The sequence below is a fragment of the Centropristis striata genome, chromosome 4 (genome assembly GCF_030273125.1).
Source record: "Centropristis striata isolate RG_2023a ecotype Rhode Island chromosome 4, C.striata_1.0, whole genome shotgun sequence".
In the NCBI taxonomy this organism is placed as follows: domain Eukaryota; kingdom Metazoa; phylum Chordata; class Actinopteri; order Perciformes; family Serranidae; genus Centropristis; species Centropristis striata.
The window spans coordinates 5,638,996-5,763,236 of NC_081520.1; the positions used below are offsets into that span (position 1 = coordinate 5,638,996).

Below are 124,241 nucleotides of genomic sequence, written 5' to 3' on the forward strand. Positions count from 1 at the left end.
AGTTATTGGTTGTCATAGTTTTAAACTGGCCCAGAGTTATAATTGTTGAGTTTGAGTGAATGTTGTAAGATGTTCCAGGTATTTGCAGCAGAAAAACTGAAAGCAGGCTCCAGCTCTCGTGCAGATAATGACAGAGACTCCTGCATTGGCATATGGTTGTCATCGTAACAGGTCTATAGGGGACAGGTCTTTGAGTGAGTAATTAAGCAGTGCAGCTCAATGTGCCATTCTTCACACAGGTGTGATTAGCCAGTAGAAAGCCAAAGCCATTCGCTTTGTCTGCCCTTAAAGAGAAGGATTCTATAGCGTGCTTTGGTCCAATGAGAAATTAATGGACATTTTGCTTTTCTTCACGTCGACAGTGAACTATGACTGTGCTCATTAGTAGTGATCCAGAAAAAAAAACGTCAGGAAGGAACAACACCTCCCACTGATTAAGTCAGCTTCACACACAGCACTAACAAAGCCATGACCGAGTATTTTCAGTCTTGATATTCCTGGATTAATGACACACGTGTGGTCACGTCCACGCACACTCCAGCGTTTCAAATGAGTCTCAGTAAAGGACAGCTTGTGCAGTGGAGACATCACATATCTCTGGTGCTCTCAGAAGAGTTTGTTAAAAGTTAGAACATTCCAGAAAGTATGTTGTTTTATAGAAAAAAAATGGATTAAAGAAACAAATTATAACGTGTAGTGGATTTCACAGGTAGATAGATAGATAGATAGATAGATAGATAGATAGATAGATAGATAGATAGATAGATAGATAGATAGATAGATAGATAGATAGATAGATAGATAGATACCTACCTTGATAACAGTTAAATGATGCTTACTAAAATTCATCTGCACTTAAGAACAATTTTAAGGTACTTGTACTTTACTCGAGTATTTCCATTTGGTGTAACTTTTTACTTCTACTTTACAAATATTGTACTTTTTACTTCACTACATTGTAGTTCGAGATTTAACATAAAAAACATGATTAATTTAAAGTGATTAATTAAACCTCATAACAGTATATCAAGTGGTTAGAATGAGCCCTATCTTTACAAAATTAAAATGCTGCTTACATAAATGCATCAATACAAATAATGTAATAGTATATTTAGGATATATAAAACACTCTGAGTGGGTCCATTCTGCATAATTGTTGCTTTTGATACTTTAAGTATATTTTGATGCTGATACTTTTGTACTTTTACTGAAGTAAGTTTTGAATGCAGGACAATCTCTTGTAGTGTAATTTCACAGTGTGGTATTAGTACTTTTACCGAAGTAAAGGATCTGAATTCTTCTTCCATTACTGCTGAACTGGATCCTGTGCCTGATGTGGTGTCTGAGTCACATATCTGAGTACTTTATCCTGCCACAGATTGTCACATAGTGTGCTGATAGCTGATACATGAGGGAAATGTTTCCCCTGTGGAGGGATTAAGTGCCTGCAATACCTCTGCAATGTTGCAACAGCTGTGTCAATCACTTCCTAGATCACACCTTGAGACTGCGGCACATACAACAATGCAAAGTGTAAACCTTCAAGTGAGAAAGTAATACATTATAAATGTGTATGTGATGCGGTGTCATCTTGTCCAATCCAATGGGAGGAATTAAAGGTACAGTAACCTGTTACAAACAATACCAAAAAACATTCTTTTAATTGTTCTGCCATTAGACAACTGCAGAACAAGCAGTAAAAGTCTATAAGGTATAATATTATGTTAGCAAACAGTTGCTAATTGACACAACCAGTAGCCATGGAGCAAAAAAAATGAAACATGTGAAAAGCGCCAGAAAGCAGCAGTTCTTCCAGTGACTACAAAACTAAGATGCCTGTGTTAATATGTCCAAATTTACAGCAGAATTACCCATATTTAAAATCACAAAACACACTTGTGCTGTTTATGAGAGCTCACTGAAAACAACTGCCTGCTGCTGCTGGGAACAAGGTTGATAAGAGTGGTGTGACTCAACCAAAAAAGTTGTAGGCTGTAAAAACAAAACAATCAGCTGAAAGAGACTAAAATCCTCTGTCGAGCAGAGGGGAAATCACAACAAACGACACCATTCGATCAGTTGTCATATAGGAAAATGTTCATTTCAGCAGCTTTAAGAATGAAACACCGACACCAACCAACATAACACGTATTAGGTAAAAGGTTGACTATACCTGAAGGCAAGGCTATCTACACTCTAAAATAAGCACAGTTCATTTATAGACAAGCAAGCATTTGAGCCAGTTTGCGTTCTCTTTTGTTCGTGTTGACAGTGTGTGGTAGTGTATTTTTGGATAAGGGTCTGTTGACGAAAAGCAGGAAGGACAGTTTGGCCAAAGAGGAGGATTTCAGCACACAAACCTACAATAATAGCACTACATGCTCTAAAGGAACAGACGAACACCTCCCGTTTTTAGCCAAAATCTCATTAACTCAAAGTTAAGTGTCTCATAGACAGTGACTGCTGCAGATGCCTGCGATTGTGTGAGATAATCATTATGATGTGCTTGGGAGAATGGTGCATTAAACAAACACTATATAATGAGAAGCTTTCTAAGGTTAGATTCTAATAGTCTCTGAGATAAAGATCAAAAGGTCAGAGTTGAAATGAAAACTCCAGAGAAAGAATTGGTTCTTGTAATAAGCTCATCAGTGGTGCCTCACGTCTCTGAGTGCACTGCGGCACAGAGGCTGTGAGCCACAGCACAGTACAATAAATAGGATTAACATGGCATAGTGTAATGTCAGCTGATAAGGTTGTTATCACACTATTGAATGGCCGTTTGTCAGCGGTTATCATCCCAGAAGTATTGGAGAGTAGGTTTATTATGAACAAAGTGACATTACAGAGTCTGAAAGTAAAGGGAGAAATATAGCGGCTGATAACAACCTACTGGACCTACTAGAAGGGGATGCAGACCATTAAATGGCTTTATAACAACCTACTGGAACTACTAAAAGGTAGAGTGGGCCATTGCATGGGCTGATAACAACCTACAGGAACTACTAGAAGGTAGAGTGGATCATTGAATGGGCTTATAACAACCTACTGGAGAGGGCCTCCCTCTGGTCGGTCGGAGCGCCTGATGGGGGGGAGAGGAACCTGTGGGAATAAGGTGATCCTCCCATGTGCTACGTCCCACCGGGGAATCTCCCCCTGTCAGGTGTCAAGCTCTCCCCAGACCGACAGGGACGAGGTAGTGCCCAGGTTCATGAAATAGGACAAACAAAGTAGGTTATAACAACCTACTGAAACTACTAGAAGGTAGAGTGGGCCATTGAATGGGTTTACAACAACCTACTGGAACTACGAGAAGGTAGAGTGGGCCATTGAATGAGGTTATAACAACCTACTGGATCTACTAGATGGTGGAGTGGGCCATTGAATGGGGTTATAACAACCTACTGGAACTACTAGAAGGTAGAGTGGGCCATTGAATGGGCTTATAACAACCTACTGGAACTACTAGAAGGTAGAGTGGGCCATTGAATGGGTTTATAACAACCTACTGGAACTACTAGAAGGTAGAGTGGGCCATTGAATGGGTCTATAACAACCTACTGGAACTACGAGAAGGTAGAGTGGGCCATTGAATGGGGTTATAACAACCTACTGGAACTACTAGAAGGTAGAGTGGGCCATTGGATGGGGTTATAACAACCAACTGGAACTACTAGAAGGTGGAGCAGGTCTCTTATTGCCCATACTTATGGGATGATAAGCCTGTGATAATGTCCAGATTGGATGGTAATGTCAAAAAGCAGGAAGTGGAAACTTATCTTCTCAGTCAGTAATAAAGGGAGGTGAGTCAAAAATAAACCCATCTTTGAATGTTCCCCGGACTAATACTGAATTTGGAAAAACTGCTTTCAGTTTTTCTGATGCATCTACCTGGAACATCTTACAACATTCACTCAAACTCAACACAATTACAACTATGGGCCAGTTTAAATCTATGATAACCAATAACTCTGCCTTTCACTATAACTGTTTTTAATATTTTTTGCTTGTGTTTTGTCTGTGCTGTTTTGTGTTTTCTCTGTACTCTCGACATCATTGCAAATGAGGGGTTGCCCTCAATGATTCCTCGAGAAAATAAATAAAGGATAAATGAATGTGTAGCGCAGTTGTAGTTTTGATTTAAAACATAGGTCACCGAGAGCTAATATGAAATTAGGGCACATTATCCTCATGTAATTGTAATCAGACTAGTTAACAGAAAACAGACAGTTAGTGCGTCAGTGCTGACTTTGTGTGCCCATGTGACCTTTTACATGGATTTTCAGACTGTTCATAATAAAACAGCCAGCTCTGGTTGTGTGAGCCTGAGCCTGAGATACTTTGATGTCATATTATAATTTGCTCAATTTCCATGACCCAGAAAAGGTCTTCTAATTTATCAAAGCCAATGCAGGCTGTCATGTCAGCTGGAAACTGATTGGCTTTTATCGGATGGACTGATTCAAAGGACCAGCTTCATGTGGGTTCAAGGTTGATGTCACAGTTATGATATTGACACCAACTGTTTTGTAGAGCTGAGGGGTAATGTACAGTGAGTTTATCCTGTAAGTGATTTGTTGACTGTTGATTTCTTTCACTTGTGACTATCAAATTATTTAATACAACTACCACACTCCTGAAGCCATATCGTTTAGAGAACATTATAAATCTAAGACAAAACTCACAGAAGAGTGGAACCTGGAGAAAAAAGTGCATCTATGTGCTACTTCAGCACCAAGGACAGCGTCATGGATTATTTTAGGTTACTGATACTTCAGAGCCATGGTCGGGGCCGTAGATTCTAACAAATTTGATTATGACATTCCAGCATTTAATCAGTTAATATATGAATAATATATGAATAAGTGCAGATTTAAAGTTGCATTATTTCCTTTTTTTGGCCACATAGGGGCAGAGCTCTTCAGCAAGGTGAAAGTCACATACATTTGACTTATTATGGCCACAAATAGAAATATCGGTGTTTAGTTTGAGTCCTGTTTCTTGGGATTTGATTTGTATACTTTCACTATTAAGTGAAAGTACTTAAGACAGTATCAAGATTGAAAGCTTTAATTGACTTGCTGAATCTGGAGACACGCCATCTTTCCTTATATACAGTCTCTTTTCAATTTACATAACAACATGTCGCCTGTTGTTTAGGTTTACATACTGATTAGTGCAGTTTTTAAATTTGATTAATGTTATGCCAGCACATAAAATAGACATTCAGTATCTGCCGAAAATATTTAAGCAAATCCAATGTAAATACTACTAATGCTAATACTAATTATCCTACACTCAGCCACTTTTTTAGCTCACAAGGTGTACCTAATGTGGTCGTGTAGTCTTCGAGGTTGGAAATGTTGTGCGCAGGCGGCAACCTCCTGGTCTGATCAGGGAGGCAAACCAGGAAGTGCCTTAAGCTGCATTCTACTGAAAATTCCAGCAGGAATCGCTTGCAAAATTCTCACTTGATTTACCTCAGATTTTTTCAGGACAACATTATGGTCTCAATCGCTAGTAAAAAAAATATTTTCAAGACAATTTGATGTTAATAGTTCAAATAAGGGCCTCATTTAGAAGAAAATAGAAGATAAAGAATAATACGATTTGGGGCCTGACTACCTTTGATTGACAGGTCAGTAACAAGGCGAGCTGTCATCAGGAGAGAAGCAGAACAATGCATATCCATGGCAACATATATATATATATATTATTTTCACTTAATGGTTGGACTAACAGACACTCCAAGGAGTCGCTGTTCATTTTTCTTAGGTAAGTCACATACATTTTGTTTTTGTTTTTGCTAGCTAAAATGCACATCCCAGTTAATGCTCCAGTTAATGCTAACATGAATAAGCAGCAGCTTCTCTCAGTCAGGTTGAGGTGTAGAGAGGCTGTAGTCAGTGATCAGATCCCTCTCCTCCTCCACAGTCCAGATATGGTCTGCTCCCCGTATCAGAAACAAGATGGTGACGCAAGATTGCGACGAGTGTAACGCTGAACTCGATGCTTCCAACGGGTGACAAACCAATGGGTGACGTCACGGTGACTACGTCCATTATTTATATACAGTCTATGGTTGTGGTTCAGAGATGGTCTTGTGCAGACCTTGGTTGTAACCAGTGGTTATTAGAGTTCCTGTTGAACCAGTCTCCATTCTCCTCTGACCTCTGGCATCAACAAGCATCAAGGCTCTCTGGAGGTTTTCTCTTTTTGGGACCATTCTCTGTAAACCCTAGAGATGGTTGGTAGATCAGCAGTTTGTGAAATCCTCACACCAACAACCATGCCACGTTCAAAGTCACTTAAATCACCTTTCTTCCTCATTCTGATGCTGCTTTGAACTTCAGCAGCTCGTCTTCTTCATGTCTACATGACTAAATGCATTGAGTTGCTGCCATGTGATTGGCTCATTAGATAATTGCATTGACAAGCAGTTGAATGGATGTACCTAATAAAGTGGTTGGTGAGTGTATATGAAATGTGTTAAAAAAAAAACCCAATTCCTGCAAGAAACCAGTGCACTCATATACTGTAGCTCAATTATATATACTCACATTTACAAACCACCATTTCTTCTAAAATCTCAACTCAATGAAAAGAAGTTAAATGAGGAGACAGAAGGGAGGAATTAAGGGGGTAAAAATGGAAAAAGGAAGAGAGATGGTGGGTTCGAATGACTCATCTCCACACTCATTAATGTCTTGTATGTGTGGGGCCTGAGGCAGGACACAGGCCCCACCACCGACTCCCACATGGGGACACTAATGACAAACATCCTGCTTCACAATGCAGGAGACACTCCATGCATCACATCTGCTTCTTATTGTCACCCTGCTTACTCTTACTCAGTCTTTCTCCTGAGAAATACTCCCTCGCTTTGTATCCCACTATCTCTCTCTCACACACACGCACACAGCTGTTGTTGCAACATAAAAGAGGACAAGGCAGCTTGCACTTTGTTTTCCTCGCAGGAGGTGCAGCAGTGCGCCCCCCACGTCTTCCTTGTTGTTGTGTGGTTGTGTGTGTTTGCTGTGCATGAATTATACAGTGGGGTGTTTATGTTGTGAAGGAATTATGATTTCAAATGCTTCAAAAAGTCTGTATGTGTCAAGGAGGAAAGGGAAAGAGAGACACAGAAATGATTGATGCTTATGATTAAAAGTAGGTGGGCCATTGAATGGGCTTATAACAACCAACTGGGACTACTAGAAGGTAGAGTGGGCCATTGAATGGGTTTATAACAACCTACTGGGACTACTAGAAGGTAGAGTGGGCCATTGAATGGGCTTATAACAACCTACTGGAACTACCAGAAGGTAGAGTGGGCCATTGAATGGGTTTATAACAACCTACTGGGACTACTAGAAGGTAGAGTGGGCCATTGAATGGGCTTATAACAACCTACTGGGACTACTAGAAGGTAGAGTGGGCCATTGAATGGGTTTATAACAACCTACTGGGACTACTAGAAGGTAGAGTGGGCCATTGAATGGGCTTATAACAACCTACTGGAACTACTAGAAGGTAGAGTGGGCCATTGAATGGGCTTATAACAACCTACTGGAACTACTAGAAGGTAGAGTGGGCCAATGAATGGAGTTATAGCAACCTACTGGAACTACTAGAAGGTAGAGTGGGCCATTGAATGGGCTTATAACAACCTACTGGAACTACTAGAAGGTAGAGTGGGCCATTGAATGGAGTTATAACAACCTACTGGAACTACTAGAAGGTAGAGTGGGCCAATGAATGGAGTTATAACAACCTACTGGAACTACTAGAAGGTAGAGTGGGCCAATGAATGGAGTTATAGCAACCTACTGGAACTACTAGAAGGTAGAGTGGGCCATTGGATGGGGTTATAACAACCAACTGGAACTACTAGAAGGTAGAGTGGGCCATTGGATGGGGTTATTACAACCAACTGGAACTACTAGAAGATGGAGCAGGTCCCTTATTGACCATACTTATGGGATGATAAGCCTGTGATAATGTCCAGATTGGGTGGTAATGTCAAAAAGCAGGAAGTGGAAACGTATCTTCTCAGTCAGTAATAAAGGGAGGTGAGTCAAAAATAAACCCATCTTTGAATGTTCCCCGGACTAATACTGAATTTGGAAAAACCGCTTTCAGTTTTTCTGCTGCATCTACCTGAAACATCTTACAACATTCACTCAAACTCAACACAATTATAACTATGGGCCAGTTTAAATCTATGATAACCAATAACTCTGCCTTTCACTGTAACTGTTTTTAATGTTTTTGCATGTGTTTTGTCTGTGCTGTTTCCTGTTTTCTCTGTACTGTGTTTTTAATGTGTTAAAATGTCTTATAATTTCAAAGTGAAAACATCTATCAGTTATTTACAAATTATACAATACAAAATATATTTCACCTGTTTTAGGACACACATAAATCACCACAGGCGCAGCCAACCAGTTTAGCAGGCACATAATTACCTAGATGGAGATGAACTTTCAGTTAATTACAGTATAATGGCACTTGTATCTGGACAGTCTGACCTTTGATGAGTCGGTATTGAGGCAAAACCTCCAGCATACGGATAAAGGAACACTCCTATCAACTCTGCAATTGAAAAGCACAAGTCAGTGGATGAGGACAAAAACCTTTCCAAGTCACTGAACAGCCCTTGGAGTATAATGAAATGAAAAGAGTGTGGCATGGCTATAAATCTGCCTAAAGCATGCTGTCCTTAACAATTAACTTTTGCTCATTATAGGACGTAAAATCTGGACAAAAACGTCTAAAAGATTGTATTCAGTCTCTTAATTAGTCACAAGCAACCTGTTCTCACTCCCAACTCATCAGATATTGCAGCCCCAAAGCAAGTGTATGTATAAGACATACAGGCTTTCCATTCATTCTAATATTAACCCTCTGGAGTCCATCTATTTATTGAAAATACACATGTTTTAATTACAGTAATAACTTTATTTCTATATGATATGTAAACAAGCTGAGAAAGCCAGTTGAAAGTGCATCATAGGAGCTTTCAGTGTGCCATTTATGTTTCTAGAACATTTTCACAATGTGAATTTTCTTTCTACAATGAAAGCTATTACTATTTTTATTTTTTATTTTTTATGTTGTGTATTAGAAGGTGTTTATATGTTGTGCATCAAAGGGTTAAGTCAAGTACTCAAGTTGTACACCTTCTAGCAGAAGTGATGTAGGTGATAATGAAATCTTAACACAAGTGGTCAGCTGGAGACCCTTAGAAACACATGATACACACAGGTGTAAACGACAATGTGTCTCATCTGTCCACTTGTAATCCACATTTTAAAATCCAGTCTAAACAGGGCCTTAGAGCACATGTGGTATAAAGAGTGCATAATTCCAGGTAGGGCCGGTGAATGTGTCAAACAAACACCAAAGTTTGACCCAGAAGCCATGTGTTTGTGTGAAACCAAAAGTCTGTGTTCAGTGTGAGATATCTCATTAGTTATTATTAAAAAGAGTTGTATTCTATCAGATGCAAAAAAAAAGCACGATATCTGCTTTATATATAGTCCACTCTGTTCAAAAACCCATATTGGTTGACCACTACACAGTAAGTCCTAAGAGAGGCTGAGAGGCTAATTGCTCTCAAAAACTCATCTTTAAAAATGTGAAGTGTGGTTCCCACTGAGGTAAGTTAAATAACAAGAATGATTTTTGAAGTGAAAACCCATAAACAAAGTCCTTTGGGCCTATTACACAGTCAATACATGTACGTCATCACATATTCCCTGCGGCCATAATTGTTGCTGGTGTGGTGAGCTGTCATTGCAGTGAGTTGTGGGACTGAGAGCCTGCAGTGCTGCTGATAGCCTGTGTTTGTGCGTGGATGTGTGTGTGTGTGTGTGTGTGTGTGTGTGTGTGAGAGAGAGAGAGGGGCAGGGCTCAGTGACGCAGCAGAGGGAACACACAAAAGAGCGACGGCTTAGAGGAGCGGAAAACCTGAAGCTGAATCCTGGCATCGTTCCCTGTGTTTTTATCTTCTAGGCAAGGAAAGTGTTCATTATAAGAGGAGAGAAAAGCCCCAGTGAAAGTCTACTATAGCATTCAATGTGTACTAATACAGTCTGATGGGGTTTTAAATGGACTCCATGATGTCTTCGGGGGCCTTTTGCATGACCATAAACCTCCACACCTACAAAATAATTCGATATCTTTTGGTTTCAAGCTTCCTGAGTTGTTGCATTGTCTGTTTTAAGCATAGAAACACAATTGGGACACAGTCTGTGGTGTCTCCGTGTCAGAAATAGAAGGTAAGGGACATGTTAAAGTGAAGCTCTAGGGAAAGTTCAGTCTCTAAGATTGGACGTCAGGCAGATACCACTCACTTACAAATCTCCCTGTAGAGTCTGAGCACCAAAGACTTTCTATTAAGTGCAAAATATCTCATGTTGTCTGATATAAATGATCACATATCACGTTTTACAGTCATTGCATATTGTCTGTTATAATGATCCAGTATTCTCCTATGAGAATATCATGTTATCTGATATAATAAACTCTCTCCTGATTGAAATGAGGGTTTGAGATAAAAAGACGGTGCTTTGATGATACTGACTCAGTTATTATCTGCATTATTGTAATGATCTAATGTAGGCAATCTCTAAAAATAACGTGATAATAATAGAGTTACTTTTCCCCCTGCTTCATCCCTCTTTCATCTGTGAAAACAGAAAGCTCTAAGAGTGCCCTCCACTGGTGAAACATCAGAGTACAAAAAGAAAGAAGAAGAAGGCCCATATTAATTCATAAACATTTATTTTTTTCTGAAACACAACAGAGACTCTGAAATGAAGCCTCACAAAGTGAAAAATACAAACAGTATGTTACAGTGCATCGCTTGCATCAAGTAAACTACATTGCTGACTGTGTATGAACAGTGTCGATCATGAAGCTACAACAGACACATTTTAGTTTCAACAATCTTTCAAGTGGGTTCCAGGTACGTTTCAATACTCAAGACCATGATGGCGAGAGCGAGTCAAGTTCAGTCAAAACAGCCAGAAAAACAGCCAGTCGCTCTCTCAGTCCGCTGCAGGGTGAGTCATCAGCTGGAGGGAGGGGTCGCCACCACATGAGCCAAAGTCAAATTATACAATGAAACAATAGTATAATAGCAAAAAGTGTTGTCTTTCATATCTATATATATATATATATACCTTGTTCTTTTGTACAGCTCTGTTTCTTGTGTGCATTTTCTCAAATACATATGGGGAAATATTTATCTATTAATGTATTCATTAGTGATTCCAGCTTTAAGCTATTGAAGTGTGCTGACCTGGGTGTTGAGCTGATGATCAACTGCCCGTACAGGTGTAAATATAGCATTGAACTGAATGTTTACTTCACTCTCTATAAGTTGGGCCAACATATAACATAAAAATGTCCATTATCATCATATGTTCACTTTCACCATGACTATCTTGTCATTTAAAATGATAACTTAATTAAGTAAAGTTTTGTGGTGTGTGTGTGTGTGTGTGTGTGGTTTCCTGTTACTACTGAGTGTGTGTGAAATGTGTAAGTGTGAATTTGTGTCTCAGAAATGTGTGTCAGTTCAAAACTATCAAATAAAACAGTATTCTGGCTCAATAAGGTTTAATAATATTGGCCACACAGTCTTGTTTGACTCCAGCCCTTATATGGATATCATATCATGGGTGATGTTGCTTTGGGGAGTTTTTATGGCTGCTGGCTGAACTGTTTGGGCCTCTGAGAAACTCCTGCTTTTCTCTCCAGGTGATGTTTCTCCTCTTCTCGGCTGTGACAGGTACACAAAGTTTTTTTTCCCCCTGGGTGGAGTTCAGCCTAAATCATCTCCGCTGTTCGCCCCCTTCACGTTCTCCTGTGATCCCTCCGCCGTGCCGCTGTCCGACTCCTCCTCTATGGCGAAGCGCGTGTCCGCGGAGGAGCACAGGGAACTGATGCTACTCTGCTCCGTGCACAGCGCGCACGCCAGCGGGGATGGCAGCACGCCGTCGTAGTGGAGGGGTCCGAAGTGGTTGCCGTGGTTGCCGCAGAAAGGCAGAGACACCTGCACCGAGCGCAGCTCCGACACAGCTGAGGGGAAGGTGAGGCTGTGTTTCTTGGGCAGCGCGCCCCACTCCCGCTGCTCCTCCTCGTGCACGAGGCGCGTGAAGACGTTGATCCTCCTTTTCTCCCGCCTCTTGGAGCGGAAGTATCCCAGCATTATACCAGAGAGGAAGATTGCGTAGAAACACATGATTATTAATATGTAAGGGAACGCGTTTCCATCGCTTTTTTCCGCATGGGAGTGCGCGGTGCTCTGTGTGTGCAGGAAGAGGCGTTTGGGAGGTGCTGTGGAGTTTTCCAGGTGCTCCATTTCTTCAGTGCGGCTGACGCTGATGACCAAGAATATGTGCTGAAAAAGATACAGAAGTACACCCATAAATACGCTGTTTTTTTCCACCTTTACGCACGCTTTACGCACGCTTTACGCACAAGGATAGGTTTCCAATGAGAGAGATTTTGCTGTGCAAGTAATTGCAAAGTGATTAAAAACTATAGATAAACATTTGAAGAACTAAAAACTAGGACGATATGGATAAAACCTCTTCATTTGTAACTAATGATGACATTTGATCACAGGTTTGGGTAGAGCAAAAAAGTTAACTTACTATTCCTTAACCCTAATGGATAGCACATATAATGCACAAATAAAAGGAGTAATCAATATTTCACTTTCCAAGGAAATTTTGAATTGTTACATTCTGTGCATACAGGTTTTTTTTTTAAATGCAACTACTTTGGATACTTAAATAACCTCTCATTCACTCAAAAAACATTGTTGAAAAATCTTTTCATTTGGCATTTCTCTACATTTTGTGTAAAAGTAAACACTTTCCAGTTGTTTAAAAAAAAAAAAAAAGGTACCAAAAGTCAGCAGATAATTGGGTTTATATAAAAATAAACAAACAATATATAAACAATAACAAAATCCCAAACTGTTTACTTACCAAACCGAAGAGCTGAGTCTCATGTGAACCTCTTGTATCTTCTTGCAGCTCTTTGGAAGTTTGGCAGAACTTCTAACTGGATGAAGATATTTATACAGAGACCCTGGAGTGTCATGAGTCACGTGGCTGGGACTGACTGTAAGATGAGTCCTGTGGCTATGGAAGCCCTGAAGGGACCCCACGTTAAAAAAAAAAGAAGAAGAAAAAACTGTGTATCTTTTTTACTCATGCCTTTGGGAATTCTAATGAAATCATCGAATGCCCATGAGTATATTAGACGTCCAAGGTACTGAGAGTCCAACAGAAAGGGACCCAGGGGGATGTGATGGAAAAAAACATTGAAGGAGTAATGTTTTGAAATAATCCTAGAGTCACACACTCACACTAGAGTATAAAAGGATGCATGGTCACATCCACAAATGCCACATTGGACCGCTCTCCTTATTTTCCATCAAGCTGCTGCACAAAAAAAATCTGACTCTCCTCATCTCATCACACAGCAATCTTCAGTATCCTATCCTGAACCCAAAGCCTATGAATAAAATCATACAACACATTCAAGAACAACATGGAGGAAACGACAGACTGACAACAATCAGAAACAATTATTTAACTCAGACAGAGACACACCACACAGCAAAATATGTAGTGTTGTTTTTTCAGTGTTAATAATTTTGAGTTGGTGAGTGTCTATTTTGGAGTTGTTTTAACACTTGTAGTGATCAAAAAGCTCTGCCAGTGTTGTCAATCAAGCGAGTTATATGTTAACACCTGACACCTGAGTTAGATTCACTTCCTTTGGAGTTTTTTTTGTCAGATTTTGTGACTTGTATGTTCGGTTAAAGACAGAATGCACTTTTAATGTATCGTAAAACAAAACAATGAATGTTAATTATCACATTAGTGAAAGGAAATAACATGATTTTAGGGTTAAAAAAAACTTTGTGTGTCAAAGTCACACAATGTATTGTAAAAATGAACACTCACAGTGAAAGGGAATAACACGATTTTAGTGTTGAAATTACACTCTGTCAAAATAACAAGATGTATGATAAAAATTAACACTCAAAGTGAAAAGGAATAACACAATTTGGAGTTAAAAGTGCACTTATGTGGTGTCATAAAACAACACCAAGGGTGTCAAATATTTATATTTAACACTATTAAAGAGTTAAAATATTAACACTTTTCAAAGTGTAATTTTAACTCAGGATCCATGAGAACTATATAAACTCAGAAAAAGTGTTAAATTTAACACTCTGTGAGTTGAATTAACACTCCCAATTTTGCTGTGCATGAATCCATGAGAACATTCATACTGACAGATTACTGATTTACAATAAGTCTGAAGGGACCTTTATCATACTTAATTGAAACTATCAATTCAACAATACTGCATTCACTGAAAAAAAGCATTGAGCTTACCAAATATTTTCTTCTTATATCTAGCAAAAGTATCTTAATTACCTTGTTTTGAGTATAATTTACCTACTGACCATAGCTTAATGTGCTTATTTTAAGAATATGTGTCATTTTGTAACAAAAATGAGTGAATAACCCTCTTCACAGGGATTTCAGTCTTGTGTAAATATTTTTTTTTGGATTGACATTGTGAGCCTTTTCATGCTTTTCAATCTATTCAACTGTTGAATATGGTGAGTTTTTTTTAACCTAAAATATTGGTTCCAATTGAGAGTTTTAGTTGCATGTAGTTTAAATGCTATTTCAAAAGCATTTTGTGCCACCAGTATCTACCCACAGATACTGAAATGAGAAAAAAATGTGCTCGTTTCAAGTATTGCGGGCTTATTTTAATGTTACTACAGTTGGGCTTTTCAAGCCACAATTGCTCAAAATAAGTATTTTTGGATTTATTTTAAGACATCATTGGTTTTTCCAGTGTTGAGATATTTTTACTTACTTAAAGAATTCTTACAAAGAAACATTTACTTACTGCACTGGCAGATAATTTGCTAAATTCTAGTTATTTATTTCTCATTTTTTGTCAGTTGGTTTTTGCAGTGTTGTAAGTAAAGTCTGCATTCAAAATCCTTCTCATGTGAATGTACAGAAGTCTTATTAACAGGATGTACTTTAAAGTATTAAAAGTGTCCATTCCCTATAAACTGATATACACGGTTGCCCATAAAGTTGGCATGAAATGTTTTTTTTTATCTCTTCCTATGAAATGATTGTGACAATGTGATTTAATCTTGATAGATAAAGTGTAAATCTTTTTAAAACGTTATTAATCAATTTCTTCCAAACATATCACAATGGAAATGAAACCACAATTAACTGAGAATTGTGTCTGAAAAAATTGTTATTATTCCAACTTCAACGGCGACGGTGTATATTATATTATTGCATTATAAATATTGACACATCAACGTAGGGCTGAACTTCACTGAGCAGCTACAACAAACCCCCAAAATCAGGGAGAAATTTAATTAATGGGGTAGGAAAAGGCATAAAAACACAGTTCTGCTGCGTAAAATTGTAATGTTTTCATTGAAGGTGGCGTATATGACATTCAAAGCATTAATATAGAAGTAAAACAATATTTGCAATGTAAAGTATTGAATATAGTGTTGCAATCCAAGCTTCTCTGTTTGTTTTGGTATGTGGACTGGCCTTACATGCATTTGAGTGCCAAGGTTATAATAGTTTTGGATTTTTTATTAGTTTTAGTTTTAATTTCGTTGTGAATTTTTGTTTTCAAATTCAGTTAGTTTTAAGAGAGAGTTTGCTAGTTTTTATCTGTTTTCATTTTTTTGGAGAATGCTTAGTTTTAGTTTAGTTTTTATTAGTTTTTTTGTAAAAGGGTATTTGTTGGGTGCGAGAATCAAAAAGGTAAAAAAAGATGTCTTTATTTTCCTTACCTTATCCATCTTAGCCCCAATAAGGTGATTAACTCTTGCAGCTCCGGGTGAAGTGCTGAACTTTCTGAAGGCGATCGACTCACATAGTCGTGTAACATAATAATAAACAATAAACATATTCACCAATGCGTCCTGTATGAAAAAAGTTGACAAGGCGAAAACGAAGGACATTTTAATTTCAATTTTAGTTTGTTTTAGTTTTTAACCAAACAATATAGTTTCAGTTAGTTATGGTTTTTTAAAAACGTTTTTTATTTCAGTTAACGAAAATGTTTTTTCAATTCTAGCTTTTGTTATTTTGTTCGTTTTCGTTAACTATAATAACCTTGGTGAGTGCATGTTAGTGCCTTTTAGTGCACGTGAATCACTTCCTTTGAGACAATCCTGGCCCACAGTTGCTTACAGCACCTTTATGTTTGCTTTTTGTTGTTAAATACTGGATAGGGTTAACCCTTTGATGCACAACATATAAACACCTTCTAATACACAACATGGGTCAAAAATTACGCACATTCATTTCCCATGTTATTTCATGCTGGCTGTGTGTTTGAATATCTTTTTTTTATTAAAACAAATCTTTATATCCATTTTTCCTTTCATATTTTATGAAGAAAAATATTTTCTGTATTATTACATCAAGTTTACACACATGGGTTAAAAGTGACCTTGTGCATTAGAAGCATAGTGATACAAAAAGTGATACACTAAATTATCAATTTGAGTATATTTGTAACTATGTTTGTCTTATTTTTAAGGTTTAACTTTAAAAGAGTTGTTAGAACCACCAGATTACATTGGAAAATCACATATTTTAACATTTGAGAGTTATTAGAGCCACCAAAGAATGATTTCCACTGGAAAAAACAATTTAACAAAATAGGATAGTTACTATTTGTGTCTTCTTTGTCAGGTTTTGAATTGGTAACTTGTAAACACCTTCTAATGCACAACATGGGTCAAAAATTACCTTGTGCATTAGAAGCGTAGGGTTAAAAAACGGGGTTTTATTCAAAAAGTAAGACATGAAAACTAAAAATTAGAATGTATGATGATCAAAAACAAGTTATTTGAGGAAAACCTGCAATACTGAATGATGAAATTAATTTTTTGCAAAGATATAGAATATGAAAACTTAGTCGGGTCACTTTAGACCCATGTTGTGCTTCAAAGGGTTAAAGAAATGTCTTTATCTTCTTGACACAGGCACTCAGAGTGACCTCTGCCCTATTTGGACACTGACTTGATGTTACGTGCTCCCCCCCTCGCTCTTGTTGTCTAGCTGTCATTCATGTGGTGTTCTGTGCTTTTCCCTCAGGTGTTATCAGTGAGGATGATTGCAGGGAGGTTATAAAGAGGGGGCTGTGACCTCTCCTTACTCTCTCACTTCCAGCTGCAGCAGCAGCAGCATCATGTAGTAGGTGCTCAGGCCTTTTGTTTGGTTTTGGCTTTTCATTTGTTTTCTGGTGGTTCAGTTGTTTTTTTTTTGGCATTTTATTTCTATTTCTTGTTTTACACTGTAAAAAATGTCTGTAGATTTTACGGTGGAAAGCTGCTAAACCATGACAGTAAAAGACCGTAAAACGATAAATGGGTAAATTCAGTTTCAGAAGCAATGAAACACTGTTAATGTATATATCAGCCAAAACCGTGTTTTTTTTAAAACATTTTTTAAAATACATTACTCCACTGTAAAATACACTGGCACTGTGTTTGTAGCAAAAATATACTGTAATATATATACAAGCCATCATTCTTGCATTTATTTTTTGTAAAAATACCATTTCTCACTGTTAAATGTACTAAACACCATATCTCTAACACAAATATACTGTAATATTTAATGGTAAAATCTTAATTCATGCAGCATTTATGAAGTATTTTCTTGTCAATTATATGGCAGAACAGAGTTTCTTTTGCTGGAAAAAAGACAGTAAAATATGGAATAAAATGGCAATCTTAAAAGGGAAATCAACAGTGCTAGTTTAATTTTAACGTAATATTAGAAAAAGTTGCACTGTAGAGACCTTAGACCTCTTTTATGGGGACCTTCCCTCCAATTTATGTGTTATTGTCTAATAAGGCAGTTAGCCTCAAAGGTCAATCTGTCTCTTTTTTGCTCTGCACAGACAGAAAGGCGCTTCTTTCATATTTAGTTACTAATCCAAAGTGCACATAGGCTTAGGAGCCATATTTTGTAATATTATGATGAACCTGACCTCTAACATTAGCAAAATGTTAATACATATATACCATAACTGAGTGAAGGTCTGGCAGAACTTGCTTTGGCACTGTAATGTACAAAGCTGATTGTAAATGTCTCTTCTCCTCTCAAGTCATTTTATAAAAGCAACCTCCAACCTAAAACATCTGGCAACCTGGTCTCACAGGAATCCGTGAAATAGCCACAGATTCGCTTAACTCAAAATCCGTGGAATAGCCACGGAATCACTCAAATTTCCGTGAAATTGACACAGATTTTGCTACAATGCAAGTTAATGACAGTCATATCCCGTGGCTATTCCAACATACAAAGTGATTATGTACATTTACTGAGTGAATATTTTTAGTAAATAAAACATATATTTCTCGCTAGAAATGTGATCAAAATCCATTTTTATGCAGAAACTAAGTCAAAATATTGATTTTTTTCACTAAAAATGAGAGAACCGTCCGCCATGTTTTTTGTTCTGACCGCCGGGACCTTAAAAGTCACGTGACTTGGAACAAACCAATAGGAAAAAATATTAATTTGCATTGTAGCGAAATCCGTGTCAGTTTCACGGAAGTTTGAGTGAGTTAAGCGAATCCTTGGCTATTTCACGGATTCCTGTGAGACCAGGTTCCATCTGGAGTCTCCTTTTTCATTTGTCTGTGAAGTCCAGCATCAGCAATTTCCAAAACAGTTTAATTTTGACACAATCTGATTAGTGTAGAGGGAAAATCCTGAGTATAACTGCTAATGAGTTCCAGGGATCTGAAACAGGAAAAAACGTGATCTCCACATGACTGATTTGATCTGAGTGAACTCCTCCCTTTTCATCAGACAGCTCAGAAACAGTCTGGGAATGTAAGTCTCCATATCATAATACATACTGAGCATTAATGGTTGAATTGGATTAGGCTCCGATCACTCATTACTGTTATTGAATCAGTGAAGGCTGAGTTCACTCAGTTCCTTTGTTTCAGCTGTACAGACATAAATAAATGTCATCATGTCTGTCCTTTAGTCACACAGGCATCAATTTCACACCAAATGAGGCTGAAATACTGAATACAAAAGAAAAACCATGTCTATTGCTTTCAATTTTACGAACTAGTCTTTAAATATATTTCTCTAAATCAGTAAAAAACACTCCTGCATGTAGACCAAACACAATCTTTATTTACTTCATTTGGGTATTTTTCGAAAGGCAAATTACAAATAAATAGTTGGATGCACTTATGTTACAAGGCAGACTCTGGATACAGAGAGAGTGGAGCTCCAAAACAGGTAAAATATAGCTTAAGTTAAAAATCAAGGTGCTTCATCTGCTGATCACAGCTCCACGTTTTACACATTTACACTTCAAGAGAAACATGAAATGGAAAATCATTTAGGAATCAGAAAGCCTTGACTCAGAATAACAAGCGAATGCAACAGGTGTCACATTGTGAGGGATGCTGGGAGCATGTTTGTGCCGTGTACAGACTCGATGAGTCACACACTTAGTCATACTCGTGCAGACGACAGAAATATGCAACTTTTAGCTGGTGATGACGGTCCAGCAGAATAAATGTCGGACACATACACAAAAGTCGCACTTGTCAAAATGTGCACATTTTTCAACCCACCCATGCACTATGAGAAAAGTTTATTTTAGAACCTATCTGTAATCATCTGCTGTATTTGGACAGAAATGATATATTTTCACATTGCACTGTGATCTATCAAAAGTGACACTGATTACACATTCCATCCGTAATACAAGAAAGTAAATGTGCATTTTTGAGCACACTGTGGTCTGTAAAGCACATAAAAAAGTATACTCTGTAACTGTAGGAAAATACATTAGACTAAACAACAGTGAATCTTTGTTTCTTTTCTTTTTAAATAAAACTATTAGGTGCAATTTTTGTCATTTTCCTAAAAAAGGGCAATGGCGTTTATACGGAAGCCCAGAGAGGCCAGAGAGGAAAAAAAACTCTGGTGATCTTTTTTTTTTAGAAAGTCTTTTTGTCTCTCCTTAAAACAGGTGAAAAAAAAAGTTGTGCCAGCATAATCCTTTTAGTTCCTTCAATTTTTTCTATCTTTGTGAAACAGGAAGGGTAAGAAAAAAGTTAAGGCTAAAAACTTTTTTTTTATTCTTTTGCATTATTTTTCTAAGTAACCTTTTTTAATCTGCGCGGTTAAAAAAAAAGTAATGGGAGGTAACGCTTCTGTAAAAAGTAGGGCCGGGACTTCAACGCGTTAATTAAGATTAATTAATTACACAAAAATAAACGCATTAAAAAAATTGACGCATTTTAATCGCACTTATTTTTGCACCGCGGAACGTTTCTCACTGGATGAGTTTCAGGCAGACCGATTATACTGGAGCACCAACTAGCGTTGATGAGTTCAGACAACAACAAACCACAGTGAACATGAAGGAAGAAGCTGATGAGACCTTTGGTTGGCCCCGTGGATGATGGGACATTTAGTTACTAAAAACCAACGGATGGAAGCGTCGATAAGAGCATGGTTGTGTTGCTATGCAACAAGGAATTCACATATCACCACAGCACATCCAGCCTCAAGTATCACCTCAATGCTAAACATATAGCAGCTAGCGGCTAGTGTGGTAGCTAGCGTGGATTGTGTTTTACTTAAAAAACCAAAGTATTATAGTTTACAGAAGGTCTACCTACCTATAGGCTACCTGAACTTCTGAAATGTACTATATTTCTAAATATGCTATTGCTGCACTTAATGGCAAAAATAGCACTGGTCTGTTGGACTTGAACAAAAATAATCAATATTTTTGTTGCTTAAGCTTATGTATTCAGTCGTTATTCAATGGTATACTAAAAATCCATGTGAAAAAAATGACTTCTCACTGTTCTCAGGTCAAATATTTATATGCGATTAATTCCGATTAATTAATTACAAAGCCTCTAATTAATTAGATACATTTTTTTAATCGAGTCCCGGCCCTAGTAAAAAGTAATGTTGGCTATACAGTCCACAACCAAAGATGTGCGGGGACCATTAACTTATTTCAAACTGGTGAAAAAGGCAAGTACCCCTATACAGCAGTCACATAGAAGCTGTTATCGGCTTCATTTATCAGTCTGTGAACATGCCGTAATGTTCATGGCAGTAAGTGAGCATTTAATGGCTACGCAATTAGAACCAACACTACCCTGTCAAAATGTGTGCACCACATTGGAAATATCTGAATTGAGTCGCTGCAAACATGTTTTTCATTTTCAAGCTAGCGGGCTAATGTCTAATGTCAGTTAAGTTAACGCTAACAGCAGATTTGCAGATTAAAATACATTTCTAGGCCAAAAGAAAGACATGACAGTAATGTTACAGAACTTGCCAACACACAATTTAACTTGCGTATAGAGCGCACAGAGATATTAAAAGCCCTCGAAGAAAACATAAATGCTTTGAGTCCTATTTAGATCATGAGGTAGTGGTGCACTTCAGCATCTTGTGGCTGAAATGAGTATTACAATAACAAACAGATAGCAAATTGATCCTGACAAAACAAACGCAAACAAAGAAACAAAAGAAAAACTGACAAAACCTTTTTTCCACCTGTCTTTCTACAGTTTTTTTTTTTTTTTAGAAATTGTTGTGAAGAAACTTTTTTTTCCCCACTTTTAATTTTTTCCCCTCACTTGCATTCCAGTGATCCATATTGTAATATTAAGGATAAAAAACGTTAAAACTCTTAGACCGGATACGACCACAAGATTTGTATCAACCTGTTGCCTCATTTGCCCTCAGATAACTTTGTGCTTTTGGTATCAAAATGTGCTGATGGGAGAGACGTCCCACGGCCGTGGGAGTCAAAGCCCGACTGTGGGTGGGAGACAAAATAAACTATTGACAGAACTGAAAACATGTGAAGAAACAAAAGACTTAACCGTCTCCTGACCTGCAGGAAGACGGAATGTGAAACTTTTAAGTTAAAAGGAAGATCGAAAATGAACTCAAGGAAAGATTCAGACATCATATGTAACCAATCTGGCGTCTCATGGGTGAGCACAAAGCAACGAGGCAACAAACCTGTTCGCCTTACCGGAGCTTCTGCTGTGGCACTCAGAGAGTTCAACAGACAACATCAGCGAACGCACCATCTGTTTCATAACTCACATCTGGAACAATAAAGATCCCCACAAAGAGGTCATACACCTGGGCAGGGAAAGGGAAAAGGCAGCAGTGGACAGGGATCTTTTGTGTTTTCTTTTTTAGTTACAAATTCAAGTAAAAGTTGCGTCCATGAGGGAACTGGTACCACCCTATCCTGTTAAGATTTACCACAGATTCACATGGTTGGCTCTTATTTTGAAGGGGAAAGATATAAAGAAGTGAGAGGGGAGTGAGAGTGTTCAGTGTTGGTCTGTGGTTTGAGAAAGAACAATGCTGTGCTGCTCCTTGTCCTTATTTCCCGCCATACATTCTCTCTATGTCGTCCTGGTAACGTGTTTTCAGCTCCTTGCGCTTGAGCTTGAACGCGTCAGTCACTAATCCGGTCTCAGGAGTCCACGGGTCCGGGCTCAGACAGATCTTGCGAGGAATCTCAAAGCGCTCTAGGTGGTCTAAAACAAAGGAAGAGGAATTATTAACCCTAAACAATAACCCTAACATGTTCAACCTGGTCTCACAGAAATCCGTGAAATAGCCACGGATTTCGCTTAACTCAAAATCCGTGGAATAGCCACGGAATCGCTCAAATTTCCATGAAACTGACACGGATTTTGCTACAATGCAAGTTAAAGGCAGTCATATCCCGTGGCTATTGGTTTGTTCCAAGTCAGGTGACTTTCAAGGTTCCGGCGGTCAGAACAAAAAACATGGCGGACAGTTCTCTCATTTTTAGTGAAAAAATTAATATTTTGACTTTGTTTCTGCATAAAAATGGATTTTGATCACATTTCTAGCGAGAAATATATGTTTTATTTCCTAAATATTCACTCAGTGAATGTACATAATCACTTTGTGGTGAAGATCTCGCCAGAAAAATATGACTGTCATTAACTTGCATTGTAGCGAAATCCGTGTCAGTTTCACGGAAATTTGAGCGATTCCGTGGCTATTCCACGGATTTTGTGTTAAGCGAAATCCGTGGCTATTTCACGGATTTCTGTGAGACCATGTTGACATGTTCCAACATGTTCTTCTTTGACCCTCTTCTCACCTGGTAGAGCAGCCTCAGTGATGACTTTAAGGACCAGCTCCTCCATGACCTTACTGTTGCACAGCTCCTCGTATGGGCCGCGGATACCGTACTGGTCGGCCAGAGCCAGAAAATGCTTCTGATTGGGCACCACGAAGCCAATCACGTACGTCTCATCGCTGCAGAGCGGGAGGAGAGGAGCCGACAAGAGGGATGTCAGAGTGAAAGAAAAACAGAGCAGTTATTAAGTGACACTGCTCTTTGTGTGTGAATGTTAGACAGAATGAGGTGATGGAGCACAAACGTGCACGCAAACCAGAAATTCTTCACAAGTGAGATATTTACCCCTAAAAGGAAATGGAAACAATGCATGCCTGAGCTGAGCGTGAACAGATTACAGCCTCGAAATATCTTTAAAACATGATCTGTTCTCCTGTGACACACAACTGAATTCAGGCTGCAGGAATTTATTCAGATTCTATGGTATCAAATGGAGCATACATCTTCAAAATGAAGGCACAACTATGTGTAATGGAAGGTGTAATCTCCCATCCACAAGACATGGAGGAATAACCTTCATGCTTTGTCCCAATATGGTTACAATTTAGATTTGTAAGATAACAAATGGTAAGAAGCATTCATTTTTGGTCATTAGTTGGCAGAAGAACAACACAATGTAAGAGTTTGTATGCCGAACATGTTTACATGAACCTGGTCTCACAGGAATCCGTGAAATAGCCACGGATTCGCTCAACTCAAAATCCGTGGAATAGCCACGGAATCACTCAAATTTCCGTGAGACTGACACGGATTTCGCTACAATGCAAGTTAATTACAGTCATATCCCTGGCTATATGGCTATTCCATGGATATTTTTTCCTATTGGTTTGTTCCAAGTCACGTGACTTTCAAGGTTCCAGCGGTCAGAAAAAAAAACATGGCGGACAGTTCTCTCATTTTTAGTGAAAAAATCAATATTTCGACTTAGTTTCTGCATAAAAATGGATTTTGATCACATTTCTAGCGAGAAATATCTGTTTTATTTTCTAAATATTCACTCAGTGAATGTACATAATCACTTTGTATGTTGGAATAGCCACAGGATATGACTGTCACTCACTTGCATTGTAGCGAAATCCGTGTCAGTTTCACGGAAATTTGAGTGATTCCGTGGCTATTCCACGGATTTTGAGTTAAGGAAATCCGTGGCTATTTCACGGATTCCTGTGAGACCAGGTTGGTTTACATCCAGTTGTCTACACATCCATCAGACAGGGAACAACACATGCATTGATCCTGAGGGTATTTTCTTGCCGCCTGAATAATACACTGCAAAAAAGGGGTGTCTAAAAACAAGATAAAAACACTAAATCAGAGGGATTTCTTAAATTAGTTTATTAAATAAAGAAATAAGCATGTTGTACGCTTAAAATAAGAAATTCATTTTTAAAATAAGTAAATAAATAATAAATTAAAGCTGCAAGCAGAGATGAACTGGCCCGAGCAGAGTGCACTGACAATTATTTGTTTCTTACCAAGGTAAAAATAAAAACTTTACTTTTTAGATTTAGAAGTGTAAGATAATTTATCTTGTTTTAAGAGTTAATTTCTTATTTTAAGTGTTCAACATGCTTATTTCTAGATTTAACAATCTTAATTTAATAAATCTTGTCAAGTGAAATTATCTGTCCATGCAGTAAGATCATTTCCCTCAGATTTAGTGTGTTTATCTTGTTTTTAGACACACCTTTTTTGCAGTGTACAAGTGCGAAATTTACTTTACTTTCCCGCCAAAATTATAAAGATTAGTACAATTATCCAAACTAAAAGTTGATGGAAATAAAACTGAAACAATGAGCTGAAAAATGCTATAAAGCTCCATTGTTACAATGTTGTATGTTGTAGGTAAAACCTGAGAAGACCTGCAAACCTAGAAAAAAATATTTGTCTGTCACAACTAGTGACTTCTTTCACATTTTACATCATCATTTGATCCATTGTCAGTGTAAAAATATTAATAAAAGGTAGCTTTAACAAGCATGATGCAAAAATAATAGAGGGAATAATCAGTCAGGGTGAAGTGGCCAAAGCTGTAGCCAGAAAAAAATGACTATGACATGCTGCATTAAGTCTCACACCCATGTTCAAACATGGAAACATGTTCAAAGCTTTCTTAAAGCTTCAATATTTCCTTGGGAAACCATTGTCAGTAATTTGTATCTCATCACTCACGTGCTAGTGCTCGTGTGTCCTCGTGCATGTGCATGGGAATAAACAAAACTGGGACATGCTCGTAAAACAGGACACAGTGATTAAAAACCCCAAAGGCACACTTTAATGATTTAACAATCTGACATTTACTGTTACACTGTGTCCGTGGAGTCGCTGTTACTCTTTAGATGTCAGATGTAATAATAATAATAATAATAATAATAATAATAATACCTTTATTTATATAGCACCTTTAAAAACAGTGTCCACAAAGTGCTTTGACAGAACAAGCATGGATAAAACTCCTGCAAAAATAAGAAACCAATAATGAAGAAGAAATAAAAAAATAAATACATATATATATATATATATATATATATATATATATATATATATATATGTATATACGTACATACATACATATATATACACATATATAAATACATATATATACATATATATATACACACATATATATATACATATATATATATACATATATATACACACACACATATATATATACATAAATATATACATACATACATACATACATACATATATATATACATATATATATATATATACATATATATATACATATATATATACATATATATGTATATACATATATATGTATATACATATATATATATACATATACATATATATATATATATATATGTATATACATATATATATATATATATATATATATATGTCGGGCCGGCTCATAAGGTGTTAATATCTCTGAAATGTAACTTGGAGCCAGCCCCTGACGTGCTTTAAAAGTGATCAGAAAAACCTTAAAATCAATTCTAAAACGAACAGGGAGCCAATGAAGAGAAGCTAAAATCTGCTTTATATCCTATTATGTCCATTCTTCACCAAAAACCTCCAAAACCCCACAGGGCTCAGGCTCTAGCACCAACACACAAACACACACCTGTTGGCGTAGGCACAGATGTTGTCGACCAGCGGGCAGTTCTTCAACATGGCCTCCACCTTTCCCAGGGACACGTACTCCCCCGCCTGCAGCTTCACCAAGTCTTTCTTACGATCTGCAGACACAGACGGAGACAGCTGGCTGTGAGAACATGCCGGTCCACGTGCTCATGTTCTTAAACAGAAGGGAAGAAGCTGGGGGAAGAACCCATTTTCCACTGTGTGTATCTGACTCGTGTCATCTAGATAACAGAGAGATTTTGGGGGTACTGGCTGAGTAAAGTAAACAGAAGTGTGGAGTAATTCTGGGAATGGAGGAACTATCTGATTTGTTAAAAGGCTTCCTGTCAGACTGATGGATAGAAGTGGAGGGAGAGAATGTCTTGAAGGAATCCAGGAATCTGGGGCACAATGCAGATAAAGGAGTGACCAAACCAGGCCAGATAACCCCAGAAACCCACCTGCTGTACACTTTCACCCACTTCTCCATTTAAAGGGATAGTTTGGATGTTTTAAGTGAGGTTGTATGAGGTACTTAGCCACAGTCGATGTGGAGAACCAGACGCTCCAGGCAGGAGACAGACTGCAGACGAAGCCTGTCACAAAATGTATTTTAACCACCTAAACAAAGGCTAACTCTACTTATGTTATACCTGCTTAGCTGTACGCCATATTAACGACATGTCCACAGACTTTTGTTGCTATCCACAGCTATTGGCACTACTTTTTCTCAACCGTAGAACTTCCATGTTCCTACACATTAGAGCACAAATATGCTTTGTGCCCTGCCGCAGATCAGCTGTTTTGGTCCAAATCCAGTCACCAGTTTATGTAAGAGACACAAACAAAAATAAAAATGAGAGATTATGACAGCGAAAATAAAATGCAGCTCAATATGGAGACTGAGGCTACATTTACATGATGACGGTCTGAACAGAAGACGCAAAAGTGGCGTCACGTCTTCACTTTTTATTCCTCGTTTAGACGAGCGTTTTCAGGAGGAAATCTGCTGCATACGGTGACGCTAAAGTGTGTGAATTGGATTGGGTATGCATGCCAGGCGGCATCACTTAAAGCGATAAGAGCATCTTTGGGCATGTGGAAGTTTTCATGCCACGCATTTTCATCAGCTACTCCTTCCACAAAGTTCTCCACCATCCACTAGATCTCCCAGGTCTCGTTCACAGCCATCTGGCTCGCCTCCGACCAATTGCTGCATCCAAAATGTGATAGAGGTAATTCCAGATCCTTCTCTGTTCACTAATACTATCTGTACATATCCTGTACATTTGGTGGAAAGACTCCTGTAAGTTTATTAGCGCTGCCAGAGCAGCTTGAAGGTCCGACGCATGGAAATAATCCACATGTTTGTTTATTTCCCTGTACTGGAGCATGTATGTGACGTAAACGCGTATGTGACGTGAGCAGATCTGAGCAGAGTTTTGTGTCTTGGCAGTGTAGACGGACACGCTACGGTGGAGCGGATTACAGTTTTACACTCTGGGGGGTGGTTTCAGATTTTTTTTTTTTTTAAAGACTTTTTTTTTTGGCATTTTTACTGCTTTATTTGATAGAGACAGACATGCAGCAAAGGGACCTCAGGCCGGATTCGAACCCGGGTCCGCTGCAGCAAGCACATGGCCATGTGGTAAGCGCTCTACCAGTGTGAGCCACCGGGACGCCCCGATTTTTGCCTTTATAAGCCCCAAAAATGCTGTCACCATCTAAACGAAAGGCACTTCAGATAAAATATTTTGTCGTTTTTACCCGCAAGCATCCTTGTGTAAACGGAATCTAAAGGAAATCTTTATGAACTGGAATATACAGAAGAAGAACTTTTGCAGATGGAGACTGAACAGGCTGGAAGAGCGAGAGAGGGGAAACTTGTGTGGAAACTAGACCCCAAGATGAAGCCCAAGAAAGATCCCGAGCTACCTGGTGGTGCTGCTGTGTAAACTGTAAACTGCCTACAGACCCAGGGAGCTTGGTTGGTTCTGCTTGATGTTCTGGAACATGGAAGTTCTACAGTTGAGGAAAAGTAGTGCCAAATGAAACGGCAACAAGAATCGATGGACTTATAGTTAATACATCGTACACATAAACGGGTATAACATTTATACAGTGGGCCTTTGTTGAGGTGGTTTTGTGACAGTCCCCGTCTGCAGTCTGTTTTCTGCCTGGATCGTCTGGTTCTCCAGGCTGGGAACATGCAGAACATCAACTGCATGGAAAACATTGAGTGTGGCCTGACTCCAGCTCTCCTCACCAATTATCCTGAGACAGCCGTCTTCGTGGAACTCTCCGATGTCTCCTGTACAGAACCACCGCTGCCCGTTCTCGTCAACAAAGAAATCTTCTTGGAGTTTCGGCTCGTTCTTGTAGTACCCCATGGTCACGTTGGGTCCTCCAATCAGAATCTCTCCTCTTGGATGCGGCTTGTCGGTGCTACGGTAGCCACCTGAAAGCACAGGTTCAAACTCAGTGGTTTGCAAAAGAAAAAGCAACAAAATAAACCTTCAGTTCTCTTGATCATAATTTTAGCAAAGATAAAAACCTGACAGCATGTTTACTTTAAATTCTATTTCTGCTTTCACCGCCAAGCAGGCAATAAACTCAACTTGATAAGTATCAAGATTTAACTGAGTGTAATAAAAATGAGTAATGATGGCTTACGTAAAAAGATGGAAGTTGTAAAGGAGTGGAAGAAAAAGAAAAGCATGTTTCCTTAAAAGGTTATGGAGCGGCTACAGTGATCACTCCTGCAATGTTTCACTGTGGAGTGATTCATGGTGGATGGATTGATAAAGTATTCATGTAAATAATGATGATGATAATAATAATAATAATAATAATAATAATAATAATAATAATAATAATAATAATAATAATAATAATAATAATAAGAAGAAGAAGAAGAAGAAGAAGAAGAAGAAGATGGATAAAAAATAAAACAAATAATAATAATAATTTAAAAAAAATAATAATAACAACTTGAATTTATATAGCGCCTTTCAAGAAACCCAAGGACGTTTTACATGAGACAAGGGATAAAAGAAAGAAAGAAAAAAAAAGAAAAAGCAAAAGGAAGAAAAAGAAAAAAATATATAAAAAGAAAGAAAAAGAAAAGGAAAGAAAAAAATAAGAAAAATATAGAAAAGAAATATAAAAAGAAAGAATTAAAATAACAAAAAGGAAGAAAAAAAGTAATATAAAGAAAGAAAAAGTGTGTGTGTGTGTGTGTGTGTGTGTGTGTGTGGCTCACCCTCTGCCCAGTCTTTCAGCTTGATCTCACAGCAAACCAGAGGTCCTCCCACTCTCCCAGTGCTGTAATCCCATACTAAAACAGACACACAAACACACAACACACACACACGTGATCAGGAAGCGCTACAAGCATCGCACAGGCATGACATTTATTACCATAGCAACACGACCTCACTTATTCCCTCGCCATGGAAACCTCATCCCAAAGGAATGTCCACCAAACTGTGTTTTCCTGACCACAGTGTAGTGACTGTTCAGTCTGCCTGGGAAAAGGCTCGGAGCATTTATATTATTTGACCAATGTGATGAAAGTTGACGGATAAGCTGCAAAGTTCAGAACAGATCGTTGGGACAGCCCTCACCGCCACAGATATGAGTGGTGTTCTTTTAATCACATCATTATGAGAAACACAAAAAGATTTACGAGAAGCTGTAAGGCAGGGGTGGCCAACCCGTGGCTCCAGAGCCTCATGTGGCTCTTTAGGCCGCCTGCAGGGGCTCCCCGTGGCTGAGACATAAAAAATTATATACATATTTTTACATCAAAATGTTCATTTATCAATGGTGTAGACCAAAAGCTATTTGTATTCCTCAATTGTAAAATTGTATAGCCTTTTTACAGTATATTAAACAAAGTTTTGACATATAAGTCAACTAAAATGTGCTTCATAGCTTACGAAAGTCTCCGGCCCGGCACCTTAACCTTTAAGTTTTGAGTTCCCTGAGATAGGCTAGTTTTCAAAATCATATTAATAAATGTTCAATATGACTATTCATAATGTTGGTTGGCTAATTTAGACTTATTAGGCTGTTTAATTTTCATTTCAATATAAGGTTTGCGGCTCCATTCCGCGATTTTCTCTTTTTTTTTTGGCCAACAGTGGCTCTTTATTTAGTATAGGTTGCCCACTCCTGCTGTAAGGAATTGGTTGTATTTTACAATTCACATCCCTCCCAGGACCTGATGTGGTCCTCCCACATAGACGCTGTCCGGAAAAAGGCCCACAGTCCATCAATGTCTGGTTTGGATCTGCAACCAAACAGGACAGGGAAGAGACTGCAGTACGATGAGGGCTGCAGAAAAACTAATCAGTGCCACCCTGCCCTCCAGCCCAGATTTGGCCCAGTCCAGGGTGAGGAAACGGGCATAAACTGTTGAGGCTCCTCCCCTCTGGTAGGCATTTCAGAGCACTGTCCGCCAAAACGAGCAGACACAGAGACAGTTTCTGTCCCCAGGCTGTCACTCTGCATTGCAAAAAAAAACAACTTGTATTTTTTGGCCTAAAACAGTGATTTAAGTTGGTAAAACTTGGAAATATAAATTATTGACATTTAGGGCAATAATGTAAGTTAGCACAACAAAGGAAGCCAGTTGTCTGCTCAAAACAAGTTTGTGAGTTGTTGTTACTTATATCTTTAAGTTGGGGTTCACAACAAGGGACAATAGTTCTGCTAACTCTTATTTCTTTGTTGTGAAATGCTGGAAAGCGGTGAAATTCGGTCATTAGCGAAAGCTAGCGGCTAACTGACGCTAGCGGCACTGCTTATTACAGCTACAAGAGTAGCCATTAGCGTATCAATGCTAACTCAAAATTGTGGTCGCAACATTAGCTGACATTTCATAGCGGCGAGTTGAGTTGACAAAAATCTGAATTCAGAGTTGAGCAAACTCAAAAACAAAACTTAAAATATTTAGTTTAATTGTCCAACTTGAAATTTTATCGAAGTTTGTTGCCTTGAAATTTTGAGTTCACCCAACTTTTCTTTTTTTGCAGTGTGATGAACACTTTACAGTCAACAGAGTGTCAGAAAACCTCTGTACAATAAGCCCTAACCTCCATGCATCTATGCACTTTGTTTTATGCATACTTTATATGTAAATACTACTTAAGAAAACACAATTTGCACTATTTCACACCACTGTACATTGAGAGCATGTTAATCAAAGCCAATTTCCATGTTTTTGTATGTATACTTGGCCAATAAATCTGATTCTTAATTTAACAGTTTCACAACAAGCTGAAACATTTTGCCAACTGGGATCTCAGTGTACGATGATTTGCTGCTAATGTTGATTTTTCCACACCGCCATCTGTTCACTACAACCCATTCACAACAAATCTACCCTTCATTTTCCTCTCGTTCATCATTTCTGTCCATCTTCATGCCCTCCCACCACTTTTTATCTCTGCTCGGAAGTTGTCTTTTTCCAAGTGGATTCCCACAATGGCTCAATAATGTGCAGCTGTTTCCAGTTAATGAATCTTTTTTAAGGAACAAATATGAAAATTACCACTTTAGTTTAATTTGTTTCTGTTGATGTACAGCTGTCCTGTCGGATTGAGTGATTGTAGTTAAACAAGAATCAAGCTGTAAATCATTCACGACTCTCCACCAAGGTTATAATAGTTTTGAATTTTTTATCAGTTTAAGTTTTAATTTCGTTGTCAATTTTTGTTTTCAAATTCAGTTAGTTTTAATGAGTTTTAGAGTGTGTTTGCTTGTTTTAATTAGTTTTTATTTTTGGAAAATGCTTAGTTTTAGTTTAGTTTTTTATTGGTTTTAGTGTTAGTTTTAGTTTATTTTTGTAATGGGCTATTTGTTGGGTGCGAGATTCAATAAGGTCACAATAAATGTTGTCTTTATTTATTTTGTCTTATCCATCTCAGCCATAATAAGTTTATTAAATCAAATTGATGAAATAGGTTTCATATCAACCAAAAAGGTTTACGTATGAAAAAAGTTGACAAAGACGAAAACGAAGGACATTTTCACTATAATTTTAGTTAGTTTTAGTTAGTTTTGTAACCACACAATACAGTTTTAGTTAGTTATCCTTTTTTTAAAAAAACCTCTTGTTTTTATTTTTATTTCACATTTTTCTCTATCATATAACTTTGGTTACACAATTAAAACATGTTTGTATTACTTAAAGGAGAAGGTCAAAATTAATTGATATTTTGTTACTTACAAATTTAAAAAGTAGCACATCTAGTTTAAACTTTGTAGAGCTGCAAATAGCCAACACTGTACAGTGTTTTGACATGTTTTGTGCTGGAATGCACAATGCATGCACAATAAATTCAGAATTTATGACATGGCTGAAAAAAATAGGCAATAGGCTTTTTTTTCTGTATAACATGTGCAATAAGCTTTCTTTTTCTTTGTGACATGTGCAATAGGCTTTTCCTTTCCTCTTTTTTCCTGAACAGAAGTGCAATGTTTTGTGCGCAATGCATGTGTGCAAGTGTTCACAATCAGTTTGCAGTCTGCAATCTAAATTTGTACGCCAGTTTCCAATCCTCTTGCTCTTTCTCCTCTCGTCTGTCTGCCATTTTTCCATTTTTCATTTTTTACGTGACTTAGTCCCTAGTCGGTTTATTATATAGAAGTTTGTACACAAGAAAGGCTGCAACTCTGACCATCCCGCAGTGTTAATTTTAATGAGAATGTCTCTTCGATTCTTATTCTGTTTCTGTTAACCGTTATAAATTATTGTGATTACTTTGTAATACTCATGACTGCTTACGCTCGCAAATGGTTCCAGCTCCACAGGTCTCCGTCAGGCCATATCCCTGACCCACCGGGCAGCAGAAACACACGTTCATGAAGCGCTGTGTGGCGGCAGAGAGTGGTGCTCCCCCTGATAACAACACTCGAATCTGACCTCCCAGCAAAGAGCGGATTTTCTTGAACACCAGCCTGGATGAATAAACAGAAGTCAGGTCAGATTAGATTAGATTAGATTAGATTTTTATTTGTCATTGCACAGAAAAACTCATTGTGTAACTCATAATGCAAGTTAATGACAGTCATATCCCGTGGCTATTGGTTTGTTCCAAGTCACGTGACTTTCAAGGTCCAAGCGGTCAGAACAAAAAACATGGCGGACAGACTCTCATTTTTAGTGAAAAATCAATATTTTGACTTAGTTTCTGCATAAAAATGGATTTTGATCACATTTCTAGCGAGAAATACATGTTTTATTTTCTAAATCTTCACTCAGTGAATGCACATAATCACTTTGTATGTTGGAATAGCAACGGGATATGACTGTCATTAACTTGCATTGTAGCGAAATCCGTGTCAGTTTCACGGAAATTTGAGCGATTCCGTGGCTATTCCACGGATTTTGAGTTAAGCGAAATCCGTGGCTATTTCACGGATTTCTGTGAGACCATGTTGTCCATTAACAAGGGAGTGGTGGGCATAAAGGTGTGTGAACCTGAAAATACCATGAAAAAGACTGTAGGAAGAACTCTACATACTTGTCACACAAAGGCGTGCTGTATCCTTTAGCAAGCTGCTCCAGTTTGTAGTTGTATGCCAGAATGAAGAGTGTTCGCTGCACGCAGCTCATCTCCTCCACCTTGGCCATCACGTTTTTATAGATACGATCCATGATCTCCTGGAACCAGGATGAGATATAGGATGAGACTAAATGCATTAATGAGAGAAGAAGCAGCCCAAAAAGTAGGAGGCACGATGGGAGGACAAGATAAGTGTTGGTCAGTATGTTTCTGTTCTTGTGTGCCTGGTGAAAAGTACAAGTTTAACCCATAAGAACCTAGACCCAGTAATCCTTAATGCAGGGGTCTCAAACTTAAATTACCTTGGGGCCGCTGGAGGCAGTATCAAAATGACCAAAAAAAGACACAAAATTACTTAAAAAAAGATCCAAAATGACAGAAAAAAAACTAAATAACTTAAAAAAGACACAAAATGACAAAGAAGACACAAAATTACTAAAAAGAAGACACAAAATTACAAAAAAAGACACAAAATGACCAAAAAAGACACAAAATTACTAAAAGAAAAAGACACAAAATGACCAAAAAAAAGACAGAATTACCAAAAAAGACACAAAATGACAAAAAGACATAAAATTAGAATAAATAAATCAATAATAAATAAAAACATATAACCATTTGCCTTTTTGTTTGCATCTCCATAACATATATAAAAATTGTGACTTTAATTTCCTATTAACGGATTAGAATTGTTAAATGGGTTTAAACTTAGCCTCGTAACAAAAAATAAGCTTTTTAAAATTAGCTACTTTTTCACATTTCTGTTTCCAGTCACAGTCACATTTTGGAGGAGTCACTTCCTGTCACAGTCACATGACCACCACGCCAGGGTGGTTGTATACGTCGCTTAGGGACTTAATGAGTTAATGTGAAGCATAAAGCTGAATATGGGAGATTATAGAAGATTTAAAGAGTTTGTTACACCGTGTTACGGTGGGTTCTTATGGGTTAAAGAGATATGAGGTGCAGTATAGTTGCATTGCAGTCACAGCTCCAAATATGGGTCCCAACCAGAGCTCTGACACCTTAAAAGGACAGTTCACATCTGCCTTCTCTTGAATGGATCTGGAAGGTGGTTATCAGGGTTTGATAGTTTGGTCATGTCTGTTTATTAAGTTTTATGTTTCCTGTTTTATGTTGAAAGGTCCTCTGTGTCACTCCCCATGTCCTGTCAAATTTCCCGCCTGTGTGATTATTGTCTCTGTCCTAATGTGTTTCACCTGTGTCTCATTGTTTCTCTCTCTTCTGTGTATTTAAGCCATGTGCTCCCTTCTTTCTGTGCCAGTTTGTCTTGTGGCAGTGGTCCAGCATTTGTTCCTTGTGAGTTTATACTTATTATACTTTAGATTATCTGTATCTGTGTTAGATTATCTGCCTGTTAACTGACCCTTAAATTAAGTACACTTGACGAGGTCAAAACCAAAAGACATTTGGGATATCGTTTATATTTATGCCTTGTTGTTTTTGGGTGGTTAAAAAAGCTTCTGGAAGATGCAGTTATGTTTGTAGTCCCAGCTCTGACTTCATCATTCAGTATTGGTGCACAAGATGTTTGTTATTTGTCACTAAATCTGCTTATGGTCAAAATGACAAAAGATTGAATTTAAGAGGAAAACAGAACTCGTAGAGAACAGAACAACTTCCTTTAAATACAACAAGCCCAGAGGAACAAATTGGTACAATGTGGAACACACATGCTCTTAAATTTAGTTGCATAACAACAAGTGTCCCAAATGGACACCAGTGACCTACAAAACAAGAGAGAAACCAAGAGAATGGAGTAAATCTCTTGGGATAGGATCAATGAAGGACAGAAGAAAACTACAGGAAACGACAAGTAGTCATTCCTCAGTTGACAGACACTGGTTTGGGGGATAGCTGTTTGATGCAGTAGTCAAGAAGTGTCTTAAATGTAAGCTGCTGAAAGGAAAAGTATAAAATGGACTAAGGTAAAGATATGTTGTGTATATATATATATATACTACCGGTCAAAAGTTTTAGAACAGCCCAATTTTTCCAGTTTTTTTTAATTCAAGCAGTTCAAGTCAAATGAACAGCTTGAAAGGGTACAAAGGTAAGTGGTGAACTGCCAGAGGTAAATAAAAAAAGGTAAGCTTAACCAAAACTGAAAGATAATGTACATTTCAGAATTATGCAAGTAGGCCTTTTTTCAGGGAACAAGAAATGGGTTAACAACTTAACTCTATGGAGTCTTGGGCTATTTTGTCCATTCATGAATTCTTTTCATGTCTTTGTAAGTCATTTTGTGTCTTTTTAGTCATTTTGTGTCTTTTTTTAGTCCTTAAGTCCAACATAAAATGTGATTTTGAATCTTTTTTTTTACTTTCAAAACACTATCATGCTCAATAATGAATTTTAAATGTTGCAAATGTGCATTAATTCCAGAGTACACTGAGACATTAAACTGCATCATTTTCAATTAAATTCTGGAAAAGTTGGTGTGTTCTAAAACTTTTGACCAGTAGTGTATATTATGCTTTGAATAATGTTTGGGGAAAAGTACAACATGCAGGACACGGCATATCCTGCAATGCACAAACACACATGCACACACTGCAATGTTGATGCTGAAACGATATATTGTGCAGGACACAAAATGACAAATTCCATACAGCTGCATTAATTCACTTTTAGCCACTAGGTGTCAGTAAAAACGTTACCAGCACAGCCATCACATGATCACCAGCTTATGGCTTAAACATTAGCAAAATATTGCCGAATTTAATATCAAGCAGACACAGAACAATATTAGCATTTATTCTATTCACTATAAACAGATATTTGCACATGAATTCACAATCTGAAGGCAACCGGACAAGATTTTGGTATCAGAAGTATTCAGGTTTCTATTTTACTCTGAATAGTTTTGTGTGGGCTTTGGTTTAATGCAGGTAAACAGTCCATGTGAAGCACAAAAGAGGTAAAAGTCACAAGCAGAACTGCAATTTCAGAACCCATCCATATTTACCTGCATTCATATTTAGATAACTGCTCATACAGATTAGCCTTAATGTTGCTTGGACCTAACCTAAACAAGCCAATCCAACTCAAACCAATGACTGATGCACAGAAGAGGAGGTCTTGGCTCAGATATACATTATGCGTTATCTGGATGTTTGCTGGCTGCACCAGAAATCCCCAAAATATTGGCCCTTGCTCATCGATTCAGACCGATAATATTAGAATTATCTGTTATTTTGTCTCTTATTCTGTCTCTGTTGTCTGTCTCTATGAATGGGAGTCACTATCTGATTGACGTAGGTCACTATCTATGCGTGCATAATTCACTAACTGTGTATGTAACCTCTCTCTGGGCATTTATAGATTAATCATGTAAGATGCTATGCTACAATGATCATGTGCTAATATTGTTTTTAAACTATGATTAAACTAAATACATTTACTCCATCTGCTTAAACTTTCTCTGCCCTACTTAGAGTAAGATTCTATCATCACAAAAAGATATATTTTATGTTTTATGTTTAATGTTTGTTGCAAAATCTGTGTCTCCAGTAATATCTCTGCAGGTCAGATCAAGGCAGGAGTTTGTGCTTTGAAAGTTTTGTTAACAGGTCAGGTCACAGACATGATGTGCTGAGCAGACAGATAACTGTCTTCTCTGCTTGGTGACATAACGTGTCCACATATTGAATAAACTGACAAATCAGCGGATCGAGAGGAGGCGACTTCTGGAAGAGATCTACCTATATGTTTTTTTTTACAGCTCTGTTAGGATATAAAAAGGGTTCAAGGTAAAGTAGACTGTACCAGCCTTCATGATCTGACCAGCCTAATGAGATGTCAGGGGCGTGTAGATTGAAGCCAGATAACTTCAACTGCACACTGTAACTGCACATTTCTTGACGTATTGTAATAAAATGAAGTTAAACTGAGAACTGGGACGTCTCCTTCTCATCATTCTCCATCAAACGATCGGCGCAGAGAAATAGGTGAGGATTTTGTGTTGGAGTCAGATAATTTAATTTTAAAGGTTTCCTCAATGTATTTCTCCACAATAGCTTATGAGTTTTTAGATTTTTGTTCATTCGTGACCAACATTTACCCTTTTTTCACCAGCCCCTAAGTAACATATTCACTCTGTTTGGCGCTGGGCACGTAGAATAACAGTGGGTTTATAAGAGTGAATTATGGGAATTTGTTTATTTGGCTTAGATTTCTTAGTCTGGGATAAACTGGATAAATGGGGTGTACTGGTGAGAGGAACAGGACTGTGCTGGGAACAGGAACATAAAAGTTTTGTTTCTTGGCTTAGACTCTGCTGCATGCCGAGCTTGGGTTAGTTTTTCAGTTTCATTCTGTGACCACAGTGGATAAAACTGAAACCGACAGATCAGGAACACTTCATCATCATCATCACAACATCATCCATATCAGGGTCTTCAAAAGCTGGACTCCTAATTAAATGGGGGAAAGGGCACAAACTAAAAAACAATAAAAAAGCCAGCTGGTCTGTGTGTGTGTGTGTGTGTGTGTGTGTGTGTGCATGCGTGTGTATGTTCGTGTATGAAGCTGAGACAGTGAGAGAGGAAGTGGACGCAGGATTCATGCAGCAGCTCGCTGTCATATCACAGCAAACAATTTGTATGTGTGTGTGAGTACGTGTGTTAGTGTGTATGAGTGTGTGTGTCGTGGGGATAACCACATGGGGCTTTCTCACGTTCTGTTTACAGCTGTGAATGGTTCCAGACACCGGGGCCCTCTGGCCTTTACACTACGACCACTGGGAGATGGGGGGGTGGGGGGGGGGGGTGGGGCTGAGCTCATGGTGTGAGAGAGAGAGAGGGACAGAATACAGCAGCAGGACGGATTGTCTCCAACAAGCCGGCGTTCAGTCTGGCCAACAAGAGCAATGGAATTATAATCTGCTATTGTCAGGGGTTTACTCATTTCACATTTCTGCATGTCAGTAGTTATATCTGCGTAGACCATATCCGTCATATTCAACATGATCTCACAGAAATCCGTGAAATAGCCACGGATTTCGCTTAACTCAAAATCCGTGGAATAGCCACGGAATCGCTCAAATTTCCGTGAAACTGACACAGATTTTGCTACAATGCAAGTTAATGACAGTCATATCCCGTGGCTATTCCAACATACAAAGTGATTATGTACATTCACTGAGTGAATATTTAGAAAATAAAACATATATTTCTCGCTAGAAATGTGATCAAAATCCATTTTTATGCAGAAACTAAGTCAAAATATTGATTTTTCACTAAAAATGAGAGAACTGTCCGCCATGTTTTTTGTTCTGACCGCTGGGACCTTGAAAGTCACGTGACTTGGAACAAACCAATAGCCACGGGATATGACTGTCATTAACTTGCATAGCGAAATCCGTGTCAGTTTCACGGAAATTTGAGTGATTCCGTGGCTATTCCACAGATTTTGAGTTAAGCGAAATCCTTGGCTATTTCACGGATTCCCGTGAGACCAGGTTGGAAATTAACTCTTAAAACAAGATCAATTAAAGCTGCAAGCAGCGATGAACTGGCCCGAGCAGAGTGTACTGCAAATGATTTGTTTCTTAGCAAGATAAAAAAAAACTTTAGATTTAGAAGTGTTACATAATTTATCTTTTATTTCTAGATTTAACAATCAATTTTTATAATTTAAGAAATCTTGTCAAGTGAAATTATCTGTCCATGCAGCAAGATCATTTCCCTCAGATTTAGTGTTTTTAGACACACCTTTTGTGTAGGAAATTCTTGTTGCCAGCCTGACTCCAGATTCCAGCTCACACTGCATGCCCAACTGCAGTGTTTCCCCAAACTGCAAACTCCTTCTAAAACTAACAAAGCCCTTAAGAAGGGTGGAACACCTGCTCTGCTCTTTCATTGACAAAATAAATATGGCCATGCTAGGTTTGAAGTAAAGCCCTTCCTGACGTCATAACTGCTGAAATGGATTAATCACTCAAATATACTTCAAACACAAGCAGGACTAGCCAACCTTAAATATGCCACTGTAGCCCCTGGACGTCTCACAATGTTTAGTGATGAAGAGCAGAAAGTATTTACGTCACAGTGTGTCCAGACACAGATGGAGGCCTGCTGGACTCTGTCACTGCTACTCCACAGCTGGACTACGAACAAAGACAGAGTGGAATCTGACTTTCAGCCAATTGAGGCCAAACAGCAACAGACTTAACCCATTGAAGCCTGGAAAGCGGATACGTCGTTTTGTAGTATTTGTATAAGCTCTCAAATACTTTTTGAATTTCATTTCTATCTGCTACAGAGGCTGAAAAATCTATTATTTAGTAGAAGCGTTGACACTTCTGTTGAATTTCCAGAAAAACTTTTTTTTTTTTTTTTTAGGGGCTTATTTTAAAATCGCCCAGAGGTTTTACAGGCGTTTTAGGCCTCAATGGGTTAAGGGAGAGTGACTCAATGAGAGATACTGTGAAGGGTAAAGCTTCTCAACCATTATACTGTACAATACATGGTGTTGTGCTGAGTGTTGTGTCTTAATGGAGCTATTCTCAACCTTGGGGTCCCGACCCCAATTGGGGTCACAAGATGATTTCTGGGGGTCGCCAAATCATTTTGTAAGTCAGCTCTGTCTCCACTGTGTTAAAGTGTTTTAGTCTTTTTGGTCATTCAATGTCTTTTTTTTGGTAATTTTGTGTCTTTTTTTTAAAGTAATTTTGTGTCTTTTTTGGTCATTTTGTGTCTTTTTTTGGTCATTTTGTGTCTTTTCTGGTCATTTTGTGTCTTTTTTTGATCATTTTGTGGTCAATTTGTTTCCTTTTTTTGGTCATTTTGTGTCCTTTCTTGCTTAATTTTATGTAATTTTTGGTCAATTTGATTCTTTTTTGGGGTAATTTTGTGTCTTTTCTGACAAATCCCAAAGTATCAAGTTGTTACTTTCCAAGGAGTCTCTGGCTTGAAGCTGACTGTTACACACTCAGGAGGTCAGAATGGACCTTTAAACTTATAGCAAATGACTTAGATTAAAAGCAAAAGTTGTCTGCTTCATTATTTGTCCAAAATTCGTGGTATCAACTGAGTTTGTCTGATCTGAACTGTGAGATTCTGTTCAGTGAGCGGGAGTCGCAGACAACATGCATGTTAAATTGGGGGTCGCGACTCAAAAAGGTTGAGAACTACTGTCTTAACGTACCGGGACAGCTGCCATCAGAGTAGGCTGCAGGACGCTGGTGTCTCCTTTGCTTCCTTTCTTGATCTTGGTTGACTTTGGACAGAAAAAGAAGCACAGGAATGGTTACACACACCCGATCTGGAGGATCTCATAAGAATCAAGATTTGTCAAAACAACCTGGTCTCACAGAAATCCGTGAAATAGCCACGGATTTCGCTTAACTCAAAATCTGTGGAATAGCCACGGAATCACTCAAATTTCCGTGAAACTGACACAGATTTCGCTACAATGCAAGTTAATGACAGTCATATCCCGTGGCTATTGGTTTGTTCCAAGTCACGTGACTTTCAAGGTCCCAGCGGTCAGAACAAAAAACATGGCGGACAGTTCTCTAATTTTTAGTGAAAAATCAATATTTTGACTTAGTTTCTGCATAAAAATGGATTTTGATCACATTTTTAGCGAGAAATATATGTTTTATTTTCTAAATATTCACTCAGTGAATGTACATAATCACTTTGTATGTTGGAATAGCCACGGGATATGACTGTCATTAACTTGCATTGTAGCGAAATCCGTGTCAGTTTCACGGAAATTTGAGTGATTCCGTGGTTATTCCACGGATTTTGAGTTAAGTGAAATCCGTGGCTATTTCACGGATTTCTGTGAGATCATGTTGTGTCAAAAACAGAGCAGTTTACTTACCTGGTCAGCTAGAGTCTGAGGTGAGGAATAGCCGATCCTGCAGCCGTGAGACACACATACGAGCTCTGCACTGAGCTCCAGGACATGAGCGAGAGGCAGGTAGCCAATGTAGGTGTCCTCCTCACTGTGAACAAGTAATCTGTGCCATCTCATTCAGGCATTAGCTCCAATTACATTCATCAAGCTGAGTAAATGTGATTTCGGCTGTACAATCTGCCATACAATCATTTTAATGACAGTAATCTTTACAAGATAAATGCTGTGCTTCAGAAATCTTTTCTGTACAAAATAAAGGCCATCTTCTACTTTGCTTGGACTTTAAAAGTAACTACTGGACTCATATTTATCTGAACATACTGTATATATGTCTGCAATTCAGAGCGTGCACAGGAAAGTTTACAGTCATATTCCTTAACCCTTTGATGCACAACATGGTCCAAAATGACCCTCATTCATTCCCCATGTTATTTAATGTTTACTGTGTGTTTCTGTGCTCTATCTTTTGATATCAACTTATTTTATGATTGAATATTTCAAGTATTCTTTACATATCTTGTTTTTGATAACAACAGATCATTATTTACATTTTTCCTCTCATACTTTATGAAGAAAAAAAAGGTTCTGTATTATTACATGGCTAACTACTTGGCTAAGTAGCCTGCTAAGCTAACTACTTAGCCAAGAAGTTAGCTTAGTAGTTAGCTTAACAAGCTACTTAGCTAACTACTTAGCAGTTAGTTAACTAAGTAGTTAGCTTAGCGACGTACTTAGCTAGAAAATGGATATGTGCCATTTTTGACCCATGTTGTGCATTAGAACAGTAGTGACACAAAAAGGGATTTTAATAAAATATGAATAAAGGAAAATGTAAAATTAGGATGTATGATGATCAAAAACAAACTAATTGAGGAAAACCTGGAATACTGAATGACGAAAATAATTGCAAAGATATAGAACATAAAACCTCTGTCACTGGGTCACTTTAGACCCATGTTGTGTATCAAAGGGTTAATACACAAAGGAAATCCATCATTTCTAAGAAGCTTAGATCCGTAACATCCGTACCTCCTCTAATCTCCATCTTTCTCACCCTAACTCCCCGCTCCTACTGAACTCCCTTCCTTCAGCATTTCCTTCCACCCCCGTCTCGTTCCCCAGAGAGAAGGGCCAATTTTTTCTTTTAATGTAAACACTTGTGTCGTATGATGGTTCTAGCTGGCTTACTTATACTTGTGCACGTGCTAAGTCGACACGAAACCCCCCCAACTAAGTTATTAGCCCTAAAGAGCATTTGGCATTTTTCCCGAAACACAGTGCTATCACTCGACCTTATAGCACCAGTGACAGTTTGATAAATTTGAAACAGCAGAGAAGAGGAAGTTAAAGTCCTCACAGTGCTGTTATGATGCATTTTAAACTGTCTCTTCTTCAGATGCGCTGAGATGATTCTCAGGGATTTCGGTGTCTATAGTACCCTGGTCACTTTCAGCAAATAGTGAGAGAAATAAAAAGCTCACAACAATAGCAATGTGAAAGTTTGTAAAAGTAGAACCTGGAAAGATCACATCCTCCGAGGCAGAACACCTTCAACAAAAAACATCCAGCAGTCAAATGGCCTGACTTGGTGGAGCTTTTTTTTTGCCACAAATTAGATGAGAACATGCTATGCTATGCTAAATACTCGGCTAAATACTCGGCCAAATATTTGGCTAAATATTCGGCATTCAAGAACATACCATGCTATGCTAAATACTCGGCTAAATACTCGGCTAAATATTCGGCATTCGAGGACATACCATGCTATGCTAAATATTCGGTTTTTGGTTTGCTAAGCCTAGCATGAAGAAAGGAACTTGTCTTCACAGCCTGTCTCTCTCCAAGGGTACCAAAAATGTCCCTACAATTCAGGTTTATTCCCCCAAACTACACCTGGTGAGTCAGACTACTTCATATTTAGCGAGAGTGGTATCAATATTTTTTTTATCAAACTCTTGGTAAGACAGTGAATACTGATTTTTTTTTGTGGCAATGCAGTTTCTGATTTGGTACCTTGAGGAAATAAAACATTTCATTTTTTTCAGTTGTTAACATGAGCAACCACACAGGAACTATAAAAACAGTCCAAATTTGACAAATTATGTTTAAAATCAGGAACTATCTATTGAAGAAACTAGACAACAAGTTTGACAAACATTGTTGGAAATATGCTGCATGTTAACTCTCAGAAATAATGTGCTGAATTTGTACCCTTGGGGGTACAACAGCTTGTTACTGCCTCTTATAGTCAGGCGGCTTAGGACCAGATTTAAGAAGAATGGGGACACGCCGGAAAAAAGCACCAAATTTTTTCCACATGCTCTCTATCACCATAGGTTTCAATTTTTGGTAGGAGCCACTTCATCAAGATTGCGGATAGGAGATGGCAGCCATATAAAGTCTATGAGAACCAATATATCTTCCAAGCCACTTAGAAGGTCAATCTGAGTGTCAAAATCTAAATTGTCTGGGTCAAAAAATAATTTAAAGCTATTGAGAATATCACTAGATGACTCACTGTAAATAATTTGTTGATCAAGATCTGACATGAGATGAAAGCGTTCCCTTGATTTTTTTGAGCAGTGTACATTGCAGCTAATCCGCACTCTCCCATGAACATAGACTCCAAACATTTTCAGCTCAGGATTCCTGCTGCAGCACTTGAAGACCTACCAGTCTGGGTGAAAATGAACATATCTGATCAAATAATCATCTAGTGATATTCTCAATAGCTTTAAATGATTTCTTGACCCAGAAAATGTAGATTTTGACACCAAGATTGACGTTCGAAGTGGCTTGGAAGATATAGCGTTTCTCATAGACTTTATATGGCTGCCATTTCCGATCCACAATCATGATGAAGTGGCTCCTGCCAAAAATTGAAATTTATGGTGATGGAGAGCATGTGGAAAAAATTTGGTGCTTTTGTCTGGCGTGTCCTCTTTATTTGGCTAAGCCGCCTGACTACTAGGTATCCTTGACATTGGCACGGAAAGATATGTGTACCCCATTTGGCCCTCAAAAAGGTTCAGAAATGATCGGAAATAGGGGTTAGCGTAAGCCTATAGGAGGAGGAGTCAGTTTCTAGCCAATGTCAACAGTGTCACCACGCCTTAACCCATAAGAACCCAGAGCCAGTTATCCTTAAAGGAAAATTATGGAGGATATACAATAGAACAAGTGGACCACATAGAACACATTTATGATGTTTTAAAAAAAGACACTATCCCTAAAAGTCAAAGATCTGTGATGTGACATAAACGTTACATTGGGCGTTTATGGTATTTACGTTTCTGATATTTCTTATTTTAAAATTTTAAAAACGTAGTCACATTTTCTGTTTACAGAAACACAAATTTGGCTTTTTCTTTGCATTTCCACAACATTTATCAAAATTGTGCCATTAATAGCTGTTTGACAACAAATTATTTTTCAGATTTGTTTATAACAAAAATAATAATAAATCAATAATGAATAAAAACAAATAACCATTTGCTTATTTTTTGCATCTCCATAACGTATATCAAAATTGTGACTTTAATTTGTTCAGGAAATATGGTCAGAACAAGTTAAATGCAATACAGGACACCCTATAAATGGATTTGAATTGTTAAATGGGTTTAAACTTAGCCTCATAACAAAAAATAAACTTTTTATAATTAGCTACATTTTCACATTTCTGTTTCCAGTCACAGCCATATTTTGGAAAAGTCACTTCTTGTCAAAGTCACATGACCACCACACCAGGGTGTTGAGTATGTGTCGCTTAGGGATTTAATGACTTAAGGTGAAGCATGAAGCTGAATATGGGAGATTCTAGAAGATTTAAAGTGTTTGTTGAACCTGGTCTCACAGAAATCCGTGAAACAGCCACGGATTTTGCTTAACTCAAAATCCGTGGAATAGCCATGGAATCGCTCAAATTTCCGTGAAACTGACACGGATTTCGCTACAATGCAAGTTAAAGACAGTCATATCCCGTGGCCATCCCATTGATATTTTTTCCTATTGGTTTGTTCCAAGTCACGTGACTTTCAAGGTTCCGGCAGTCAGAACAAAAAACATGGCGGACAGTTCTCTTATTTTTAGTGAAAAAATTTATATTTTGATTTTGTTTCTGCATAAAAATGGATTTTGATCACATTTCTAGCGAGAAATATATGTTTTATTTTCTAAATATTCACTCAGTGAATGTACATAATCACTTTGTGGTGAAGATCTCGCCAGAAACTTGCATTCAAACTTCATTAACTTGCATTGTAGCGAAATCCGTGTCAGTTTCACGGAAATTTGAGCGATTCCGTGGCTATTCCATTTGAGTTAAGCGAAATCCGTAGCTATTTCACGGATTTCTGTGAGACCATGTTGGAACGTTACACTGGTGTCACCATGGGTTCTTATGGGTTAAAATACAGTCTTACTACACTAGATGTCTCTCATGCATATATCACATTTCCAAGAGTAACATATGGATGTTTAGATAGGAGTTAGTTTTCCTACCACAGGTTGGGTATCCGCGCAGCCATGCCTGCGATGCCCGCGATGATGTTGCTGTGTGAGATCATGACTCCTTTCGGTATGCCTGTTGATCCACTGGTGTACATGATGACTGCGATGTCTGAAGGCAGCGGCGGCTTACGCTCACGTGCTGCTGCAATGTGAAAATGAAAACACACAAACATGCACAAACACACACATGAGCTGAATACAACACAAGTGCATTACACTGTGATTTGTGTACACACTGCAAAAAAGGTGTCTAAAAACAAGATAAAACACTAAATCTGAGGGAAATAATCTTGCTGCATGGACAGATAATTTCACTTGACAAGATTCCTTAAATTAAGATTGTTAAATCTAGAAATAAGCATGTTGTACACTTAAAATAATAACTCTTAAAACAAGATAGATTAAAGCTGCAAGCAGTGATGAACTGGCCCGAGCAGAGTGCACTGCAAATTATTTGTTTCTTAGCAAGACAAAATTTTTTTTTTATAGATTTAGAAGTGTTACATAATTTATCTTGTTTTAAGAGTTAATTTCTTATTTTAAGTGTTCAACATGCTTATTTCTAGTTTTAACAATTTTAATTTAAGAAATCTTGTCAAGTGAAATTATATGTCCATGCAGCAAAATCATTTCCCTCAGATTCAGTGTTTTATCTTGTTTTTAGACACACTTTTTTTGCAGTTTATTGCATTTATATATTTACTGACCACACACAAAACACACACACACATTCTAGGAAAATAAATAATAAGCATCTCTGTCTGTTCTGTGTGTGCAGGATAAACATCATTAATAAATGAGAATGCAGTGGGTGTCAAAGGCCAAGGAAATATTTAAAAGTGTGTGTAATTCAATAGAGGCTGTGTAAAGGTTCAAACACATGGATGGAAAATAGTCAGCTGTGATATTAAACAATCAGGCCCGTCTTGGCACACTGAGGAGTTTGTGTCTGACTGTGTGAGCCAAAAACACCAACTTTCATCTTTCACCCATCTCACTCTCCTGCAAGTCTTCTTTTTTTCCCCCTGCCTTGTATACGTTCCTCTTCTCTTTATGCCACTTTCTTTATCCCTTGTATTCCTCAGTCTTTCCTCTTTAATTCTTCTTCATTTTCTATCTTCAGGATTGGAAATAAGGACTTTAACTGTATGCATATTTGGCAGACACTACATATCTCCTGTTAATCCAGCCCTGGCTGTCAGCAGAGCATGTCTGTATGTGCAAAATGGGTTTAGGGGTGCAGGAGGTGGTGCAAACTCTAAAGGCCCAGGTTATTCTTGAAACTAACTAGTTCATCATCCAACCTCATCTTAAAAATTCCTTAAAAATTCCTGCAATCAGAAACGTACAAATAGCAATAACAGTACACACTTTCGGACAGTCCGTTCGTACATATGAGATTACGACAGAAGTAGTTATAAAACAAATGAAATAAATAGAGCAAGAACGTTCAAACCCTGGTTCCTTTACTTTCCTAATCCACAGTGTATATGATCTACAATATGTGATGTTTCCAATCGCCAGCAGGGGGCGACTCCACTGGCTGCAAAAAGAAGTCAGACTGGAAGTCTTTTGAAAATGACTTCTCACATGATTTATTTCCTCAGTAAACATTTTCCTAATGTGTTTATGGTCTTGATGAATTCAAGTCTTCTTCAATCCAGTCTTCTTTTGTAAATTAAAATCCCATTTATAGTAAAACTGCGGAGCCCCTTAAGGGACAGAAAAAATGTATTATACTTTTGCGAGATCTCACAAAATTTTCATTTAAATTGATGTACTTCCGGGTCACTTTGGCCCATAGAGACTGTAAAGACAATGATGGAGAGCATTCACCAAGAGCTGAAGTCCGGACGCGTAGCCAGTAATGGGCCTATAGTATGTAAAAAAAAAATGATACTTTTGTGATATCTTTAGTATAATTTTTCTTTTTTTTTAACTTTAATTTTTTTTTCTTTCAATGTCCCTTAAGGGGCTCCGTATAAAAAAGACAAGAAAGCATGGTATTTTTTTTTTAGTACACTGACATTTTGGCCACCAGAAAACATGGGATGCTATGTAAAATGTAAATAAAAACATGCAACTTTAATGCAATTTAATTTATGTCACAAAGGATTCACAAATGATTCAGTTTTATTTATGTTTTAGACTAACTTTTTTGTAATCAGTGTAACACTAAAAAACATTTTAAGGCGTTGGCTGTTTATTTGGCTCCTTGCTGACCAAGAAAGCTGGTGCTACCTGACATCTTAGCTCCAAATATGTTCACTTCTGGGTCCAAGATAGTAACATGGTGACGGCCTAAATACCAATCTCAAAACGGCAGTCCACAAACCAAAAGGTCACGGTGGCTGCTTTAAAAAAGAACAAAAAACAGTCTATGGTCTGAATGTGGCCTTTAGGGAGAGCCTGAAAATGTCTTCCCTTTTTTTCCCAGGATTCATTAAGCATGAAGTTACACAGTTGATGGACTGTTTGCATCATTGCCTGTGAGTGGGCGAGATTTACAATCAAGACCTCAAATCAAGACAGAGAACTGTTTGCCAAATGTTTGATGAACTGAAGGAATGCACAACGAGCAGATGGTTGAAAAGAGTCACATGTCTGGATGACAGGGTGCAGAGTGATGATGCCTCACGGGGATTCAACTCTGAATAAATAAGCATACTTTAAATTAATTTAAAGAGGGAATGGTTTGCATTGTGTGGAAGAAAGACAGAACTAATACATCCGAGTGCAGCAGACTCTGAAAAATAAACAGAAAGGATGATAACGGGAGGCATATAGGACACGAGAGTCACAAGGGGATCGCCTTTCTTCTTCCTCTTTCCTCTTCCTCGGACCCCAGGCGTGTAGGAGTGTGCGCTCTGAGAGTTGATGTCATGTGAAGTTAACAGTGCTGTGTGTAAACATGACCCTCCCCTATATCCCAGTGCTCCATCCTCCCTACTTAAAACCTACTTCCTTCCCTCTTTATCTGCACATGACACTACCAGCTTCTCTTGTTTTGGGTCAGTGAGTTCAAGGGGGCCACAATAAAAGGCGGAGACCTTTCCTCCTCCATCAAATCCGTTAATTGAATAAGCGTTGTATCGACCTTAATCTGACACAGATGTGAGCACTTCCTTATTCACATGACCTAATGGGACTGATACCAATCCGCCCCCAAGAAAAACCCACCATGGCCATCCCTTTAAGAGCGGGACTATCTGTTACTGACCTTCTAAGCTGCTAAAACAACAGAAATGCACGTTACGACACACATGGGTCAAGCTTTAAGGAAGTTTAAGTTTAAGGAAGGCAGTTTAAGGAATGCAGTAGTGGAATGTAACTAAGTACATTTCTCCAAGTACAATTTTTAAGGTACTTTACTTGAGTATTTTCATTTTATTTAACTTTATACTTCTACTTCACTAAATTTTGAGGCAAATATTGCACTTTTTTACATTTAGCTGCCAGCTATAGTTACTTTTCATGTCAAGATTTAGCATAAAAACATGAATTTCATCAATTTAAACATTTAACATCAATTTAAAGCAGGGATGGGCAACTTAAATGCTGGAGGGGGCCACAATGTTTCATGGACACTACCACAGGGCCACATATAGGACAAGCAAATCTTAAGCAACAAAAATATTGTTTATTTTAGTTCAAGTCCAACAGACCACTGCAATTTTTGCCATTAAGTGTAGCAATAGCAGATTTAGAAATATAGTACATTTCAGAAGTTCAGGTAGCCTATAGGTAGGTAGACCTTCTGTAAACTATAATACTTTGGTTTTTGAAGTAAAACACAATCCACACTAGCTACCACACTAGCCGCTAGCTGCTATATGTTTAGCATTGAGGTGATACTTGAGGCTGGATGTGCTGCGGTGATATGTGAATTCCTTGTTGCATAGCAACACAACCATGCTCTTATCGACGCTTCCATCCGTTGGTTTTTAGTAACTAAATGTCCCATCATCCACGGGGCCAACCAAAGGTCTCATCAGCTTCTTCCTTCATGTTCACTGTGGTTTGTTGTTGTCTGAACTCATGAACGCTAGTTGGTGCTCCAGTATAATCGGTCCGCCTGAAACTCATCCAGTGAGAAACGTTCCGCGGTGCAAAAATAAGTGCGATTAAAATGCGTAAATTTTTTTAACGCGTTAATTTTTGTGCAATTAATTAATCTTAATTAACGCGTTAAAGTCCCGGTCCTATTTATAATATTTAATTTGAGTCTTTGAGATCAGAAGTGCTTAAATATTTCTTCTCTTGAAGCTTACCGTTCTCAGGCTTCACCCCAAGCTTCTGAACAGCTTCCATGTTGTGCACGCTGATGCCACGTGGATAGCCGGGCCATGAGGTTGGTGTGTCGTCCACTACGATGATATGCTGCAGCCTTGGAACTTCAATTAGAATAGCCTTGAAACACACACACACAATAATGTAAGCAAGAACACAAATATGACAAGAATCCACATGCCGAGTACACATTAGCACATGATGGAAACCAGGTTAGTTCTTAGACAAGTAACTAAAAAAACCATGCACAGCGTGAGAGAGAGCAGACGAGCTGTGTTTATTCCACCTAGATAAAAGGGGAGATTCATTCCCAGAGAAGTAACATCCAGCATAGGCACTATATTTTATTTTCATTTATTTCTCTATGGTGACACACTCCGCCTCTCCTTCCCCTTAATCAGCTCTGCCCCACACTGCAAAAAAGCCAACTTGTATTTTTTGGCCTAAAACAGTGATTTAAGTTGGTAAAACTTGGAAATATAAATTACTGACATTTGGGGCAATAATGTAAGTTAGCACAACAAAGGAAGCCAGTTGTCTGCTCAAAAACAAGTTGGTGAGTTGTTGTTACTTATATCTTTAAGTTGGGGTTCACAACAAGGGACAATAGTTCTGCTGACTCTTATTTCTTTGTTGTGAAATTTAGTCATTAGCGAAAGCTAGCAGCTAACTGATGCTAGCGACTAACTGATGCTAGCGGCGCTGCTTGTTACAGCTACAAGAGTAGCCATTAGCGTATCAATGCTAACTCAAAATTGTGGTCACAACATTAGCTGACATTCATAGTGGCGTTACAATTGTGCCAGAGAAATTCAGAGTTGAGCAAACTCAAAAACAAAAATTAAAATATTTAGTTTAATTGTCCAACTTAAAATTTTATATTTATAAGTTTGTTGCCTTGAAATTTTGAGTTCACCCAACTTTTCTTTTTTTGCAGTGCAACAGCTTACATTCTCTCACATCCTGATGGATGAACTTGATGGTGTTAACTTGTTATCATTCTGCCCCTGTTTATTGAAAATTGGGGGTTGAGGCAAGTGGATGTTTAGGGGGAGATAGCAGGTGAAGAATAAATGCCATATAGAAGTGGACATCATCCTTAAAGCTGTTAACCTGATGATTAATTTGAGATGCAGCTGTTTGTCAAGTTGTTCTGATCATAAAAACGAAAAAAAATGATTTAATAAATAAATTAATCAATTTATTGAACCTATAAAGGTGTTTCAGGGTTCAGAACATTAATGTTTGGCATTTGAAGTCCATTTCAATGCTCAACTGTGTCCCATAATAAATATATAAAATAAAATATATAAAAACCCTCCAGAATATTACATCAATATGTCAAGACCTTTGGAACAATATATAAAAATCCATGCTGTGATTTAGTTTCAATTTTTTTTTTTGAGATTTCTGTATTTTCAGCGATTGCATGACGAGCACTGTTGTGCACTGTGTTGCTGAGGAAACTTTTTACTGTCAATATATATATATATTATATATATATATATATATATATATATATATATATATATTCAGAGGATGTGCAGCTTTCCTATGTATATATAATATATATATATATATATAGTTTCTTATCTATGTCCACTTAAAATAGAGAAAATTGGATAACACTTTAGATTAGGGAACACATATTCAACATTAATTAGTTGAAATAAAATAAATAAGTAACAAATAAGTAACATATTGGCTCTTAATTAGTCATTATTAAGTAGCTATTAATCCTTATTCTGCATGGCCTTATTATACAACCAGTAAAGCCATTAACTAAGAGTTTTCCACTCAATAACCTCAGAGTTATTGCTTATTAGTAGTACGTAAGGAAGTTGTTGTATATGAGTTATGATCTTAATATGCTTTACTTTGTATGGACTTTATAAGTCTCTACATAGCGGTGAAGGAAACCATGGAAACGGCAAATAGCCACCTTCTCCAGACCTTTGATGTGACTGGTGGCTCCTTTTGGATGATTGGATGAGGATTGGTAGATTGTAATGTCAATCATTACTCTACACAGTGGGCACTGGTAAACTAACATTGGCGAAAGTGACCCACTTTGTATAATGTAATAATGACTAATTAAGAGCCAATATGTTACTTATTTGCATGCTAATAAGCAATTAATGAATGTGGAATATGTGTTCCCTAATCTAAAGTGTTACTGAAAATTGTAATTTCTCTGATTCCCGACAACGTAGTCTACACTGTAAAAAAATGTTTGTAGAAATGTACAGTAAAACACTGTCAAATTACATCAGGAATGGGGAGTAAAATTAAAAATTGTGTATCACCGTAGTAGGCACTTTTAATTACCGTAAATCAAGGAATAGCACAATATTTACTTTTACTGTCATGAACTGTAGGAAACAACAGTTTTGCTGTAAAAATATAACATTTTCATGTAAAGTTAATGGAGATTTGCCATGATGTGTGAATGAATGACACAATTACCTTAAAAATAACGAGAATATTCAGTCTAAATTAGTTTTTGCTGATATTTAAATTTACAGTAGAAAACCCCCTCACTGTATTTTTTACGGTGAAACTCTGGCAACCACAGCTGCCAGTAATTCACTGTAAATTTAACAGATTATTTTTTTACAGTGTACTTAGCTTTTTGTTCGCATAGAGTTTGTAGACTCAAAATCTCAAAATGTACTATTTTTGATTCTATTACTATTTTACGCTTCCTAAACAGTCACACCTGCACAGACATGAGGACAGATTTGCAGTGTACTGTTGTGTCTTGGTGTGTACTCTCACCTTGAGTCTGGTCTCCAGGAGCTCTCTGCTGGTGATAATGTGGGTGACCTGAGTCTCATTCAGCCCATGAACAATAGCTGGACCTCCCAGTGTGGAGTAAAGTGTGGCCACTGCAACACACAGACATAAAACACAACCACAATTAACCCATAAGAACCCATGGTGACACCCGTGTAACAAGCAATTTAAATCTTCTAAAATCTCCCATATTCAGTTTTATGCTTCACCTTAACTCATTAAATTCCTCAGCAAGACTTCTCCAAAATGTGGCTGTGACTGGAAACAGAAATGTGAAAAAGTAGCTAATTTCAAAAAGCTTATTTTTGTTACGAGGCTAAGTTTAAACCCATTTAACAATTCTAATCTGTTAACAGGGGGTCCTGTATTACATTTAATTTGTTCTGACCAGATTTCCTAAACAAATTAAAGTCACAATTTTGATTTATGTTATGGAGATGCAAACAAAAACGCAAATTGATATTTGTTTTTATTGATTATTGATTAATTATTTTATTTTTTTACTTAAAACCAAATCTGGAAAATGATTTGTTGTTAAACAGCACTATTAATGTCACAATTTTCATAAATGTTGTGGAGATGCAAAGAAAAAGGCAAATTTGTGTCTCTGTAAGCAGAAAATGTGTCTAGTTTTAAAAAAAATAAGAGATATTATAAACATAAATACCATAAACACCCAATGTATCGTATATGTCACATCAAAGATCATTGACATTTAGGGCTAGAATTTAAAAAAACACATCATAAATGTGTTCTATGTGGTCCACTAGGTCTGTGGTATAGCCCCCATCATTTTCCTTTAAGGATAACTGGGTCTGGGTTCTTATGGGTTAAAATTACTGAAATATAAATATTGCTCGGCCCTTATTTCTTTAGTACATTTAAACACCAGTCTTGTAATAAAGTTACATTGGCTAGAATGTCAAGAAAAAACATCTGTAGGGAAAGCGAAAGAAAGAGCGACCTCACTGAACTCCATCCCTTTGGCAATGGTTAAAATAATAGATATTCCCAGCATTGCAGTTTTGTTTTGCTTTTTACCGGCAAACATTAGTTATAAGTCATATTTCTTGGAATATAATGATCTGGCTCGCTGACTTCTTTATCAGTGTGACTTTTTTCCCAAATCTCTGCCAGATGTCTAAGTTAAATTCAAGACAAGTGTCAAGCTATGCCCTGAGATAAAAACTTGAAGGCTTCAAGATCCAGTCTGTGAATAAACTGAGAGTAAGATGTAATAAACTGCAATAACCCTGCCATTAATTCTAACTGATGCCTCTGTTAACCTTAAATGTTCTGTTTGGTGATGACTCTGCTGTAAAATCTCTTGTATGGGACTGTAAAATAATGTATAGGAGTTGATAAATAACAATGACACAACTACACTGCAAAAAAGCCACCTTGTATTTTTTGGCCTAAAACAGTGATTTAAGTTGGTAAAACTTGGAAATATAAATTATTGACATTTAGGGCAATTATGTAAGTTAGCACAACAAAGCAAGCCAGTTGTATGCTCAAAAACAAGATGGTGAGTTGTTGTTACTTATATCTTTAACCCATTGAAGCCTGGAAAGCGGATACGTCGTTTTGTAGTATTTGTTTAAGCTCTCAAATACCTTTTTGAATTTCATTTCTATCTGCTACAGAGGCTGAAAAATCTATTATTTAGTAGAAGAGTTGACACTTTTTTCCAGAATTTTTCCAGAATTTCCAGATAATTAGAGGCTTATTTTAAAATCGCCCAACGATTTTTCAGGCCTCAATGGGTTAAGTTGGGCTTCACAACAAGGGACAATAGTTCTGCCAACTCTTATTTCTTTGTTGTGAAATGCGGGAAAGCTGTGAAATTTGGTCATTAGCAAAAGCTAGCGGCTAACTGATGCTAGCGGCTAACTTATGCTAGCGGCGCTGCTTGTTACAGCTACAAGAGTAGCCATTAGCGCATCAATGCTAGCTCAAAATTGTGGTCGCAACATTAGCTAACATTTCATAGCGGCGTTACAATCGTGCCAATTCAGCACATTGCAGAAGTTAGCAGAAGTAAGGATTAAAAGTTATTACAATGTAAAATTATAAGTTAGTACAACTTACAGTTGAGTTGACAAAAATCTGAATTCAGAGTTGAGCAAACTCAAAAACAAAACTTAAAATATTTAGTTTAATTGTCCAACTTAAAATTTTATAGAAGTTTGTTGCCTTGAAATTTTGAGTTCACCCAACTTTTCTTTTTTTGCAGTGTAATAATAATAATAAATAACATAAATCATGTATTTAAACTCTTAGAGACAAGTATGAAGCATGTGTGAAAATGATTCAAGTACGTGCACTCTGTGTACAACACTCAGTCCATCTGATTTAGCCCCTCCCACACAGTGACATCATAGGGAACCTCAGGAGGCCTCAGCAGCCTCCAGGCCGATGGGACAGAAGCGCTCACAGCCTGATAAGTAGTCTTTTGAGGATACAAACAGTATTGGTATGTGAGGGTGTGTGTGTTATGAGTAAGTGCTTGTGTGTGTGCTTGCATCACTCGTAAGGGTTAGAGTTTTGTTCATATCACATAGTGACCATAGCTCACTAAATTTTGATCATATTTCACAGAAGAGATGGACATCCAAACATCACACTCAAAAAAAAAAAAAAACCATGGGCTGTAACAGCCTCTACTCTTATTGTTTTAGGCTTTTCACAGGATTTTAGAACATGGCTGCACTGCAAAAAAGGTGTCTAAAAACAAGATAAAAACACTAAATCTGAGGGAAATGATCTTGCTGCATGGACAGATAATTTCACTTGACAAGATTTCTTAAATTAAGATTATTAATTTCTTATTTCTTATTGAAATAAGAAATTAAGTCTTAAAACAAGATAAATTAAAGCTGCAAGCAGTGATGAACTGGCCCGAGCAGAGTGCACTGCAAATTATGTGTTTCTTACCAAGATTAAAAAAAAAACCCTCTAGATTTAGAAGCGTTAGATAATTTATCTTGTTTTAAGAGTTAATTTATTAGTTTAAGTGTTCAACATGCTTATTTCTAGATTATTAATAATCTTAATCTTATCTGTCCATGCAGCAAGATCATTTCCCTCAGATTTAGTGTTTTTATCTTGTTTTTAGACAGTGTGCAGGGATTTGTTTCTATTCAGGCACAAGAGCTTTAGTGATGATGGGTTTAAATGGTAAATGGTAAATGGACCTGCACTTATATATCGCTTTTCTAGTCGCTTTGCGACCACTCAAAGCGCTTTACACTACAGACTGCGCTCATTCACCCTTTCACACACACATTCATACTGGTGGCAGAGGCTACCCTAAACGGTCCCACCTGCCACCATTGGGAATTCATTCACACACCGATGAACACAACATCGGGAGCAATTAGGGGTTCAGTATCTTGCTCAAGTTTTGCACTTCGACGTCGTAGGCTGCGACGGTCAGGGACCACCAACCCTTCGGTTAGGGGCCAACCAACTCTACCGATTGAGCCATAGCAGATGATGTTGCCAAAGGTGTTGGATGGTGATGAGATCTCTTTAGTACATTTAAACACCAGTCTTGTAATAAAGTTACATTGGCTATAATGTCAAGAAAAAACATCTGTAGGGAAAGCGAAAGAAAGAGCGACCTCACTGAACTCCATCCCTTTGGCAATGGTTAAAATAATAGATATTCCCAGCATTGCAGTTTTGTTTTTGTTTTGCTTTTTACCAGCAAACATCAGTTATAAGTCATATTTCTTGGAATATAATGATCTGGCTCGCTGACTCCTTTATCAGTGTGCCTTTTTTCCCAAATCTCTGCCAGATGTCTAAATTAAATTCAAGTGTCAAGCTATGCCCTGAGATAAAACTTGAATGATGAGATCAGAGCTCAGTCATGGATGGAATATGAGACAGTGACATGTTAAACTTCTCCTACACAGGAGAAAACACACAGACTTTATAGTTGTTAAGCCTCTTTTTGTAGTTGTTTTGTGTCTCTTTGAGGTCGTTTTGTGCCTATTTGTAGTTGTATTGTGTCACTTTGTATTTGTTTTCTCCTTTTGTAATTATTTCTTTGTCTGTGGATGTTTTGCATTTTGATTTTGATCCTCTTTGTTGTTGTGTTTGTGTCTCTTTATCATACTTTTGTGTTGTTTTGGTCTTTTTGTGGTTGTTTTTTTGTATATGGTAGTTTTGCTATTTTGGAATAGTTTTGTGTCTCTTTTTGGTTGTGCTGTTACACTTTGTAATTGCTTTTTTTAAATTATTATTTATTTGACTGTGGGTGTTTTGCCTTTCTGCAGTAATTTTCTGTCTCTTTGTAGATGTTTCATGTTTATTGGAGAATCCAGTATCTCTCTCTCTATATATATGTAGCTGTTTTTTCCATATCAAAAGTGTAACTGTTAGACAAAAGATTTCTCCTACTTCACTAAAGAAATGGATTTTGCAGTGTATGTGACCTGGAGGCTCCCACAGTACAGTCTTATAAGTTTCACACTGAGCCACGATTTGCTCCAAACTGCTTTAGATGTCACAAATCCTGCTTGTGCTGCATGAACAAGCCTTAAACTACTGAAACCAACCATCAGAAATAAGCAAAGTGAAGCAGCTTTTAACCACTCTGGCGCCCATCTCTGGAACCAGCTTCCAGAGACAATCCAAAATTCTCCATTGCCATTTTCAAAACAAAAGTTAAGACCAAATTCTTTTTGGATGCTTTCTGCAGTTAATGCACATTGTTTTAATGTTTTTATGTTTTATGTCTTTTTTATTCTCTCATTTACTTTTAAACTGCCTCTTTGCTGTTGATGTCCCATGTATATATATCTTTTTTACTTTTTACTTTTATTATTGTTAAATTGTGTATGGTTCCATATTTTTATTTTTATTTTTTCATTGTTTTTGTGTGAAGCAAATTTAATTGCTACGTATGTATGCAATACGCTAAACAAATAAATATGGCTTGCCTTGCCTTAAACTCTTAAAAGTCAGAAAAACTCAGAAAAACATTCAGCCATCAGCTGACTGATGTGAAAACATTATTCTAGTGTCAAAACAAGAAGAGAGAGAGAGAGAGAGAGAGAGAGCGAGAGAGCGAGAGAGCGAGAGAGAGAGAGCGAGAGAGCGAGAGAGAGAGCAAGAGAGAGAGAGAGAGAGAGAGCGAGAGAGAGAGAGAGCGAGAGAGAGAGAGAGCGAGAGAGAGAGAGAGAGCGAGAGAGAGCGAGAGAGAGAGAGCAGAGAGAGAGAGAGAGAGAGAGAGAGAGAGAGAGAGAGAGCGAGAGAGAGCGAGAGAGAGAGAGAGAGCGAGAGAGAGCGAGAGAGAGAGAGTGAGAGAGAGCGAGAGAGAGGGAGAGAGAGAAGGTCTACAACCCCTCGTCCCTGCACTGACACAGACACATGGGTTTATGGGACAGGGCTTAGTGACATCACAGTCTTGCGTCATGGAGCTCCGATACTTCCTGCTCTGCTGTGTGTGTGTGTGAGTGAGCGTGGATGAGGGCCATGACACCTCCAGCCGTGAGATCTAAACACTAGATTGGGCTCCAGCTTGACACACACAGGATCACACAAAACACACTATGAGTCATTTTCATGCAGAAAAGTCCCCCTGCAGGCACATTTTAAAAGGATGGAAGATTATTTTGTGTAGTCCTTTGGAGGTTTGGTCTATTTTTTCCGTTTGAATGGGCCTACTTTTCAGTCTGCCAAAATGTTTAGCATGTTGGTATCATTTTTCAGCAGCATCACCTATATGACCTGATAATTATTTTTCACTTTCATTTACTGGATCAACACTTTGACAAAAACAAACAATATAAAATTGTATTTTGAAACTGATAATTTTTTTACTTTCAGAACACAATCATGCTTAGTGAAGAATTTTAAATGTTGGTTACAAATTTAACAAACAGTGGGTACAGAAAGTATTCAGACCCCCTTACATTTTTCACTCTTTGTTTCATTGCAGCCATTTGCTAAAGCCTTGGTGAGAGACTCTGGGCTTTATGGCAGAGTGGCCCGACGAAAGCCTCTCTTCAGTGCAAGACATATGGAAGCCTGCATAGAGTTTGCCAAAAAACACATGAAGGCTATGAGAAATAAGATTCTCTGGTCTGATGAAACCAATATTGAACTGTTTGGCCTTAATTCTAAGCGATAGGCTACACTGTAAAAAATGTTGGTAGAAATTACAGTAAAAAACTGTCAAATGACATCAGGATAGGGCGTAGAATTAAAAATTGTATATCACCGTAGTAGACACTTTTAATTACCGTAAATCTAAGAATAGCAAAAAACTTTAACTTTTACTGTCGTAAACTAGGAAAATAACAGTATTGCTGTAAAAACATTTTCATGTAAAATTAATGGTAAAATACCATAATGTCAAAATGACACCATTACTCTAAAAATAACGGAATTATTCAGTTATTATTAGTAGTAGTCTAAATTAAAGATATTTACATTTAAATTTACAGTAGAAAACCCACTCACTGTATTTTTTACGGGGATATTCTACCACAGCTGCCGGTATTTTACCGTGAATTAAACAGATTAATTTTTTCAGTGTATGTGTGGAGAAAAAAACAGGCACTGCTCATCACTTGCCCAATACAATCCCAACAGTGAAGCATGGTGGTGGCAGCATCATGCTATGGGGTGTTTTTCAGCTGCAGGGACAGGACGACTGGTTGCAACTGAAGGAAAGATGAATGCGGCCAAGAACAGAGATGTCCTGGAAGGAAAGCTTTTCCAGAGTGCTCAGGACGTCAGACTGGGCCGAAGGTTCACCTTCCAACAAGACAATGACCCCAAGCACACAGCTAAAATAACAAAGGAGTGGCTTTCGGAACAACTCTGTGACCATTCTTGAATGGCCCAGCCAGAGCCCTGGCACTATATCCAAAATCCAAGCACTTTTCAAACCTTGAAATTCAATATTAAAATCCAAGAATTTTCAAGGATTTCAAGCACCGGTACGAACCCTGACTATAAATGAAAGTATAGCAATGACCTTTGACCCTTGGAGTGTCCAGAGCAGGCCATCCTACCCCAGAGGATCATTCACAACGTATTTACTGTAAGGTACATATGTTCCTATTGTTACAGAAGTAAATCTTGGCTCTGTGAATCATTCGTCTACTTTGACTTTCACGTCAGCAAATGTTAACTCCAGACAAGCTGTCGATGTCAACAGAGATATGAACAAAGTCAAGAGCAAATCAAACACTCTGAGCTTATTTGAACTCACTGTGGAAAAATAGATACAAGATGCTTAATGGCATTGTGTGCATTTCCACACAGTATTTGATTCAAAGTGACAGACGCCTGCAACTTCTCTGGAGAGACCTGAAAATGTCTGTCCACCAACGTTCACCATCCAACCTGACAGAATTGGAGGATCTGCAAGGGAGAGTGGCAGAGATTCCAAATCCAGGTGTAAAAAACTTGTTGCATCATTCCCAAGAAGACTTATGGCTGTTCTAGCTCAAAAGGTGGCTTCTACTCAATACTGAGCAAAGGGTCTGAATACTTATGAATGGTAAATGGATGGACCTGCAGTTATATAGCGCTTTTCTAGTCACTTTGCAACAACTCAAAGCTCTTTACACTGCAGCATCGGGAGCCATTTGGGGTTCAGTATCTTGCTCAAGGATACTTCGACATGTAGGCTGCGACGGTCAGGGATCAAACCACCAACCCTCCGATCAGAAGACGACCCGATCTACAAACTGAGCCACAGCCGTCCATAAAAGTCCCCCACCATGTGATATTTCAGTTTTTCTTTTTTAATACATTTGCAAAAAAATTGTTTTTTTTCTGTTTTTTTCTTAACTTAAATGATTTTAGCAAATGGCTGCAACAAGGGGTGGTCCGTAGCGTAGTGGTTTACACAGGCGCCCCATGTATAGAGGCTACAGTCCTTGCTGCGGTGGAGCCAGGTTCGAATCCAGCCTGAGCTCTCTTTACCGCATGTCCTCCCCTCTGTCACCCCCTTTCTATCTGTCTCTCACTTTCAATAAAGCATGTAAAAATGCCAAAAAAAAAAAAAATGGCTGCAACAAATGAATAAAAAAATGCAAATAAATGAAAAAAAGTTTAATGTAGCCCTTATTTTGTTGTTTTTTTTCCACGAATGAATTAAATGCTGACTGATCCCTTAAAATCAGGGATGCCCTGCTCTAGAGACACACACACACACACACACACACAGACACACACACACACACACACACTTCTTGCTTTTATTCATTCTGTCATTTTTTAATTCAACAAATGGTGTCATAACACATAAAAAGCAGACAAAAGTGGCAACAGCATTATGTAGAGGCTATGTTGTGCAGTTGCTACTTGTTTTATCTTATGCAACTTGCATGTATGAAAAGTGCAGAGAACTCATAAATGATGAGCATATTTGCCTTCTGACAGCGAGCCAATAAACAGTAATGCAATGTACACACACACACACACACACACACACACACACTCACACACTCACACACACTGAGTGTTTGAGTTCACTGGGGGCCTTTGGCTGACTCCTTGATGCCTCTGTCAACATCAGATGCTCACGTAGACTCTCTCACCCCTCTTCTGACGCCATCACCCTCTCACTTCTCTCCCTCCCTTTCCTCCCCTCCGTCGCTCTTTCCAACCTTTAACTCCTCTGTACCCCCCGCATTACGTCTTATCCCCTGCCTGGGGCCTTCCACTGTCCCAGTGTTTGTGTTTGCAGGAGAGGAACATGCTTTACAAAGATACTTTATTGGCTTGTAGTTGCAGCGTATTCTAAAAGCATGTCAGTTTAATGGAGCATAAACCAAAGCACAGAGGGAAAATGAAGGGTCCTTCAAGGACGATGAAAAAGATTTAATGAGTTTAAAGTGCTGCTGATGCTCATAGTGAAGAAGCACTCTTTGGCACAGAACATATTAAAGAGTAAATCAGGACAGAATCCCCGAGGGCAGAGAGCTGCTGCTGTACTTGTCTCTTTAGGTTCAAAATAGTATAAAGTGTTGACTTATCCTTCAGAAATAACATCACAAACACAGCTTCTTCTCAAAACGTTCAGAGGAAAATATTGCAGATTTTCTCTTATTTATTTTCAGTAATTCTGCTTTCACAATTTCACAATAATGTTCCTTGTAACAATCAGCCTTGTGCTCATTTTAATTAATTTATTCAGACTGGTTCATCTGAGGATTTTACACACATCTGATTGCTTTGTTGCTTCAAAACAGTGATTGCTGCTGTGATACAAGCCGAAAGAACCATTTAAAGTACAAAAGAAGCTCTTTTGTTAGTGAGTACAACCAATGTATATATAAGTGGTGACGCTGTGCAGGTATAAAATAAAAATATAGCTTTGTGATTATTGAAGTGTGTTTCCATCACAGAGAAAGTGAAACGGATGGAGAAAAGGAGGGGGTAAAGGAAGTGGACCGCTTATGTAACAGAAAAGCAGAAGGGACAAATTGACCTTCTTCCATCTCAGCTGGGCGTGCACGTACATACACATACACACATGTGCACGCATGCACACACGCACACACACACTCTATAAATCAGCCTAATTTAGACACATTTGGAAGATGCACAGTGGGAAAGAAAAACTGAACACGGAGTTGCCTTTAAAGTAACAGGACAGTAAAACCAAAACTGTAAGTGGACTATACTGTAAAGTACACTGCAGGATCCTGTTTGGGTGAAACATCATGATGGACGAACATATCATTGTTGTTCTTTTTTATATTAATCAGGCGGCTTAGCACCAGATTTAGGAAGAATGGGGACACGCCGGACAAAAGTCCCACATTTTTTCCACATGCTCTCTATCACCATAGGTTTCAATTTTTGGTAGGAGCCACTTCATCAAGATTGCGGATCGGAGATGGCAGCCATATAAAGTCTATGAGAACCAATATATCTTCCAAGCCACTTAGAAGGTCAATCTTGGTGTCAAAAAAAATTTCTGTTGGAAAAAATGTATATACAAGACCTGACATGAGATGAAAGCATTACCTTGATTTTATTTAGCAGTGTACATGGCAGCTAATCCGCACTCTCCCATGAACATAGATTCCAAACATTTTCAAGTTAGGATTCCCCGCGAGTTGCCTACCAGTCTGGGTGAAAATGAACATATCTATTTGATCAAATAATCATCTAGTGATATTCTCAATAGCTTTAAATGATTCCTTGACCCAGAAAATGTAGATTTTGACACCAAGATTGACCTTCTAAGTGGCTTGGAAGATATATTGATTCTCATAGACTTTATATGGCTGCCATCTCCGATCCGCAATCTTGATGAAGTGGCTCCTGCCAAAAATTGAAACCTATGGTGATAGAGAGAAAGTGGAAAAAATGTGGTGCTTTTGTCCGACGTGTCCCCGTTATTTGGCTAAGCTGCCTGACTATATGTCTACATGTACAGTACCAGTGTAAAGTTTGGACACACCTTCTTTTTTAAGTGGAATTTCTTATTTTCTTACTGTGTTTGAAAGCATCAAAGTAAAAGGTTAAAGGCTACTGCGAATAACTTAACACATTCTGGTTTGTTTAACTCTACGGAGTCTTGGGCTATTTTGTCCATTTTTGAATCCTTTTCATGTCTTTTTGTGTCTTTGTTATGTCTTTTTGGTCATTTGTGTCTTTTTTGGTGTTCTTTTTTGGTCATTTTGTGTCTCTTTTTTTGTCATTTTGTGTGTTCTGTGGGGTTTTTTTTTTTTGGTCATTCTGTCTTCACATTTTGTGTATTTTTTGTCATTTTGCATCTCTTTGTGTCTTTTTTTGGTCATTTTGTGTCTTTTTTGGTCATTTTGTGTCTTTTTTTAGCCATTTTGTGTCTTTTGTTGTGTCTTTTCTAGTTATTTTGTGTCTATTTTGGTCATTTTGTGTCTTTTTTAGTCCTTTAGTCCAACATCAAATGTGATTTTGAATCTTTTTTTTTTCACTTTCAAAACACTAACATGCTCAATAAATAATTGTAAATGTTGCAAATGTGAACAAAGGTTGCAAATATAACATATAAGAGGGTTACATCCAGTTCTATCATTTTATACTAAATATATTTGAGCTTGTCTCCAGTTTTACTTGGTATATCATCATCAAACTGAAACTGGCTTCATGGAGTTTACAGCCAGAACTTTAGAGGTAAATTTACAGTTTGTTTTCAAGTCTTTGCCGTTTTTGGAGACTCTAGAGCAGAGGTGTCAAATTCTGGCCCGTGGGCCAAATTTGGCCCACAGTATAATTATATTTGGCCCGCGAGGAAATACCAAATGACAACCAGAGCTGGCCCGCCGGTATTATACAGCGATACAGTGATAATACTACAAATCCCAGAATGCTCTGCTGGTGTTTTGTCTTGAACACAGTAGATCAGTGTCTAGCAAACTGAGCAACAATTAAAGTTGTCTTTATGCACTTTTTCTTGCTAGTCCAAGGCTTGAATGGTTGCACATTCATTGAAGGATATTATTATTAGTCATTTGGTTTATTATTTTTATTTTATTCGTACATTTATTTTTAGCCTGTGGAAAAAGATTACCGTTAAATTTAAATTGAAAGAAGGCCACATATAAAATAAAGGGACATACATTTTTTATTTAAATTTTATGTAAGAAATGAATGCCATTGATGTGTTTGTTTGTTTTATTTGATATTCGATTTTGCATGTTTGCAATATTAAGTTATATCAAGCTTTCCTTGTTCCATTTTGTTTGAACTTGTTTAGGTCAATTTTTTCAATAAATATCAATGTTGGCCCGCCACTTTGTCCAAGTTTTAAATTTTGGCCCACTGTGTATTTGAGTTTGACACCCCTGCTCTAGAGGAATAACACTTAACACCCCTCTGGAGTCCAGGAAAGTGTATTTCTGTGACTTACATGGGAAGTTATGCATGAAGCATGCCTGTGCAGCAATGATCCACTCAGCCCGTGTCTCACAGAAGATGGCGATGTTGTTTTTGGGCCGCTGACCCAGTGATGCTAGACCACTGCCCAGTTGGGTTGCTGCTGTGTGGATTTCTTTGTAGGAGATCCAGTGGTACTCACCCAGAACCACCTAGAGGGGACAGAAGGGAGTGGGAGGATGTGAGAGACGTACAGGGACATTTTGTTAGTGAACCGAAGGGGAAATAAAAAGGATGCAATGTTCCAAATCAAATCAAATTTAAAGGCCAGTTCCCACTGTTCATTAAATGGGTTCATTACTTCCAATGAAAAGAACATTTGAGGGTACACTGCAAAAAAAGAGTGTCTAATAGCAAGATAAAAACACTAAATCTGAGCGAAATGATCTTGCTGCATGGACAGATCATTTCACTTGACAAGATTTCTTAAATTAAGATTGTTAAATCTTGAAATAAGCATGTTGAACGCTTAAAATAATAAATTAACTTTTAAAACAAGATAAAATATCCAACATTTCTAAATCTGAAGTTCTAAAGTTTTTTTTATCTTGGTAAAAAAACAAATAATTTGTTCATCGCTGCTTGCAGCTTTAATCTCTCTTTTTTTTTTCAAGAGTTACTTCTTATTTTAAGCGTTCAACATGCTTATTTCTAGATTTAATAATCTTAACCCTTAATAGGCCACTCATTGAAATACTTGCAAATTCCAAATTTCAACCCTAGAAAATATTGGAGGATATTACATACAGCCAGAATGTGTAAAAAAAAAACATATTATTAAGTTATATTTTCAGAAAAAAGTTTACGAGATTAAAGTGGCAAATCTACAAGAAAAAAAAGTGCAGATCTATGAGATTTAAAGTGGTGAATCTGCGAGAAAAAAGTTGCTTTTTTCCCCACTTTTTTCTCGTAAATCTGCGACTTTTTTTTGCACAGATTTGCCACTTTAAATCTCTTAAATCTGCGACTTTTTTTCTTGTAGATTTGCCACTTTAATCTAGTAAAGATTAAAACCCCGGGTTTGTATTTTTATTTTTATTCATACTTAATATGCCCTAATATGCCATCATAGTCAAGTTCTCCTGGTTCAAGTTGAAGAATAACTGTTTGTACGACTGTTTCTTGCAGATTTTTTCTATTTTTTTTATTTTTACATTGGAGGTCAAGGTCAATAAAGTTAATGTTGTTATATTAACATTATAAAGTTAATATTATTATATTATTATCATACTGATTGGTCAGATGTCATGGTGTCACAGAAATCCATTTTGATATCCACTGAAGTTACCAAATATAGTTCTTCGCCCGATAAAGGGTTAATTTAAGAAATCTTGTCAAGTGAAATTATCTGTCCATGCAGCAAGATCATTTCCCTCAGATTTAGTGTTTTCATCTTGTTTTTAGACACACCTTTTTTGCAGTGTAATTTTACCACAGCAGCACACTGTAAAAAAATACTGTTTAATTTACGGAAAAATACCGGCAGCTCTGGTTGCCAGAACTTCACCGTAAAAATTACAGTGAGTGGATTTTCTATTCTAAATTTAAATGTAAATATCAGCAAAAACTGTAATTTAGACTGAATATTCCCGTTATTTTTAGGGTAATTGTGTCATTCATTCACACATCATGGTATTTCTCCATACATTTTGCATGAAAATGTTATATTTTTACAGCAAAACTGCATGTTTCTTCTAGTTTATGACAGAAAAAAGTTAAAGTTTTGTGCTATTCTTTGATTTACGGTAATTAAAAGTGTCTAATACGGTGATTTTACGCCCTATTTCTGATGTATTTGACAGAGTTTTACTGTTATTTCTACAAACATTTTTTACAGTGCACAGTGCTCAGAGTTCTATACCACAGTCACGTTTGACCTGTTTCATGTTAAAAAAAAAATCACAGGAAAGGGAGCAACAGTTCACAGCCACCACACAGAACTACTTCCTCTTCTACTGTCATTTTCATCCTGTTGTATTTCATGCTCATCAAGATAAACACAGACTTCTGGATATACTCTCCAACACTCTGCTGACAGTGAGAGGCCATAAACATACATAAGAGCTTCTTGCATTGTGTTAGTGAGCTTATACTGGCTCCTACTGGTTAATAAATGGTAGTGCACAGAAAGAAAGGCACCCTGCAATGATGACTGTGCAGGACTATTTTCCACTTGTTAGGAGCTAAACAGCTGAGGCATGTTCCCTTGCAGCAATAAGTGTTTCAACAGTGGGCTTTACGTGGATTAGAGGGATCAGGCTGTTGGGATTAATGGGGTAATTCAGAGGTAATGTGACTGTTAGTCAATTCCTGTATGTGCACGTACTGGGCATATAAATCCACAGAGAAAGGTGTTTCGAAGTATTCTGCAGGGCAAAGTTTACACTCAGTGCTGAAGTAACTTTGTGTTTGTGTTGGTAAAACTACACTGTAAAAATTTACGGTAAAATTTACGGTAAAATACCGGCAGCTGTGGTTGCCAGAATATCCCCGTAAAAAATACAGTGAGTGGGTTTTCTACTGTAAAAAAAAATAAATCTGTATCTGTCCATCTGTAATTTAGACTAATAATAATAATAATAATAATAATAATAATAATAATAATAATATAGACTGAATAATCTTTTTATTTTAAGAGTAATGGTATCATTTTGACATTTTGGTATTTCTCCATTCATTTTACATGAAATTGTGTGTTTCCTAATTTATGACAGTAAAAGTAAAAGTTTTGTGCTATTCTTAGATTTACGGTAATTAAAAGTGTCTACTATGGTGATATACAATTTTTTATTTTACGCCCTATTTCTGATGTCATTTGACAGTTTTTTACTGTAATTTCTATCAACATTTTTTACAGTGTAGGAGGCAACGTATGACAGCAAAACATGCCACCAGCCTGCAAAAATAGCACCAAAAGTGTGAACAGAATTTAACTTCTTTTTCATACTTGTGCACAATTCTCCACATACAAACTATGGTAACACTTTACAATAACCATCATTTATAAATGGTAAACAGATGAATGTTTAATCATCATTTATAAACCGTATATAGGCCATTTAGAATGGTAAATACATTGTTTATTAATGTTTAACTAACTAAATCATTTATAAATGACAAATAGATGGTATATTAATGTAAGTTTATAGCTACTTTACCATTAACAAACAATAAAATTATAATTAATAGTTTATCAATAATTTTAGTTGCACTTATTTTGACATTTTTAACACCATATTAAGTATGTTAATGATTTTGAAATGAGTCATATACCTTTAAAAAATTGGTTGAAAACATTTAAAGATTTTATATGTATAGCACTTTGTAAATGGTTAATAATTGGTCTATAAACCATCTATAAACATCACTTAGTTGGTTATTGTAAAGTGTTACCCAAACTATTTATTCTGTTTCCTTGGTCAAGATCTGATCTAAACTTTGAAAAGAGAGTTTTTTTTCTTGCCAGTGGATGGAGACAAAGTCAGATAAGAACATTTGAAGGCTGAAATATTGCAATTATGTTTTACAGTTTGCCCTACTGTTAATTTGGTGGTAATTTAAACGATCTCATTTTGATTTGACTATCTTTGAAATCCTTTCTCATTTTCTCTTAGTTCCTTCTCACTTATTATTATTATTATTATTATTATTATTATTGTTATATATTCCATCTATTCATTATTTTGTCCTTTGTGAAGCAAAACCTTGAAATTCCCATACAACCCAGGCTATGAAATCCATTATTCTGATCTACAGTCTGAAATTACATCCAATAAGTCCCATGTAAAAGAACCTAAATGAAAAATTAAATGAAACATTTATTGGGTCACAGTGCTGAGTGACATGTTCCAAAGAGTACCAACAAATTACCCTTTTACTGCCATTTATCATGCTCATGCATCTTCAAGTGTCAATATCTGATCAGTTTGGTTTTAATTAGCTATTTGATGCGATAAAACGGGTGTGTGACATCATGATTGACAGCTGTGTCACTAGTGCACAGACTCTGACTCCAAATAACATCATCAGTGCAACATCTGGGATATTCTGGCTTCATTTGTAATAATTTATTAATTAATTTAATGTACAGTGGGAGCACTGTATCTTAATACACTGTAGAAAAAACCCTGTTGTTTTCACAGTAAAAAAAAAAAACGACAGCTACGGTTGCCAGAACTTTACCGTAATAAATACGGTGCAACTTTTTCTAATATTATGGTAAAATTATATTAGCACTGTTGATTTTATTGCATATTTTACCATTAAAAATAAAAAAGTTTTTCCATCAAAAGAAACGCTGTTCTGCCATATAATTGACAAGAAAATACTTTATAAATGCTGCATAAATTAAAGATTTTACCATTAAATATTACAGTATATTTTTGTTACAAACACTGTGCCAGTGTATTTTACACTGGATTAATGTATTTTAAAAAATATTGAAAATGTAAAAAATACTGTTTTGGCTGATATATATGGTGTTTTATTGTGAAACTGAATTAACCCATTAATCATTTTACGGTAATTAGTTTTTATTTGGGGGAAATGCTTAGTTTTAGTTTAGTTTTTATCAGTTTTATTGTTAGTTTTAGTTTTGTTGTAATATTTGTTGGGTGCCAGATTCAAAAAGGTCACAATAAATGTTGCCTTTATTTTCTTTGTCTTATCCATCTCAGCCCCAATAAGTTTATTAAGTCATAAAACCAGATACATTAAATAGATTTCAAATCACTGTGCCAGTGTATTTTACAGTGGAGAAATGTATTTTAAAAAATAATAAAAATGTAAAAAATACTGTTTTGGCTGATATATACATTTACGGTGTTTCATTGTTACTGAAACTAAATTAACCCATTCATCATTTTACGGTAATTAGTTTTTATTTTGGGGAAAATGCTTAGTTTTAGTTTAGTTTTTATTAGTTTTATTGTTAGTTTTAGTTTTGTTGTAATTTTTTTTACGGTCTTTTACTGTCATGGTTTAGCAGTTTTTCACCGTAAAATCTACAGACATTTTTTACAGTGTATGTAGTCTGCACTGCAAAAAAAGAAAAGTTGGGTGAACTCAAAATTTCAAGGCAACAAACTTCAATAAAATTTTAAGTTGGACAATTAAACTAAATATTTTAAGTTTTGGTTTTGAGTTTGCTCAACTCTGATTTCAGATTTTTGTCAACTCAACTGTAAATTGTACTGAATTTATAATTTTACATTGTAATAACTTTTAATCCTTACTTCTGCTAACTTCTGTAATGGCTACTCTAGTAGCTGTAACAAGCAGCGCCGCTAGCATCAGTGAGCCGCTAGCATCAGTTAGCCGCTAGATTTCGCTAATGACCGAATTTCACCGCTTTCCCGCATTTCACAACAAAGAAATAAGAGTTAGCAGAACTATTGTCCCTTGTTGTGAACCCCAAATTAAAGATATAAGTAACAACAACTCACCAACTTGTTTTTGAGCAGACAACTGGCTTCCTTTGTTGTGCTAACTTACATTACTGTCCTAAATGTCAATCATTTATATTTCCAAGTTTTACCAACTTAAATCACTGTTTTAGGCCAAAAAATACAAGTTGGCTTTTTTGCAGTGTGGCTATTACTATGCTGCTACTTCTTTAACTTCACCTTCTGCGTCACTCTTTACCTTCTTAAACACCTTTCCGTTGCTCTGCCGCTCGTCTTCTTCACTAATCACCTCCCTCGTCCCCAGACAGTCTCTTTGTGGGAACCTCCTGGCTGCGTACTCAAACACCTTATCCAGGGTGTCCACTCCCGGGTGCAGCGACGTCGCCAACCTCTTGGTGGCGCTCACATCTCTGTACGGGCCCTCTGGACGTCCCAGCACGGAGCGGGCCTTCGCCCTCTTGGCTCGCTCCTCCTCGGAGCCGTAGCAGCCCCCGTCGGTTCCGGAGGCCCAGCTGAGGATGTAGGAGGGCAGGAAGGTGATGGAGGTGTAGATCCATACCATGAGGTGGAAGAGGAGGAGCAGCATGGGGCTCAGGTCTTCCTTCAGCTTCATCTTGGTGAAGCTGTAAAGATGTTGGAGAGCAGCGAGGAGAGAGTGGAGGAAGACGAGTTGTGAGAATAAGTTCCTTCTCCTCCTGCAGTCGGTCCGTCTTTACTTCTGTCTTCTCTTCCTTTTTTGCTTTATTTCTTGACTTCTGGCAAGAAAATGCTGGAAAGTAAATGGCATTTACCTGGCATTAGAACAACATCTCGTTTCCTTTGCTTCCAAAATAAGATCATGTTGGCTCATAATAATCGGCTCAACTCATTCAGAAACCGAAACAAAAAAATTAAGTCACATGCACTCGAGCGGTCACAAAAAGCAGAAGGGAAATTTTATTCTTGGCAAATAACGACGTGACAAACAGACCGGCTCTGTTTCAAAAGTTCCTTTTCCTTTCTCAAGTGTGCATCTAGCACACTCACTAAGAACACAGCATGAATACAGCACAAGCAACTGCCAGTGTCACAAAGAAAAAAAGGAGAGCAGCAGGGAGACAGGAGAAAAAGCAAACAGACAGAGAAGAAAACTGAAGAGAAAGTGGAATAATAAGCATTCCCGACAGATGTGAATGACATCAAGTGTAAAAAGGTGTACGAGGAGTTTCTGAATGAGCATATGTGAGTGAGTCTGACAGGATACAGGCCACTAGACTGGAGGAGACGGCTGAGAGACGAGCACATAAGTACACAGACAGAACAAGCTGTAGCTCAAGTGAGTGTGCTGCCAACTGGCGCGTCCACCAGCCACGCTGTACCCATTAAACTCCATGATGTAAGATTTAGTGAGAGTGTAATGGGTGGTGCTCAGAGATGACACACATCTCCTCAACTGTGAGTGTGTTACAGCATTCATCTTGCCTCCTACTTTTAACTACTAGGGTGGTGATGGACACATAGCATGTATATATAGGTGGTGGGAGAGTTTGGGAGCTGTCCGGGGTTCTGAACTGAGATCAGTGTTAAAGTTATCTCATCACCAATGCTGTGTTCCAATACCCATACTTCCATGAGTACACTTAAACGCAGTACACTATCCGCACTTACTAAGTACGCAGATTTCAGCAGGTGAGTGTTGTTCCAAATTTAATACTCCGTGGTGCACTTACCGGAAATGACGCTTGCGACAGCCGCCGCGGCTCGTCACCCGCGAAAAACTTCCGGCTTTGAACGGCGAAAAAATGATCCTTTGTGTTGTTTAATCTTTACTTCTACAATCTCCATTAACGCAGCAAATGTGGAGAATGCGCCGGCGTCATCGGCCGCCATTACAACCATTTTTTTCGAGCTGAGCGGCTCTGCCTGGCTCCGCCTCTTCCGCTACGTAGACAAGATGGCGGCCATTGAGTGCGTATAGTGTACATCGTTCCACACTCAACGTTTTGACCATTATGAGGGCAACACCCGGGTCCTTTAGGTACACTTCTTTTCGCCGCGATCAGAATCGGCACACCCTGCGTACTCAAACTAAGTATAGTAAGTACGGGAAGTATGGGTATTGGAACACAGCACATGGCTGATGGGTTTTCACGTTTGTTTTTATCTGTCTGGCTCTACACTGGAAAAAAAAGAAAAGTTGGGTGAACTCAAAATTTCAAGGCAACAAACTTCGATAAAATTTTAAGTTGGACTAAATTGAACTAAATATTTTAAGTTTTGTTTTTGAGTTTGCTCAACTCTGAATTCAGATTTTTGAACTTATAATTTTACATTGTAATAACTTTTAACCTTTACTTCTGCTAACTTCTGCAATGTGCTGAATTGGAACGATTGTAACGCCGCTATGAAATGTCAGCTAATGTTGCGACCACAATTTTGAGTTAGCATTGATACGCTAATGGCTACTCTTGTAGCTGTAACAAGCAACGCCGCTAGCATCAGTTAGCCGCTAGCATCAGTTAGCCGCTAGCTTTCGCTAATGACCAAATTTCACCGCTTTCCCGCATTTCACAACAAAGAAATAAGAGTTATCAGAACTATTGTCCCTTGTTGTGAACCCCAACTTAAAGATATAAGTAACAACAACTCACCAACTTGTTTTTGAGCAGACAACTGGCTTCCTTTGCAGTGCTAACTTACATTATTGCCCTAAATGTCAATAATTTATATTTCCAAGTTTTACCAACTTAAATCACTGTTTCCAACAAATACAAGTTGGCTTTTTTTGCAGTGTATGTCCGCAGCTAATCTGTCATACTACTGGACCAATCAGTCTCATATTTTAGTTTACACATTTATGATTGTTTGCTCAAGGACCTCTCAGGGTTGCAGTGATCCACAATTTTTGATTAACCTGTTTTTCGTGAGTGTTTTATATCATCATTAATTGCTGACACTTTACTTCACCAGCTGCTAGACGCTGCAAGTCATCAATAGCTGCTTCAATTACATGGCAAAAGGCATTTCAGGCATCAACTAAGCTAAAAACAACCTAACGATTTACGACACCGTGGTACCTTTCAGCGAATTAAAAAGTAAACATGACCTAAAAGATACAGAATTGTTAAGGTATATGCAACTGAAAAACTGGATTACTCTCAATTTTGATTTGGGAAAGAAAACCAGTCCTGAAATATCCAATATCTTAAGCAAAAGCGTCAAAAAGAGGAGACTGATTGTTGACAATTTTCTGATAAACGCGGGAAACAGCGATACATTATTAAAGAATATATACAATAAATGGACTGAAGACTTGGGCGTTGATGTTAAAGAAAAATGGAAAGCATGCTTGTCACTAACATACAAATTAACCACTAATCAAAATCCGTGCCTAATACAGTTTAAGGTAATGACAAGGTACTACTATACTAGAGACAAAATAACCAAGTTTGATAACACATCGTCAGATAAATGTTTAAAGGGCAACCCATGGTGTCTCCCTCATGCAAGCCTTTTGATCCACTGCAAAAAAAGAAAAGTTGGGTGAACTCAAAATTTCAAGGCAACAAACTTTGATAAAATTTTAAGTTGGACAATTAAACTAAATATTTTAATTTTTGTTTTGAGTTTGCTCAACTCTGAATTTCTCTGGCACGATTGTAATGCCGCTATGAAATGTCAGTTAATGTTGCGACCACAATTTTGAGTTAGCATTGATACGCTAATGGCTACTCTTGTAGCTGTAACAAGCAGCGCCGCGAGCATCAGTTAGCCGCTAGCGTCAGTTAGCCGCTAGCTTTCGCTAATGACCGAATTTCACAACAAAGAAATAAGAGTTAGCAGAACCTTTGTCTCTTGTTGTGAACCCCAACTTAAAGATATAAGTAACAACAACTCACCAACTTGTTTTTGAGCAGACAACTGGCTTCCTTTGTTGTGCTAACTTACATTATTGCCCTTAATGTCAGTAATTTATATTTCCAAGTTTTACCAAATTAAATCACTGTTTTAGGCCAAAAAATACAAGTCAGCTTTTTTGCAGTGTACTGCAAAAGTATTACGAAGATTTGGGAAAGCATAGAGAGTTGGTTATGTAAATATACTAACAGGAAAATTATATTCTCCCCAAGGAAATTTATTTTTCAAGATACAGAGGGGATGAGATATCTGACTAGTTGGCAGAAACTTTTTTTTTTGGACGGAATTCTGAAATTGCTACTTTTTAATTTTTGTTGTTTTGATGTACTTCCTGGTACCTAACTATGACAACCCACAGAAATTAATAAAAATAAAATAATAATAAAATAAAAAAATTAAGCTAAAAACAAGCCACCTTGTCTGTTGCAGGACACATCTTGGCCTGTGCTTTTATTCACTCAGTTTGACATACACCCATGGACTTTGACCACAGATCACATTTATGTTTATATATGTTACTCTTGCAAAACACACCACTGTAAACAACAACACCATTATTATTACTTTCTATTACTACTTGGTCTGTAGCTGAAATAAACTGATTTCACTGTGTCAATCAAAAATTATGCTGAATGATGCAGATTGGTCTGCAGACACTCTGAATTAATGCACTGTAAAAAAAGACTTTTGTTTTTACGGTAAAAACCGGCAGCTGTGGTTGCCAGAACTTTACCGTAATAAATACGGTCCAACTTTTTGTAATATTACGGTAAAATTATATTAGCACTGTTGATTTCACGTTTAAGATTGCCATTTTAGTCCATATTTTACCGTATAAATAAAAAGTTTTTCCATCAAAAGAAACTTTGTTCTGCCATATAACTGACAAGAAAATACTTTGTAAATGCTGCATGAATTAAAGATTTACCATTAAATATTACAGTTTATTTCTGTTGGAGATATGGTGTTTAGTACATTTAACAGAGAGAAAAAATATTTTTACAAAAAATTAATGCAAAAATGATGGTTTGTACATCATATTTTTTGCTACAAACACGGTGTCAGTGTATTTTACAGTGGAGTAATGTATTTAAAAAATAAATAAAAAAGTAAAAAATAATGTTTTGGCTGATATATACATTTACGGTGTTTCATTGTTACTGAAACTGAATTAACCCGTTTATCATTTTACGGTCTTTTACTGTCATGGTTTAGCAGTCTTTCACCGTAAAATCTACAGACATTTTTTGCTTGTGCTTTGATTGCAAACAACTTTAAAAATGTTTTTTTATGAGCGAAGTTGGTATCTATCAGAGTGATGATATGCAGGAAAGCGTGTACTTTTCTGTTTTACTATAATTTGACAATGTATGCCAACACTAGGCTTAGTGTAGCATTTAATATACCTAATTCATCAATAGGGCAACAGTGGGCCTCATGTTGGAAGCAATATAGAACACATTCATTTTTATTTTTGTTTGGATGTACAATTTGTTTATAATTTGTTCGTATCAATTGATTTCTAGGATTAGTATGTTTTCATATTTTTGTTCTCCTGTGACATAACGAATATTTGCTTTAGCTTTTCATTTTATTCTCATGCCAGTACTGATGCTCTGGAAAATGTTGCTTACTTTTTTATATTTATTTAACAGTATTTTGAGTTCACTATTCTTTCTTTCTATTCACTCTTCTTTTTACAGCCTCAACTTGTTATACTTTTACCTTAACAGAAAATTGATAAAATGTTTAAAAATGTGAGAGACTGTTGCTGCATGAGGCCGGTTATTATGTAACTATACGTTGTGTTATCAGTTTGGTTGGACGCAGGTTAAATGGTTCAAACTGCCATTTGAGGCCACCAGTGTGAGAGATAACCCTAATGCATATTGACATTTCTATTCAGCCCATCAGCTGTTTGCAATCGTGCACCTAAAACAACATGCCCCCCTGTCTGAATGGTGTGAGAATACACACACACACACACACACACACACACACACACACACACACACACACACACACACACACACACACACACACACACACACACACACACACACACACACACACACACACACAAATCAGTCATTTTTCTGTCACATTCAGTACTTTACATGTGTGTGTCACATTGAAATTAAGGCATTTTCAATACTTTATTTATCCCGAAGTGGGGAAATTTTATATATATGTATACATAACAATACTTAAATGGCGGCTATTTTGTAATATGGATTATAAATAACATGAAAACACACACACTCACACACATTATACTTATTGGTCTTCATTTTCAGCTTATAAAGATCTGTCATTCATTTTAGGAAATAAACTACACACATTAATGTTAACTTTAGATTATTTAACCTTTGTCCCTTATAGGAACATCATGTGAGCATATTAAGGTTATAATAGTTTTGGATTTTTTATTAGTTTTAGTTTTAATTTCTTTGTGATTTTTTGTTTTCAACTTCAGTTAGTTTTAATGAGTTTTTTAGAGTGAGTTTTCTAGTTTTAATTACTTTTTATCTTTTGGAAAATGCTTAGTTTTAGTTTAGTTTTTATTAGTTTTAGTGTTTTTTTTGTAATGGGGTATTTGTTTGGTGCGAGATTTAAAAAAAAGTCACAATAAATGTTGCCTTTATTTCCTTTTTCTTATCCATCTCAGCCCCAATAAGTTTATTAAGTCATAAAACCAGATAGATGAAATAGATGACAAAGACGAAAACGAAGGACATTTTCACTATAATTTTAGTTTTCTAAATTCTAGTATTCGTTATTTTGTTGGTTTTTGTTAACTATAATAACCTTGACACACACACACACACACACACACACACACACACACACACACACACACACACACACACACACACACACACACACACATTTAGGAAATAAACTACACACATTAATGTTAACTTTAGATTATTTAACCTTTGTCCCTTATAGGAACATCAAGTGAGCATATTAAGGTTATAATAGTTTTGGATTTTTCATTAGTTTTAGTTTTAATTACGTTGTGATTTTTTGTTTTCAACTTCAGTTAGTTTTAATGAGTTTTTTAGAGTGAGTTTTCTAGTTTTAAATCCTTTTTATCTTTTGGAAAATGCTTAGTTTTAGTTTAGTTTTGATTTGTTTTAGTGTTTTTTTTGTAATGGGGTATTTGTTTGGTGCGAGATTTAAAAAAAAGTCACAATAAATGTTGCCTTTATTTCCTTTTTCTTATCCACCTCAGCCCCAATAAGTTTATTAAGTCATAAAACCAGATAGATGAAATAGTTGTATATAGTATATTATTATTATTTTGTATATTTTGTATATTGTTAAATGTCTTTTCTTAGATTGTTTTTTATCTTATCTTAATATTGTGTGATTTTCTGCGGCTGTAACAAAGAAATTTCCCCGCTGTGGGATAAATAAAGTCAAATCTAATCTAATCTAATCTAGTTGACAAAGACGAAAACGAAGGACATTTTCACTATAATTTTAGTTTTCAATTCTAGTATTCGTTATTTCTTTGGTTTTTGTTAACTATAATAACCTTGACACACACACACACACACACACACACACACACACACACACACACACACACACACACACACACACACACACACACCCTCTGACAGCAGTCTATTCTAGCAGCAGTAATTCATTATTCATATTAGGGAGAGGCTCAGCTTGCTCTCCTGAAGCATCACATCTTTCTCCTCACAAAACTGACATGCACTGTACTCGTACAAATACACTCGTCCCTCAAGTGTCCCTTCAAGGCTCATAAATTAATGAAGGATTTCACCAGCAGTGTTCTCCCAGACTACCATCTGTTCCCTGTGGGATGTGGTGCTGTTGTTCTGCTGGGTGTCTTGTTTCCCAGCCTGGACGCCTTGCTTCATCACAGGACGCTACAGCTCAGCAAAACTGCACCCTGGTGGAAGAGAGGCTTTACCCCATCACCCGCTATCATTCACTGTTTGCTTCTTGGTTTTACTCTCTCTTGCTATTCTTTTTTTCTGCAGAAAATCAAGGTCAATGAAATGGAGGACACGGAGTAGCAGTCTGAGCAACTGGGGTTAACAAACTTTCAGACGAGAGGAAAGGAGCAGAGCGCCAACAGAGCAGAAACTTCTTCTCCTGCTGTTCTGACAATGAGCAGATGTTTGAGGTCTGTTGGAAAAATATTAGTCTGCAAGAACAGCGTTATTGCAACCATCATTTTAACTTCCATTATCTTTTGCAAACAAGTTCAATTACTGTGTTTCTCATTTTTGAACTAATTGTTGAGTTGTAATTACAATAGACTGAATCTGAAGGCTTTGAGATGTTCTGTAAAAGCTATTTAGTAATGCACTTGGAGAGATTTTCAAAAGACTGATCATAATCAAAGCAGCGTAGGTGGAATTGTCCTTTAGATTTCTCGATAATATAGGGCTGTTTCCAGTACCGGGCAATACCCGGAATGAGGCGGGTCTCACTCGCAGAAATGCCCCTAATTTGAATATGAGCAGTCCGGAGCGGACTTTTTTTAGAAGAGCAGGGTCTTTTTTCTCCCCTAAAAAAGCCTGGTTACTGATTGGATAGATCACTAAGCGGGATGTGACGTAGTACTCTACATGACAACAACACACGCCATTTGTAAAAGCCGGCAAAGCAGTGTTCACAACTTAGCAACTTTGTTGCTGAATTTCGCAACTTTTCAGACCCCCTCAGCAATTATTTTTCAACAAATCCACAGCGACTCCTTCTTACTCTTCTTAACGAGCAGCTAACGAGCCGGAGGCCGGCTTGTTAAGAATAGCCACCGTTAGCGGCAGTTAGCTACAGTTAGCTCTGTAGCAGTACAGTGTGTATGTGCTGCTGCTGCAGGAGGTGTTCACTTAGGGATCTCTGTTTGTTTACAACAAGCACCAGACACTCTGTGCACAGTTAGCGATGGACACTTTTCCCCCTAGTGGAAACACAGCTAATGTGTCAAACTCTGGAAACATAAAGCAATCTCTTCTGTGAGACCTAAACACCCACGTCTAAACTTCCAACTCCACATCTCTTGTTTGTAACTCAGGCTCTCAGTTACAAATTTGAAGTATCAAGATTTGAGAATACTCCACAGGAGACATCTTACCACTACTTTCACAGATTAAGCCACCACCTCCAGGCCTAGAACAACATACACATTGTTTGCTATCCAACTGTTAATATGTTTTGTTTGTTTTGTTAATAAATGTTTCTTTGTTTGTTTAAATTGAGACTTGTGTAGCATTTGTTATCATTGTGCCATTTTTATCATGTAAATGGAGGAAAAGGCAATATAGGCTTCAAGAATCGGCCCAAAAAAATCGGCAGCCCATATCAGGGATCGGTTAAGACTGATGTCAAAATAATCGGCATCAGCATTAAAAAACCTGTATCGGTCGACCACTACCATACACAATCACATTCAAGAAGCTAGGACCAGTAAATGGTTGCATACAAAAATGTTGTTGATTAATAATCTGTTAAAAGAAAAAGCAACTAATTTCAACACCACATTATGATAATATGACAAACAGTGGGGAGCGCTGTTGTATGCAGTACCAGGTACGAGTCAGATTAAGGAAGAAAGATAAGGTGATGTAGTCACAGAGGGGAGGAGGCTGTTGAAACTGTGAGGGCGTGTTTGCTAAAAGAGATTGAGGTCTACCTGTAATCACACAACATGCATCTAAAAAGCGTTTAGTTTTTATGCACCAAATCTCTGGAACAAACTCCCAGAGAACTTGCGGTCTGCTGCAACTCTCAGCTCTTTTAAATCAAGTCTGAAGACTTTTCTGTTTCCATTTTAACCTGTAATTTTTATTCATTCGCTCTTAAATGTTTTATTCATTCCTTTTTTTTTTTTTTTTTTTTTTTTAATTCGCTTTTAAATGTCTTCTAATGTGTTTTATGTATTATAATCTTGCCCCTGTAAAGCACTTTGAATGTCCCTGTGTCCGAATTGTGCTATATAAATAAACTTGCCTTGCCTTGCCTTGCCTATAAGTCGAGGCATACATCGTAATCACCTGTAATTTCTTCTTTTTAATTGACATACACGGTCACCCATGAAGTTGGAATAATTTTGTTTTTATACACAATCTTCTACTAATTGTGGTTTCATTTTGGTTGTGATTAACCCATTGAGGCCTGAAAAACCGCTGGCCGATTTTAAAATAAGCCTCTAATTTTCTGGAAATTCTGGAAATATTCTGGGAAAAAAAGTGTCGACTCTTCTACTAAATAATAGATTCTTCAGCCTCTGTAGCAGATAGAAATGAAATTCAAAAAGTATTTGAGAGCTTATACAAATACTACAAAACGACGTATCCGCTTTCCAGGCTTCAATGGGTTAATTTGGAAGAGATTGATTTATAAAGTTTTGCAAAGATATAAACTTTATCTGTCAAGAATAAATCACATTGGCAAAATAATTTCATGAAAAGAGGTAAAAAAAATATTTTATTCCAACTTTATGGAAGCTCCAATTAGCTGTTTAGCAACCAAAGAAACAAGTTCAACCCTGGTATAAACAAGCAGGATGGCCCCTGCACTTTCCAAAACATCCAGCTCACAGACATATAAAAAAGAGTGGACCAAGTGAAGCCAATGGGAAGTGCCTTAAACCTGCATTCTTGCTAAAGGTCAGCAGGGGGCGACTTCACAAGCTGCAAAATATGTCTGATTGTATACAAGTTTATATAGGAAAATTACTCTAATTCTCACTTGATTTATTTTATCAGTAATCATATTTATAATGTGGTTTTGGTCTCAATTGCTAGTTTCAAATCTTCTTTAATATAGCATGATGTTAGTTTAGTAAATTTTGGTCCCATTTAGAGTAAAATTGACAGTAAAGTAGGACATGCTTTTGGGTGATGCTACTTTGTGATTGACAAGTCGCTGCAACATCAACCCGTCATTGAGAATAGAGACTTAGCAATGCGTGTTCATGGCACTGTGTACATTTAGATAGCTGACATTGGTTTTTGGGTGTTTTGTCTTAGAACTCTGACCCTTTCACAGTTAATTGGAACATTTTGGTCAACTTAAAATGTCACCATTTGGTTGAACTGGAAGACTCTCTAAGAAGACAGCTGTTCATTTTTTCCTGTAAGTACATTTTGTTTTAGCGTCTCACGAAATATCCCTGCACTGCAAAAAAGGTGTGTCTAAAAACCAGATAAAAACACTAAATCTGAGGGAAATTATCTTGCTGCATGGACAGATAATTTCACTTGACAAGATTTCTTAAATTAGGATTAGTAAATCTAGAAATAAGCATGTTGAACGCTTAAAATAAGAAATAACTCAAGAAAAACAAGATAAATTATCCAACACTACTAAATCTAAAGTTTTTTATCCTGGTAAGAAACAAATCATTTGCAGTGCACTCTGCTCGGGCCAGTTCATCGCTGCTTGCAGCTTTAATTTATCTTGTTTTAAGACTTAATTTCTTATTTTAAGCGTTCAACATGCTTATTTCTAGATTTAATAATCTTAATTTAAGAAATCTTGTCAAGTGAAATTATCTGTCCATGCAGCAAGATCATTTCCCTCAGATTTAGTGTTTTTATCTTGTTTTTAGACACACCTTTTTTGCAGTGCAGCCATGTTCTAAAATCCTGTGAAAAGCCTAAAACAATAAGAGTAGAGGCTGTTACAGCCCATGTTTTTTTTTGAGTGTGATGTTTGGATGTCCATCTCTTCTGTGAAATATGATCAAAATTTAGTGAGCTATGGTCACTATGTGATATTAACAAAACTCTAACCCTTACGAGTGATGCAAGCACACACACAAGCACTTACTCATAACACACACACCCTCACATACCAATACTGTTTGTATCCTCAAAAGACCAGTTCATCGCTGCTTGCAGCTTTAATTTATCTTGTTTTAAGACTTAATTTCTTATTTTAAGCGTTCAACATGCTTATTTCTAGATTTAATTATCTTAATTTAAGAAATCTTGATAAGTGAAATTATCCGTCCATGCAGCAAGATCATTTCCCTCAGATTTAATGTTTTTATCTTGTTTTTGACACACCTTTTTTGCAGTGTGCAAACTAGCTATGTCGTGTTTGAATTAGCTGATAACTTAGCACCCCTCTCTTTTCCAAATATGGCTACTTCTGGCTCCAAAAAACCAAGATGGTGACAGCCAAAATACCAACCTTGAGGCTTCAGAACAGTAGTGCACAATCAAACGTCACGGTGGCTTTTACACAGTCTATGATCCAACCACACACAACCTGATTTACAGGCCCAACTCCTCTGTGTCTCTGCCCCATTTTACATTATATAAAAACACAAGCAGGCTCGACTCTAATCTCTTACCTTGATTAATGAGAAACGAGCAGCAGCAATATGTAGCCTGGTAGTTGCTCAATTGATGGCTTAATGCAATAAGCAGGCGCTTTGCAGGCAGCCTCCTCTCACTGGATTAATTGAGTAATATTGTGACACGGTCTATGTAGTGGTGGGGTGAGCAGGCATGTGTGTGTGTATGAGGGAATCATTGCTTCCTCAAGAGATTGTGTGAATGGGCTCTATTGTTTGCCGACGTCATCGCGCGCTCACCCACTCGGCTAAGCAGGCGGGCCTGCAGTCTTGCAGAAAGTTCAACATGGCCATTGTGGTGAAACGACGCAGCAACACACGACTTGGTCTCAAGGGTCAGAGCGTGTGTGTGTGTATGAGAGAGAAAGAGTAAGAGATGTATGTGGTTTGTTTGTGCATATGCGTAGGTGTGTGGGAGTGCAGGACAGATTTGCACACATTAAGTGTTGCTGCTTGCAAAACAACTGAACTTTTAAATGTGGTTTCATTGAGAGAGAAAGCACAAAACAAATGGTTGGATTATGTGGATCAGACTGCAGCGGATCAGACTCTCTGCTTCTGTGTGCACATGGTGACATAAACGACTGGAAGACATGGTCACCCACTTTATTTATACAGCAACTACATCCATTTTCCTGTTTAATTTACACTGTAACAAATTGCTGTAAGAAAACAGCCAAATTGTGACAGCAACATACTGTTTTCCGTTAAAAAGGTATTATACTGTAGAAAACAATGCATTCTGGGCAATATTTGCAGGTAGCTTGCCGTTTCCGATAAAAATAAAAAAAGAAAACAAAATAAAAAATAAAAATATATATATATATGTGTATATATTATAATATATATATATATATATATATATATAAAATATATACTTAGAAAATATCATATAAAATATATATAAGAAAAAAAAGAATGTATATATATATATATATATATTCTAATATATTAATATATTAGAATATATGTATATAATATATATATAATATATTCTATATTCTAAGTCTCCTCTTGTGCACATTTTTTAATGGCTGTATTTTACTTTATTCGTAGTTATTGGCTTTCAGACAATAATAGGCTCTATTTACAAAAAATGACTGCATTGTATACTGCAACAATATTGCAATTAGCTTCAGCACTATACTGTGTTTTAGTCTACTGTAAAAATCAATGAAATGCAGGATTTTACTGTAATTCAGTTTGTGGTTTTATCACAGAACCATACTGTAAAGTAAATAACAGTAGAGGAACTGTAAAATTACCAGTAGAATGCTGGCAACCCTGCTGCCAGTATTTTACTGTTAATTTACAAGACAATTGTTTACAGTGTAAGTTTCTTATCAGGTGAAATAAGTTAACTTACTCTTTGTTTTTCATAACTCTACAATAATGCAGACTTGTGTCCTGCTTACTTGCACTTCTAAGATATATGGCTCCAAGAAGTGTGTGTCTGTGTGTTTTCTAATCACATCGGACCATCCTTGCGAGACAATAGCATCTCTGTCTGTAGTTCTCTACTGGTTCTGCTTCATTTGATAACCATTGCTTCGGGCAAATACACTTAATAGTTCTTAAAAGTGGCAAGCAGCTTGAGGCTGTAAAAGTTAAGAGTGAGGCTTGTGGTGAGGTGACACAGAATTTAAATTCTGCCCTTTTTTTAACCAACTATGTCTACCAAAAATGAATATAAAAAAGTGTGCTGATGTTTATAAAAGCTCCACACATTGAACATTATTACATGCAAACCATATGGCACCTACTAATTATTCCTTATTTATATTAATGAAAAAAGGACACACAAAATATGAATAATTATAATCTCAACAATGAGCTACAGATGTTCAAGCTGCAACATCCAAAAGCACTAACGAGTGTCAATGAAACCACTTTGGCAAGATAACTTCCGGTTTAGACTTTCAAAACAAGATATTTCAACCTGTGTGGCGACATTTTGACAGCTGTCACTTTGATTTAATCCGTATCAGAATAATAGTTAAGGCGCTACTAATACAAAGTAAATTCATCCAAAACACATCAACCATGGGCGTTTATAGGCTGTCTTTAAGAAGGTAATCTAATAGAAACGGCAAAATTGTCATTTTGAACACAATGTCTGAATGTCTGAACACAAAATATATTTATATTGACTGCTCTTTCCCATTTTATTCTCATTGTGGCGTGCAACTCTTTCTACACTTCGGTTCATTTGACTACAGCAAGTAAGTGCACCGTACAACACTAAACTCAACAACATAGAACTTCTCTTTTGGTTTTAATTTTGATTTACTTCCAGAGTTATTTCTATCTTGGACAACTTTACGCATCTGCAGCATCCCGCAAATCTGGGTACAAATAGTAAAGACATGACTTAAATACACTTACCACAGGTGTGTGTTTATCCAGGTAGCAGCAGGTCACAGAGCCACTCTCAGCCTCCACCTTCTGTAATGGAAACGGTCGCACTCTGCAGTGTGAGCCCGGAAGTGAGACGCGCGTCGTGCCGCTGTGTGAGGATGGATGACGGGCTGGGAGGAGAGGAGAAGAGGGGAGGAGAGAGAAGGAGAGGAGAGGCTTTCCCTGCGTTATGATTGGACTCGTGGAGGTGGCGCGTGCAAGGGGCTGGCTCGAGGGTTACTAACTGTCAGATGGAGCTAGAGGCCACGCGCACGGCACATTTACACAGCCTATGATTTACACGCGCAGCCGAAACGCGCGCGCACAGTGGCACAAACTCAGAAATCACAAATCGACACATAATGGCACAAGACATTTTTTCAGGTTTTTTTGGCGATTTTACCAGAGTTGGCCAGCATCATGAGGAGGTGATTTAGGCCAGTGGTTCTCAAATGGGGGTATGCGTACCTCTGGGGGTACGTGAAGGCACTCCAGGGGGTACGTGAGATTTTAAAATATACATTTAAACAGTAGCATCCACGCAAAAATCCTTTAAAGATAATTATTTGATAAATATTTTAGAAAAAAATAAAATATAAAAAAAATATATAAGTTCATAAAATTATTTTTATATTCAGTAGGCGATTCAATTTCATGATCATAAAATTAAAAAACATTTCTAAATAGTTCAAGAGACCACTACACATGAGCAGTGCTTTGCACATTTATGGAGTTTTAAATGGTTCATTTTATAGTTGTAACTGGTTATTTGGTCACTGTTTTCACTCCATTAGTTTGAATCACTATATTTTAGTGATGAGAAATATTTGCAATAAATTTAGTCATGGATTATTAACATTTACAATGTTTGAAATAGTTGTTTTTTTTTCCAAATGTTTGAATTTTGTATGTTTATCAGTTCCAAAGTTAAATAAATCAGATACTGTTGGCACAGCGCTCTGTTTTGAAGTCTTTTTTTTTTTTCAACCAAAAATGCTTTGCCCTGGTTAGGGGGTACTTGGCTGATAACAATATTCCACAGGGGGGTACATCACTGAAAAAAGGTTGAGAACCACTGATTTAGGCAAAAAGAAAAACTTTTTGTTACACAGCACAGATACAGGACTCAAATACAGAACCCTGGAGTAGCTACAGGAGGTAACCAGTCTTTAATAACAGGCAAAGGTTTGGTTCACGGGAGTTCAGTCAGGTAAGGCAGGCAAACAATCCAAAGGGAGACGGCAAAGGCAGAGTCCAAAAACAGGCAAGGGTCAAAACCAAAAAACCACACTGGAAAAACACTGGCGAGTAGGTCACATGGTACACTGGCAATCTGGCACTGGGGAAAAGAACACAAAGGGTTTAAATAGAGAGTCAATGAGGTGATGAGACACAGGTGTGTGATGAGGGGCGGGGCCACCACCAGGTAGGAACTCAGGCCATTATTTGAATAACTGTTATCAGACTGTTCATTTCCCCCCTAAGAGAGTCAATAGACTGAACACAGACTTTAATCTGTCAGCACAACTTTGTTTATTATAATTTATTGTCACTTACCAGGTATATTTTCTTAAGTCTGAATATTCTATAAGCTTGTATATTCTCTAAGCTTGTATACAATTTATTAAGTCTGAATATTTTAAAGCTTTTATTAAGTTTATATACTCTCCCGGGATCAATGAAGTATGAAGTAACCTCGGGGTTAGATAAAAATGAGAAATAATTTGATATATTATGAGTTCATATGAGATCCAAGGGGGCATCTGGTACTGGGTCCATATTACCTGAGGCATTTGGTTTTCTAGATGATATCTGACCTTATGAATGTGTCTTTCATTGCCTTTTACTTACATATTTTTTTGTTATGTTGTCTTTTAAAAGGACTGAATCTCACTTGTCTACAAGTGTAAGATGTAAAGTACAGTGATCAAATGGGAATGAAAGACAAAATAAGCACCATTATAAATAAAATTTAAACATAAAATTGCCCAAGAAAAGAGTAGAAATGCATAACAGGTAAAACATAAACATTGCAATAGACTTGGAAGATAGAGCTGGAGTTTATCATAATACATATGTCTTTAATCCCTGCCTATTTCATAGTGCGTTTTGAAAACCGTCCCTGTGAACCACAACTGTTCTCGGCACTTACTGTATATTAAAAAACTTTACAGAATACCCCATTCTAGCCCCGGCCATGCAGAACTACTTGTATCTTGACACATGTCCTACTGGGAGTTGTCTACTTTGAACCAATGGTGCAAATGAAAACAACCCAACCTGGCCAAAAACACACACATGCACAAATGGTTGCCAAATGTCAGATGACAATTTACCTCCTCGTATTTCACACACACATTGTCATCCAGATTTTTTGGGCTATGAGTGGGTTTGAAATGGCATACAATGCTGATGCTGATAATGTTATCTGGGAGTCTGAACCAGAGGGAATCTGATGTAAAATATTATAATATATTGCCTTTATTCTGTAATGAATTGCTGTTATTTTTCTGTCAAAAACTTTTACTCATTTCATGTTGACTGATGTATTGATATGAACTGAAAAAATGATGCAGTGAAGAAAGCGTGACGGTAGCAGTGTGATGACTCAGTCTGCAGTGTCCTGCAGTGGCAGTGTGAAATATCAGAGACAGAAAGAAAATCAGATTGTAGATTGAGGTGAATAGTTAAAAAACAAAAATGTTAAAGACCTGCTGCCTACTGTCTCCACTTTGTCCTCAGGGTTGTAATCATAATCCTTTATTCTCACCACTCCATCATGTGATTACTAATAGGAGCATATGGTTAATCCATCATTTCATGATTGGAATGTTCCTGTCATTAGTTTTAACCACTAAGCAACAAGTCAGATGACTCAAGCAGAATCTTTTCATTTCATAGCTAACAATACAAATATTTAATGTGACACTGCTCTTTAAACCACACTAAAATAAACTAAAATCGCTAATCACTAAAATAAATCCTGATAGTCCAGTCATCTGATATGCCAGTGAATTCTCATACATTTTCATTTTGTCTGCATCATTATTCAAAGTACATTCAGCTCCTGTCACCTATTGATTCTCTGCTTCCCATCTTTAGCTCTGTTTTATTGTCTAAAATCCTTGAAAATGTGGTTTCTAGGCAACTTCTAGATGTGTCGGATAACAGCAATATTTATTTGATTTTCACCAGGAACACTCCACTGTGAGGGCTCTCTCTATTGAAAATACTGAAGTAAACGTACTTATACCACTTCATGAAAGTACTACAAGTAAAAGTCCTGACTTTAAAGTATATCAGTAGTATATATAGTAGCCTATAAATAGCCTTAAAAGTAAAAGCAGTAATTGTACAATAAAATGTTCCCTGTCACGGTTTTACTATAATGTATTATGTTTCAGATAAAATTCGGCTACATTTAATGTGTTTACTGCTCAATAAGGTTATACTAATTTTACAAGATACATAATATACCATCTTAAAGCATACACAGACAAAATAAAATATTAATACTGAATATTTTAAACAATACATGTGTGTGTGTGTATATATATATATATATATATATATATATATATATATATATATATATATATATATATATATAAATTATTATTAGGAATTTTTATTATTTTTATTAAAAAAAGTGTGTGTGTGTGTGTGTACTATTATTATTATTAGGAGTTTTTATTATTTTTATTTACAGTGTGTGTATTTTCCCACTATTTGGATTATTTATATATCAGCTAAAATATATTTTGATACAAAACTAAACAAAAAGAAAAATAATAAAAAACTAGAAAATTTCTAAAGAAATTTTGATTGTTTGACACCTCAAACAAGTATCTAGGACAAATGGACGCAATTTCGTCCCGCTACTAGTCCTACAACTTGAAGAGTTGCAGGACAAATTACATATCAAAACGTGCGGTTTGATCGGGATCGGTGTGTTATTACTTCTGTCTACAGAATACGATTTTTTGCGACCTAAATTCGTTGTGCTTTTGCAAGCAAGCACACAAAATAAATAAATGAAGGATTATCTATGCTTTGGGACTCTTTCTTATCTATATATTATGCAGAAATGTACTTCTCTTAATAAACCATGAAAAAAAAGAAACGCTTATTGTCTGTAATATGTTATATGTGGCTCTGTTAGGACAATAGACAATTTTTCTAATGGAATTAATCACATTGGTTTCTAATGTGACTGGATTATTTCACTCAGGCAGCGGCCAAGACAGGCGCAGCCGGCTGCTGGGGTCCTTTTCCACTGTGGTGAGGAGGATTAGCAGCCAGCATGCCGACTGTTGGAGTAAAAAGGGATCTTCTCTTCAAAGCTTTGGGCAGAACATACAGTAAGTCATGTCTACAACATATTCAAGTAATGGACACATTATCTGCCTGGTTATTAAATGTTGTTTTTGCTCTAAAAGACGCAGGAAGTCAGAAGAGTGTGTGAAACCGTTAGCCTGACAGTTAGCATCGCAGCAGCTGCTAACATAACGTCACTTATCCGGCTTTTAACTGACACAATACATTTATTTTAAAGACAATTCTCTCTAACTCTGTCTAACTATGAACTCATGTCTGCTGATATTTGTGGCAGTGAGAAAATAATGTAAAAATCTCTGAATCGGATGTCAACGTGATTGCATCATTTCCCCCGGCTTCTGTCATTTAAATCTGAGCAGGCGCATTCAGGACCCGCAGGGTCCTTAAATATATTGAAAAAGCTATTGAAAGCTGTTTCTGTAAGGCAAAGCAAGGCAAATTCACTTCTGTAGCACCATTCATACACAAGGTCATCCCAAGTGCTTCACAGAGGCGTAAAACACATGAAAAATTGGCTACAACAAGACATTACAATTGACATTAAATGCATTAGAAGCCACATTGAAATGTCCATCCTTCCATCCACCTTTTCTTTTTTTTTTCTTTCTTTTTCTCTGTTATTTCTTTCTTTTCTCCTTATTGTTGTATAGATTTATGATGATTTTAAACTCTAAGCTATATTTATACAGGGTTTATTTTATTTATTTATTTATTTTTCTCAGGGTAAATGTATATTGTAATTGTTTGTAATTTTATTCTATTTTGTAGATGGTGTAATTGTATATTGGATTTTTATAGTACTGTGATTTTGTATGTAGTTGTAAAAGCCCAACTAGGGACGGGAGTTGAAAATTAGCTGAAGCTATATCTCTGTATGCAGCACATCAGATGCATGTCCTGTATCTATGCTAACTGCATTGTCCCTATCAAATAAAATAAATTCAATTCAATTCATCCATCCATCCATCCATCCATCCATCCATCCAAGAGCATTGAATACACATTTACTTTGACCCTTTATAACATATACAATCTAAAGTCACTGTTTAATATGAATGTATAATCTATTTAAAAAATTTTAAGGTATTTTATGACATTTTTAGAGGCACTGTGAGCAAAATGCATTACCCTAACACATTTTTAAATAAAAAAAACAACAACATTTTTTTCTTTTTCTTTGGCAAGCACTTAAATATGCTCAAGGGCAGCAGGTATCACCAAAATATATTTTATTAAAATATACACATATTTTAATGCAAGTGATTCTATTATTACTTTAACATCTAACCATTTTTTTCTCATCAATTTTCATTCCGATTTTGTTCTTTATACATTGTTAAAAAACATTATATTTGATTATATTCTGTTAAATTATACATTTTAAACAAATGTGTATTTATTTTTATTAAGTTAATAAGTTTATTAAATATTTATTGTATATAAGTGAGGGGAAACCATGACATTTTTATCTGGACACACCTTGCATATCACATTCAGGACCCGCAGGAGAGGATAGGACCCGCTGGCTACTTAAATATAACCTATAGCAGGGGTCGGCAACCTTTACTAACTGAAGAGCCATTGTTGACCAAAAAAAGAGAAAAATATCATAATGGAGCCGCATACCTTATTTTGAGCCTTACTATGAAGATGAAACAGCCTACTGAGTCTAAATGAAACCTACCCATAATGCTAATAGGTCATAATGTACTTAATATACATAAGCTGAATAGCAAAATATATTTCAAGTATCATTTGAGAATGCACTATTTAAATTTGTGAGTAGGGAATGGACTGTATGAATGTAATAATGAATGTAATACTTGTGAATTTAATAACTTGTTTGAATAATTTCTGAGGCGTGCCCCATGGTTTTATGTAATTATGTCACTTCCAGTAGTAACGTTGACGTTTGTAGCCTAAATTTAATGAAACTGCATCCTTTTTTACTGCCACAAACCGTACATGTATATACAACATTAATTTTTAGAAGCCTCTACGAAGCTGCAATACTGCATTGATAGTGTATGGTTGTCACAAGATTCCATGGCACACCATCATGCTTCATGATGAATGATTTTAAACTCTATTCTTTATTCTTTAATCTTAAAATCTGTTTTTTGTTTTTGTTTTAGCTGATGAAGAGTTTGACGAGCTGTGCTTTGAATTTGGGCTGGAGCTGGATGAAATTGTGAGTATCCTCATAATCCCTTACACCTGTGTTTAATGAGTCACATTGGCCGATGTGAGAAAGCTCTGCTTGTGGGTGGTTCACATGACGCTCAATTTTTGTGTTCCCAGTGAAAAATATTACTAAAATTTGATAATATTTCATTAAAATTAATGTTTTAATATGCAGTTCATTCTTCTACATCTAATCCATCTGCAAACAATGAGTATCGTTCTTCAACTATGCAAATATTCTGTTTTGAACATGACATTTGTCCACCGGTGCAACTGTCCTAGGTAGCATTACTTATCTTAAAACAACTGTAATTTAATGAAAAAATAATCTAAATACATTAAAATACTTGAACGCATGTCATACGAGTGTTTACTTAATGCATCTAGAGGATATAAGTGTTAAGGTCCCTATGTAGAGTTATTATGACACATTACATTTTGTCCGCAAAACTGGTGTCCTCCTGGAGCAACGCCATTATGTCGATATAAAACAGGCATTAATGTGACCACCCCATTACTGAGAGGGGTCCTTCCAGAATCAGGAAGGACAGAAGAATCTCTGGAGCAGGTGGACTGCACACAAGATCAGTTCTGTCTCAAATATTTTCATAATATTACTATTTCCGTGCAGTGTTGGAACTGGTCGTCTTAAGGTAGTCCTTTGGTGCAACGCAGTTTAAGTATTTATCTGAATATTTTTATCAATTTACATTGATTGATCATTGAAAATAATGTAAATTGATAAAAATATTCATAACTAATATGCCTTGGGCTTATCTTTCTTATCTGTCCAACATTCTCTGAATTAAATAATGACATTCTTTATTTTGTTGCACCGGTGGACACATTTTAGGACTACCACACCAAAAGTTAATAATAGGCTAAATATATGAAGAATTAGAAATGGACACATTCAGTTTTGAATTATTCACATATAAGGGAATATAATTATATGTCATTTGACATGTATTTTTTGAATTATTCTGTTTTTCACATTTTTTACGTCAACCACCCTTGTATATTTGTGTCCAAAACATCCACTGAGCTTTGACATGTAACCATGGACACGGTTCTGACCCCGTTTCAGACCTCGGAGAAGGAGTTAATCAGCCGAGAGCAGGGGGACTCCAAAGCATCAGGAGCGTCTGAGGTCATCCTGTACAAGATCGATGTACCAGCTAACCGCTATGACCTGCTGTGTCTGGAGGGGCTGGTCCGTGGACTGCAGGTCTTCAAGAATAAGTGAGTGGTGTCCTGTATGACAGAGCTTAAATACTGCTGTGGCTGCTGCAGTCTAAGCAAAGTTAGCATGATGGATAATGTGTTAAGGAGCACATTTTTGCAGTACTGTTAAATACAAAGTCAATGCAAAGATGCAAATTGTGCTCCGTGAATGACTGAAAGTTTGCGCCATTTGGGTGGGGGTTTCGATTGTGTCAGGTTTGCTTAAATACAAGCTGCCTTCTCCATTGTGGGTGTAGTGCATGCACACTTGCTTCACTGTTGCTATAGAGGTTGTATTTGTTTTGCAGGTTGGAGGCACCTCGCTACAGACGTGTCAGCCCAGCCAGTGGGGAGCCTCAGAGGCTGATTATTACAAAGGAGGTGGGTGGTAACATTCAAAGTTTAATGGCGGTTTGTGCCCTGAAGCTACCACTTATTCTAATGTATATTTGTTCCGTGCAGACGGCGGCAAACGTTTACTACAAGTAAAAGTCCTGACTTTAAAGTATATCAGTATTTATAGTAGCCTATAAATAGCCTTAAAAGTAAAAGCAGTAATTGTACAATAAAATGTTCCCTGTCACAGTTTTACTATAATGTATTATGTTTCAGATAAAATTCGGCTACATTTAATGTGTTGAACTTTACTGGTTATACTAATTTTACAAGATACATAATATACCATCTTAAAGCATACACAGACAAAATAAAATATTAATACTGAATATTTTAAACAATACATATGTGTATGTGTGTGTGTGTATATATATATATATATATATATATATATATGTATGTATATATATATATATATATATATATATATATACACAGTACAGGCCAAAAGTTTGGACACACCTTCTCATTCAATGCGTTTCCTTTATTTTCATGACTATTGACATTGTAAATTCATCAAAACTATTAATGAACACATGTGGAATTATGTACTTAACAAAAAAGTGTGAAATCACTGCTGAAAACATGTCTTATATTCTAGTAAGCAAAGGGTGGTTACTTTGAGGAATCTAAAATACAAGACATGTTTTCAGTTATTTCACACTTTTTTTGTTAAGTACATAATTCCATATGTGTTCATTCATAGTTTTGATGCCTTCAGTGAGAATCTACAATGTAAAGAGTCATGAAAATAAAGAAAAATGCATTGAATGAGAAGGTGTGTCCAAACTTTTGGCCTGTACTGTGTGTGTGTGTGTGTGTGTGTGTGTGTGTGTGTATATATATATATATATATATATATATATTATTATTATTAGGAATTTTTATTATTTTTATTTAAAAAGTGTGTGCGTGTGTGTGTGTGCTATTATTATTAGGAATTTTTATCACTTTTTATCACTTATTCTGACTAATGTATGTTTGTTCGGTGCAGACGGCGGCGGTGCGACCCCACGCTGTGGCAGCAGTGTTGAGGAACATCACCTTCACACAGGAGCGCTATGACAGCTTTATCGAGCTGCAGGACAAACTTCACCAGAACATCTGCAGGTGAGATTAGCTGTTAGTACAACCACATACCTGAAATGCATCTGTCACTCTCTGCTAAGTGAGTAGTGACTTCATTGGGTACACCTGCACTGTTCAACCTGAATAACCTGAATATGCTTCCAGTGCTTAACTTACGTTATGAACAAGCCTCGAACAGTTCAATGGAAGCAACACACAAATGCTACCACGTCCTGTTGCAGATTCATGATTTGTTTAGAGTTTTACTGGAATTTTAATGACGTGGTAAACAATGAAAATCCCAGCTTGAAGAAGTTACTACTTGAAGAAGTTTGTGAAATATTGCAGCAACTGCATCTGGCACTTGTGTTACAGAGCAAATGTCTAAATTAAGTGGCAACAGAGTGCAAACTTTAAGGAAATTATAGGAGATAGGGTTAAAATTTTTATTATCAGTTAATCTGCCAATTATTTTAAAAATGATATTCAGTTTATATACAGTGATGTCATTACAGTCTGACCAAAATTGGATTTTTAACGGCAACACAAATACAAATTTGTGGCAACTTTCACAGATTGCCAATATAGTGAGTTTTTGAGCTGGAATCAAAAAAAGAAGTGACATTCCTTCATATCAGTGAACCTGACAGTGAAATGTAGGCTTCTCCTCTAAATAGGTCACATCATCACCACACTGCAAAAAAGGTGTGTCTTAAAACAAGATAAAAACACTAAATGGGAAACGATCTTGCTGCATGGACAGATAATTTCTTAAATTAAGATTATTAAATCTAGAAATAAGCATGTTGAACGCTTTAAAATAAGAAATAAACTCTTAAAACAAGATAAATTAAAGCTGCAAGCAGCGATGAACTGGCCCGAGCAGAGTGCACTGCAAATTATTTGTTTCCTATCAAGATAAAAAAACTTTAGATTTAGAAGTTTTAGATAATTTATCTTGTTTTAAGAGTTCAACATGCTTATTTCTAGATTTATAATCTTAATTTAAGAAATCTTGTCAAGTGAAATTATCTGTCCATGCAGCAAGATCATTTCCCTCAGATTTAGTGTTTTTATCTTGTTTTTAGACACACCTTTTTTTGCAGTGCACTGATCCTTTTTTTTGTAGCTGTTGTAAAGATAGATTGCCTTTACAATGTTTGGCAGCCATTTTTGAACTACTTCAATTTGGAATTCCCGGCTAGGGACACTGAGACTACTACTTAATTGACTCACAATCTCTGTAATGGGTTACAATTTGTACTCTTTACTTTTATTATTTATTTATTTTTGTTTTGTTATTGTTGTTTTTATTATTGTTATTATTATCATTATAATATTATTATTATCATTCCATATATTTGTGACTGCTGTTTGCGGTCTTGTTGATTGTGTTGTATGTGTTTTCAGCATAAAAAGCCAATAAAAATATTTGAATAATAAGATAGATTGCTGTTCATGCAGGAAGAGGAGCCTGGTGGCCATCGGGACCCATGACCTGGACACCATCTCTGGTCCTTTCACATACACAGCCAAAGCTCCGGGAGACATCAGCTTCAAACCCCTCAACCAGACCAAAGAGTACACCGCCACCCAGCTCATGAGCCTCTACAAGGTTAACAGCTGATTGTTGAATGTTGGTTAGTAGAGCAGATTCTCTTTCTGAGCAGCACTAACTGTATGCTGTTCTCCTGACTCCTACAGGCAGACAGCCACCTGAAGCATTTCCTTCACATTATAGAAGACAAGCCAGTGTACCCCGTCATCTACGACAGCAATGGTGTTGTCCTGTCCATGCCTCCTATCATCAACGGTGAGTATGTCTCTGTCTGCACCAAGGTTATAATAGTTTTGGATTTTTAATTAGTTTTAGTTTTAATTTCGTTGTGAATTTTTGTTTTCAAATTCAGTTAGTTTTAGTTAGTTTTTAGAGTGAGTTTGCTAGTTTTAGTTTAGTTTTTGTTTTTTGAAAATGCTTAGTTTTAGTTTAGTTTTTATTAGTTTTAGTGTTAGTTTACATTTTTTTGTAATGGGTATGTGATGTGTGTGTATGTCATCAAAATCAAAGTTACTTCAGAATTTTACCTGTCTTATAATGTTCAATGCTTCCCTCAATACTAATAATTGGTTATACCGACCCACCCTTACCATGGGATTTTTTGAGACCGATGCTGTTACTGATTTTAAAGCGGGAATATTTATCTTTAACCTATATGGCGGCAGATATCATCTTTTTTCTTTTAGCTGGAAAGAAAATAGACCCTATTTATGTGGATTATGTACCGATTTTTCACCTCTGTAAATGTACCCAGAGAACTACTTTCTCAAACATTAAACTTTATTAAATAATATTTAATTTATACAAACAATGAATTACATTGTCAGCCAATTCTCTAAATTATTTTTCAGAAAATAAAAAATAAATAGTATTTTGCTGTGTTTACTCCACACTCGAGGCACATTTTTCAGGGATGCTGCATACAAAGTCAATGCAAAGGCGCAAATCGAATGATGGGATATTTGCATCATTCGATTAAGTTGAAAAATTTAAACTCTGAGAAATTCACGTGCCACTATTACTTTATTACATTACATGTCATTTAGCTGACGCCTTTGTCCAGAGCGACTGACAATAAGCCTATAAGCCTTTTCGCATTGACATATTCCTGAATAAGTTCGTTCTAATTGCTCCAAACTCCATTCAAAAAAGAAGAATTTTAAAAGTTTTTATCTTGCGGAAAGACCTGACGAAGACATTGTGCAAATTGTCGTCATAATGTAGTTTTTCGGCATAATTTTGATCTGTTTACGGCAAGTAAAATCTGTTTATTTGGGGTCCATAATGCTGTAGTAAACCAAATGACCTCAGCTGATGTGTGATCTGCTAGATACAGTGAATATGTATTGATTTTGACAAACAATTACGAAATGACCATTCACCAGAGAGCTACAGCTGAGCAAGATCCCCTGTATTTGGTTTCCATCAAGCAATTTCTTTTTTTTTTCCTCTTTCAGGTGACCATTCAAAAATCACCCTAAACACAAAGAATGTGTTTATTGAGTGCACAGCCACAGACCTGACCAAGGTACAACTGAGAGAGAGAGAACAGAAAAACCTATTTATATCATTCAGTCAATGTTCTCATGGAAAGCTAACTTGTTCTCTTGTTCTCTTCAGGCAAAGATCGTGTTGGACATGATGGTGACCATGTTCAGCGAGTATTGCTCGCAGCCTTTCACGTAAGTCACATATCTGGTTTCACTACTAGCTTTCCATTCTCTGGCTATTGTGAAATACTTGCTCAGAGGCACGACACACGTGATGTTGCAGAAAGTGCTCCTGCACTGCTCTCTGTGGTTTGTAAACCTGTTAACTTCTGGCCGCGCCCTGCTCAGTGATGTCACCGAGGCTGTTTCTCATCAGCTGTCGGATGCATCGGCTTGACCTCATTTAAAGTCTTTTTGCTTTATCTTCAGATTCAAAGATTTGCTCATTTACTTCTTAACTTCCTGTTAGTTGAACTCAGCAGAACACAGTCCAAGATTCTGATTTATTCCCTTCATATTTAAGTGAATACTTAAACCCACTTCCATCATAAATAATCATTACACTGAGATATTGATATTTCTTGCTGTTGCTGCTCTTTCAGGGTGGAGGAGGCTGAGGTGGTGTACCCAGACGGAAACCTCTGCAAATACCCAGTACTGTATTCACTATATACTCATCTTGTGTTTTGTCTAGGGCCGGGACTCGATTAAAAAAAAAAAAAATCTAATTAATTAGAGGCTTTGCAATTAATTAATCAAAATTAATCACCTTTTTAATCGCATATAAATATTTGACCTGAGAACAGTGAGAAGTAATTTTTTTCTCATGGATTTTTAGTACACCATTGAATAATGACTGAATACATAAGCTTAAGCAACAAAAATATTGTTTATTTTTGTTCAAGTCCAACAGGCCAGTGCAATTTTTGCCATTAAGTGTAGCAATAGCATAATTAGAAATATAGTACATTTCATAAATTCAGGTAGCCTATAGGTAGGTAGACCTTCTGTAAACTATAATACTTTGGTTTTTTAAGTAAAACACAATCCACGCTAGCTACCACACTAGCGGTGCGGTGATATGTGAATTCCTTGTTGCATAGCAACACAACCATGCTCTTATCGACGCTTCCATCCGTTGGTTTTTTGTAACTAAATGTCCCATCATCAACGGGGCCAACCAAAGGTCTCATCAGCTTCTTCCTTCATGTTCACTGTGGTTTGTTGTTGTCTGAACTCATGAACGCTAGTTTGTGCTCCAGTATAATCGCGTAAATTTTTGTGTAATTAATTAATCTTAACGTGTTAAAGTCCCGGCCCTAGTTTTGTCCTTTTATTTTTTTTAAATGTGGAATTGATTTCTTGTGCTGTCTCCTAATTCTCTGGTGTTGTTCTCTGCCGGTTTGTACTTTAGGAGCTGGCTTACAGGAAGGAGAAGTTGTCCAGCGGGTTCATCAACCGGAAAGTTGGCATCAAGTGAGTCATTTGAGCCTTTTCTGTGTAATAATAAAAGATTAAAGTAAATGATATGGACAGTGCCTGCAGGTGAATGTTTGAGATTGAATTTTTGCTTTTGTCACAAGTTTTGCATCAACATAAAAGTGTTTGGACTTAGCAGTTTGATTAGGTACACCTAACCTTTTTAGATGGGGAGAGAATAATGGAAACACCTCAGTATATTGCAATATAGCATCACTACTAACAACAGCCTAAAACATTATCACATTTTTGATTAATCACTTTCTCTGATTGCATTATTACATTGGGCCTCATGAAAGAACATTTTCATGCGTTAAACCCTTGTGCATCACTAGGGAAATCTTTAGCTTTTTAATTTTTAAATGTAATTATCTTTTGGTCATTTGGCTGTGTTGATGCATACAGCACAGAATTTTGCAAGGGTATGAGTTTTGTTATTTTTGGAGCTTCAACCTGCTCCTATAACAATTCTATAATAAGCTGTATCCCAAATACAGAGTGTGAAACTTTGTTGTTGCTGTTTGAAAAGCTTGTTTGTTTGTGTTAGTTGTATGTTATTTGTTCCTGCCCAGGGACTACAGATGAAATTTAGCTTGTAGCTAATTCTGGTACGGCTGAGAGCCATACACTGTCCCTGTTAAATAAACGAATAAATAAATAAATAGACACTCACACACATAAAAACAAGACTGGCACGGCACATAAAAATAAAAATAATAAAAAAGAAACTTTTATGAAAGAAAAAAGGAGGCATTATGTAAACAAACTTTTGTTTTGTAAACTACAAAGGGTTAAAATGATGTACATTAATAAATATTGGATAGGTATGTTTTTGATGCAGACATTTTTGTCCTGTTAGGACATTGGAGCAACTTTTTTGAAGGGATGCAAAAGGGTTAAACTTCTCTTAACTGTTCTTAAAGGTTTTCTCTTTGGAGTTTTCCAAGTCAGAATCACCAAATACTCTTAACTTCGAGGACATTTCATTCACAAAAATAACACCCATAAGTAAAAAAAGGAAGGATTTCACACTGTGGCGCTCCATGTCCTGCTGTCAGAAATTAGAAGACACACAACAGATGTAGCACTGTGTAGCAGTAGTATGGGACCCGAAACAATACGCTTATTAATTAATTAATTAATTAATTAATTTATTTATTTATTTATTTATTAAGCTGACTATGTGTCATCAGAGCAGTGATGTATTGCATATGACAGAAATAAGGTGGGAATAGTTTGACATGGAGTTTGATGCTACTTGTAAAGCATTCTGCTCAAGTGGTTCCTGACCACGGTTATTATAGTTACGAACGAAGTAACGAAAACTAGAATTGAAAGAACATTTTCGTTAACTGAAATAAAAATAAAAACAAGTTTTTTAAAAAAAAACGATGACTAACTGAAACTGTATTTTGTGGTTTCAAAACTGACTACAATTATAGTGAAATGTCCTTTATGTTCATCTTTGTCAACTTTTTTCAAACGTAAACCTTTTTGGTTGATATGAAATCTATTTCATCTATCTGGTTTTAGGACTTAATAACCTTATTGGGGCTGAGACTGATCAGACAAAGGAAATAAAAGAAACATTTATTGTGACTTTTTTAAATCTGGCACCCAACAAATACCCCATTACAAAATACTAACACTAAAACTAATAAAAACTAAACTAAAACTAAGCATTTTCCCAAAAATATAAACTATTTAAAACTAGCAAACTCACTCTAAAAACCAATTAAAACTAACTGAATTTGAAAAGAAAAAAAAACTATTATAACCTTGTTCCTGACTTAGAGTTCGACCTGCATAAAAACCTCGAGTCAGAGAGTTGTCATGATTTCTGACTTGCAGCCTTTACATTTCCATGCCAAAATATGCCAATAAAATAGTGAAAAAGTGAAGCCTTTTGATGAGTTCTCCTTTTTAACGAGCAGTGTTTGTTGTGTTTTCTCCTGACAGTGAATCAACTGAGACCATCGCCCAGCTCTTGACCAAGATGTGTCTGCGCTCCAAAGTCACAGGTGTCGGTGATGAGATTGAAGTCGAGATCCCGCCCACTCGCTCTGACGTCATCCACGCCTGTGACATCATGGAGGACGCCGCCATGGCCTACGGATTCAACAACATCCCCCGCACCACACCACGCACCTACACCGTAGCCAACCAGGTGCCTGGTTTACTCCTGCATATCTGATGATTGTTTGTGTGTTTGTGTAGCCAAATAACACGGTGTGTGTTCTTACGTATTTGCTCCTTATGTTTACAGTTCCAACTGAATAAACTGACAGAGCTGCTGAGACTCGACCTGGCTGCTGCTGGATTCACCGAGGCCCTCAACTTTGCCCTAGTAAGAAAAAGACACATATGTTTTGAAGGAAGAAATAACACAATCTTCCTCTTAAATGAAAAGTTGAATTCATAAGCAGGGAAACTCACCCTGAGGCTGCAGCCTTATTGAGTCTGGAATGACCAGCAGTTTATGGTGGCGTATAGTGCTGCAACTGTTCAGGTATTCATACTCGACAATCACAGGTTGGTGCATGCAGCCACACACAAAATATGTACCGTATTTCCTCAATTTAAAGCCAGGCCCCTATTAATGACCGGCCTCATTTAGTAACCGGGTGTAAAAAAGATTTTTAGTAAATAAAAGCCGGCCTCTTTTATAAGCCGGGTGTCTTACCGGTGTTATGTCAAAGTCTGTCCCCCCGTCGATATGTGTCCCCCTTACCTTAACCTGCACCAACCTGACCCCTGACCCCAACCAGTCCTCTCTAAAAGGCCTAACCTTAAACTGAAATCCTAACTCCAACCATGGAGGTGATGCTACGGAGAACACCATTCAGGAAACATCATTTGACGGGTAACAGATTTCCACACAACACCTGTATTTTGAAGTTTTGCCACACGAGTTAGTACTGTAGGTAAACATGGTTGTTTCTCCCGCTGTCCTAGTCATTCTCTGTAAAGTCGAGCAGTTTACGCACGTTCTTCTGGGCTTTTTAGTCGTTTAGACATTTTAAATCCTGCTTAAAATGAACATTCAGCGTGCTGTTCATTGTTTGTTAACATCTGAGTACTTCCAATATGGCCGACATCCGGGTAACTGGCTACAACGCGCTGTGTAAAACACTCTAAAAAGTGCCGGTCAGAGCTGCTCTGATTTTCTTTTTTTTATCAAATCCTCTTTCAAATAATAGCCTGCCCCTTTTATTAGCCGGGTCCCAAACTGATTTTTTATTACTAGAAGCCCCGGCTACTATTTGAGGAAATACGGCATAGGTGTAGATTAAAGTTAGCAACCTTGAGTTCTTCCTGGAAACTTTTAGCTGTACACCATTTGCAACATGTTGAGGTGGTTGGAGTGTGTGAATAGAAACACATCCAACATGCAACTTTCAACAGAATCACCCAGATGTGTTTATTAATGATTGAGGCTATAGCTGCAACAATTATTCGATTAATCGAACAGTAAACGATAATTGAATTAATCGTCAACTATTTTGATAATTGAATAATTGGTTTGTGCAGTTTTTTAAAGACAATAAGTCCATATTGTCTGATTTCAACTTCTTCAATGTGAATATTTCTGGTTTCTTTGTTCCTTTATGACAATAAACTGAATATCTCTTTGGTTTGTGGACAAAACAAGAGATCTGAGGACGTCATCTTGTTGTTCGGGAAACACTGTTTGATATTTTTCAACGTTTTATTGACCAAACAACTTATCGATTAATCGTTTAAATAATCGACAGCTTAATCGATATTGAAAATACTTGTTAGTTGCAGCCCTAATTGAGTGCTTAAAACTAATTAAAACACTCCTCCTCCTCCGCACACTATTTTTTGTTTGTATTACAGTAATCCATGTATTTATCTATGTATATATATTTAATTATCTAACCTGTAAATTCATAACTTCTGATGCCTGGATGTCATTTTAATGTTCTTTACCTGACACTGAGTTAGAATCACAAGCATTTGTGTATTATTATTATGATAAAATACCCAGCAAGAGAATTTGTCTTTGATACTTGCACATTTTAAAATGTGTGAAATGTATAACGAGCAAATGCCGTTACAACCCTGGTGCCCGATGTTTGCAGACTTTGGTAAATATCGCTGTACGTCCGGCATTACTGAGTCAGATCGCTAAATTTATGGCTGTACTACTGCTCCAAATGTGTTACTTTTACAGTCCAGTAACCATTGATCCTCCTCTATTTCTGTAGTGCTCTCAAGAAGATATAGCAGACAAGCTTGGAAAGAAGATCTCAGAGACCAGAGCGGCTCATATCTCCAACCCCAAGACAGCTGAGTTCCAGGTAAAGAAGAATATAGCAGAGATTGTAGAAATATGACATTGCTTTTATATGTTGGATGTAAATGTGAAGCAGTGCTGTTACTTCTGCAGCATTGTTTGAACTTTAAGTTGTTTCTAGACTTAAAGGGAAGTCGATCTGAAAATCAAAATTAAATTTGTGACCCATCCACAATTTAGTTAAAAGAAAACATGCAGCCAGATCATGTGGCTGCATCAAAAGGCTTTTTATCTGACTTCACTGTGACTCAAGAGAAAAGATGATAATCTAAAGGCCTGTGCTCTCTCTCTGGCTCTAGAAAAATGTATTTGTAGCCTTGCATTTTTGTGTTTTTTATGTTTGTTATTGCTCATACTTGGATAAAGTTGGACTCTATTCTGAGCATTTAGTGGGCACTTGGACACTCTGGATCATGTGAAAAATCACCTTGCCTTGCTAAATGTCAGTATAGAGGTGAAACCCATAACAGTGCAAGTTAGTATGTTGGCAGATCAATATGCTCAGAAAATGTTTTGGAGATTGCCATTTTGCAAAAACACTGGAAAAGTGTGAAAATATTGATATTGTATCAATTGCTTATTTGCTATTTAGGTTAATCTTTTTTCACTAGAATGACATTAATGCTGTAATTGATGTTTACAAATGAGAAAAGGGAGGAAAAGTCTTCAAAATGTAAGAAGTTGTCAAAAAAGACATTAATACAGGAATATTTTAGAAAAATGGAAAAAAAAAACAACAACAAAAAAACAACCAGAAACTAAATGATTGATAAGTTGTGGTGTTTCTCCAGAAGAGGTCACTCTTGTCCTCTCTGACAGATTGTAGCTATGCATCCAGCTTCAGTACTGTTTGTCACCCCCAGGTGGCGCGCACCACCCTGCTGCCAGGCCTGCTGAAAACCATCGCTGCCAACAGGAAGATGCCCCTTCCCCTCAAACTGTTCGAGGTTTCCGACGTGGTGCTGAAGGATGAGACCAAAGGTAGGCGTCTGCATGTGTGATGGGAGAAAATAATTCACTCTTGCATAACACACACAAGCTTTAAGCTGGTGAAACACAGTTTTTCCTCAACAATTACATTTTAGTGTCGGAGCTTATCATCTACAATCATTGAGTTTATTTGTCAATAAGGACATAACAAAAATAATTTTAAAAAAGCATTTATGTTTTTTAGGGCCGGGACTCGATTAAAAACATTAATCTAATTAATTAGAGGCTTAGTAATTAATTAATCGAAATTAATCGCATTTTAATCGCATATAAATATTTGACCTGAGAACAGTGAGAGTGAGTAATTTTTTTCACATGGATTTTTAGTATACCATTGAATAATGACTGAATTCATTAGCTTAAGCAACAAAAATATTGTTTATTTTTGTTCAAGTCCAACAGACCAGTGCAGTTTTTGCCATTAAGTGTAGCAATAGCATATTTAGAACATTTCTAAAACCAACCAAAGCGCTCTCATCAGCTTCTTGGTTCATGTTCACTGTGGTTGTCTGAACTCATGAACGCTAGTTGGTGCTCCAGTATAATCGGTCCACCTGAAACTCATCCAGTGAGAAACGTTCCGCGGTGGAAAAATAAGATTGATTGCGATTAAAATGCGTCAATTTTTCGAATGCGTTAATTTTTGTGTAATTAATTAATCTTAATTAACGCGTTAAAGTCCTGGCCCTAATTTTTTTTTCTTCTAGAAGGGGAATGCCACTTACTGGCAGATATATTTAAAAAAAACAAAACAACCAATATTTAATTGATATAAGTCAAGTCAAAGTTTATTCATAGAGCACATTTAAAAACAACCTCAGTTGACCAAAGTGCTGTACAGTTATTGAAATAGAATAAATCATACACAAATAGGTATAAACAAAAACAATGAAAACAATAAAATACTAAAAACAGTAAAACAAAAAAATAAAATAGTAATAAAAGCTCAATCCAAAACAGAGTTAGAGATAAAAAAGACCAATAAAAGGGTAAAAAAGAAAGCCAAGGATTCTTGCCGAGCTGGGACTGAACGCCAAGGAGAATAAATAGGTTTTTAATAATGTTTTAATATAATAGCAGGTCTTTGGTATAACTCTGTTCCCAATGTCACTCCCTCCCTCATCTCACCATCCAGATGTCGGTGCAAGGAACAGCCGGCGTTTCTGTGCTGTTTACTACAACAAGAGTCCGGGCTTTGAGGTGATCCACGGCCTGCTGGACCGAACCATGCAGCTGCTGGAGGTGAAGTCTGCCCGCGGGGACGGCTACCACATCCAGGCTGCAGACGGTAGGAGGCCTGAACAGGGAGAGGGGGGGTGGAAACCAACAATCAGCTCTATAAGAATATACTTAAGAGCTGCTGTTGGCGGTAAATATCTCGAGGCTGGATTTATACAGGGAGGAGAAAATCCTGGGGATTTTAACCCCCGTCATTAAGAACAAGCTGGTGAACAAATAAATCTGGGTCACGTGAGTTTAAAAGGCAGGTTTTATAGAGATTATGTAAATCCAGTCTATGATAAGCAGCGGTTCCATTGCTGTTTGTTAACCTGGTGTCATGTAGTTTATTATAGGACAGTTTCCATGGCAGTGATGTTGTTATTGAACTCAAAATTAACTTGCGACATTGGGTACACATTTAGAGTTTAAATTGGATCTAGGGAGGAGTCAGTGCATACTTTAATACAGTTTCTCATGCACTTTAAATCTTGAAACTATTACCATCACTTTTGTGGCTCGATCTGCTTCAGTATATTATAACAAGTTACCCTGATCAGTATGACGGTATTGGCTTATTGCAGATGTATAATGCATTGCTGTTTATGTCAGCTGATAAGTGGCAAGAAATTGCAGTAGACGAACGTAGGGCCTTATGATTTCCGTTATGTAAGAAACACATGGAATTGTGGAATTTTATTTATTTTTATTTAAAACACAGCATCAACATTGTGGAATTTACAGAAATGAGGATAAAAATCCCTTTATATAGATCACTGATTAGACGGCACAACATCATTTTTATAACAATGTTGGAAAATGTTTTTTTTTTTGCGGTTTGTAAACATTCAAAGATGATCCTTCATGCTTTGCTCAATGACACCAGTAGTGCTTGAATCCTGTCTGTGGTGCTCGCTAGCATGTTAAATCCAGCCCCAGGTTCACTTGTTTTGGAACAAGCTTTCATTTTGGCTGTGTTAATGCAGATGACATGCATATGATAAGTCTCTAATAAACTGTGCCGCCACTCAGGACCTTAACCCATTAAGGCCTAAAGCGCCTGGAAAAAAATGCCTGGAAAACCTCTGGGCAATTTTCAAATGACCCCCTAAAACCTGAAGTTTTTCTGGAAATTCAACACCTACTAAATAATATATTTTTCAGCCGCTGTAGCAGATAAAAATGAAATTCAAAAAGTATTTGAGAGCTTATACCCATGGCTTTCATACGAAGTTGAGTTTATTTGTCCAAACCTTCAATAAAGTTTTTAAAAAAATCAACAAAATCGGCAAATGTTACATTTGACTGAATAAAAAATGCTATGCATAATACTAATACATGCCCATTAGCAAGATGCAAACATGATATGACCACTGGAAGAACAAGACGTAGTTCTCATTAGCCTACTATAATAAAAAATAATAATAATAATTATCATAATAATAATAATAATAAATAATAATAATACATTTCATATATTGCACTTTTCAGGGTACTCAACGACGCATAAAGTAATATAAGACATAAACAGAAAAAATACAAATACTACAAAATGACATATCCGCTGTCCCGGCCTTAATGGTAGAGTGACGCAACAGCGCTCCCGGTTTTAATGGTAGAAATGCGGTAATGCTTTCCCGGCGTCAATGGGTTAAGGACAAACTTTTCCCCACTGAAACCCATCAGAACTACAATTTTTATTCCAGCAATCGTGTATTCTATCATATCAGCCTTTCAATCAGAGCCATGCCATCATGTGTGTAGTTTTTACCATTTTCCACCAGATTGAGCCATTTTCTCTTGTTTGGCCTGGTTTTCCACCAAGGAGAGTAAAACAATGAAAAATCATGGGGCCAACAAAGTTTTTTCATATAATGTGCGGCACCTATTGTGCCTTTCGGCAAGTTTAGACCAGATTTTACTGCGCGTGTGTTCTACCCACTGATAAGACATTTGACCAAGTGACAACTTCTCTTTTTACCCTCTGTCTCCACTGATTTTGATGCATCAATCCAGGCCGTTCTAGACTGTGGAAAAATATCAATTCCCCCTAGCATTTAGTATACAGAATATAATTCTGTTTTTTGAGGTGTTTTCATAAACACAACAGGTATTATGAAAACAAATATCTAAATTAAATATTTTGTATTTATGGTCAGGACTAAAGCTGGTGAGAAGATTTAACTCAGTGAAGGTGGAAATTAATTTATACTATAGCAGTGAGATACAAGACAGGTGTTACTTGGGCTCTAAACAGGCTCTGACTTAAAAGCCCACTGTGGGAAATGTGCTTTTTATCCCCTCTGAACCAAAGTTCTCTCTATTCAATTTAGGCCCCGTTTACACGAGGACGCTCGCGGGTGAAAACAACAAAATATTTTATCGGAAGTGCCTTTCGTTTAGACGGTGACGGCGTTTTGGGGGCTTAAAGACGCAAAAATCTGAAACCACCCTCCAAAGTGGAAAAGTTAAATACGCTCCGCCGTAGCGTGTCGTCTACACGCCAAGACGCAAAACTCTGCTCAGATCTGCTCACGTCACGTATGTGTTTACGTCACATACATGCCATCAGACCTTCAAGCTGCTCTGGCAGCTCTAATAAACTTACAGGAGTCTTTCCACCAAATGTACAGGATATGTACAGATAGTATTAGTGAACAGAGAAGGATCTGGAATTACCTCTATCACATTTTGGATGCAGCAATTCGTTGGAGGCGAGCCAGACGGCTGTGAACGAGACCTGGGAGATCTAGTGATGGTGGAGAACTTTGTGGAAGGAGTAGCTGATGAAAATGTGTGGCGTGAAAACTTCTGCATGCCCAAAGATGCTCTTATCGCTTTAAGTGATGCCGCCTGGCTGCATACAATCGAATTTCACATAGTTTTGCGTCACCGTGTGCACGCAGATTTCCTCCCGAAAATGCTCGTCTAAACGAGGAATAAAAAGTGAAGACGTGACGCCTCTTTTGCGTCTTCTGTTCAGACCGTCCTCGTGTGAACGGGGCCTTAGTTTCTCTTATCTACTACCTCCAAAATGACCAATGACGTCACCTTACCGCAATAAATCAGGATAACTCAGTTCAGTCGAACACGGAAACCAAAAAGCATTGACGTACAATATTCTCCTCAATAAAAATCAAAGTTATCATACGGGCCAAGAAGTCATTTTAGACAACTTCGCTATGTCTCTAATGATGAAATGCATTTGAGTAAGAGTGAGGTTTCTCTCGTGAGATGATTGAGATGGCTCGGTCGGTGATGTTGCATCAGAAGAGCTTTACTCTCCAAGGCTGTGTTTGCACGCTAATGGAGAACAACAATCCTGTAAACTGTAGAGGGAGAGTTAATTTTTCTTTGTCACAGCAGACTTGCATTAACCAGCTGTGACATGTGACTGGAACAATAAGCCTTGTACGACTCAGTTGTGCTTCATCTTTCCGATGCATCTGATCCTTCCCTGTGAGATTAGTAATCAGAAAGGTGAAGGGAGCAGCATTGCAAAGACGCCCGTTTTCCCAGAGAGACTCTCATACATCATTTTGAGTTTTGTATTCCTCGCTCAGTCCTTCGTCTTTCCATACCACCTCGTTTAGCTCCCTCCTTGCTCCAAGGTCACACTGCAGGATGTCTACTCTGTTGGCCCATTCAGACTGCAAATCAATGGGCTCAAGTATCAGTGAATGAGAGCAGCAAGGAGAAGGGAAGGCTGACAGGGGAGCGGATATGAGATGATATGAGGGGGAGGGTGGTGGGGGGGGGGGGGGGGGGGGGGGGGGGTGACCGCGACGGCTGGAGGCATAAGCAAGAAAAGGTATGGGAGCGTGTAAAGTCTGCAGTGTGGCAGAGTGCATGGGAGTCACGTCAGCCACTGCAGTGGCGAGCAGCCAGACTGAGACTAAGCACCCGTAGGTGGGTGTTGAAAATGAATGAACCCTTTATTGTCATTGCACAGAGTAACAAGTACAAGTACAACAAAATTGAGCCATCAACCCGTCCAGAACGCATAAAACACCCACAAACAATATCACAAAGTAGACAGGACAGGAAGACAGGGTATGAAGAGAGGGAAATACAGCACACATGAGGAGAGGAAAGGAGGAAAAAAGCATGAAAAAAACCTCAGGAACATGGCATGATACATTTTCACAACATGAATAGACTTCAGGGGAGGGGGGGGGGGGCAGCATAGCCAGGTGTTGTATGTGCCAGACTGTCCATCTGATGGACACACACTTAAAAGAGAAGCGAAATGGACATGCTATTACAGTATGCACTAATGCACGCACTGGACACTCACTCCCACTCAGTTTGCTTTTTTTTTTTCCAACTATATGCACCATTAAACCCCTCCCCCCCACACACACACGTCAGCGTGTCCTTAACCCCATTACGAGGTCATGACCCGGTCTTAAGAGCTCACCTGGCGCAGACACACACCGTCAGGATGTGTCGATCAGCAGGGCCAAGCAGCACTGCGGCTGACTCCCCATCACAGACAGAGTGAGGGGCTCAGGGGATACATGTCAGCTGAGTTTCCTCCACTCAGCGGGAGGAAAGGATGAAATAACGAGTCAGGGGATCACAAGTGGAGGAAGAAACCACTTAAGAGACAGATGCCTGTGTTTCACTTAACAACTGTGTCCAATGCAAAGTCTTGGCCTATGCTTTCTTTGTCAGGAAAGAGGCCATGTTAGTGTGGCTCTTTTCTCTTTAGTGATTGACCACTTGGGGGCAGCTGAAATATCTGAACGGAGCACCGACATGTCGGCTTTTTAGTTTTTAGTCATGCATCCAGTTACAGAGAAACATTATCATTCATCCGGAGTTGGTTTCTGTTCACCTAGTCTGACTCTCCAGATGTAGATGTGGGTATCAGCTAGGGGTGTGCCATATCGTATCGTTCATGATAATATCGGTATATTTTTTTTATGGTTAAAAAAAATGCATATCACGATATTGGCAACGTTCCTACTTCTTGATGTAGTGGTTAAAGTTGTTTTAATCACAAAAAGCTACTTACTCTCTGTCGCTAAACACATGCAGCTTTTCAAAATAAGAGCACAGTGTGTTAACAGAATCCACCACAGAACTTACAAGAAGACTGTCAAAATAAGATGCCTTAAATAAAACATGCAAGAACCTTTATTCTCCTTTACAAAATGTCATTCAAATATGCCCCCGGAACCCCTAAATGGTTATTTTTATTATTTGCTCATACTCAAGAGTCAAGAGTAAATTTTTTGTATTTGGCAACTGTTGAGATTTGCACTTCAAACTACATTTTAGATTTTTTATTTATTTATACAGACTAAAAAAAATAATATTTTCTATATCTTTTTAAGTATTTTCTAATATCGTCAAGAATATTGTTATCGCAAAAATAGCCTGAAATATCGTGATATTCTTTTAGGGCCATATCGCCCAGCCCTAGTATCAGCTTTCCATTGGTCGCCTATTTCAGACAGCATTTCCCTCCCTTTCTGCTCTCTCCGCTATAGCTTATAGCAGATGTCGCTATCTATCAGAACTTTGACCTCATTGTCAGGCTGGCTTCAGCTACTGCATGGGTCGGCTCTGTGCGTTTGTGGAGTGTAACCAAAGAAGTGTCTCTGACGTAACGTTCCTCTGAGCTTTCTGTCTGAGGAGACGCAGCAGGAGTGCCAAGCTCACTCAGTGTGGCAGCTGACATTAGCTAGAGGCACAGCTACTGTTGTTGATCTTTTTTAATGTTATGTATGTATGATGTTTTGGAGCCAATAACCTCCAAAACGGAGACAAAAGACAATTTTAACTATGTGAAAAACAAAGCTTTGTGAATCTTGTATTCTACTAGATCTGCAACAGTTAATCAAACAATAATCAATTATTAAATTAATCGTCTACTATTTTGATAATCGAATAATTGGTTTGAGCAGTTTTTTTAAAGACAATAAGTCCAAATTCTTGGATTTCAGCTTCTTCGATGTGAATATTTCTGGTTTCTTTGTTCCTTTATGACAATAAACTGGAGAGAGAGATTTGAGGACGTCATCTTGTGGTTTGGGAAACACTGATTGATATTTTTCAACATTTTATTGACCAAACAACTAATCAATTAATTGTTCAAATAATCAACAGTTTAATCGATAATGACAATAGTCATTAGTTGCAGCCCTATATTCTACAATTGCAATATATGCTGGCAGTAGGGGTGGGCGATATGGCCCTAAAAGAATATCATGATATTTCAGGCTATTTTTGCGATAACGATATTCTTCACGATATTATGAAATACTTAAAAAGATATAGAAAATATGTTTTTTTTGGTCTGTATTTAATAATTAAAAATCTAAAATGTAGTGTGAGGTGCAAATCTCAACAGTTGCCAAATACAAAAAAAGTTTACTCTTGACTCTTGAGTATGAGCAAATAATAAAAATAACCATTTAGGGGTTCCGGGGGCATATTTTAATGTAAAGGAGAATAAAGGTTCTTGTATGTTTTATTTAAGGCATCTTATTTTGACAGTCTTCTTGTAAGTTCTGTGGTGGATTCTCTTAACACACTGTGCTCTTATTTTGAAAGCTGCATGTGTTTAGCGACAGGGAGTAAGTAGCTTTTTGTGATTAAAACAACTTTAACCACTACATCAAGAAGTAGGAATGTTGCCAACATCATGATATGCATTTTTTTAACCATAAAAAAAAAATTTAGCGATATTATTGCGAATGATACGATATGGCACACCCCTAGCTGGCAGCTGAGTGTCCAAAGCTTCTTTTAAAAAGCACATTGATTGTGAGGTGAGAAAGGCATTGGTGCTTTGGAGGATGAAAGCTTGTCCTTCATCCTCGATTACCTTTTTCTGTTCATTTCTTTCAAACGTTTTGGTGTTGACGTGCAAAGCAACCGCAGGATCGGAGTGTCTTTTCTCTCTGCACCCTGAAAACTGCATAATTTATAGCTTGTTCAGTATATTGAAAATAAAAAAGGATATTAAATGCTATTAAATATGTCTTATTACATTTTTATCAAATTAAATTTAAAATGATGGGTAATAATAGATTAATAGAATTTTTATGACCCTGTCTGTCAAACTGTTAGAGTTACTGTATAGCTGTGTGCAGCCACATCTGTCTTCAGCACTGACACAGTGCTGTGGAGACAGGTCTTGATATGGAAGACTACTGTCCACCTGATGTCCAATATTCTCTGTCTTTACTCTGTTTTTGGTCTTTACCATATCTACATCTTTAATCATAGATGCTCTAAAAAAAAAGCAAGAACTTCAAAATCTAGCCCTTGACCTAGGGCTGGGCGATATGGACCAAAAGTCATATCCCGATATATTTAGGCTGAACATATATATATCCCGATATTTTTATCGCAAAGTGAGAGCAAATGTTCAGTCAAAGTCAAATATGACATGTCACAAGTAGTTTTATTGAAACCGTTTATTTAAGTGAACATAAATACTTTATAACAGGAGTACCTTTTTAAAAAAATCAAAGCTCCATTAAGTGCACATTTAAATAATTTTTTTTTTTTATTATTATTATTTATTAAATAAAAATAGCCAATCTTTTTCGGAAATAAATATATTCATATGAGAAAAGAATAATGAACATTACAAAATAACTAAATATAACAAACCCTAATAAGGGCACATTTATATATAAAATATATATATTTTTTAAACTATATAGATATACGCAATATCGTCTAATTCCATATCACATTTAAAAATATATCCCCCAGCAGCTCTTCCCTCTCTGTGCTAATCCTTTCCCACCAGACGACTTGGGGCATATACATGCACTTCATACAATAACCTGTGCTCGTACAAGTCACTGGTCATTCATTCCGATTGAGACTTGAGATCAAGATGCCAAGCCGCTTTTTTCTTTGCTAACTTGTGGGACTATAAAGCCCTTTGAGATGACAGACTGTGATTTAAGGCTCTCGCTTGCTACATAAACATTACCTTTCGTTAGCCACACCTTTACGTCTTGGGGTAAGGTTAGCAGGTTTTTCTATTAGCAGTAGCGATACTGACATGTTAAATTGCGTTTATTGTGAGACTCTTTTAAATTCTCTTTTAAAAGCCGTCTTCCTTTCTTGGGATTGCTTGCAGTGTTGAAATAGCAACTTTTTTTCAGTCTGATTTTTTTTTTTGTTTTTGCCATTGAATAAGGGATGAGGGATGTGCACATGCATCATCATTTGTACATCAGCCAATAGGAATGTCTCTCTCTCTCTCTCTCTCTCTCTCTCTCTCTCTCTCTCTCTCTCTCTCTCTCTCTCTCTCTCTGTGTCTTTTTTCTCTCAGACCACTTGAATTACAATATCCCGAAAGGTTGATGTGAAGCTCTTTTTACGTCATGACAACTTCAGTTCAAATTGTGATGACTTTCATCACATTTCAACATTTTCACAAATAAATATCGATTTTTCCGCATGAAAACCAGCCTTGCATACCCTAAAACTCAACATTGAACCCTTTCTAATCATCCATGAAAGTCACTGATACTTGTAATCAAGTTTAGTGTGGAAGCCCCACTGTAATGCAACAAGAGGCACTCTTTCAAAAGCAGGTTTTCATCACTCCACGAAGAGAACCTGTGTGAATTACTTGTCCAGTTTTTCTAAAATAGTACTAAATGCTCAACATCAGCCAGTTATATTGGTTATTTGACGCTGCCGTCTAACTCTCCTTTCAGCTGAGAGCTTTTGCTGAAAGTTGGAGCAGAGTGGGCGGAAAGTGGCCTGGCTCAAGTGTAGGATTTTCATTGACTGATTGGTTATTTAAGATGTACCAGAGCTATTTATATAGTTGCCATGGCATCCTGCTCATGGTACAAGTAGATGACGTGTGAACCGACGCAAGCACATTTCCACCGTTTTTTTTGATTTTCTATTTTTTTTAATACACCTAACAGACACAGAACAGACGATGGGAAGAAATTCCCTGCTTCAGTTGCCTTCTCTCTCTCACTCACACACTCACACACACACACACACACACACACACACACACACACACACGTTTGAAAGTCCAGCCCATGTGTTTTGTAAGCCTTCATCCATAGTGATGAGTGAACATCTAAGCAGTGGGCTCTGGAACCCATTAGCAAGGCAGCGTGGGAAGAAGCAGTGCACTATGGGAGAATGCCATGTCTCTGTGTGTGTGTGGGGCTGTTGTCATGGCAACCCCTGTATCTTGTTAAATCTCTGACATGCAAACAGACAGAAAGATGGACTTGTCTGTGTTTTTTTTTTTTTTTTTCTAACAAAGTGGCCCTGTCACGTTGACGATGGAGGATTTTTTTCCCTTCCGTCTGGACTGAAGTGACCTTCACTCTCGACACTGATACAAACAGAACCATCAGATTTTAATCACAAGGAGAAATAAATGTGTGTGAGAAAGTGGCTGACACAGAAAATCTAATTATGGTCAAATGGCCTGCGGAGGTAGTTGGTTTGGAGTTATGACCTGTGGCATTTTCCACATAAACTGTGTTCATTTTGCGGCTCTGTCAATGATTTATATTAAACAACTGCAATCTAGCTGCCACACACACACACACACACACACACACACACACACTCTGTTTTTCTTTTCTGAAAGAATCACAGGATGCACAGGAAAAGATGCCTGTTTTTAAGTTTGTTTGGAATGAATTCATGAACACTGACAACCACAGATCATTAAAAACCAATGTGGGTGAGCACATGATTATCAGGAGAAAATCAAGGAAGAAGAAAGGCAGCTCAGTGCCGCCCACACTGCGTGATTGACTCATGATCTCTGATATATGATGTGCAAAAAGCACTTAAGGCTCGACAGAAAGGATGTTGGCTGGAAGAATGAATGCATCCGCAAGTGCAAATCCATATAAAGTGTGCATGTTCAAAGTGTATGGTGGCAGAAACATGATCCAAGAAGCATGCAGATCAAACAGATGGCTTGTTAGATAGTAACACACTGGTCAAAAAGTGTTTGCCAGGATACAAACAGATTGCAAACATGCTTGTTGAGATGATAATTGTTGTTTTAAAAGAAAAGGAAACAACAAAAAGGCGAAGTCAGTGACAGGTGTAGTAGGCGTTCTCCACTGAGGGGGCTTTCACACCTGTGGCTTGGCTCGTTTGATCCTGACCAAGCAAAGAAGATGAAGCTTCATTGCTGCATTGTATTTTGTGGTCTGGTTCCTGCTCACACTGACTTTTTTACAAACAAACCAAAAGGACTAAACCAGAAGTTATACAGACAGTTCAGGGGATTGTCCTCCTGTATCATCAGGACCAACATGGGAAATCAGAAGCACTTTAATGTACCGTATTTTCCGGACTATAAGTCGCTCCGGAGTACAAGTCGCACCAGCCATAAAATGCATAATAAAGAAGGAGAAAACATATATAAGTCGCACTGGAGTAGAAGTCGCATTTTTGGGGGAAATTTATTTGATAAAATCCAACACCAAGAACAGACATGTCATCTTGAAAGGCAATTTAAAAAAAATGTTAACATAACATATTAAGAGTTATTCAGATACAGAACTATAGCATAAATAACATGCTAAGAAGTTTACCAAACCATCCATGTCACTCTAAATAACTAAAATCCAATGAAATCTTCATCCTCTGTGTCACTTTTAAACAACTCCGCTAACTCCGGAGGTAGAAGATGCGGCGCTTCTTCTTCTACGTCGCTTACATAAGACTCATCCTCATACTCGGCCTAGAGCGCCCTCTTGCGGTTTAGTGTGAAAATAACGTGAAATGATATACCGGTAATAATGTGTTAATAATTTCACACATAAGTTGCTCCAGAGTATAAGTCGCACCCCCGGCCAAACTATGAAAAAAAACTGCGACTTATAGTCCGGAAAATACGGTAGGGCCGCACAATTAATTGAATTTGAATCGTGATCACAATTTTGGCCGCCACGATTAAATTAACCTGATCGTCGGTGATACTATTGATCTAATCAAGCACTTTCTACACCAGTAGACCACCAACCACCAGGGGGCGGGGCCGTTTTTCTCCCCTGAAAAAAGCCTGGTTGCTGATTGGATAGAACGCTAAGCAGGATGTGACGTAGTACTCGACGCCACAACAACACACGTCATTTGTAAAAGCCGGCGAAGCAGTGTAGCCAACTTAGCGATTTTGTTGCTATATTTAGTGACTTTTCAGACCCCCTTAGCGACTATTTTTCTGGTGTTATTGGAGACTCGTTCTTGCTCTTTTTAACGAGCTGCAGGGGGCGGCGACTCATTAAGAAGAGTAAGAAGGAGTCGAATCGGCACAGTCCTCCTGCAGCAGTCTCTCCTAGCTGCAAAGCCGGAGGGGATGTTAACCCCTTATCGACCAGTCTGCAAATTGCTAACAGGCTAACAGTTAGCTCTGTAGCAGTACAGTGTGTATGTGCTGCTGCTACAGGAGGAGTTCACTTAGCGATCTCTGTTTGTTTACAACAAGCACCAGACACTATAAACTGTTCCTATTGTTTGTTTAAAAGTAGTGCAATAAAAATACAGATGTTTTCCCTAACATGATGAATGATCGTGATTACAATATTGATCAAAATAATTGTGATTATCATTTTGGCCATAATCGTGCAGCCCTACTTTAATGCTTCTGATGTGTTTATTCATGTTCTTTGGTCTCACAAAGAAATAACTGATTATTAGACTGCATATTAATCATGTTATGAGTCATAACTGACAGGTAGAGACAGTATGAAAGGAGGCATCTTGTACAGTTATGATCGCTGTCACAAACTTTTTAATGGACTTAATTTACTGATGAAGTACTCGCAGTAGAATACAAGCAGTTTCTTACCACCAACCCTGGCTCTATGCGTGCAGTTTTCATTTGAATACGTGTCACAAAATTCTGTTTATTTTACATTTTTGATGCAAAATTTTGTGAAAGGAAAATATTCATGCTCACATCCATACAACTGATTTGCATAAATATGTTTTTAGAATTTTTGTTGTTTTACAAATATTGAGCCAAAATATCCCCCATAAGTTAATTACAGCTGGCAATCATGATGTTACACCCCTATTTCATAACATCACCCTGTTACACCCCCAACTTAAATGCTGGAGGGGGCCACAATTTTTCATCAACACTACCACAGGGCCACATATAGGACTGGCACTTAACCAGATATGATGAAACTGCAATTTTAAATACGTTTACAGTGCAGTAACTTAACATATTTCATGTTCAAATGCATGTATAACAGTATAAATAGGAATACAAAAAGTTTGAAGCAAATAAAAAATAACTACTTGCAAGAACAGCAGACCAACATTAATTGCAAGAAGTAATTTTGTGCATTTTTACACTGCACTTTTAAGATTTCATGCTCAAATTCATGTAGTTGTACTGAGGGGCCACTTCAAGTGAGGGTGTGTTTGCGGCCTCCAGTTGCTCATCCCTGATAAAACCCTAAAATCCACTTGGAACTGTCTTCTCATTTTAAGTAATAATTCACTTGTTATATATTTTCTTCTGCTTGTTCTCTTAGATTCCACCTTTTTCCCCGGTCGCTGCGCAGAGATCTTCGTCCGTGGAAAGAGCGTCGGGCGTCTCGGCGTCCTTCACCCGGACGTCATCAACCGCTTTGAGCTGACCATGCCCTGCTCAGCGCTGGAGATGGACATCGAGCCCTTCCTGTGATTTCTCCTTCTTAAACCCTTTTTCAGAAACGCATAAAAGTTTATACTCAGACCCCCCCCCCCTAGAAAGCAATAAGATCCATAAAGAAATATATAAGGCTTTAAAAAAAGTCGTTTGGCTTTTGTGGTTGAAGTGAAGTGCAGATTGTGTGTTTGTCTAGTGCATGTTGAAGCTGAAGGACCGATCTGTGCAGCATCATGATGTGGAGGCATTGTGTTTTTTTATATCAGCAACAAGGCTGTTTTTACTCAAGTCAGAAGAATTAAAAATTAACAAGACTCTATTGTGTTTTCACTGTGAATGGTGTGCATCTGTGTGTGGGCTTGTACATGCATGCCTGCTCTTAATTTAGTTTACTTGTGCCTTGGGGTTAGTGCATGGTAATTAGACTCAGTGACTCATTACCTGTTGCTTTGTTGCCTTGGTTCTTCCAGTGGCCACACTGCTGAAACCACCCTCACACACGACGTCCCCATGCAGGAAGTCATCAAGCACAAGTTCCCCACGCAGAACGAGTCCTCGCAGGCCCCGTCCTCCCGCCCGGCGTCCACAAAAACTGTGTTTGGCGACATGAGCGCAGCAGCCGGCCTTAAAGCTCTTAACGATTTTCTGGCAGACAAAAGCTACATGGAGGGCTTCGCGGCGTCCCAGGCTGACACGGCGATGTTCGACGCCATCCCCTCTGCTCCCTCCTCCACTTTGTGCCACCTCATGCGCTGGTATACCCACATCAAGTCCTTCCAGGGAGACAGAACCAGCCTCCCAGCAGCTCAGAAACAGTTTGTCCTCCCAGATATGACAAACGACGCCAGCGACGACGATGACATTGACCTATTTGGCTCAGACGACGAAGCCGAGAGCGCAGAGGCGGAGAGAATCAAGGAGCAGCGGCTCGCCGAGTACGCCGCCAAGAAGTCCAAGAAGCCAGCCCTGGTCGCCAAGTCCTCCATCCTGCTTGACGTCAAGCCCTGGGACGACGAGACGGACATGGCCAAGCTGGAGGAGTGCGTACGCAGCGTCGGCATGGACGGGCTGCTGTGGGGGCAGTCCAAGCTGGTCCCGGTGGGCTACGGCATCAAGAAGCTCCAGATAGGCTGCGTGGTGGAGGATGATAAAGTGGGAACAGATCTGCTGGAGGAAGCCATCACCGCCTTCGAGGAATATGTTCAGTCTGTGGACGTGGCTGCCTTCAATAAGATCTGAATCATCCCGACACAGAGTCACTTCACTGAATGGTACCATCTGATGTTTTCTGGTCCTGGCTAAAGATAGGTGATGTAATACGAAACACAATGTTCAAACACTATTCCAACGTCCATGTAATACAATAACTCAAGCTCAGGTTCTTCATCTGAAAAGACTCTTTCTCATTTGATACTAAATATTCTTGCCTTTAAACATCAAATAAAGCCATTCTTACTTTTGACTTTCTATCTTTCAATCTCTTTTGTAGTGCTCGTGTTTTTTTTTGTTTTTTTTTAAATTAATTTAAACAAAACACAACACAAATCACCAATAAACAAACACAGAGTGAAAAACAAAACAAAAAATACAACAATCACAAAACCAACCCAAATAAATAAATACAACCACAATAATAAACAAGAACCTTAACACATCAAAACTAAACAAGACACAAACAAACATCAAACATAATTACCACATAAAACATACAGTATGTCAGTAAACTTGATAACCTAAGAGAGAATAAAAAAGGGTTAAGTTAAATGCCAGCCTTCCACTTCAATAAACCTTTCCCACCTTTCCAAATACTGTCCAACATCACCATTCCTGTTAGCAATATAACCTTCCAAAACAAAATAACGTTTAATAAGCATCCTAAATTGATTAATATTCAAAGAATCTGCATTGACAGCTTTAAAAATAAGTATTTTCCTCAACAAGATAATTAAATTAATAATATAACTGCTTGTGTCTGTAACATCACCTAGTATAACAGAAAAGAAATCACATTCAAAACTTAACTTCATTGCAGTACACATCGTCTGTAGTGCTCGTGTTTTTATCAGGTGAAGGTTACTGCTTTTGTTCGAAGGTAGATTGTCCCAAAAAATATCGGCATAGACAATATTGTCATTTTAAGAACATTGTATGCCAATTATACCCTTTCAAAGATAAATTATCTTTCATTCTTAAGTGAATTCAGACGGTGGAATTAAAATCTAAAAACAATACAACCTCTGGTCCAAAAAAAGTTGGGACACTGTCCTAACTGTAAATAAAACTGTGATCATTTGTTATAATTTTTGGCATTTTCAATAGAAAACTACATGAAGATTGGCACTGACAGTTGAAGTTTTGAAAGTGAAATTGTTTCCTCGTTCTTGCTTTATACAACTTCAGTTGCTCATGTTATATTTTTTGCTTCATCATGTGCCACATATTTTCGATGAGAGATTAGGGCTGCAACTAATGATTATTTTCATTATCGATTAATCTGTTGATTATTTAAACGATTCATCGATTAGTTGTTTGGTCAATAAAATGTTGAAAAATATCAATCAGTGTTTCCCGAACCACAAGATGACGTCCTCAAATCTCTTGTTTTGTCCAGAAACCAAAGAGATATTCAGTTTATTGTCATAAAGGAACAAAGAAACCAGAAATATTCACATTGAAGAAGCTGAAATCAGAGAATTTGGACTTTTGTCTTTAAAAAAACTGCTCAAACCAATTATTCGATTATCAAAATAGTTGGCGATTGATTTAATAATCGATTATTGTTTGATTAATTGAATAATTGTTGCAGCTCTACTTGTATGTGGTTTATAAATGTGTAAATGTTTTTATGTTAAATCTCGATCTGAAAAGAATCTTAAGCTGTCAGCTGATTGTAGTGAAGTACAAATTACAATATTGCCTCTAAAATGTTGTGGAGTAGAGGTATAAAGTTACATATGTGGAAATTAGGGCTGATACTAACGATTATTTTCATTATCGATTAGTTCTTTGGTCAATAAAATGTTGAAAAATATCAATCAGTGTTTCCCAAACCACAAGATGACGTCCTCAAATCTCTTGTTTTGTCCACAAACCAAAGAGATATTCAGTTTATTGTCATAAAGGAACAATAAACCAGAAATATTCACATTGAAGAAGCTGAAATCAGATAATTTGGATTTATTGTCTTTAAAAAAACTGCTCAAACCAATTATTAGATTATCAAAATAGTTGACGATTAATTTAATAATCGATTTATTGTTCGATTAATCGAATAATTGTTGCAGCTCTAGTCTGGATGGCAGCATGTTGCGCCAGAACCTGAACGCACCCTTCAGCATTAATGGAGCTTTCACAGGTGTAAAAGTTACCATGATACCATTTTGCACTGGTAACAATCTGGATGGTCCTTAGCCTCTTTAGCCTGGAGGACACCAAAAGCAGATTCAAATGTGAACTCATCAGACCGCAGCACACTTTCCCACTTTGTCAGTCCATCTCGGATGAATCTGGGCTCAGAGAAGTCGGCTGCATTTCTTGGTGTTGTAATATCTGGTTTTCACTTTGCATGGTCCAGTCTTAACTTGCACCTGCACTGCAAAAAAGCCAACTTGTATTTTTTGGCCTAAAACAGTGATTTAAGTTGGTTTAACTTGGAAATATAAATTATTGATATTTAGGGCAATAATGTAAGTTAACATAACAAAGGAAGCCAGTTGTATGCTCAAAAACAAGTTGGTGAGTTGTTGTTACTTATATCTTTAAGTTGGGGTTCACAACAAGGGACAATAGTTCTGCTGACTCTTATTTCTTTGTTGTGAAAGGCGGGAAAGCGGTGAAATTCGGTCATTAGCGAAAGCAAGCGGCAAACTGATGCTAGCGGCTAACTGATGCTAGCGACGCTGCTTATTACAGCTACAAGAGTAGCCATTAGCGTATCAAAGCTAACTCAAAATTGTGGTCACAACATTAGCTAACATTTCATAGCGGAGTTACAATCGTGCCACTTCAGCACATTGCAGAAGTTAGCAGAAGTAAGGGTTAAAAGTTATTACAATGTAAAATTATTAGTTAGTACAACTTACAGTTGAGTTGACAAAAATCTGAATTCAGAGTTGAGCAAACTCAAAAACAGAACTTAAAATATTTAGTTTAATTGTCCAACTTAACATTTTATAGAAGTTTGTTGCCTTGAAATTTTGAGTTAACCCAACTTTTCTTTTTTTGCAGTATGTAGATGCAGCGATAAAGTCTTCCTGAGCCCATGTTATAATGTCCTTTTTGGCTTTCACTTGCAGAGATTTCTCTGAGTCTTTTAATGACGTAATGGACTGTAGATGGTGAAATCCCTACATTCCTTGCAGTTGTGAGTTGAGAAACTGTTGGATTATTTGCTCATGCAGTTTTCCACTAAGTGAACCTCGCCCTATCCCTGCATGTGAACAACTGAGTCTTTTCGGGGATCACACTGCAAAAAAGGTGTCTAAAAACAAGATAAAAACACTAAATCTGATGGAAATGATCTTGCTGCATGGACAGATCATTTCACTTGACAAGATTTCTTAAGTTAAAATTATTAAATCTAGAAATAAGCATGTCGAACACCTAAAATAAGAAATAACTCTTTAAACAAGATAAACTATCTAACACTTCTAAATCTAAAGTTTTTTTTATCTTGGTAAGAAACAAATAATTCACAGTGCACTCTGCTCGGGCCAGTTCATCGCTGCTTGTAGCTTTAATTTATCTTGTTTTAAGACTTAATTTCTTACTTTAAGCGTTCAACATGCTTATTTCTAGATTTAACAATCTTAATTAAAGAAATCTTGTCAAGTGAAATTATCTGTCCCTGCAGCAAGATCATTTCCCTCAGATTTAGTGTTTTTATCTTGTTTTTAGACACCTTTTTTGCAGTGCTCCCTCTGTTATTAATAAACCATGTTTACGTGTGAAATGTGCATTGAAACCAAAGTGGTGTTTTTTCTGAGCATTTCACTACGTTCCCAGTATTTAAGTCACAACTTAATATGAAATATGTTACTCTACCCGGGTCTGACCCAACTACTTGTTATTCAGAAGACTTTTTTGAGAGAAGGATTCCACATGAAACAGGCGGCCAAGTCTTCTAGTGATTGGAAAACCCTGCTGGTTTTTCTTGAATCATGTTGGCTAAAATGTGACATTCTTATGAAAAGAAAATGCATGTAAAGCGGGCAACATCGTATGATAAACTGACGTGACCTTGATCATTTTTGCTGACATCGATTAGTAAATAATGTAATTACTGTGACAGGCCTTCAGGTAACAAGTACATAGACTTTGACTGGATGCTTCACTGTCAATTCAAAGAGAAACTGTTGCAGTAGCTAGTAGGCTCCCATATAAAAGTGAGCTGTGCCAGATAACAAGCTGTCTTGTAAATTAAGTCTGACAGGTGCTCCGGCATTCCTCCAAACTCTACTGTAGCGAAGGGAGGTTAACTCTTTCATTACTGCACTGCTCCTGAACACAATAACCAGGCCTGGCCTGTTATAACCTGCAGAGCTAAACAACTTAAGGGATAAATAGAGGTGCAATTAAATGAAGTTTCAGTTAAACTGGTTTTGATAATATTTCCCTGACTGGTACAAGAATGAGCCTCTTCTATTTGAACCAGTCACAGGGAATCTACATGTGCAATAACAGTTTTACCGCCTTGACTCCACTCTTCAAATAACGATCAAACTGGGAAGTCATAAAAAGTTCATTGCTACGTGAGCAAAACATTTTTATTTGCTTTCAGCTCAGTTACAAGTGCACTCTTGTGAATCATTCCCAGCTGGAGCTCTTTGTAACAAAGTTAACATGTAAAAAAAATGTCATCTGATACACACTGAAATAAATACGAGGTACATTTTAACTAAGTTCCGAT

General features: G+C 37.3%; 3 protein-coding genes across 3 annotated transcripts; 1 reads left to right on the forward strand and 2 right to left on the reverse strand.

The window, feature by feature from the left end:
• Window positions 1-10,768: 10,768 nt before the first annotated feature.
• On the reverse strand, window positions 10,769-13,052 carry kcne4 (potassium voltage-gated channel, Isk-related family, member 4). Its single transcript, XM_059331547.1, has 2 exons — window positions 13,005-13,052; window positions 10,769-12,409 (listed from the first exon to the last, which is right to left on the reverse strand). Exon 2 carries the CDS (start codon window positions 12,368-12,370, stop codon window positions 11,831-11,833), a length of 540 nt encoding a protein of 179 aa, XP_059187530.1. The 5' UTR covers window positions 12,371-12,409; window positions 13,005-13,052; the 3' UTR covers window positions 10,769-11,830.
• Window positions 13,053-19,375: 6,323 nt separating this feature from the next.
• acsl3a (acyl-CoA synthetase long chain family member 3a) lies at window positions 19,376-85,576 on the reverse strand. The gene is made up of 15 exons (XM_059330703.1): window positions 85,416-85,576; window positions 71,016-71,546; window positions 65,347-65,524; window positions 53,454-53,563; window positions 50,657-50,795; window positions 46,377-46,527; window positions 41,841-41,964; window positions 41,157-41,228; window positions 33,945-34,084; window positions 33,206-33,378; window positions 29,675-29,749; window positions 28,679-28,870; window positions 26,414-26,528; window positions 23,278-23,435; window positions 19,376-22,678 (listed from the first exon to the last, which is right to left on the reverse strand). Exons 2-15 carry the CDS (start codon window positions 71,388-71,390, stop codon window positions 22,521-22,523), a joined length of 2,160 nt encoding a protein of 719 aa, XP_059186686.1. The 5' UTR covers window positions 71,391-71,546; window positions 85,416-85,576; the 3' UTR covers window positions 19,376-22,520.
• A 4,101-nt stretch (window positions 85,577-89,677) lies between these two features.
• farsb (phenylalanyl-tRNA synthetase subunit beta) lies at window positions 89,678-119,810 on the forward strand. Its single transcript, XM_059330702.1, has 18 exons — window positions 89,678-89,788; window positions 91,901-91,956; window positions 93,037-93,191; window positions 93,482-93,554; window positions 94,564-94,679; window positions 96,102-96,252; window positions 96,342-96,450; window positions 97,653-97,723; window positions 97,816-97,877; window positions 98,288-98,339; window positions 99,100-99,161; window positions 101,124-101,331; window positions 101,431-101,511; window positions 103,397-103,489; window positions 104,349-104,466; window positions 105,611-105,763; window positions 118,218-118,365; window positions 118,804-119,810. The coding sequence occupies exons 1-18, from the start codon at window positions 89,731-89,733 to the stop codon at window positions 119,570-119,572; spliced, it is 2,535 nt and encodes an 844-aa protein (XP_059186685.1). The 5' UTR covers window positions 89,678-89,730; the 3' UTR covers window positions 119,573-119,810.
• Window positions 119,811-124,241: the final 4,431 nt, after the last annotated feature.

Excerpts from the sequence above, each read along its gene's own strand:
- farsb (XM_059330702.1), top strand. The coding sequence starts at position 89,731 with ATGCCGACTGTTGGAGTAAAAAGGGATCTTCTCTTCAAAGCTTTGGGC. Across the intron at positions 97,724-97,815 it reads CAGCCACAGACCTGACCAAG|GCAAAGATCGTGTTGGACAT; the intron begins GTACAACTGAGA and ends TGTTCTCTTCAG. Across the intron at positions 101,332-101,430 it reads CCTACACCGTAGCCAACCAG|TTCCAACTGAATAAACTGAC; the intron begins GTGCCTGGTTTA and ends TTATGTTTACAG.
- kcne4 (XM_059331547.1), bottom strand. The coding sequence starts at position 12,370 with ATGGAGCACCTGGAAAACTCCACAGCACCTCCCAAACGCCTCTTCCTG.
- acsl3a (XM_059330703.1), bottom strand. The coding sequence starts at position 71,390 with ATGAAGCTGAAGGAAGACCTGAGCCCCATGCTGCTCCTCCTCTTCCAC. Across the intron at positions 65,525-71,015 it reads ACGGAAAGGTGTTTAAGAAG|GTGGTTCTGGGTGAGTACCA; the intron begins GTAAAGAGTGAC and ends TGTCCCCTCTAG. Across the intron at positions 41,229-41,840 it reads CTCAGACTCTAGCTGACCAG|TCAACCAAGATCAAGAAAGG; the intron begins GTAAGTAAACTG and ends TTCTGTCCAAAG.